At 42.9% G+C, this 144,179-nt stretch overlaps 2 protein-coding genes across 3 annotated transcripts; one reads left to right on the top strand and one right to left on the bottom strand.

Annotated features, from left to right (window-relative positions):
* The first annotated feature begins 32,734 nt into the window (after positions 1–32,734).
* On the top strand, positions 32,735–132,231 carry LOC147612244 (glutathione S-transferase T1-like). Of its 2 annotated transcripts, none has more exons than XM_086784129.1 (7): positions 32,735–32,952; positions 33,078–33,151; positions 70,812–70,872; positions 108,097–108,150; positions 108,286–108,365; positions 108,448–108,653; positions 131,853–132,231. In XM_086784129.1, exons 1-7 carry the CDS (start codon positions 32,885–32,887, stop codon positions 132,042–132,044), a joined length of 735 nt encoding a protein of 244 aa, XP_086640255.1. In that variant the 5' UTR covers positions 32,735–32,884; the 3' UTR covers positions 132,045–132,231. The 2 variants fall into 2 exon arrangements, with proteins under 2 accessions (XP_086640255.1, XP_086640254.1); XM_086784128.1 differs by lacking the exon at positions 32,735–32,952 and adding an exon at positions 33,256–33,639 and having other exon boundaries at positions 33,082–33,151.
* On the bottom strand, positions 87,505–88,402 carry LOC147612245 (uncharacterized). The gene has a single exon (XM_086784288.1). The coding sequence runs from the start codon at positions 88,393–88,395 to the stop codon at positions 87,505–87,507; it is 891 nt and encodes a 296-aa protein (XP_086640414.1). The 5' UTR covers positions 88,396–88,402.
* Positions 132,232–144,179: the final 11,948 nt, after the last annotated feature.

Raw genomic sequence — 144,179 nt, 5'->3', positions numbered from 1 at the left:
GATCTAGGAGAGAGGAGAGATAAAAATATCACAATTTTTTTGAATTAAAAACTCATCCACATGTGTGAATTAGGCACCTACCTCAAGAGTCTCCCCCTCCTTACCAAGGTGTCAAAAATTCATCATTTCTCCAAAATATCTCAATTTTTTAGTAATATCTCTTAATTTTTAACTAATAAACCTTGTACTCAGTCAACTCTTTATCTTATGTGAGCATTTACTCATTTTTGGATATTTTCTTTTATTCTTTGGATTTATCTCATCCCAACACTTGGATTAATCCTACTGGTCCATAGGAACCTTAATTGGACCATAATCCAATTTTTTTTTGAAAATCTAGACTCTTAGGCTAAGGTCCCTTATATCATTTTTAATTAATTCCTAATGCACATTGGAAATTTCATTTTGAACTTCTGTTCCAGAGGAAACCATTTTAGATACTAGGAGGATTTTTATATCCAAAGATATCTCAATTTTGGATTATCTCTCTCTAGATATTTTCTCTCTCTAGGCCAAAACAGGATAAAACAAGATCTTTCTTCTATTTCAGAGAGGGGAACAATTACAAGAATAGAAGGGGAGGTTCTTACACCTTTACACCTCAAAAGCTGGAGGGAGGAATCTTACATCCTACCCCACTTAAAAACCACGAGATGTCCTCATCTCGCAACTCGAGGACAACTCTTTCCCTTAAGATCCAACTGATTCTGGGGTACCTTATAGTCTGGTCAACCCAACAGAATCCTGGGATAAAGATCCCTTCTACAAGAAGAACATATAGAACTCATTATGAGATAATAATTCATTCAAAACATATCATTCATATCCTTAACACAATAATGGTCCATCAAACCGAAAGTTCCATCTGATCATTCCTCCACGAGAATTTCAGCTATGCAAGTTTCAATTTGTCATCCCTTAATTAGATCCACTGGGTCAAGGGTTAACAGCAGCAATCTCTGTCAGCATAATCCACTAATCTCATAGTGATTTGTTGAAGTCATAATCGTCATTCCAGTTACCAATATCATCACTAGGTTTTGCCCCATTCATCCTCATTGTAGCTTTGTTCAACTTATCTTCCTTCAACCAAAATTCAGGAATCATCATCTTTCAATCAGAATCCAAATCAACTCATCAATTCTCAACCAAAATTCTAAAATCATATCAACCAGCATTTGAATTCATCCTGTAGATAGCATTTTTGCCAAGGTCTTAGATTTACTTGTATATATTGTCAGTAAAGAACTGTAAATATACTCACGGTATATATAAGTAGTCACAATCCTTGGGGTTATAAGGTAAATACCATCATATCTAAGCCTCAAGCAAGTCAGGGATTCCATACAATTGCGGTACTTCCATCTGAAGACCCAATTACCAATTTTTTTTATTTTGAATATCAATTTGTATGAATTTCATCACACAATCACAATCTTTTACTGGTACTTCATAAATTTTTTACATTTCTTGCTTCTCGGTTGATCCATCGCTGTGATACCAGCTGAAAGATCCCTCCCCCTCCGCGCAAAGAAATCGGGGGTGCTAGCATCGAAAGTAGCACTTCTTGCACAGGGCGACAGAGCCTCTCACCCAGGGCCTTGCCCCCACGAATATTCGAACAAGAGACTAATCCCTCAATTCTTCCAAAAATGAACCCCGAAAAACTTCCCTCGCCCTAGATTCCTCCAAGAGTTTTATTCTAACGTAGTCAAGAGCCTTAACTAACCAAAAAGATCCGACCGAACCCGTAAGTCACATGATCAGATGATCAAGGAAAAGACTTGCACTTGGATCATAGAGACCAACGCTTTTTTCCTCATTGAGAGGCACAGCCGTTGATTCTTTTCCATAGAACAAAGACTATCCGGGATTTACTTCATCTATCGTACCATAACAGAATTGAGTCTCATTTTAGGGATCCATCAATCTAGCCAATCCCATGGGTTAGCCAACCGCCCAGCCACCGTAGTGATAGGATCCATTTAGGAATTTGGTTATGTTTTGTCCCTATCTAGCTTGAGTTCCAATTTACAATCATTTCTTCATCGGTGTACCTATGGCATCATTGGTAACCAGAACGCTTACCACCTGTCCACTCAGGGGCCTTTTCAATAGTTCCTAGCTCATAGTACATAGAAATATATTCACTTAAGAAAATCCATATGGACTCTCCATTGAAGATCAGCAAGATCAACCAACAGATCCATATAAAAGAGCCATGGACTCATCCGTTGAGGACCAGCAAGGCCACAACCAAATCCATGCCCAAGTTCAGAAAACAACTCTAACACCTTGTTCCATTTTCTTCCCTAATGCACGCGTGAGTATCTTCGGTGACCCAGAGATCGAGCATCGTATGGTCAGCACCCTCTAGGCTCCTTCGTAGGTCACCTAGCGCTTCACTCATAGGCCGCTTCCTTGCTTCCTCTTCCACCGTACCAGAAGCTCACCATTTAAATCGAATCGAGGCTGGTCAAGACCTCGATCGACCTTGCTACGCGAGATGTCCTCCATTTACTCTCCGTCAACTATTGCAACTTTATCACTTAGGTCTCCACGACCTCATTCACAAGATGGTCAAAATGCTTCCCTAACATTCTTGACATAAAACAGTCATTTAAAAACAAGTTTTATAAATACAGTTTCTAACGAACCCTCATCTTTCCACATTGTTCCACATCATTTCTCGTTATTCCACATTCTTCTACATCAATTCACATTGCTTATTCCACATCCAGACATATATATTCCCATCGTCTTCATCCATTCTCATCCAATCACATCATATTACATCTCATCCATTCTCATCCAATCACATCATATTACATCTCATCACATCTCATCCATTCACACCTACCCATATCGTCTTCACACTCATTCACATCACATCTCATCCATTCACATCTACCCCGATTCACATCACATCTCATGACATCCATTCACATCACATCTCATCCATTCATGTCTCATCACATCATATTCACATCCATTTACATCTCATCATATCATATTCACATCACATCACACCCATTCAGATATCATCACATCACACACATCCATTCACATCTCATCACATCCATTCACATCTCATCACATCCATTCATATCTCATCACACCCATTCACATCCATCACACCCATTCACATCCATCACATTCATTGCATCCACATCACATCACATACATTCCATCCACATCTATCCTTATCACATCACATTCATTCCATCCATATCACATCACATTCATTCCATCCACATTACATCACGTCCATCCACATTGCATCATATACATTCCATCCATATCTATCCTTATCACATCACATTCATTCTATCCATATCACATCACATTCATTCCATCCACATTACAACACGTCCATATCTATCCACATCACATCTCATTCATTCCATCCACATTACATCACATCCACATCTATCCATATCTCATCACATCCATTCACATCTATCCACATCCATCCATTCATTCACATTCACATCCATCCACATCTATCCATTCATTCACATGCACATCTATCCACATCCATCCATTCATTCACATGCACATCTATCCACATCCATCCATTCATTCGCATGCACATCTATCACTTCACATCTCATTATCATCCATTTACATCACATCACAGCCATTCACATATCATCACATCTCATCACATTCACATCCACATCCATTTACATCGCATCACATCTCATCCACATCTCATCACATCCACTAACATCTCCTCACATCACATCACATTCACATCTTATCACATTCACATCCACATCCATTTACATCGCATCACATCCACTCACATCTCCTTACATCACATTCACATCTTATCACATTCACATCCACATCGCATCACATCTCATCACATTCATTTGCATTCCTTAAGCTTCATTTTAATGAGAACTAATTCTAAACTTCCGTTTACTCATTGGATCCTCGATCCTTCCATGGATTCTAGATTCCCTTTTCTGAATAAGAATTATCCAACTTTTCTCGATGGATATTTTCATATTCTTTCTTAAATTTCTCAATTAAAAGATATTCAATATTCTTCTTTTCAAGTAAAAGATTCATGGGATTTATAAAAATCAATTCTATCCATATTTTCCAATAAAAATAATAATACTCAAAATTTCACTTTTGATAAATACTCATAATTTGAATTATGCCAAAAATTTCTCTTTTACCATTTAATTTCTTGGATCTCAATTATCATGGGAATTTCTCTTTTTGCATAAAATAAATTTACCAAAAAATTCTCTTTTACCATTTATTTACTTAGATCTCAAATATCATGGGAATTCCTCCTTTTGTATAAAAATAAATTTACCAAAATTTTTTCTTTTCTCATAATCAATTAATTATGCATAATTACAAAAAAAGAAATTACTTCTCATGAATATGATGAAAATCATTCTTTTTGCATAGGATGTCCAATCCTAGAATATGGTAGGAAGCCCTCTTTTAGCATTATGCATAAAAATAAGATATGTATTATTTTTTAAAAATTTTACCATAGCTTCATTGCTAATACTGATAATTCTTTAAAAAAAATTCTAAAGAATAAAAGCTTGTAATGAAAATATGATAGTAGTTCCTCTTTTATGCTTAAAATCAAACTATGAATTTAAATCATAATTTTAACCATAATCATAATTTAAATCATAATTTTAACCATAATCATAAACTTAATTATGATTATCCCACTAGATTAAGCTAATTCCATTATTTCTCTTTTTCCAAATTGATAGGATAATCTATTTCTCATTTAGAATCAATCAAAGTAGTTTTTAACTACTTATAAATAATCTAAAATAAATAACCATTATTTTGTACACAAAATCATAAAAATACCATTTTCTTAATCTCTAGCTTATCAAGCCTAGAGTTTAGCTTTGAATTAAGAGACTGTCATTGAGAAGCATCCTTTCAAGGGATTCAACCATAAAAATGGCTATTCTTTTAGAGAGAGAGATTTACTTAAAGAAAGCATTACAAATACGCATAAAGATTAACTTTCTCTTAATTAAGCATTAAGACTTTAAGAGAAATCTTGATTTGAATTAAAACAATTATTTAGAAAGCTTCTCAAGGTTGAGAGGGGTTGAGAAGAAGAAAGTCATTGTAATAAATTGAAAAAACCATAAAATTTGATTTTACCTCCAAGTTTGGCTTGATTCTCTATTAGCAGTGAAGCCCCCGACCAATCAATTGGTCCACCAAGAGGAGAAGAGAAACTCCAAGAGTTGTTGTAGAGAGAGAGAGAGCTCCAAGCTCCAAAGAGAGAGGAAAAGGGATAATAGAAAATATGATTATTTTAATATATTACTGGCATAGTATAGCTCCAATATTCAATTACAAATGACTGAGGGTCTATTTATAGGTGAGGGAGGCCACTAACCAAGTCCAACTGGGTTCTAGAATTTTCCAGGTTTAGTTTCACTCAATTTGGACAAGATTTGGACCAGTTTGGCTCCCTTTTTTATTTGGTTTGATCCAGGAGAGAGGAGAGATAAAAATATCACAATTTTTTTGAATTAAAAACCCTTCCACAAGAGGCGCCTACCTCAAGAATCCCCCTTTCCTTACCAAGGTGTCAAAAATGCATCATTATTCCAAAATATCTTATTTTTTTAGTAATATCTCATAATTTTTAACTAATAAACCTTGTACTCAGTCAACTCTTCATCTTCTGTAAGCATTTACTCATTTTTGGGTATTTTCTTTCATTCTTTGGATTTATCTCATCCAAACACTTGGATTAATCTAATTGGTCCATTGGAACCTTAATTGGACCATAATCTAAAAATTTCTAAAAAATGTAGGCTCTTAGGCTAAGGTCCCTTATACACATTTTCAATTAATTCCTAATGCACATTGGAAAGTTCATTTCAAACTTCTATTTCAGGTGAATCCATTTTAAACACTAGGAGAATATATCCAAAGATATCTCAATTTAGGATTGTCTCTCTCTAGACATTTTCTCTCTGTAGGCCAAAACAGGGTAAAACAAGATCTTTCTTCTATTTCAGAGAGGGGAATAATGACAAGAACGGAAGGGGAGGTTCTTACACCTTTACACCTTAAAAGCTAGAGGAAGGAATCTTACATCCTACCCCACTTAAAAAACACGAGATGTCCTCATCTCACAGGTGGAGTATAATCTCTTTCATCTTCTTCTTCTTTAATCACTTCCAGCGTTACTGCCTTGGAAGTGGTCGGTCGATTTGGGAACATCTCTCTTTGACTTCCCCTATTCTGAGGCGGAGGTCTTGCATTACTTTGGATTGAAACTGAGGGTTGGTTAGAGGGTCTTCCTCTGGAATTTCCTGATTTTGACAAAAAGGAACCTGATTACTCTGGAAAGAAGGAGCTGGAGTTTGGAATCTTGGTCCCTGACTTCCCTACCCCGAAAACCTTGATCCAAAAGGAGTTGAGCAATCCATACTGCGATGTCCAAATCCTTGACAGTTATAGCATTTCACTTCTTTGTTCATAGGTGGAACTTCTGAAGTTGAATTCCAGGGGATTGTGTTCCGGGAAAAAGATCTTTCTTCCATTCTGGAACTTCCCATATCCTAAGTATGACCTTGTTGTTTCTTAGGCGGTGGAAAGTTGGAATCACCTTCTAGAGCTAGAAATCTTTTGAAAGATGATGGTGCTAGCTTCAACGGGACCTTGACATCAAAGGCCTTGGCAAAATCCTTCGTCTCGCCATGTGCACTGCTCTTCGGCATGGAAACTGCTTGGCATTCTTCTCACTAGGATATTCAAAGGTTCATTCAGTCCTCGAATGAACCTAGCCCAACTGTTCTTCATCCAACCAGTAGTGGCAAGTACTTTGAGGAGGAGAGCGAACGCTTGGTGATACACTTCAATTGTTTTGCTCCCCAACTCTAAGAATTCATTCATCTTGGTTTCCAAAAAACCGGGAGGACAGAATCTCTTCCTTAGGTAAATCTTGAGATCATTCCATGTTTGGGTGTTCCGATCCAGACGGTTTGTCTCGTCGCACTGGTTTCTCCATGCCACTCTGGCTGTTTCTACTATCTTTATCCTTGCAAGAGCCACTTTACTTTTCTCGTTGTACCCGGTGACATCTAAGTATTCTTCCATTGCTTCGATCCACTTTTCCACAGCCTCACCCAAGTTTTCCCTTTCACCCTTGAAAGGTCGAGGCTGTGATCTATGAAGAGTTTTACGAACATTTGAGTCGAGCTCTTCCTCATCGAGTTGGGGGTTAACATTCCTACCATGACGACCTTGATCCCCAATCCTATCAATACAAAAATTCTTGTTAAGTCCCATTATTTATAATTCAAATCTGACTTTAGATCCAACTGATTCTGGGGTTCTTTAGATTGGTCAGCCCCCCATAGAATCCTGGGATAAAGATCCCTTCTACAAGAAGAACATACAAAACTCATTACCAGAGAATAATTCATTTATATTCTTAACACATTAATGGTCCATCAGACCGAAAATTTCATCTGATCTTTCTCCATGAGAATTTCAATTATGCAGGTTCTCAATTTGTCATCCCTTTATTAGATCCACTAGGTCAAAGGTCAAATAGCAGCAGTAGCAATCTGTTTCAACACAATACACTAATTTCATAGTGATTTGCTGAAATCATAATCGTCATTCCAATCACTAACATCATCACTAGGATTGGTCCCATTCATCCTCATTATGGCGTTGTTCAACTTATCTTCTTTCAACCAAAATTCAAGAATCATCATCTTTCAATCAGAATCCAAATCAACTTATTAATTCTCAACCAGAATTCTAAAATCATATCAACCAACATTCGAATTCATCATCTGGATAGCATTTTTGCTCATAATTTCAAGGTCTTAGATTTACTTGTAAATATTGCAAGTAAAAGCTGCAGTTATACCCACGGTATATATGGGTAGTCACGGTCCTTGGAGTTATAAGGTAAATATCACCATATCTAGGCCTCAAGTAAGTCAGGGATTCCATACAATTGCGGTACTTCCATCTGAAGAACCCATTTTCAATTTATGAATCTTTATTCTGAATATCAATTTGTATGAATTTCATCATACAATTACAATCTTTTACTGGTACTTCATAAATTTTTGACATTACAATCTTTTACTGGTACTTCATAAATTTTTGACATTTCTTCCTCTCGGTTGATCCACTTTAGCCAATTCGCTCTGATACCAACTGAAAGTTCCCTGCTCCCTCCACACAACGAATTCTGGGGTGCTAGAGCGGAAGTAGCACTTCTTGTGTAGAGCATAACCTCTCACTTGGGGCCTCGCCCACGGATATCCGGACAAGGGACTAATCCCTCGGTTCTTCCAAAACCAAACCCAAAAGAACTTCCCTCGCCCAAAAAGCACGGGCGATTCCTCCAGGATATTTTATTCTAACGTAGTCAAGGTCTTCACTAACCAAACTAATCCGACCGAACCCGTAAATCTCATGGTCAAATCAAGGAAGAGACTTGCACTTGGATCATAAAGACCAATGCTCTTTTCCTCGTCTCAAGAGGCACAACCGTTGATTCTTTTCCATAGAACAAGGACTATCCAGGATTTACTTTATCTATCGTAACATAACAAAATTGAGTCTCATTTTAGGGATCCATCAGTCCAGCCTAACCCCATCCGATCCCATGGGTTGGCCAACCGCCCAACCACTGTAGTGATAGGATCCATTTAGGAATTTGGTTATGTTTTGCCCTAGGTACCAGGGAAAAGAGTTCCCAGGCCCCCTAGCCGGTGCTTCAAGCAAACTTCAAGATAGTCTCACCACTTACACACCCAATATGAAATTGCTTGTTTCATAGATTCAGTTGTCTTGAAAACAATCCTTTAATGAAACCATAGTATCACTGATCATATTCCTCCAAAATATCTATCTTAAGTTCCAATTTGCATTCATTCCATCAGTGTACCTATGGCATCATTGGTAACAAGAACGCTCACCACATGTCTACTCAGGGGCCTTTTCAATAGTTCCTAGCTCAAAGTACCTGGAAATATATTCACTTAAGAAAATCCATATGGACTCTCCGTTGAAGATCAGCAAGATCAACCAACATATCCATATAAAAGAGCCATGGACTCGTCCGTTGAGGACCACCAAGGCCAATCAACTAGATCCATGCCCGAGTTTAGAGAAAATAACTCTAACACCTTGTTCCATTTTCTTCCCCGATGCATGCGTGGGTATCTTCGGCGACCCAGATCTCGAGCACCGTATGGTCAGCACCCTCTAGGCTCCTTCTCGCAGCTTACCTAGCGCTTCACTCCTAGGCCGCTTCCTTGGTCCCTCATCCACCATACTGGAAGCTCACCATTTTAATCGAAGCGAGGCTGGTCAAGACCTCGGCGGACCTTGCTATGCAAGATGTCCTCCATTGACTCTCCGTTAGCTGTTTGGAACTTTATCACTTAGGTCTCCCATGACCTCATTCACAAGATGGTCAAAATGCTTCCCCAGCATTCTTGACATAAAACAATCATTTAAAAACAAGTTTCATAAATACAGTTTCTAGAAATGAACTCTCATCTTTCCACATTGTTCCACATCATTTCTCGTTATTCTACATTCAGTCATATATATTCTACATTCTTCTACATCAATTCACATTGCTTATTCCACATCCAGTCATATATATTCTACATTCTTCTACATCAATTCACATTGCTTATTCCACATCCAGTCATATATATTCCCATCGTCTTCATCCATTCTCATCCAATCACATCATATTACATCACATCATATATATTCCCATCGTCTTCATCCAATCACATCATATATATTCCCATCGTCTTCATCCATTCTCATCCAATCACATCATATTACATCACATCATATATATTCCCATTGTCTTCATCCATTCTCATCCAATCACATCATATTACATCTCATCACATCTATCCACATCTCATCCATTCACATCTACCCATATCCACATCACATCACATCACATCCATTCACGTCTACCCCGATTCACATCACATCCGTTCACATCTCATCCATTCACATCACATCTCATCCATTCACGTCTACCCCGATTCACATCACATCCGTTCACATCACATCTCATTCATTCACATCTCATCACATCCATTTACATCTCATCATATCATATTCACATCACATCACACCCATTCAAATATCATCACATCGCATTCACATCCATTCACATCTCATCGCATCCATTCACATCTCATCGCGTTCACATCCATTCACATCTCATCGCGTTCACATCCATTCACATCTCATCGCATCCATTCACATCTCATCGCGTTCACATCCATTCACATCTCATCGCATCCATTCACATCTCATCACACCCATTCACATCTCATCACACCCATTCACATCCATCACACCCATTCTTATCCATCACATTCATTCACATCTCATCACATCCATTCATATCTCATCACATCGCATTCACATCCATTCACATCTCATCGCATCCATTCATATCTCATCACACCCATTCACATCTCATCACACCCATTCACATCCATCACACCCATTCACATCCATTCATTGCATCCACATCAAATCACTTACATTTTATCCACATTTATCCTTATCACATCACATTTATTCCATCCATATCACATCACATTCATTCCATCCACATTACATCACGTCCACATCACATCACATTCATTCCATCCACATTACATCACGTCCACATCACATCACATGCATTCCATCCACATTTATCCTTATCACATCACATCTATTCCATCCACATTACATCACGTCCACATCTATCCACATCACATCTCATTCATTCCATCCACATCCATCCATATCTCATTACATCCATTCACATCTCATCACATTCATCCACATCCATCCATTCATTCACATGCACATCTATCCACATCCATCCATTCATTCACATGCACATCTGTCACTTCACATCTCATTCTCATCCATTTACATCACATCACACCCATTCACATATCATCACACCCATTCACATATCATCACATCTCATCACATTCACATCCACATCCATTTACATCGCATCACAGCTCATCACATCCATTCACATCTCCTCACATCTTATCACATCACATTCACATCTTATCACATTCACATCCACATCCATTTACATCGCATCACATCTCATCACATCCACTCACATCTTCTCACATCTTATCACATGTCATTCACAACCAATTTATCACATCTCATTCACATCTCCTCACATCTTATCACATTCACATCCACAACCATTTACATTGCATCACATCTCATCACATTCATTTACATTCCTTACGCTTCATTAATGAGAACTAATTCTAAACTTCCGTTTACTCATTGGATCCTCGATCCTTTCAGGGATTCTAGATTCCCTTTTCTGAATAAGAATTATCCAAGTTTTCTCGATGGATATTTTCATATTCTTTCTCAAATTTCTCAATTAAATTATATTCAATATTCTTCTTTTCGAGTAAAAGATTCATGGGATTTATAAAAATCAATTCTACCCATATTTTCCAATAAAAATAATAATACTCAAAATCTCACTTTTGATAAATACTCATAATTTGAATTATGCCAAAAATTTCTCTTTTACCTTTTAATTTCTTGGATCTCAATTATCATGGGAATTCCTCTTTTTGCATAAAATAAGTTTACCAAAAATTCCTCTTTTACCATTTAATTACTTGAATCTCAAATATCATGAGAATTCCTCTTTGTGTATAAAAAATTCTTACCAAAATTTACTCTTTTCTCATAATCAATTAATTATGCATAATTACAAAAAAATTACTTCTCATGAATATGATGAAAATCATTCTTTTTGTTGCATAGGATGTACAATCCTAGAATATGGTTGGAAGTCCTCTTTTAGCATTATGCATAAAAATAAGATATGTATTATTTTCTGAAAATTTTACCATAGCTTTGCTGCTATTACTGATAGTTCTCAAAATTTTTTCTAAAGGATAAAAGCTTGTAATGAAAATATGATAGTAGTTCCTCTTTTATGCTTAAAATCAAACTATGAATTTAAATCATAATTTTAACCATAATCATAATTTAAATCATAATTTTAACCATAATCATAAACTTAATTATGATTATCCCACTAGATTAAGCTAATTCCATTATTTCTCTTTTCCCAAATTGATAGGATAATCTATTTCTCATTTAGAATCAATCAAAGTAGTTTTTAACTACTTATAAATAATCTAAAATAAATAACCATTATTTTGTACACAAAATCATAAAAATACCATTTTCTTAATCTCTGGCTTATCAAGCCTAGCATTTAGCTTTGAATTAAGAGACGATCGTTGAGAAGAATCCTTTCAAGGGATTTAGCCATAAGATGGCTATTCTTTTAGAGAGAGAGATTTACTTAAAGAAAGCATTACAAATAAGCATAAAGATTAACTTTCTCTTAATTAAGCATTAAGACTTTAAGGGACAGCTTGATTTGAATGAAAATAATTATTTAGAAAGCTTCTCAAGCTTGAGAGGGGTTGAGAAGAAGAAAGTCATTGAGATAAATTGAAAAAACCATAAAATTTGATTTTACCTCCAAGTTTGGCTTGATTCTCTATTAGTAAACAATGAAGCCCCCGACCAATCAATTGGTCCACCAAGAGGAGAAGAGAAACTCCAAGAGTTATTGTAGAGAGAGAGAGAGAGAGAGAGAGAGAGAGCTCCAAGCTCCCAAGAGAGAAAAATTTAAGAGATAATAAAAATATGATTATTTTAATATATTACTGGCATAGTATAGCTCTAATATTCAATTACAAATGATTGAGGGTCTATTTATAGGTGAGGGAGGCCACTAACCAAGTCCAACTAGGTTCTAGAATTTTCTAAGTTCAGTTTCACTCAATTTGGACAAGATTTAGACCAATTTGGCTCCCTTTTTTTTGTTTGATCTAGGAGAGAGGAGAGATAAAAATATCACAATTTTTTTTGAATTAAAAACCCTTTTACAAGAGTCACCTACCTCAAGAGTCCCCCTTTCCTTACCAAGGTGTCAAAAATGCATCATTATTCTAAAATATCTCATTTTTTAGTAATATCTCATAATTTTTAACTAATAAACCTTATACTCAATCAACTCTTCATCTTATGTGAGCATTTACTCATTTTTGGATATTTTCTTTTATTCTTTTGTATTTATCTCATCCCAACACTTGGATTAATCTAATTGGCCCATTGGAACCTTAATTGGACCATAATCTATTTTTTTTTTTGAAAATGTAGACCCTTAGGCTAAAGTCCCTTATACACATTTTCAATTTATTCCTCATGCATGTTGGAAAGTTCATTTTGAACTTATATTTTAGGAGAATCTCTTTTAAACACTAGGAGGATTTTTATATGTAAAGATGTCTCAATTTAGGATTATCTCTCTAGATATTTTCTCTCTCTAGGCCAAAACAGGGTAAAACAAGATCTTTCTTCTATTTTAAAGAGGGGAATGATTACAAGAACAGAAGGAGAGGTTCTTACACCTTTACACCTCAAAAGCTAGTGGGAGGAATCTTACAAGCCATATGCATAAGGCTTATACATATGGCTTTATACACATGAGGCTTATGCTTATGGTAGTAGCAGGCTTATGCATATATGGCTTTATACATGAGGCTTATGCCTAGCCATAGGCATAAGCTTTGCGTATAAATCCACATGCATAAGCTTCATGCATGAACCTTATCCATGAGCCGCATACATAAGGCTCATGCATATGGCTAATACATAAGCTTCATATATCCAGCGGCGGCGGCTTATGCTGCATAAGGTTTATGCATGAAGCTTATGCATAGTCTTATGAAGGCTATGAATGCATAGCCTCGTGCAGGCTATGAATGCTATGTCTCTTCCATGTTTTTCATGCTTATGGTGTATCCTTGGGTGCTTGGGAGTTTTTTTTTTTATTACTTATGTATGTAGCATTAGGCGAAATATGGACTCTCATTTTTGCCCCTTAAAAATTTCCACAACTTCTCTCTCTAGAAAAATGGGCTCATGGTAAAATTTTTACAAATCAACTTAGAAGTGAGCAGAGATTGCACATTTGGAATCTACTCTTTGAGACCTTTCCAATGATATATACAATGATGGGCAATTTTGCATATTCAAGAAATTCCCAAATTGGCACGTCATCACCAATTTGGGGACTTCTTGAATATACAAAATTGTCCATCATGCTATATATCGTTGGTGGAAAGCTCTCGAGGATTAGATTCCAAATGTGCAATCTTAAAAATTTTAACATGAGCCCATTTTTCTAGAGAGAGGTGTGGAAATCCTTAAGAGGCAAAAATAAGAGTATATTTTGCCTAATGCTCTTTGTATAAGGCTTTGGATGAAGCTCATACATGAGGCTTTACATGAAGCTCATGCATGAGGCTTTTCATGAAGCTCATGCAACGTATGCATGCGCATAAGAGTTTTACGTATTCATATTTATGCATGGATAGATGGAAAACAACTTGCAGTGCAATGTTACACATGAAAGGGGAGTAGATATCCCAACAATCTTTATATTTCCTCAAACTATATCTTATTTTTTAAGAAACAAAGGTTACCTTATAACAACATAAAATCAATGTTCATTTGTTTGTATGTTTATAACTTGAAGTAGTGGACCACCTCCCTACGTAGGATGAATATGATTTTGCGTTATAGCGGGCTTTGGAAGCTCTTTGAAAGGGTGTAAGATGAAGGATGAATTGTTATTTCTGGAGGCTATGCTTGGTAATCATGGAAAGTAAGTATATTCCTAAAACCATAACCTTTTTGTTTTTTCAAAACTGATTTTCAGTTGTGTTTGTTTTATTGTGTTTTAGGATCATGTTACTACAAACCGTGTTACTGCAAACGGTGCAAACGTGCAAGTGAGAAGTAATGGAGATACATTGGCAGGAATTTGGGCTCAAATTAGGCCCTTTAAGGATTGCTACACATTCTCTCTCTATAAAAATGGGTGCACAATGAATTTTTTAAAAATGAACTCAGAAGTGAGAGGCGTTTGGACATTTGGAATCTACTCTTCAAGATCCTTCCAATGATACATAGCATGATGGGTAATTTTGCATATTCAAGAAGTCCCCAAATTTGGTGATGATGTGGCATGTAACAAGCCACATCATCACCAAATTTGGAGTCTTTTTGTTTATGCAAAATTGCCCATCATGCTATATATCATTGGAAAGATCTCAAAGAGTAGATTCCAAATGTCCAAACTTCACTCACTTCTTCTGAGGTGATTTGCAAAAATTTCCTCGTGCGCCCATTTTTGTAGAGAGAGAATGTGTAGGAATCCTTAAAGGGACCAATTTGAATCCAAATTTCCCCTAATTTGAGAGAAGAGTGTGGAGCTATAAGGGACAATACTAATCCAAACACATGAGATGTGGAGCCCCCAATTCCATAGATTTTCATTATGCTTTATTTTGTATATAGCCTTTTTGGACTCATACACATATAAATTTGACAAGTATTGTAATATAATTATAACATTTACCAAGTATAAATTATAATTATATTTTTTTATATTTATAAATTTTTATATTATATATATCGAGTGACGAGATGACGATGACGATGATAATGACGAGGATGATGAAGACGAGGATGATGATGAGTCATCCCTTTAGCTTTTTTTTTAATATGGTGGTCCCATCTTTAATCTAAAGCACTCACTTGTTTCTACAGTGGGTATTGGCCATTCTGGACTTTCAAATGAAGGCAGTGGTAATCCTTTCAAAGATCCATAACTTTTAATATTATGATGTGACATGTAAAATTTATCCATAAGAAAATCCCCTCTTTACCAAATACCTGCTTGAGCTTTCTTTGTATAGATGCTCACCAATAGAAGCATGAAACGCATCGAAGATTCCCACTATACTATCTGTAGGTTGCCAGTCTACCACTAATATATCTATACAAAGAAATACAAGATAAGTGTAAGTATAAAAATGAAACACGTTACATATAATGTAAAACCATTCCAAGAAAAACATTCACTTACAGTTTGGTCTATAGAGTGGCATGCCATTAGGCAAACGTAGTTCTGAGTGCATGTAGACATGTTGTATAAGCACTTCCTTAATTATCCTACCAGTGTCAAATAGCTTGAGATCTTTAACTCTACCTTTTGTAAGTATCTATGAACTCATTCGTTACATTTTTCCTCTTCCTTGTCTCTAATATAACCCAAGTGCCAATATAGATGGTGATAGGAATCCACCTTTTATTATCCATATCAAAGTTATTGTATACTGTAAAAGCTCTAACAGAGGAGTAGGGGCACCTAGGACGTGAGGTTTCCATTGAAGCAAACACAAGCGCAAACACAGATGAAAGAAGAGATAACCTTCAAAACGCAAGAAGATGGAAGAAGAGAGAACTTCGAAAATGTGCGAATTTCTAGAGGGAAATCCATTCATTAAATGAGCTAGGAAATTCAAAGAATTTCTAGAGGAAAAAACTACCTTTATTAAATGAGATGACAACACTAGCAGCGGAAGTAGCATTTCTTGCGCGGGGCAAGGTCCCACACTCGGGGCCTCGCCCACCACGGATATCCGGACAAGAGACTAATCCGTCGATTTTTCCAAAACCGAACCCGGAAAAACTTCCTTCACCCGGAAAGCACGGGCGATTCCACCAGGATAACTCTTTACTCTAACGTAGTCAAGACCATTACTGATCAAGCTGATCCGCCGACTACACCTATAAAGATATTCGGTCAAAAGAAACTTGCACTTGGATCATTGGGATCAACGCTTTTTTCTCCATTAAGAGGCACAGCCGTTGATTCCTATCCATAGAACAATTACTATCCGGGATTTACTTTATCTAACGTAAACAGAAACTGAGTCTCGATTTACGGATCCATCAGTCCAGCCTAACCCCATCCGATCCCATGGATTAGCCAACCGCCCAACCACTGTAGTGATGGGATCCAATTTGGAATTTGGTTAGGTTTTGTCCTGGGTACCAAGGAAAAGAGTTCCAAGGCCCCCTAGCCGGAAGTTCATGCAAACATAAAACTAGTCACACCACTTACACACCCAATATGAAATTGCCTTTTTCTCAGCATCAACTAGCTTTAAAACAATCCTTTAATAAAACCATTATGTCACTGATGACAATCCTCAAGGTCTCTGGTTGAATCCTTATTTCCAGTCATTCATTCATCGGTGTACTTATGGCATTATTGGCAACCAGAACGCTCACCACCTGTTCACTCAGGGGCCTGTTCCATAGTTCCTAGCTCATAGTAACCAGCAATATATTCATATAATAGAATGGAATCTCCGTGGAAGATCAGCAAGATCAACCCACAGATCCATATAAAAGAGCCATGGACTCGTCCGTTGAGGACCAGCAAGGTCAATCAACCAGATCCATGCCCGGTTTCAGAAAACAACTCTTAATCCTTGTTCCAATATCTTCCACGACGCACGTGTGGGTATCTTCAGCGACCCAGAGCCCGAGCACCGTATGGTCAGCACCTTCTAAGATCCTTCGCAGGTGACCTAGCGCTTCACTCATAGGCCGCTTCCTTGGTCCCTCATCCACCGTACCGGAAGCTCACCATTTAAATCGAACCGAGGCTGGTCAAGACCTCGGCCGACCTTGCTACGCGAGACGTCCTCCATTGACTCTCCGTCAGCAGTTGCAACTTTATCAGTTAGGTCTCCATGACTTTAATCCACAAGACGGTTAAAATGCTTCCCCAGCATTCTTGACATAAAACAGTCATTTACAAACAGTCACAAAATACAGTTTCTATATCGAACTCTCGTCTTTTCACATTATCCTTCCTCAGTCCACATTACTTATTCCACATTTCAATGTGTACTCATTCTCATCCATTCCCTCATATCGACGACACATTAATTCACATACATATTCACATTCATTATTCTACATACACATCCCTATTCGTACATCCACATCATACATCCAATCCTTCCTCAGTCCACATTACTTATTCCACATTTCAATGTGTACTCATTCTCATCCATTCCCTCATATCGACGACACATTAATTCACATACACATTCACATTCATTATTCTACATACACATCCCTGTTCGTACATCATACATCCAATCCCATATCCGCATGTATACATCCACATCCACATTCTCATTCACATCCATACATCTACATCTACATGCATACATCCACATCTCCATGTATACATCCACATCTACATTCTCATTCACATCCATACATCTGCATCTACATGCATACATCCACATTTTCATGTATACATCCACATCTACATTCTCATTCACATCCATACATCTATATCTACATGCATACATCCACATTTCCATGTATACATCCACATCTACATTCTCATTCACATCTATACATCTACATCTACATGCATACATCCACATTTCCATGTATACATCCACATCCACATTCACATTATATTTACATGCATACATCCACATCTCCATGTATACATCCATATCTACTTTCTCATTCACATCCATACATCTACATCTGCATGCATACATCCACATTTCCATGTATACATCCACATCTACATTCTCATTCACATCCATACATCTACATCTACATGCATACATCCACATTTCCATGTATACATCCACATCCACATTCTCATTCACATCCATACATCTACATTTACATGCATACATCCACATCTCCATGTATACATCCATATCTACTTTCTCATTTACATCCATACATCTACATCTACATGCATACATCCACATTTCCATGTATACATCCACATCTACATTCTCATTCACATCCATACATCTACATCTACATGCATACATCCATATTTCCATGTATACATCCACATATACATTCACATTCACATTCACATCCATACATCTACATCTACATGCATACATCCACATTTCCATGTATACATCCACATCCACATTCACATTTATATCCATACATCTACATTTACATGCATACATCCACATCTCCATGTATATATCCATATCTACTTTCTCATTCACATCCATACATCTACATCTACATGCATACATCCACATTTCCATGTATACATCCACATCTACATTCTCATTCACATCCATACATCTACATCTACATGCATACATCCACATTTCCATGTATACATCCACATCCACATCCACATTCACATCCATACATCTACATTTACATGCATACATCCATATCTCCATGTATACATCCATATCTACTTTCTCATTCACATCCATATATCTACATCTACATGCATACATCCACATCTCCATGCATACATCCATACATACTCATCCACATCCACATTCACATCTACATGCATACATCCATATCTACATGTATACATCCATACATACTCATCCACATCCACATTCACATCTACATGCATACATCCATACATACACATCCACATTCACATCTATACATCCACATCCACATTCATACATCCATATATACCCATCCACATTCACATCCATTCATCCATACTCATGCATCCACATCCACATCCATATTCTCACCCTATCACAACCCATATACATCTTATCCCATCACATACACTTCTTACCTCATCCCATACACATCTTATCACTTCTTAACTCATCTTATCACATCCTAACTCATCTCATATGCATCTTATCACATCTTATCATTTCCCATATCTATTTATAGAATACAAGAGAATTCTCATATTTGATATAAGATTTCTTTACGCATCTATTTATGCATAAATTCCGTTTAAGGATGACTAACATTTTCGAATAAAATCAATCTTTTATGCATCTTCCTATGCATAAATTTATTTTAAACGAGAATGACACTTTGAATTAAAATTCAATCTTTTATGCATCTTCCTATGCATAAATTCAATTTAGATGAGAAAGATACTTTTGAATTAAAAATCAATCTTTTATGCATCTTCCTATGCATAAATTCAATTTAGTAAGAATTACACTTTTAGAATAAAATATTCATCTTTTATGCATACCTCTATGCATGAAATTCAATTATGCTAAAAGTAACATTTTTATAATAAAATAATCATCTTTTATGCATACCTCTATGCATGAAATTTAATTATGATAAAAATAACACTTTTATAATAAAATAATCATCTTTTATGCATACCTCTATGCATGAATTTCAATTATGCTAAAAATAACACTTTTATAATAACATAATCATCTTTTATGCATACCTCTATGCATGAAATTCAATTATGCTAAAAATAACACTTTTATAATAAAATAATCATCTTTTATGCATACCTCTATACATGTCATTCAATTATGCTAAAAATAACACTTTTATAATAAAATAATCATCTTTTATGCATACCTCTATGCATGAAATTCAATTATGCTAAAAATAACACTTTTATAATAAAATAATCATCTTTTATGCATACCTCTATGCATGAAATTCAATTATGCTAAAAATAACACTTTTATAATAAAATAATCATCTTTTATGCATACCTCTATGCATGTCATTCAATTATGCTAAAAATAACACTTTTATAATAAAATAATTATTATTAAAAAAACTTGACATTAATCAATTAACCATTCACCTAGGATAGAGAATGGTTGGTTTTGTTAGAGAAGAGAGGGGAATGCCTTTTTGTAATGAGGCATAACATTCTTAGAGAAGACATAAAGCATAAAAACCATTTAAATTATAAAAAGAGAATCACCAACTTACTAAAGACCTTGATAGCTTTCCTTTGGCTTGATGGTTTGAGGGTTCAACTCTTGTTTAAACAAGAGTGGCCACCAATCTTTGGAAGAGGGAAATGTCAAGAACTAATGAATTATTAATTAAATTCATAGTTCTTGGCTTAGGTGGAGTAGAGTAACAATGCATTAAACATTATTGTTTTTCAACAAAGGAGAGGCTTCTATTTATAGGAAAAATTGAGCTCCTAACCAAACAAACTGATTCTAGAATTTTCCAAATCAGTTTGGTCAATTTTTGACCATCTTTAGGTCAGTTGAGCTAACTTTTTGCAACTAGACTTGAATTAGGAGAGAGGAGAGATAAAATATCACATTATTTATGAGTTTAAAACTCATTCAAGCATGTGAAATATGCACCTACTTTAATGGACTCCCCTTCCTTACATATGTGTCAAAATGGAATCATTATACCCACAATATCTCATATTTTTAATATCACTCATAGTTTTTTACTAATAAACCTTGTACATTTTCAACTCTTCATCTTATGTGAGCATTTACTCATTTTTGGATACCCAAAATATCTCATATTTTTGATATTACCCAAAGTTTTTTATTAATAAACCTTGTACATTTTCAACTCTTCATCTTATGTGAGCATTTACTCATTTTTGGATACCCAAAATATCTCATATTTTTTATATTACTCATAGTTTCTTATTAATAAACCTTGTACATAGTCAACTCTTCATCTTATGTGAGCATTTACTCATTTTTGGGTATCATCTTTTACAAAATTGTATTTATCTCCTCCCCACACATGGATTGATCTTATTGGCCCATAGGAACCTTAATTGGACCATAATCCAAAAATTTCTGAAAATCTAGACCCTTAGGCTAAGGTCCTTTATACCCATTTCCAATTAATTCCAATTGCACATTGGAAAGTTCTTTTTGAACTTTTGTTTCAGGGAAACTTATTTTAATAAGATGAGATATTTTTCTATCTAAAAATATTCAAAATCTGAATATTCTCTCTCTAGAATATTTTCTCTCTCTATGTCAAAACAGGTAGAGACGAGATCTCTTATATTTCTGAAGAGGGGATTGATTACAGGAGAAGATGCTGGATATCTTGAGAGGCTGGGGAGGAATCTTACAGTAGTCTAAGTATTTTACAAATGCAATTCGTTTTTCTTTATTAGTAATGTATTCATATAAAGAATATATGAAAAACATATCATTATTAAAAGTTCCCTTACGAAGGATCTCTTCCTATTGGTCCAGACCCTTTCTCTCTCTAGAGGAAAAAGGCCCAAAATTGAGTGCAGTTCTCCCCTAATGGTCTTCTTTCTTTATTCTCCCTTTATAACTTTCTTTATTCTCCCATTATAACTTGCCTTTGTCTCTCTCTTTCTCTCTTTATATATTTCCCTTGCATCTCTCTTTTTAAGCTTCTCATTATTGTTCATTTCCTCTACCTATCCTCTTTCCTTTCTCTTTTAGTCTCCTTTCCTTTTATTTTTTTCTCTCTCTTAATCTTCTTTCTCCTACCCCTCTTTTTTCTCATCTCTTTCTTTTTTCCCTTTCTCTTCTCCTCTCTTTCTTTTCATCAATATGGTGCCTTATCAACTCGAAAGAGGGATATGGGTGTTTTTAACGTTCAACAATACGACACCGTGTTACATGTAAACTCCAAAAATGACGATATCATGCATAGAGTCCCTTTATCGTTTGGGTATGTTGGCGTATTAATTAAAGATGTTGAAGTAGGAGAAGTGTCGCTTCCTTTTCCTCTCAAAGATGGTGATATCTCCACATTAAATCAAACCAAAGGGTACATCATTTTATGGCCATCAAGAGATTGCATAAGAATTTTATATATGTTCTTTCCTTGTTAATTATGTTTATTTTTATTGTTTTACTTAAATTAATTTATCTTGTATATGTCATTGTGTTTAAATACACACAATGGATACACATGTAATTAAATCTCTAAAGTGTGGACAAAGCTTAAAGAACACTGCTACTAGATAAGTAAGCGAGGAAGTAACAAGCACGAAGAAGAGAAGAAAAATAATATGGGAAGAAGAAGATAACAATAAGGTACCTCCATGAAGACATCCAAATCAATCATTTAAATCTACAAAAAAGAAGCATCTTTGAAATCAATGAAAGAAACAAAGGAAGTAGAAGAGGTCAAAGAGGGAACTGAAAAAGAAGTTGAAAATGAAGATAACTTCATGGTTACACATGCAACTCGTCTACAACTCGAACTTCTACTAAGTTCTACAAGATAGTCTAAACAGAGTAAAGGTAAGTGTTATCCACCTTGTAATTTATCTTGCATAAGGTTTTATTTTGAGTGGAAAGCACAAACTCTGTATGTACATTGTAGGTGAAAAGATCTACTCCTTTGCCACCTATTTTCTTGTGCAGACTTGTGCATCACCCCTCCATAAGAAGAGTGTGCTTTAGGTATAAGAAACTGGCAAGGGAATTCTACACAAATGGCTATGTTACGATCGATGTAGATTCATTTTCTCTATCTACTCATCCCACAATCCTATTAGAGACGTATCACACATGATGTTAATAGATGGGATGACATATGGCAAATGAAAAATGAAAAATGAAGAGTTCAAGAATGTGATCAAAGACACAGAGTGGGCATTCTCGTCTAAGAATATGTTTTATGTGTGGGATGATAGTCATCGCGTTGTGGCACAGATGGAGGAGATAACAAAATGTGAGTTATCTTAACATGCTAACTATTTGAATGTGGTGTTAAGTTTTTTAAAATAGCAATGGACTAAATAGGTTCACAAATGAATGTAGAATTTAAAAATGTTGTATCATGACATCCATGTGTTGGCGCTATCCTTTTATTGAATTTAATGAAGATAACGAGGGGGGGTTCCTCACCATCATAGCTCACTTAAACATGTAAGGGAATATACACATTACGAGAATATTTGTTTTAAATCTCTTTGACTTAGGATGGTCCAAGTGCAGTATGTTTTTTTATTCGCCATAACTTATCATTTTTTTTTCATAGGATGAATGAAGTAGGCTATGTTTCGCTGTCTCTCGTGGACAAAGTGTATCTCATTAGGACGCTCGGATTAGCAAATAAATAAACAATCCTGAAGCACTTAAGAGTGATGAACAAGGCAAGGATGGAGAAGCACGCCTCAATGCAAAAAAAAAAAAATCGGCCATCTTGGTACAACTGTGAACTTTCAAAGCTATCCTAAATAGTGTTCCGGATACAATATTTATATGGCTTGGTAGAGGAATAAATAATTCTAGCATTTTCAATATAATATTAGCATCTATATATTCTCATACAATCTTTATATGGCTTGGTAGAGGAATAAATAATTATGACATTTTCAATATAACATTAGCATCTATATATTCTCATACTAATATTGTAACCTCTAAAATATAACATGAGTACCTCCCTGTCACTAGAGAGATTGACCCCCTTGTAGATACCCTGTCACTAGAGAGATTGACCCCCTTGTAGATACCTTGCCTACAAAAAGGAGTTTGAAGACAAATGGAGAACTATATTTTATAAAGATGAGAGAAAGTGGAGACATGCTACTAGACGGTTAGCCATGATCGCAAACCCTGTACAAGGAGATGGTTTCTTTTAGTAAGAAAATATATGGTGTTGTGTGTTGCAGTCGACTAGATTAAGTTAATTGGAATAACATACCAAATTGTTTGACGGAGGATAGGTTGTATAGCTTGGCATCCAGCACATTGCCAAATGACCAGAAAACTATGATTTTAGATATCTTGATTGATGGAGATTATCAGAGGGTGAAAGACTTGCAAATCCCAAAGAGTAAGTCATGATTAGTTTTCCTATTTTCTTCATATATACAAAGCACTATATCTTGTTTAATAGCAATTTCAATGGCAACGCAGCAAATGCAAGTTTATTCTGAGATTAGTTAAAGACGAGAAGTTATATGACACGAGATTGGAGCACAAGGTGTAGCAGTCCTTACAAAAATTACAGATAACTACCAAATACAATTTCCAAATACATTTTAGGAGGACCTCACCAATCTCAAGAGACCGTATTTTGGGAAGCATTTTCTTATGTAATTGCTTTGAATGCCATGGTTTTATTTTCTTCTTCTTGTTTTATTAAATAGTTGGACTACTAATGTAGATGATTTGGTTATGGGTGCACATAAGCTTGGTAAGAGGTAAAGCGCCAAATGCACCATTTCAACATAATAATCCACCTAACCTAGGTGTTTTACACCAATCCGAATGAATTTGCCAAGTATGATTTTAAATAGTAATGACAATGTAATGTATATATGTAGTGAATGTACTTACAACATATATGCTTTGTAGGAGTGTCTTGTGGTACGATAAGACATGCTGTAATATCAAAGTGCAAGTTCCTCTACTATTGTAGAAACCTTAGTACTCACACAGGTGCACTAATTAATTGTGCATCACCTATGTAATGACAATAAATGTGTGTCTTTTATATCATGTAGTAACAATTAATGTGTAGTAAAAATGACACACAGGTAATGTGCAAGTTCCTCTACTATTGTAGAAACCTTAGTACTCACACAGGTGCACTAATTAATTGTGCATCACCTATGTAATGACAATAAATGTGTGTCTTTTATATTATGTAGTAACAATTAATGTGTAGTAAAAATGACACACAGGTAATGTGCAAGTTCCTCTACTATTGTAGAAACCTTAGTACTCACACAGGTGCACTAATTAATTGTGCATCACCTATGTAATGACAATAAATGTGTGTCTTTTATATCATGTAGTAACAATTAATGTGTAACTCTTATAAACATGGTATAGTAGAATATACTTTTGCGAATGTGAGAACATTTGTAAGGGATACTTTCAAGATAGGCCATGCAATTCAAAATCATGAGAGTTCGAAGGAGCTAGCATGTCTTCAAGATATGTTACAAAGTGTCAAAGAGGCAAACTAGACCTTTAATATTAAAGGTGTCAATACAAGCACATGATGTGATTGTATTAATAGTGAGTTACCCACACGAGGTTCCATTTATGGCTTCCCTGATGACATTATCCCACCATGGAATCTCTGTACATGTGAGTGAAAAGATAAAATTTTCAACATTAAGACCTTACGTGTTATTGTGTTTGCGTTGGGCACAAATTCTCATGTTTTCACATCTATGTCACATAGATGGAGACGAGCCTTTATTGCTCAAGATTTGTGAGACCATCCTTGACGACAATGGCTCCTTTATTGTCATTGGTACTATGTATCAAGTGACAACTACGATAGGGAAGGCTAAGCAATATGGCTTTGTATTGGACACCCTGTTGAATGTGCGTTGTACAGTGAAGATAGGAAAGGCGTTTGGATAAGAGGCAAGCAACACTAACCATAGAGGTGCTTATGATTCTCATAATAGGTTACCATTGAACAACACTTTCTATTACAATTAATCTTATGATACTCTTATATAGACACATATCCTCGTCAATGCTACCTTTAAGAGCATAGTTGGAATAAACCATGCACAACCTTTTTTTCACTTGATTATATCATTGATCCTTGCACCAGTATATGCACTGGGGATGGGCAAGCATGGCGAGGTATGGCATAAACATATAAGTACTCCAAATTATGGGTGTTACAAACTATGTGGAATTTAGAGAAATGTTTTCTTTGCAGGTGGATGTCAACGTGGATATGACTTTTGGGATAGCCTCTTGAAGCAACATGTAAAAGAAGGGCAAATGATTGTAGAGTTTTATGGAGGATGCGGAGATTATGCTATGGTAACATGCAAATTGGGCATGAACATTGTTTGTATTGATCCCAAAGAGGACGTTGTGGAGGGTGTCTTAATGAAGATGTAATTGTAGTGCAATGAGCATATTTGTTTGCGAATATTCAAATACTTGGGTTTAACAATTGTTTATAATTATGTCATGATCTTATTTTATAAATGAATAGAGAGAGAGAGAGAGAGAGAGAGAGAGAGAGAGAGAGAGAGAGATGCGCATTGGGGTTTAAAATAAAGTATTATTGATAGTTTCAACAATGTTCGTGCTCAACATGTCATATAAACGAATAAAGTATTGACATTTTGTGTATTGTGTAGATGAATAAGGTAGTATTAAGTTTGTAGACTCGAAGGATTTGTAGGGGTAAAATGAAGTTATGTGTACTATGTTAATAAATGAATGATAAGTTTGTAGCCTCACATAAAGAGAAAGACAAGAGAAAGAAAACATGAAAAGCAAGAGAGATGCAAGAGGTGATAACATGGATAAGAGAAAGGGAACATGAAGAGAGAGAGGATGCTATCTCCCTTATAACGTCATAGCTTTAATCCAAAGACAACAAGATTGATAAGAAGGAAGAGTGAAACTGAGTTGAAAGTTGAGAGACAGTGATAGACTACTAATGAAATAGAGGAGGGGAGATGGTTAAGGGTGACCGAGACAAGGAGGAAGGAGGAAGGGGGTGAGAGAAGGAGAAGGGGGAGAGAGAGGGACACGAGAGAACCACCATACGAGAGAGAGAGAGAGAGAGAGAGAGAGAGAGAGAGAGAGAGAGAGAGAGAGAGATAACAAAGAGTGATACAAGAGAGAAGAGAGACAAAGAATACGAGATTTAGAGATGGTAGTAGAGAGATATGAGAGTGGGAGAGGGCAAGGGAAGGAGATGGTAGGAGAAAGATGGAGAGAGATAAAAAAGAGCGAAGGGAGAGAGAGAGAAGCAATGGAGAGATGTGAGATAAAAAAGAGTGAAGGGAGAGAGAAGCAATGGAGAGATGTGAGATGGTTGGAGAGAGAGAGGAGAGGGAGAGAAGAGAGTGTGCTAGAGACGAGAGAGGGAAGAGACGGAGAGATGTGAGATGATTGGAGAGAAAGAGAGGAGTGTGCTAGAAGAGAGAGGAAAGAGAGAGAAAAAGATGGTAGGGAAGAGAGAGAGAGATGGTAATAGATAGAGAGATGGTAATAGATAGAGAGAGAAAAGGAGGAGCAAGGTTGGAGGGGAGGAGCTGGGCTGAGTTGGGCTAGGAGGTGGCGGGAGGAGATGATGGTGGGGAGAGTTAGAGAGAGAGTGTTCAAAGTAGAGAGAGATGGTAGCTAAGAAAAGCTCCCTCCACCGAGTTCCCTCGGTGACATCCCCCACACTAAATTGTGAGTTTTGATATAATATTTTTGACATTTGATATGGTTGTATCCATTTTTCAATTATATTTAATCTTATCATTTCTATCCATAGTACATTGTTAACTTTGAAGTTTTCCATCGTTACCAAGAACAATTTACTCATCTCTCTTACTCTAAACAAGCTTGGCAAGGCTGTTAGGCAAATTCATGTCCTTTCACACCTTCTGGATCAAAAGCCATCGTGTCTAATGTTAGTCCTTGAGCTCTATGAATTATTGTTGATGTTGGCTATATTGGGAATTGTTCTCTAATAAATAAAAGTGTATGTTGCATTATTTCCTATTTGTATTTCTTTTTTTAGTGGTGTTATGGGTGTCCATATGCAAGGTGTATTATTTTGATACAAATGCTTATTATTATATTGTGTTTTTTTATGAATGTTTTTGTTTTCAAATTCTACCATATAATTTGGTTGTCGTTCACTAAGTTATCTCCTTTAAGTATTCTATTTGTGCCATTCACTAACCCATAAATAATATCTATGTTGGTTGCACATATTTCTACTATCATTTCATGATTTAAGTATAATGTTTTGGCTAGGCCTATTGTCTTTTAAGGATCTTTTGGAAGTTTATAGTTTCTTGGAAATTCTTTTGAGAAAGTATCTTTTGTGTGTAATCCTATAGGTTTTGTTTGCATTTGGTCATAAATATACTTGTTAGGCTCATTGATTTTGTTGTTTGTGTAAAATAGGAATGGGTTTGTTAATATATGAATATTATTTGAGCAACAATTCGTATCTATATAACTTATTTGACTACTAGTTTATTTGTTCACATATTGTTTAATGTTGTGAAAAAAAGTGATCAATTATTTTGTCTCATTGTTTTTGTTAATTCAAAACATTTTAATTCATTGTGCCATGAGGAGTTATTTAAGTAGTCTAAATTTTTGTCACTATTGTAAAAAACCCATGAGTCTTTATTTGGGCCAACTTGATATAAGTCTCCATATAAGAGTATATCAGGTCCTCCAAAAGATTTGATGTCGTTGTGTAAAATTGTTTTCATTCTTTGGTTTGCAAAATTTAACATTCTTTTTCCTATTAATGATATTTCACAAAAAACTAATAGTTTAACTTGATTATATTTTTGGGATAAATTTGATAAGCATTATCTCAAAAGGCCAGTTAATTCTTTTGTAATGAATTTTATAAGCTTTCTCTCAAAAGACTAGTTAATTCTTTTGTGTTTATTGGAATTTGTAGATGTAGAGTGAATTGTGCTTCTTGTATACTGAATGTTGCCTATGCCATGAGTAGAGACAAAGGTGCATCAACATCAAGTTCTTTTTTCAAATTGTATTGATAGAATCGAAGTAATGCTTACACTAGAACCATAAGCAAAAACGTTTTTCATGTGCTAGCTCAGCCTGTTAAAAAAGTAGTATTATTCTACTATTTGGGTCTTGTCTTTTCTTTTCCATTACATCATCAAATAATAATCTTTGTTTGTGGTTGAGCAAGTTCAAAGCATTTATCTTGTGGTATTATAGTTTGGTTTGGGCAACTTAATACAAAAGCAATTGTTTTTCTTTTGTTATTTTGTTAAGTGGAATCAAAGCTAGTGTCGTATTCAATGCTCTCTTTGATGTTATAATCTGTTTTATACACTTCAAAGTATTGATTATCATTTATTTCTTCTATGATTTTTCCAAGGATGTCAATTTCCTTTTTAGTATGCTTTATTTTTTTATATTGGTTATATATGCTGTATTAAGAGTTGTCCTTCCTCACATTTTGTGAATGGAACAAACAGTATTAAGTGCTTTGTAGTAATTTTCTATTTATAGTAGTGAACATATCGTATAATTGTTGATATATTTTTTTCCCTTTTTGGGTGTTCCTTTATTTACTGTGTAATTAGAGGCAAACTCAGCAAGGCATGTTTGTGATAGATTCGATGAGCGGCTTATATATTTGTCACTTACATGTTATGTCAATTGAATTTTCATCTAATTTATCTAAATATTTTTTGCATTTTAACACAAATGCTCTTGATTCAATTGGAGATGTATTTATAAATTTAAACTCATCACATGATTTGTGCAATGGCAATGATAAAATGAGAAAGATGCTAGTTGTGCACTCATTTCTTGTGCATTTAAGAATGTGTTGTGTATTCTTCATAATCTTTCATAAGTAATTACAATTTTTTTCACTCTGTAAAATAAGTTGGGTATATTTCTAGCAAAAGAGTGTGAAATATTTGAAATTTCTCATCGAGAAACTTCTTGAAAATGATGGTTTTTGATGTTTTGAAATCGTGGCTCTCCATAAAAGAGGGTGGGATATTGCATTTCTTCATCATGCAAGTCTTTGAAAATGTTGAATGGATTGTTACCTTCGCTTGGGGCTACCATTTTACATTGATTTTCATAATTAACTACTTGCTCTGTAGATCAAATACTATGCACCATTGTATCCGTGTACACCACATCTTCTTTATTTGTGTTATCACTATTGTCATCTTTATGTTATGGAATTTCAAATGAGTATTTTCTTCCCATTTTGTGTTAGTTTATACCTTTGCTTCTTGGTATAGATTGGTATTAAGTGCAGACATAACCATTGTTTGGATTGACATTACCTAGCATGTAGGTATGCTTATAATCCATTCTTCTTTATATATCAACAAGTAAACTTGAAGAAAAATCACAAAATCTTGGTAGTATTTGTTGAACTTTTGAAGTATTAGCCACTACATTAATAACATAACCATGTATATCATATTGTTTGTCAAATCGTGATTCTCTTATTAGTATAAATCCAATTCGTGTGGTGATATCAATCATTCTTCTATGTCATTTAGAGAGCTTTAACTAGAATTTTTTTTAAAAAAAATCCTAAAATTAATTGGAGACATGAATGGTGGATTTCTTTTACTTTTAATATATTTACATACTTTGATTAAAGCAAAAAGTTTAATTGCCAACTTTCAGATCACCAATCTAAATCCATGTAGTGATCCCAAAATTACAATTGTTTTTCAAAATATAACATGTGACAAAGCATATATTCATAGCTTGGAGAGTCCATGATTGATTTAAAATACTTCTTTATAGCAAGAGAAGGTTATCCATATTTTTTGGTGTAATAATCCAAGTAATAAATTTTTAAAATATTTATTTGCTTTTTTTTTTCTACTCCCAATGTTTCTCTAATTTCAATAGTATATTTTTTCACTTTATAAAGGTAATATTTCTTAAATTATGCATTGATTTCATCATGTTATGAATTTTACAAAAAGAAATTGAATGATTTTCTTTCACTATTTCAAAAATTATGTTTTTTAAATCATCACAATTTCATATTTTGTTAGCTATTATAGATACATTTTTATTTTCGAAGTTTATTATATGAAATTCATTTGGCTTCTTTACTTGCTATGGTTTTATTGTACAAGAAATATGTACCTCTGTTATTGTTAATTGAAAATCCAATAGATTAATAAATTTTCAAATTATGTATCGCATTAAAGAAAATTAGCAATACAATTTAGGTGTAATTTTACTAATAAAACCATATCAAGTAAAGAAGCTAATATTTTATTTACGTCCAATTTTTAAAACAGAAATATGTATGTCTGTTATTGTTAATTGAAAATCCAACTTATTAATAAGTTTCAAATTACATATTGCATTAAAGAAGACTAGCAATAAAATTAAGGTGTAATTTTATTTATAAATTCGTAACCTTTTGTAATTTAAAATGAGTGCTAATTGAAAAATATGTAAGTGCTCTTACAAAAATACGTTAGCACTAAATTAACTCCATTTTGGATTTTCAATTAGTTTAGCTAAAACTTAGATAAAACCAAGTATAAAATTTAAGGTTTACCACACAATTGAATCATAAATTTAAGAAGTTTATGTAGATATACTTGATACGAATTTATTCTATTAAATGGAAACAAAAGTTGCAAGTACATTGTTGTTAATTGTGAATGTCCCAACATATATGAAATTATAGGGTGACTCTTTCAGCTGCATATAATTAGCTCAAATCTCATCTAAAACTGTAACCCTCAAGAGTTGATCAAGTACTTCTCCTTGAACTATAAACTCCAAAACTTTGTTGTTGTCAAGGGTGTAAAGAGGTGCAATGACTTTTGGTAGCTTCAACAAAGAGACTACACGACCATAGTCTACTCAAAAAAACATTTGGAACTTTGCCGATATAGTTATCGTTGGTGCATTGAGCCAATGATATATTGTTGAATCGAAATTTGTAAAAGATATTGCACTAGCTACCTTCACCAAATAGTTCATTTAGTTCACAAAATACAATCACAAGTTATTAGAACTTACCTCTCGTTAAGAATTTGGTATTATCAATGATTCACTTAGAGCATCCAAAGCATTCTTCACTTTTTCTGCTCGAAGTGGTGCCACATTTATGCCCTTGCTAATGCAGAGAGTTGGGCTTATGACAATAACAATACCCCACATTGCACAAAAGCTTTACGATTTTTGTTGAACTCCTTCAAGGCTTTTTTGAAATCATAGTCTCGTGTGTGCCACCAAAATATAGCCTATAAACAAATCATATTTAAAACGTATCTATCTAAAAATGTACACTTAGGTTACATAAACTTATTATTATTGTGTCATTGACTGTTGCACCATCACGCACAATGAAGGAAATGTTTTTGTCAGTCAAAATTATTAGGGCTATTGTATGATTCATACTTGGACTACGAACTTACAATTAATTAGAAGCCTACTAAATAAGATTTGCTATCTAATGTAATGGTTTCTCTAACACACGGTTAACTCTATGAATATTAGGCTGAATAGACTCATTGACACCATCAACCCACTTAGATGACTTTCCACAGGTGGGCCACCGCGGCCAGCAGCCTTGGCACTGGGTTCGAATCTACTGCAACCAGTGTGTGTGTGTGTGTCTCTCTCTCTCTCTCTCTCTCTTTTGCCCTCTCGTGCGCAGAAGCAAGTGGCCGTCAAGGATGGGGAAGCTCCGTCTGTTCGTGGACCGCTTATCGCAGCCTTCTCGCGCTCTCCTCATCTTCTGCTTGTAATCCCTTCCTCCCTCCCTCCCTCTCTCTTGATATTTTGAATGAACGAGCTCCAGCTTTACACCTGGAGAAGGCGTCGGCGCAGGCAAATGCGCATCAAAATAATACTTCTGTGTGCTCTCAGGGTTAATGGGATCGATGTGGATGTGCAGCTGGTGAATCTGGCCAAGGGCGAGCATAAAACACCGGAGTTCAAGTGTACGAGCCCCCCGTTACATTTCTGATTTCATTGTATTTTCTGTATTATATGATGCTGGCTACATATAAACTATCCCTTGGCATTGTGTACTGAGAGAAAGCAGACTTGGGGAGGCTGTTCCGGCTGAGAAAACATACTGGTCCCCGTTTTCTGGGACTCTGGGACCCGACCAGCCATGGCGTTGTCGACAGGGAGGGCTATTGATCGTGCATAGCCCTCTCAGGGAATCATAAAGGACAGCTTGAATCTCAGTGAAACTCTATAGAGTCGCCTCCCCAATAATTCGACTCAATGCATCTACAACCCTGTTCAAGCTACCCTTCTGATACAATATCTCCATGTCAATATCCTGCATCAACTCTGTCCCCCGTGCCTTCTTCCCCCTCAACTCAGATCTGTCACAGAAATACTGGATCGACTCATGGTCAGTCAAGACAACAAATTTGGATCTATACAAGTAATGCCCGTTGGGTATTCAGAGCTTCATGTATGTGAAACAACCCTTATTTATTTGTAAGTGTGTGAAATAGTCTCTTAGGTTGAGATATATTATGTGTGTGACATAAGCAGTGATGTCAATGGCCTTTCCATGTGTCATTGCTTAGTGTGTTTGATTGAGTCAAAAGATAAGGCTCTAAGCCTACAAAAAGAATTGTACTCGATTGAAGTTACACATCAATAAATCATAGTCATTGCGTCATGCTACCCTTCTTTCTCTTCACAGTTCACATTCTCTGTCTCTCTCAACTTGTCTCCTCCATAGCCGCCCCTTTCTGTTGTCCGTCGGTGGACTTCATGATAGCATGCTAGCCGAGCTAAGGGCGCTAGTAGCTCCGCCGGTTGGGCAGACCGGGGGGATAAGAACCCCAGCCATAGTCACAAGGGACGGGGGACAGGGACGGGATGGGGGACGGCCATATGTAGGGAACGGGGACGGGGGTAGGAACGGCACTTAAAAATTACTTTGTCAGTACCACCCACTTGCCTATACGGGCAAAGCTTGCATGTCCATGGCTGTGCACCACCTTCATGAGGGGATGGGGTGTGATTGACCTCATCCCACCATGTCCATCCCGTCGTCCTTCTATGGGTAGTTGGAACTTGAAGAGCCACTGCCACGAGGAGGATGCCATGGATGATGGATGTCTCCTTGTCACTTGATAGCTTGAGAGAGAGAGAGAGAGAGAGAGAGAGTGAGTGAGGCTTGAGCCTTGAAAGTTGAGGGAGAACTTGAGTGTGAGGATGTGTGTGTGTGTGTGTGTGTGTGTGTGTGTGTGTGTGAAGCTTGAGAGAGAGTGTGTGTGTGAAGCTTGAGAGAGAGTGTGTGTGAGGGAGAGTGTCTTGAGAGGCTACAGCTTGCTTGTGTGAGAGCTTGAAACTTGAGACCTTGGCCCTTGAGGCTTGCCGCTTGAGGGAGGGAGTGTGTGTGTGTGTGTGTGTGTGTGTGAAGCTAAAGCTTGAAGTGTGAGGGAGTGTGTTTGTGTGTCTTCTATAGGGAGGGAGACAAGAGAGAGGCCAAGGCCCAAAGCCTCAAAGACTCAAGGCCTATGGGCCAAGGCTAAAGGCCCATGAAAAGCCCCTTCCAAATGGCCAAAAAAGGTAAAAAATGTGACCATTGCCCAAACAGTAACCTACAGGCGTTCCCATGTAGCCGTCCCCCACAACCGTTCCCTCTTGGATCCGTCCCTGGAACGCCGTCCCTTGTGAGGGATGTTGAGATATCGAGCTCTAGTGAGGCGGTGGACACTGATGACCCGCCTGGGGGATAGGCCCCGCACTTACACCACTGGCATGGTTGGTGAGATCTTGGGTGATATGCGGCCAGTGGGATGACAGGCTGTGTGACAGCCATTCTAGAGACTGGCATAGTTATAGCGCCAGCTCATTTAGTCGGGTTCACACTATAGAGAACCCGTGTATGTATTGGTTGAGTACCTTCCATATTATTGTGTACTCTTATTCTTGTATATGGTGTGTTGAGTAGAGAAGAAGAAGATTTTCAGCCTCTCACCTTGTGTGTTCTCTATTAGGGTTTTGTGAGTGTGTGTGTGTGCTTGCAAAGAGCTCAAGCTCTCTTCCCCCCTGCATCTTTTCATGGTATCAGAGCCTGGTTCGTGCTTAGGGCTGAGCTGCAAGCAAGAGAACCACAGGAAGCGGTACGAGGGTAAGAGCTTCAACTACTCTTCCCTATTGTGTTGGTGACTACACCCTTGTCGGGAGCTCTACGGGAGGCACCGGCAAACGATCTCTGATTGAGGAGCTTTCTTCGCGGGAGTAAAGCTATAGGACAACTATATTGTCCTATCGGATAGAAAAATTCTGGGCCGAAAATGCGTTTCGGGTGCGTCTGGACCTCCGTTTTTCAGAAAGCAGGCGATTTCGAGCACTGCGGGTAAGTCATCGATTCTTTGCAGAACTCTGTTTTAAGAACTGCAGGAAGACAGATTGACTGTGCAGACACTGTGGGTGCTGCAAAGAGGTCTACAGTTGCCATTGGGTGTATGTATGCACATTGAGGTCACTGGTTGTGACATTTGAGAGTACTACAGTACCGCTGTGCAGAAAATACAGCATTTGTGCAGGAAAAACCAGAGTGCAGTTTCTGGTGAAATTGTGTGTTTGACAAGATGTCAAATGATGGGATAACTCAGATTGTGGCTGAGAAGCTGGATAAGAATAACTTCCATGCTTGGAGGTTCAGGTTGACGAATTTCCTTATGGGAAAAGGCTATTGGGACTACATAGAAGGTGAGCATGAAGAGGCACCGGAGATACTGGATATAAATCCGACTGCTGCAGATGTGAAAGAGTTTAAAGACTGGAACCAAGGAGCGAGGAAAGTCATGTATTGGCTCTTCATTAGTATACAGGACACCATGATTGGGCATATTCAGGATGCCAAGTCCCCCAAGGAGGCGTGGGACACCTTGGTAAAGCTCTATGAAACAAATACCAAGGCACGCAAGATACAGTTGAAGAATGAGCTTCATACTGTGGAGAAAAAGAGCATGTCTGTGAATGACTATGCATTGAAGATAAAGGGTATTGTGGAATCCCTTGCATCTATTGGTGTGTCAGTAGATGATGATGACAAGGTGGAAGTCTGTCTACGTGGTCTCGGGCCACAATACAAGGCGTTCAAGACGTCTATTCAGACTCGGGAAAACATTCCCAACTTTACAGATTTGGTGTCTATGTTGATTATCGAAGAGAAGAGCTTGGGTGAAGACCAACAGTCTTCACAAAGCAAAAACAGCTCAGAGCAACAGGCCTTCTACACGAGTTCAGGAAGAGGACGAGGTAGAGGAGGCCGTGGACGCGGTCAAGGAGGTGGCCGAACAGGTAATCAGAATTATGGTCAGCAGCAGCAGCAACAACAACAGTCCCAGAATCAACAACAACAACAACAACACGCAGGTGGAAGAGGAAAATTCAGAGGTAGGGGGAGTCAAAGAGACCGTGGAAATTGGCAGAGGCAGTATAATGATGCACGTGAATGCTACTATTGTGGTAAGCCTGGACATGTGCAGGCAGAATGTTATAAGAAGCATGCTGACATGCAAAATGGGAAAGTGCAGCAAAACAACTATGTATCCTCAAGCAGAAATAATGAGGATAATGAAAGGTTGTTTGTTATGCAGCATGTTGTGAATGCCATGTCTGAAAATGTTGATGCAGCACAAAAAGATAATGTGTGGTATGTGGATTCAGGCGCTTCGAACCACATGACGAGTCATGGGGAGTGGTTCAAGGAGATGAAAAACCCGGAAAGACCAGGTTTTGTGGAAACAAGGGATGACACTGCTCATCCAATTGCCCACGTTGGAGATGTGCCATTATCTATGCTGCAGGATGGCAAAGTGAAGTACCTTGCAGATGTACTTCACGTTCCAAACATAACAAAGAATCTGGTTTCAGTTGGCCAGATGATTGAGCAGGGTTTGCAGGTTCGGTTTAACCCTGATGGATGTTATGTTGAAGATTTTAAAGACAAGTGCAGGTTGGTTGCAAAAGGCAACAGAGTGGGCAGAATGTTTACGTTGGATGTAGACATGCCTGAAATGAGTGCTGCGATGTTTGCAAATGGTTCAGGAGTTGTTGCAGACACAGACATATGGCATAAAAGAATTGGACACGTAAATGTGCAGAGATTGAAGTCTATGCAGACAAAAGGAATTGTGACAGGACTGCCAAAATTTAAAGTGGAAGGTATGCAGAAAATATGTGAAGCATGCCAATTTGGGAAGCAAACAAAGCATGTGTTTCCACGTAACAGATATGTGAGTAGAAATGCACTAGATGTTGTGCATTCAGATGTATGGGGTCCTACGAAGACCATATCTATGGGAGGCTGCAGGTACTATGTGACTTTCATCGATGACCACACAAGGAAAGTGTGGGTATATTTCATGAAAGAGAAGAGTGAGGTGTTCACTCACTTTCAGAATTTCAGAGTTTTGGTTGAAAAGCAAATAGAGAAATATGTCAAGTGCCTAAGGTCAGATGGAGGGGGAGAGTACTTCTCCAATGAGTTCTCTGAATATTTGAAGAAGAATGGTATTCGGAGACTGTATACATGCAGATACACTCCGCAGCAAAATGGAGTTGCTGAGCGGAAAAACAGGCACATTGCTGAGATTGCGCGAGCATTGATGGAAGAGAAGAAAATGCCGCATTGCTATTGGGTTGAGGTTGTTTCTACAGCAGTATACATCATGAACAGGACTCCAACTGCAGCCATACATGATGTAACTCCAGAGGAGAGGTTTACTGGTAGAAAACCAGATTTGTCTCATCTGAAAGTCTTTGGATGCATTGCATATGTGCATGTGCCAGATGAGCTGCGAACTAAGCTGGATTCAAAAGCTGAAAAATGTGTGTTTATTGGATACTCCCTTGAGCAAAAGGGATACAGGTGTTATAACCCTACTACACGTGAGTTGAGAGTAAGCAGGGATGTCGTCTTTGATGAGATGAGCAGCTGGTATGCTGCTGAAAAAGAAGCTGTCGGGGCTGATGTGAGTGGAAGTGTGGTTGCACAGAATGCAGGTCAGCAATCACAGTCTTTGAGTGGACCAGGAGAGTCCTCATCTAGTGGGTCTGTTGATAGACCATGGAGTGGCAGGCTGCGTCATAATACCAGTCCTGCAAATGTGATTACTACATCACGAAAAGGAAAAGAGAAAGTGGTTGAGCCCCTTGGTATGCCTGACATTTCTGCAGGGCATTCTCATGTTGATGGAGAGTCTAGTGGCTCAGATATGAGCCTTGATGAGGAGCTTGGGATCCCAGCTATGAGAACACCTGGTGTAAAGAAGGCTATGGAAGCCATGAATGAAAAGCTGCGAAGATCAGGGAGAGTGAAGAACCCTGTGCAGAGATTTACATATGATGGTTATGTGGCACATCACTATGCATATATGGCAAAGGTTGTGCAGGTTGTTGAGCCCACATGCATTGATGAGGTTGTTGGAAATGTGAATTGGGAGAAAGCTATGGATGAGGAGATGGATGCACTATATGGAAATGAAACTTGGGATTTAGTGCAATTGCCAGACGGCAAGAAAGCCATTGGATGCAAGTGGGTGTACAAAGTTAAACATAACAGTGATGGGAGCATAAACAGGTACAAGGCTAGATTGGTAGCCAAAGGATATGCGCAGACATATGGGATTGATTATGAGGAAACTTTCAGCCCAGTTGCCAAGATGGCAACGGTGAGAGTTGTGATAGCAGTGGCTGCGTCAAAGCAATGGTCTTTACATCAAATTGATGTAAAGAATGCATTCTTGCATGGGGATTTGCAAGAAGAGGTGTATATGTTGCAGCCACCTGGTTATGAGGATGTGGGTCACCCCGAGCATGTTTGCAGGTTGAAGAAAGCCTTGTATGGCTTAAAGCAAGCACCAAGAGCATGGTCTGACAAGATTTCTGAATATCTTGTCACTATTGGCTTTCATGTAGCCAATGCAGATTTCTCATTGTATGTGAGACATGGTGATAGAGGGGTTGTGCTTGTTGTCATCTATGTAGATGACTTGATCATTACGGGGGACCATGATGCAGAGATCTTTGATGTAAAGATCTTGCTTAGACAGAAGTTTGAGATGAAGGATCTGGGAGAGCTCAGATATTTCTTGGGCATTGAGGTGATTAGGTCACCACATGTGTTGGATTACTGCAGAGACAGTATGGCTTGGACATGTTGTCCAAGTATGGTATGACAGGCTGTAAGCCTATTTCTGTGCCATTGGATCAGAATGGCAAGTTGAGTGCAGATTCAGGAGAGATCTTGGAGGATCCTACTATGTACAGGAGCATAGTAGGAAGTTTGATCTACATGATGATCACCAGACCAGATTTGAGCTATGCTGTTGGGTTGGTGAGTCAGTTTATGCAGGTTCCACGGAAACCGCATTTGGATGCAGTGAGACGCATACTGAGGTATGTGAGGTCTACTTTGCATTGTGGACTATTCTATGAGACTGGGACAGAGATACGTGTACATGGGTACACAGATGCTGATTGGGCTGGTAGTATCTCAGATAGGAGATCTACTAGTGGCTTCATGTTTTCTTTGGGGAGTGCTACTGTGACTTGGAGCAGCAAGAAGCAGCCTACGGTTGCTCTATCGAGTACAGAGGCCGAGTACAGAGGAGCTGCTATGGCAGCATGTGAGGTAGCTTGGTTGAGAAAGCTACTTGGAGATTTGGGTCTATCAGTGGATAGACAAGTTGTCATTTTCTGTGACAACATTAGCAGTATACAGTTGGCTAGGAACCCAGTCTTTCATGCTCGTACGAAGCACATAGAGGTTCACTACCACTTCGTCAGAGAGAAGGTCTTGGCAGGAGACCTTGACCTTGTTTATGTCAGCACAGAGGATCAGGTAGCTGACATCTTCACCAAAGCATTGGGTACAGAGAAGCTCCGCAGATTCAGGGCTTCGCTTGGTGTACATGAGATGGAGTTGAGCTCGAGGGGGAGTGTTGAGATATCGAGCTCTAGTGAGGCGGTGGACACTGATGACCCGCCTGGGGGATAGGCCCCGCACTTACACCACTGGCATGGTTGGTGAGATCTTGGGTGATATGCGGCCAGTGGGATGACAGGCTGTGTGACAGCCATTCTAGAGACTGGCATAGTTATAGCGCCAGCTCATTTAGTCGGGTTCACACTATAGAGAACCCGTGTATGTATTGGTTGAGTACCTTCCATATTATTGTGTACTCTTATTCTTGTATATGGTGTGTTGAGTGTTGAGTAGAGAAGAAGAAGATTTTCAGCCTCTCACCTTGTGTGTTCTCTATTAGGGTTTTGTGAGTGTGTGTGTGTGCTTGCAAAGAGCTCAAGCTCTCTTCCCCCCTGCATCTTTTCAAGGGATGCCCAGCTGGGGACGTCCGTCCGTCCCCGTCCCACAGTGTTCCCGGGACGGCGTCCCCCCATTCCAAGGGTCCATCCCCTCCGTCCCCTGTTACTATGACCCCAGCTGAGATGCCCAAATTTCTAGTGGCACTACACATCGCGGAGCCCTTACCTTGTAGCGTACCATTTTTCGGCCTCTTCGCCTCTGTTGTTTCTCCTCGTTATCTTACCTTCGTTATTTTTTTTCTCCCATCGCTACTTGCATGCATGTCTTCACTCCCTTGCTCGGCGTCTTTACTTCACCCATGCTCGCCTTTGCATCCTTGGCGGTGGCGTTTCCTCCACGTTCCTCCCTTCTTGGGGCACAAGCACGATCTGCAGCTTCTCCACTTTGGCGCTCTGCCATATGGACACTCCTACATTCCAATGTCTACTCATATCTTTAGCGTGCCTCTCATCTCATAAACTCCCTCTTCCATCTGCCTCAGATCTCATCGGCTTAAAGCTTTGAGAATTGTCATCTCCGTGCTCATTGACCTGTTGTCTCTGCTTTATCATTATGGCGCTTCCGACATCTCCCATATTCTCATTGGTTGAAAAGTTCTCTGGTAGTGGGTTCCACTTGGTAGACAGAGATGCAATTGCTTCTTATGCGGAAGGGGCTATGCGAGGTCATCTTCGAGAAAGAGACAGGCTCTGGAACCTAGGCCCTTGAGCTGAAGCTGTGGCAACAACACAACCCAAGGGTCATTGCAACCATAGGTCTCGAACTTGCAGACTCACTAGTGTAGCATATAGATTTCAAGTCCATGGCAAAACAAATTTGGACCAAATTAGTAGGTACTTTTGGTAACAAAATCACAAACTCTTGAGTCTTTTCGAAGCTCAAATTTTATGATATGAAAATGAATGAGAATGAAGAGTTGAGTGATCATTTAACCAAGTTCGAATCAGTAACCCAATATCTTGCCAGCCTCAAATGTGAACTTGAGGACGAAGACAAAGTGGCTGTGCTCATCAAGAGCATGCGAGGAATAACGGGTTTGAGCAAACTTGGAGATCTTGCATGTTCTACAAGGTTTGAAGATCTAATGGCCTTGCTTGTTGGGAAGGATAGGAGAAACAAAGAAGATTAGCAAGCCATCACAAGAGTACTAACTACAATAAAAGCCTGTGGAAAAATGAGCAAGAAAAACATCATGCTAATCTTTAGTAGATGATGAGAAGGTGCTAGTTGAAGATAAAGAAATAACCGCTGTAACAGCCCAGGTCTCTCTCAATGAGGAAGACTATGATTGGGCGTTCTAGCTACTTCTATGTGTGTCAAAGTCAATAAGGGTTCTCTATCCAGGGCTATTCCCCTAAAATCTGTTTGTATCTTCATTCATAAAAGGCTTCGTGTTATTTTGTATCCTTGTTAGGTGTCACCAATTGGCCGACCATTTGGTCCATTCCTAGTTTTTGCGTCTCGTTCACTTGAGGCCAGGCCGGTGTCTCATGTGAAGAGGCCAGTATTTTGCTGACATGGACGGGAGCCAGACTGGTGCCACCCGTGTGTTAGCAGGATGGTGTCGTATGGACGGGAGCCAGACCAGTGCCACCCGTGTATGACCTGGACTGTGTTCGATCCATGGGACTGTCACGCCATGGAAGAGCCAGTATTCGTGCCGTGTTTTGCCTATGGGACTGTCACACCATAGGGAAACTCGTGCCTGGAACTGTGTCTTACCTATGGGACTGTCACTCCATAGGAAGACCAGGATTTTATGTTTTTATGTCGTGCACAGTTTTGTGCCGACAGATATTTTGTACATGTTCCATGAACGGGAGATATGTCCATGTTACTTTTTGCACATGCACACATATTTTGCATGTTTGAAACTGTTTTCGCATGACATGTATTTGTGTGTTTGCCTGCTTGACGTGTTACGTACTGAGCGGGGACGCCTGCCAGTGAGTCGTGAAGTCTGCCCTGTATTCTGACAAGTTTCAGTGCATGTGAACAGGTGGTAAGTATATGGTACTTGTTGTTTTAATGTTTTAAATTCTAACCCCTTTATTTTATAAGGTTAGGGGTTCACACTTATTTAAAAGTGGGCACCCCCTTCGGGCACCCACTTTGGGGCCAAGGTGGGGAGCCTCACTTTTAAGTGAGTGTGGGGGTGGGCATGGTCACCAACCCCCACTAATCCCCCACATGCATGCGTGGGTATCTCTAAGGTTATCTTCACTTTAATTTTATTAAAAAGAGACTCCCTTCTTCAAGCGTAGGGCCATCGCTTCCTTCTGGCGTTGATTTTTCATCAACCGGCGATCGTTATCGGTTCCTTCAGGGTGCTCCTCCTCATGGCAACCTAGGCGACTGCTAAGTATACTGCACTTCTGTTTTTCCTCCAGTACAGGCGGTTGTACTTGCTGCAGGTGGCTGCGCCTACACCACCTTCACTCCTACAGGCGGGCTACGCAGTCTGCAGCCAAGCGTTACTGGCTGCAACCACCCCTGCAGGCGGCTGCCTTCTCTTTCTATCTCTACAGGCGACTGCACCAAAGGCTGACGGCTGCCTTTCTACAGGCGGCTGTGTGTTCTATTTCTAGCAAGGCTACGCTGCCTTTCCTTCTGCAGGCGGCCGTTACCTCCAGACTGCTGCGCCACCTTTTCATACTGACGGCTGTGTTCACTACTGCAACCAGTCGTCTTTCCCTTTTTCAAGTTGGTGCTACATTAGGCGGCTGTGATTACTGGCGGCTGTCCCCACTTGAAGCAACCAGGCAAGAGGCGGCTGTGTCCTTTGTGGCGGTACATCATCTCCACGGGTGTTCTACAAGGAAGACTTCGCGTCACCTGAGAGACTTCATCATCCCGCAAGTTTTGGTCTTTTATCAACCAACTTCAAGTAAGTGATTTTCAGATTTGAATAAAGCAATTTATGTTTAAATCTGATAAAAGATTCATTCCTCTACGGCCACACCCGTTCGGTGCCGGGTTGTCCAAGCTGTATTGGCAAACCTCGGTCCAAAGGTGCTGAGATCGGGAGAGCCAGGCGTTAGTACGAGAGCGCCTGTTTGTGCGTGGTCTCGGAACACCAGTGAGGCGCTCTCCGCGGAGTCCAGTGAAAGCACAGGACCGTAGCGATTGGGCCACACTAGTGGTCGTTCTGCTTCGAGTTTCTTCATCGAAATCCGAGCCTATTTGTTTGGTACTGTTTTCATATGTACATGGACATTATTTGGTTCTCAGAACCCATGGAGCATTGTATTCATTAAATACTCCCAATAAATATATCATATATTGAGGGGGTGGGTCGGCCTGTTCCGGCCCCAGTGCTGGTGTCCATCCTTCCATTTCTGTTCATTTAAATTCAAGTTGTTTTAAAGTTGTCCATTTCAAATTTGTGGTTTTAAAGTTGTGCTATTAAGCGTGTGGGTGTCCAACGGAGTCTTTCCCACTTGACGGGATCGGTTTCATTGGTATCAGAGCACGGTTGTTTCCCTCTTCCTAGTGGGGAAACGAACCTGTGTACTGGACATCCCGCTTTTAGCAAACTTTGAACACAATGGACAGCCAAAGCAACCCTTTGGAAGTACCAAATTCGAGGGGTCCATCTAGTGCCTCTCGTGGGTCTGATGCCCTGCGTGGTAGGCACAAGCCCCTTGAAAGGGTTCTTGATAGTGAATCCAAGGGTCAACTGTCTCCAGGAAAGACAGTTATGCTTGAACAAGAGCCTGATGCTATGAGGGCTGAAATGGAACATATGAGAAAACTTTTGCAGGCCCAAGAGCAAGAATTAAAGTTTTTGCATGAAGATCCACATCTGCAAAGTGCTATTGAAGCCAGGAAGGCTGATGCTATGGTTGATGTAACCTTTGAATCAATGGCTCGTGAAGTGGGCAAGAAACCAAGGGAGTTGGCACTTGCCTATCTCCTTCGCAAAGGTGATATCAAAGAGGGGGATGACGGAGAGCTGAAATTCAGAAATCCACCTCGTTTGAAGCATGGAGATCCCGCATCCCAGAGGCTGAAATCTTTTATGCACAAGGAAGAGGTGACTGTCACCTCTCGACATGCATCCTCTCCCCAAGGCACTAAGCCCGATAGATATATGTATGCCAGTGCTCATGGAGGGCATCAAAGTCACATGCATGCAAGATATGTATCTCATGGTGACAGGTCTGCTTCCAGAAAAATTTTGCCTTCTGAGTTGTCTCATGGAGAGACTATGCCATATGCAGGTAAGTCACATGCATCTGAGCTTCGAGTTCGTGGAGCACATGCCACCGTGCCCCATGAAGCTTCTTTGACGGCCCATGGAGCCCATGCAGACAGGGCTACCCCGTTGGATAAGGGGAAAAGAAAAAGAGAAGACCATGAGCCTCATGCCAGGAAGCTCAAGGAGTTCAAAGCAGGTGATAAATCTGTCAAATTTGATGTCTTTCATGGTGAACATGATGCTTCTAAGGTGTTAGCGTTTGTGGCACAGTTCGACATTGCTTTTAGCGATGAGGACTTTACAGAAAAGTCGAAGGTGGGCCATGCTAGCATGTTTCTGAAAGGCACTGCTGCCCATTGGTGGATCACCGAAAAGATCACCAAGGATCCCATCTCTACTTGGAAGGAATTCAAAGATAGATTTTATGCTCAGTTCTTGCTACCCAATGCAGAGCAAACTCTCACTCAAAAGTGGGATAGGCTGGAACAAAAAGACAATGAGAGTGTGCAACAGTATGTTAACAAATTTTGGAAAGTGTTGCTGGAAGTGACTCCCTTCATGCTAATCTCTGAGGATGAAAGAAAGAGGAAGTTTCGTTCTGGATTGCAATCTGCTTATAGATCGGGTATTGAATTGCACCCAAAACATACGTTGCAACAACTCACAGCTTCTGCTCTGGCTATGGAGCAATTGGTGCTCAAGATAAAGCAGGATCAAGGAGGTTCCAAGGGGAAGGACAAGGCTGCCCCAAATCAGCAAAAGGGTGGACAGCCACCTAAAAAGAACTTCCGGGAGCCTTACAAGGGTGGTAAAGCTGAAAATTACACATCTAAAGAACAGGGCCCAAGAAAGAACAAATTCGGCTTAACCCCGGAGCAAAGAGAGCAATATGCTAAGGATGGAAAATGCTTTTCTTGTGGTAGCAAAGACCACATGTTTCGGCAATGCCCAGATCGCAAACCAAAGCACGAGGACAAGCACACCAAAGCAAATGTTCATGCAGTTCCTGATGTGCAAGGTAATACAGGTCATGATGCAAAAGAGCGTATGGTTTGCAAGGCTTGGGGGCAAATCAAGGATCAGCCCGCACTATTCATGTTTGATGACTGTGCAACTGACAATTTCATCTCTATGCAAATGGCAGCTGCATTGGGTATTGAGGTTGAAAACATGGGACCTCAGATTGAAGCCGAAGCTGCATTTATTGGTAAAGAGGTGCAGGTTACCCCTTTGATTGGGAAGTTGCGTATTCATATTCAGGGATACCTTGATAATGAGCATTTCTTAGTTGCTCCTTTGAATGGATGTGATGTATTGTTGGGCAAGCCGTGGCACCATAGGCTTGAGCCCCGCAAAGACTATAAGTCTAATATGATTTCTTTTATGCATAAAGGCCGCATGCATTTTATTGATGCTGGCAAAGAAGGGGATTCTATCCCACTTGTATCACACATCCAAATTAATAAAGCAATGAAAAAGAGTCTTTCAGCGTACTTGGTTTTTGTGCGTGATAGTCTTCTGCCAAATCATCAAAATGTGGATGCTATGTCTAATGATAGGCTGAATTTTCTTAATGCATTCAAAGACTGTTTTGCTGACTCATTGCCAGGTGAATTACCTCCCCAAAGGCCCGAAGATCATCGTATAGATCTTGTGCCAGGTAGTTCTCCACCTAACAAACCCGCATACCGAGTGAGTGCTGCACAATAAGAAGAAATCATGAAGCAGGTCAACGAGCTTTTAGAGAAAGGTTTGGTTCAGCCCAGTTCCTCACCTTACTGCTCTCCTGTGCTTCTAGTTCAAAAGAAGGACGGATCATTCCGTATGTGTGTAGACTATAGAGCTTTAAACAAGCTTACCATCAAGAACAGATTCCCAATTCCACGTATTGATGATATCTTGGATAAGCTTGATGGCTCAGCTTGCTTTAGCAGACTTGATTTGAAGAGTGGTTATCACAAGATCCGAGTGGTGCCACAAGATGTCCATAAGACTGCATTCAGGACAGCCTTCGGATTATATGAATTCTTGGTAATGCCTTTTGGTCTCACCAATGCTCCTGCTACTTTTAATCGTATGATGGATAGGATATTCCGATCCCATCGCAAGTGTACAGGAGTCTTCTTTGATGATATCTTGGTTTTCTCCAAGAATGAGCAGGAACACAAAACTCATTTGGTCACAGTGTTCGAAGAGTTGCGAAAGCATAAACTTTTCGTCAATGCCAAGAAAAGTGAGTTTTTCCTTTCAGAGATTCATTATCTGGGACATATTGTATCCAAGGATGGAGTTACAATGGATCCTGCAAAGATCGAGACTATTCGGAATTGGCCCGAATTGCAAAACGTACATCAAGTACGTAGTTTTCTGGGATTGTGTTCGTACTACAGGCGTTTCATAAGGCATTTTGCGATTGCCACTCCTCTACATGATCTCACAAAGAAGAAAACTATTTTCAAATGGACTTCAAAGGAACAGGATGCTTTCTTGCAGCTCAAGCATGCGATCATATGTGGTCCAGTATTGATTGTTCCTGACTTGCACAAGTCATTCGTGGTTGAATGTGATGCTTGTGGTGATTGCATAGGAGCTGTCCTAAATCAAGAAGGGCATGCAGTTGCATACGAGAGCCGTCGTTTGCATGATGCTGAGCTTCATATGGATATCTATGAGAAAGAGCTCTTGGCTGTAATTCACGCCTTAAAGATTTGGAAACATTACCTTCTTGGGGCTGAATTTGTAGTCAAGACAGATCATCAAAGCTTGAGATACTTTCTATCTCAAACCAAGCTTTCAGAAAAGCAGATGAGAATGGCAAATTTTCTTTCCATGTTTCATTTTCAGATTGTGCATACCCCAGGAAAGAAAAATGTGGTGGCCGATGCACTATCTAGGAGGCCTTATGTTGCTGCAGTCTCAGTGGCCTCTCATGGAGATCTATCTGCTATGAGAGATTTGTATCATTTGGATGCTGATTTTTGCCATATATGGACTGATTTGATGGCTGGTCATTCACATGCCTCTTATGTTATCAACGAGGGATATCTCATGAAGGATAATTGCCTATGTGTGGTGAAGGATTTGCGTCCAAAGGTTATGGACGAATGTCACGCTCCACCATATGCTGGTCATCGAGGTATTATGCCTACTACTCGCATGATTCAGAGGTACTTCTTTTGGCCAAGCATGTGCAAAGACATTGAGGCTTATGTGCGTGCATGTATCACTTGCCAAAAGGTGAAATTTGACAGGCAAAAGCCTCCAGGTTTGCTTCAGCCATTGCCTATTCCCTCGCAACCTTGGGAAAGTATCACGATGGATTTTATTATGGATTTGCCTAGATCCCAGCATGGGAATGATGCTATTTGGACTATTGTGGACAGGTTTAGCAAGCAAGCTCATTTCTTGCCCGTCAAGAAAACCATCAAAGCTGATCATATGGTAAAGCTTTTTCTTGCTAACATTTTCAAGCATCATGGTATGCCTAAATCCATTGTTGGGGATAGAGATCCCAGGACTACAAGCCTATTTTGGAGGGCTTTGTTTGATAATATGGGTACTAAACTTGAGTTTTCATCAGCTTATCATCCCCAAACGGATGGCCAAAGTGAAGCTGCAAATTCAGCTGTGTTGGATTTGTTGAAGTGTTATGTGGCAGATCAAAAGAGTGCATGGGAGAAGTATCTTCCACTTGTTGAGTTTGCCTACAACAATACGATCCATGCTTCCACAGGAAAGGCTCCGTTTGAGATTATTTATGGCAGAGTGGTCTTGCCACCCATCCTTCGTACCAAGGATGAGATTTTTGCAGCTGATGAATTTGTTCGTGACTTGGATGTTGCCTTTGGTCAGGTGCGGACAGCCATTGCAAGATCTCAGGATAAGCATAAAATGGCTGCTGACAAGCATAGAAGGGACATGGAAGTCAAAGAAGGTGATTGGGTATTGCTGAAATTTGAGAAGGCTAGGCTTCGGAAGAGGCCAGGACGAGAAGGATCATATCCTAAGCTTTCTCCTCGCTATTATGGACCCTTCAAGGTGATTCACAAGATCAATGAAGTGTCCTACAGGCTTGCTTTACCTAGTCATTGGAAGATTCACAATGCTTTTCATGTGAGTCTATTTCGGAAATATGTGGGGCCAGATCCTGATGAGCCTGTCACAGAAGATCCGCCACAAATTGAAGAGCTTGAGGAGATCCTCCAGCCAGAACAGATTGTTTTTCACAAGGAGAGAAAGCTACCTGCAGGAAAGCTTTCCAGGAGATACCTTGTGAAGTTTAAGAATTATTTGCCTATTGATGCCAAATGGGTAAATGAAGAAGCCCGGGGGGATGTCACCAATTGGCCGACCATTTGGTCCATTCCTAGTTTTTGCGTCTCGTTCACTTGAGGCCAGGCCGGTGTCTCATGTGAAGAGGCCAGTATTTTGCTGACATGGACGGGAGCCAGACTGGTGCCACCCGTGTGTTAGCAGGATGGTGTCGTATGGACGGGAGCCAGACCAGTGCCACCCGTGTATGACCTGGACTGTGTTCGATCCATGGGATTGTCACGCCATGGAAGAGCCAGTATTCGTGCCGTGTTTTGCCTATGGGACTGTCACACCATAGGGAAACTCGTGCCTGGAACTGTGTCTTACCTATGGGACTGTCACTCCATAGGAAGACCAGGATTTTATGTTTTTATGTCGTGCCAGTTTTCTACCGACAGATATTTTGTACATGTTCCATGAACGGGAGATATGTCCATGTTACTTTTTGCACATGCACACATATTTTGCATGTTTGAAACTGTTTTTGCATGACATGTATTTGTGTGTTTGCCTGCTTGACGTGTTACTTACTGAGCGGGGACGCCTGCCAGTGAGTCGTGAAGTCTGCCCTGTATTCTGACAAGTTTCAGTGCATGTGAACAGGTGGTAAGTATATGGTACTTGTTGTTTTAATGTTTTAAATTCTAACCCCTTTATTTTATAAGGTTAGGGGTTCACACTTATTTAAAAGTGGGCACCCCCTTCGGGCACCCACTTTGGGGCCAAGGTGGGGAGCCTCACTTTTAAGTGAGTGTGGGGGTGGGCATGGTCACCAACCCCCACTAATCCCCCACATGCATGCGTGGGTATCTCTAAGGTTATCTTCACTTTAATTTTATTAAAAAGAGACTCCCTTCTTCAAGCGTAGGGCCATCGCTTCCTTCTGGCGTTGATTTTTCATCAACCGGTGATCGTTATCGGTTCCTTCAGGCTGCTCCTCCTCATGGCAACCTAGGCGACTGCTAAGTATACTGCACTTCTGTTTTTCCTCCAGTACAGGTGGTTGTACTTGCTGCAGGTGGCTGCGCCTACACCACCTTCACTCCTACAGGCAGGCTACGCAGTCTGCAGCCAAGCGTTACTGGCTGCAACCACCCCTGCAGGCGGCTGCCTTCTCTTTCTATCTCTACAGGCGACTGCACCAAAGGCTGACGGCTGCCTTTCTACAGGCGGCTGTGTGTTCTATTTCTAGCAAGGCTACGCTGCCTTTCCTTCTACAGGCGGCCGTTACCTCCAGACTGCTGCGCCACCTTTTCATACTGACGGCTGTGTTCACTACTGCAACCAGTCGTCTTTCCCTTTTTCAAGTTGGTGCTACATTAGGCGGCTGTGATTACTGGCGGCTGTCCCCACTTGAAGCAACCAAGCAAGAGGCGGCTGTGTCCTTTGTGGCGGTACATCATCTCCACGGGTGTTCTACAAGGAAGACTTCGCATCACCTGAGAGACTTCATCATCCCGCAAGTTTTGGTCTTTTATCAACCAACTTCAAGTAAGTGATTTTCAGATTTGAATAAAGCAATTTATGTTTAAATCTGATAAAAGATTCATTCCTCTACGGCCACACCCGTTCGGTGCCGGGTTGTCCAAGCTGTATTGGCAAACCTCGGTCCAAAGGTGCTGAGATCGGGAGAGCCAGGCGTTAGTACGAGAGCGCCTGTTTGTGCGTGGTCTCGGAACACCAGTGAGGCGCTCTCCGCGGAGTCCAGAGAAAGCACAGGACCGTAGCGATTGGGCCACACTAGTGGTCGTTCTGCTTCGAGTTTCTTCATCGAAATCCGAGCCTATTTGTTTGGTACTGTTTTCATATGTACATGGACATTATCTGGTTCTCAGAACCCATGGAGCATTGTATTCATTAAATACTCCCAATAAATATATCATATATTGAGGGGGGGGTCGGCCCGTTCCGGCCCCAGTGCTGGTGTCCAACCTTCCATTTCTGTTCATTTAAATTCAAGTTGTTTTAAAGTTGTCCATTTCAAATTTGTGGTTTTAAAGTTGTGCTATTAAGCGTGTGGGTGTCCAACGGAGTCTTTCCCACTTGACGGGATCGGTTTCATTAGGAGCTAGGGGGTGACTAAGAGATAGCCTTGCTGCATCGGTCACTTGTTGATTGGAGGATTAGCATGGTACGGGAGGTGCACATGGCCAGAACACTCCCTTGGAGTATGTGATTGAGTTCGAAGGCAGCTACTTCTTTTGCATGTTGGGTCTCTCCTCCTTCACTTCGAAGGGGGGATAATTATTGGTTATTTGGAGCTTCATGCATGTGAAATAACCTTTATATGTTTGTAAGTGTGTAAGTGTGTGAATAGCCTCTTAGGCTGAGATATTGTGTGTGTGTTTGACATAAGCAGTGATGTCAATAGCCTTGCTATGTGTCATTGCTTAGTCTGTTTGATCGGGTCAAAAGACTAGTCTCTGAGTCCACAAAAAGCATTGTACTTGACTGAAGTTACACATCAATCAATCATAGTCATTGAGTCATGCTACCCTTCTTTCTCTTGATAGTTCACATGCTCTATCTCTCTTTACTTGTGTCCGCCATAGCTCAATGAGCAATAATGTCTCTAGATTTTCAATGCGTGAATAATCGCATATAACTCTTTCTCCTAAGGATGCCACTTGACTTGGGTATCACCAAGCTTCTTGCTTTCAAAAGCCACAAGTCGGGTCTCCTTGAATAAGGCAGTCCCTATCGCATAATCACTGGCATCAGTCTCAACCATGAATGGTTTGCCCTGTAGGATCCAATATGGCTAAAATTGGTGCATCTCTCTCCATAAGCTTGAGCCTTCTGAAAACCTGATCAAGTCTCTCATTCTGGATAATAGGAGCGACTTTTGTCCACGTCCTTCGAGGACTAGACGATCCGACTCTAGGTGAATCGCCTCAAGCAATCCCACTCGATGATCCGACTCTAGGTGAATGGTCTCAAGCAATCCCACTCTTGGCTAGATGATCCGACTCTAGGTGAATGGTCTCAAGCAATCCCACTCTTGGCTGGATGATCCAACTCTTCTTTTTATGTTGGGTGCACCATCGGGTATTGTGGTTAGTACTCCTTCCGTGACTTCTCAAGAAAGACAACGAATCCTAAAAATAAATGAAACCTGTCTGACGGTCCGAGGTACCTGCCAATCTTCTATGCTTATTCCATCTCTAGAAATCCGATGACCGAGGTATGTAATTTCTATGCAAAATAATTCACACTTAGAGATTTTTGCATATGAGTCGTTCAAGTTTGAGAATCCTCAAGACGTACCGAAGGTACTCTTGTCACGTGCACACCCAGTAGGTGTACAAGTGACATGGCATTCTTAGCATCCATAAGCATTAAGCAGGACATTTAAGTATTAATCCATTTATCACAGCATGTACAAGAGTGTTTGGGGCTTTTACAACACCTACAGCAGGTACGTAAGACATTCAAGGCATTTAGAGCATGTAGCCCATCAAGTCAAGGCATAGGGAACCAGCCGACAGGGCCTGGTTAGCAGCTGACTCAACATCTACCACCAGCCAACAGAGGTATAACCAGCCGACAGCAGCTTTCAGCATTTTAATAGGTCGTGGAGTATCTAGACTGCAGGCCGACTGCAGTATACTGGCCTACTAGCAGTATAACCTCATATAAATAGGCAATTGCACCATTCAGTCATTCAGCTTCCTACTTCTCAGCGTTTCCTTCCTAGGGTGCAAGGGGAGTCAGCAGTTCATCATCATCATTCAACAAATCATCAGTATTTTGGTAAAGTCTCATGAACGGGGATTGTCCATACCAATGCTGCATTGCATAGCATCTTTATGTGCTTGCTTGCAATTGAAATTGCATGCTGCTTTCATGCTTGCTTGACCAATGTGTAGTTCCGGGTAAGGGGACGCCCGCCCGCGAACCGTGCGTGTGAAATTGTCTGCTGACATGGTTGTGTGGCATGTGAACAGGTGGTAAGTATTACCCAATCTAGGCTCAAATAGCCCTTAGGACTTAGCCAATATTTATAAGTGAGTGCGTTCCCACTTCATTAAAGTTTGGGCGCCCAAAAGTCACTTATAAATTATGACCGCTTCCAAGTTCACACTCACTGAAGTCCCGAGGCGGACAAGACTCAATGTCCAAGACCTGATCCTCCCCTTTTACTCATAAATGGGCATCTCCCCGTGTCCCTTCACCTGATTGGACCCCAATTCACTCACTTATTAAGAGAAAATTCGTGTTTTCTCTTCATGAAGATTTTTGGAGGCTGAAAACTCTGTTTTTCCACCATTTCTCTCCATTTCCAAGCTCTCCATAGCCATACCCAACTTGCTAGGGTGTTTTCCAAGCTTCCAAGAGTGTTTCCAAGTGCTAATCACTCTCCTACTCACTCCCAATGACTGAAATTCAGCAAAACAGCTCTCATTTTTGCTGTAATTTCTGGTCTTTTTGCTGAAAACCCTGATTTCAGCTCTCCTTTCCCAAGTTAAATCATAGGGGAAGCTTTCCCAAGGTTCCCTTCATCCTCTTGAAGACTTTTGCCGCGAAGAAAGGCGACAAATCAAAGATCTCAACACTCCAAGGACTTCCATCGTGAAGACTTCCGCTGTCATTGACTCTACTTGCTATTGGTAAGCTTTTATGCATAAATATGGGAGCAAGTAGCAGGAGGGAGGAACCGGATTACAAGATCACATACCCTGTGTAGTGTTCTCTTCTCCTACGTGCTCTCTTTGCAGATTGTTGCTACCATGTGTTGGTGGAACAATAGAGAGCAGATGGTCGGGAACATGGGCACTTGAGAGGGTAGTGTGGATTGCAAGTCTACATTGACAACCACTTGTTTGCAATACTGTATTCATATGCATTGGTATGGAAATCTGGTCAGAAATGCCCATGACACTATGTACTTGATTCTCCCAAGATCAATATACTTTATTTGAGAGAGGGGTCGGCCGTTCCGGCTCATTGTGTCTCTTGTCAATTCAGCAATTTACTTTTTGTATTTGAGCAAGTGTCTATCAAATCTTAGTGTATTTAAGTGTATTGATTAGCATTGTGTTCAATCAAGTTACACGATCCCATGCACTTGCTAGTACTAGTGTGACACCAGTTGATCATGAGGATGATGCATTTGAGGGCTCAGCAAGTGGTACTAGTAGTGAGAGTGAGGATGAGTGTGATGGAGAGGATGATGAGGATGATGGACAGGAGGATGAGTCTTGAACTCTCATGAGTCTTTAGTCATTTATCTGTATACTTTTTTGGATTTGGTGGGACATTGTGTGAGTGTCATGACTCTTGGGAGTCATCATGATTTATCTTTATTAAGATGTTTTTTATCTTTGTGTTAAGTGAAGTACCAGACACTTGGCTGCCCAGTAGCATGTATGGAATGTGGATTCTAGAGAGAGGTTGTTTTCTAGCATTAAATTATTGTTTACAATAATAATGAATCCAATGTGTTTTCTCATGAGTCATGTTTTTCAAGTATTCTGCTTGCAGAAATAGACTAAGGCCTAAATACTTATTTCTTGTATTGTTGTACATTCTATATTAAAGTACATATATGTCAGTCACGCAGCAGCAGCACGCACACCACCCTAGGGCACTGAGCAACGTCGGCAGTTGCTTCCCTCAAAAACCCGGCCGGAGGAGATATCTATGACAAGGTGTCACCACACCCTATATATGGGTCTTGGACTTCCCATGCTCTTGCATATGGGATAATCCACCATAACTTCCAGTCATGCGATAACTCGAGAGTAGCTACGAGAATCGCCACCTCCAACATCCTCCTTCAATTCGAGCACCTCGATCAAACAGAGGTTAGGACCGCCTAGGACCACATAGGTCGTGCTCTGATACCATGTCAAAGTCATGGAGCAGCAACACGCACACCACCCTAGGGCACTGAGCAACGTCGACGGTTAGGCTCCCATCTCCCAACTGTTGCTCCCCCCAAAAATCCGGCCGGAGGAGATATCTATGACAAGGTGCCACCACACCCTATATATGGCTCTTGGACTTCCCATGCTCTTGCATATGGAATAATCCACGACAACTTCCAGTCATGTGATAACCTGAGAGTAGCTATGAGAATTGTCACCTCCAACATCATACATACCTATATATATACATATATATATACACATATATATATCCATATACATATATATATTTGCATTTTTGTTTGAAACTTTTTTTTGCCGTTTCAAAAAAACATGAAACTTCTGAAACGTTTTTGAAATATGTTTCAGGTGTTTGTGAAACTCTTGGTAACTATAAAGCTTATGATGTGGGGACAGTCCCTGCATAAAAAAGCCAAGCAAGGTGACCGTGTCTATATGCATTGCCTTCGCCTGCAACTCTCGAAAATTGTGCAGATAGGTGTCAAAAGACATGGTCTTCATATGTAGCTGTGCAAATTTGGATACCACGTCATACTCATCCTCCATCTGGAGGAACTCATCCCTGAACATCTGCTCGAAACTATTCCAAGCAATAGGCTTGTTTCGAAGCTCTCTCCACCATGACAAGGCTTTCCCTTTCAGGAGGCCATGTACTATCTGAATCTTCCGAGTGTCCTAGAGGATGGAATTCAAAATGAAATTCCCGTTGGAATGCACAGCGGAAAATGAGACAATTGCTGTGAGAAAGAAATCGCAGAAGTGTAGAGAGAGAGAGAACCTGTATAAACTCTGCTATAGACACAAAATCTGGTACAAAATGGAAGTGGGGGGCAAGGGTGGTATTTATACCACCCTGTGCTGCTGGTCAGCTGGCCCAAAACAGTCGACAGCAATAGAAGAGCCCACGACTGGGAAAACCTCCAGTCGGCCAGCAGAAAATCAGTCGGCCAGGACCATATGAGGTTGGGTAGCACATAGATCAGGTCGGCTTGGAGAAGAACAGTCGGCCAGCTCTTAGGATCCCCCAAGACCAAGAAAAAATAGTGCTGAACATGGAAAATGAGAAAAAATGGAGACTACTCCTAACTCGGGCTGGTACACCCACAACAGAGGCCCTCACTCCCTACTGAGTAATATGTTTAAGACAGGAGATGACTGCTAACACCCCCTCTCAGCTCCTGGATGTGGAACCAACTCCAGTGAGTTGGAGTGCTACCGGAGCATCGCCCAAGCTAGAGACTTTGTGAAGAGGTCCTCCATCGAATAAAACTCTAGCAAGATGTCATCAGCAAAAATCTTCTCACGAACAAAGTGACTGTGGATGACCGTGGGTTCCTTCTCTGGAAACCCAATCTTGCCAAGTAACCTCCACAACCACACCACCTTGCAAGCAGCACCACAAGTAGCCCGGTACTGTGCCTCAATAGAAGACAAGGCACTAGTTGGCTGCCTCTTGCTACTCCAAGAAATAGCTCCTCAACCAAGGGTAAATCCGTAGCTTGATGCAGATCTCCTCGTGTCTGGATCTCCTCCCCAATCTAAGTCACTCCAACCTTGGAGTCTGACTTGGTCCGTTGTTCCCCCTCTAGTGTCATAGAAGAGTCCAAGATTCTTCGTACCTTGCAGATACTGCAAGATCCGTAATCCTGCATCCCAATGAGTCTTCAAAGATGTCTGCATGAATGAGCTCAACTGTCCCATTGGAAAGTTCAAGTCCAATTTGGTGTCCGGCAACCAAATCAATGAACCAACAAGCTTCCGATACAAGGAGGCATCAATTTGCTCACAAGGATTATTAACTATAAGTTTGGTATTTGGGTCCATCGATGAAGAAATAGGCTTGTAGTTCTCCATCCCAAAGGTCTCCAGCAACTCATGAATATACCGCTACTGAGAAACAAAAAACCTCCTTTGGGTCTGCCAAATCTCCAATCCCAAAAAGAAATAGAGTAAGCCTAAGTCGGTCATCTCAAACTCCTTTGACAAGGTAGCCTTCGTCACAGCTATGTGCTCCACATGACCGTCAAGTGAAAATAAGATCATCCACATAAAGGATAATCAACGTGACCATCCCGCGTTCTCGAAAGAGATACAAGTTAGGTTTTGCAACTGATCTCTGAAAGCCTATCCGTAGAAAGAAGGAATCAATCTTTTGATTGCAAGCCTTGGGAGCCTGCTTAAGACCAAACAAGGCCTTTCGTAACCTGTAAACCATATCCTTTGATCTCGGAACCTCAAAGCCTGGAGGTTGCTCAACATACATCTCCTCCCGCAAGTCACCATTAAGGAACGCAGATTTTACATCCATTTGATACACCGGCCACCACCGCTGACAAGAGGCAAGGGCAAGAACTGTTCGTCCTTAGCCACAAATTTGGCCTTGTGCTTGTCCACCGACCCATCAGACGTAAACTTGGTCTTATTGACCCACTTGACACTAATGACTGACATTTACGGACTCGGTACCAACTCCCAAGTGTTATTCTTCTCTATGGTCTTATTGACCCACTTGACACTAATGACTGACTGTTTTACGGACTCGGAAACAACTCCCAAGTGTTATTCTTCTCTATGGCTTCAAGTTCCACTTGCATGGCTTTCCCCCAAGTCTCCTGAGAAAGATCTTCCTTAACGGAAGTGGGCTCTTTGTCGCGAATGATACGAGACATCAAAGCATAGTTCACCTGTAAAAACAGCTCCTCTAATTGACTTTTATCATGAACTCTGTACGATCTTCGAGGTCCATCCTCTATAGTCCACTTGGAGGGATCCTGTGTAACACCTAACTCCCGAATGGTGTCCAACAACCACTTTGGTACTAGAACAGAATGCGGAGCCTCCTGTTGCTGTTGGGGCGCATCTCCAACCTCGGGCTCAACCTCTAGAACTGATTGAGGCTGCCTAGGTGGAACAATAGCGTGGGAATCATCCTCAGACTCATTTGGTTCTCCAAGAAGTGGTGGCTCATCAACTGTGGAAGCTGGAACATGCTCATCAAAGACAACATCCGTGCTGACAGCCTTGTTCCGCTCTGGGTCATATAACCTGTAGCCTTTGGAAAGAGAGTTATATACCACAAATACAAGCTTTTGGGACTTCGAGTCAAGCTTCCCCCTCTTTGGTACTTGAACAGAACGCGGAGCCTCCTGTTGCTGCTGGGGCGCATCTCCAACCTCGGGCTCAACCTCTACAACTGACTGAGGTTGTCTCTAGCTGGAACAATAGCCTGGGAGTCATCCTCAGACTCATTTGGTTCTCCAAGGAGAAGTGGCTCATCAACAATGGAAGGTGGAACATGCTCATCAAAGACAATATCCGTGTTGACAACAACCTCATTCGCCCTCTACTTCTTTGGAATGTGAACGTAGGCATCACTCCCAAACACACGAAAATGGGAGACATGTGGTTCCTGCCAAAATAAGCCTCATATGGAGTCATCTTTGGTACTGAAGTTGTCGGAGATCGGTTGAGGGTATGGACAGCCATAGCCACAGCCTCTCCCCAAAGTGGACGAGGAAGATCACGATGCTCCAGCATCGTCCTCCCCATCTCCACCACAGACCGGTTCTTACGCTCAACTACTCCTTTCTCTGAAGGCGAACCTTTATTGGCCAACTCCCGCTTAATGCCATGCTCCGTACAACACCGCACAAAAGCATTAGAAGAGAACTCCCCTCCTTTTTCAGCCCGAAGAGTCTTCACTTGCAATCCAAACTCCTACACCATAACATGCTACTCCGTGAACCGAGCAAAGGCTTGGTCCTTCTGGGAAAGAAAATAAACCCATGTAAACCTGCAACAATCATCCACAAGCAGCATCAAGTACAAAGAACCTCCCAAAGATGGGCTTTGCATAGGTCCACACAAGTCAGTGTGTACCAACTCCAACGGTTTCGAAGCCCGCCTAGTAGCCTACTTTGGAAAAGATTCCCTGTGCTGCTTACCACGAATGCAAGAACTATTGTGTCCTTGCCTGCTGCCAACATCTAGGAAGCCATTCTCCATCTGGTCCCAGAAAGCCCGTCGCAGCGCATTCACATTCAAGTGGCCAAAACGGAAGTGCCACAAATCACCGAGCTGAGTACCTGTCAGAGAGAAGAGAGTGTTGAGAGTTTGTAGATCCCATTCTCCACTCTGCCTTCCCAAACAACTTGGCCTGTTGCTTTGTCCCGGAGAGCAACAAAATGCTCATCAAACTCCACTCGTATGCCAGCTTTGCAAACCTCATGCACTGTCAAAAGATAAAAGCCAAGAGCTGGGACATAAAGAACATGGGAGGAATGCTTTCCCCCTTTACCATCGGGAATAATCTCCAACCTGTCCTTACTGTGAATCGGGATAGTGGATTTGTCACCAATGAAGATGTGACCTGTCTGTTGGCGGCGAAGATCCTTTAATAACTCTTGGGAAGGAGTCATGTGCCTGGAAGCACCACTATCGAGAATCCACTCCTAAGTATCCCTGGCGGTGAGGCCAACTGCCACCCTGCTTGAAGAAGATGAAGCATCTATGTCCATAATCTCCAAGTGCACAAAAGCTGGAGTCTTTGCAGGTGCAGTTGAAGAATCAAACTCTTCTCGGTACTCCGCTGAGGACACTTCGTCTAATAGTGACCCTTTTGGCCACAATGATTACAGGTCCACTTGGCCTTCAAAGCATCACTCTCTGAGTCGGGATTTTTCTCAGAAGACTTCTCTGATGAAGACTTCCCTTTGCCCTTATTGTTGTTGTTGTTGCAGCCTTTCGATCACTGGCCAATCAAGGCCTTAGAATCTCCGCCCTGTGGAGGGTTTGTAAAACCCTCTTCCTGGTCCAAAACCATAGGCACAAGCTCGTGCTGAGCCTTCGATTGGTGATCAAAGAGGAATAGAAAGCTGAATACTGAGAGGTCAGATGAGACAGCAAAGTGATGGCCATGTCCTTTGAAGATATCTCCTTCCCAGCCTGAAGAACCTCCCGCTGAAGAGCTTGGAGTTTGTTGATGTGCTCCCGCATCGTTGAAGACTTTGCACTTCCAAGGAAATCCGTTTCATGGATGATACCCTATTATACAGAGAAGCCAAGTGCTGCCAAATCCCTCGGGCCATCATCATGTGTTTGATATGATTAATCAACTGGGGTGTGCAGTTAAGGAAGATGAAGGAACGCACACGGGCATTGACATGATCCCATAACTGTGCCTGAGCCTTCTGTTCTTTCCTAGTAGAAGGTAAAAGCTCCCCGTCCTCCAACTGTGGCCGTGGAATACCAACCACAATGAAACCAGCCAAGTCATAAGATTCCAAGACAGACTCCATCATTACCTTCTAGATGCCATAGTTGGTCCAGTCCAACTATCGATCCACCAGGAATATGGGGATCTTCACATGCTTCTTAGCCATCTCAAGGGTTCGCAAGGTCTTACGAAGGGAGGGTGGCTGGGGAAAAAAATGAAGAAGAGGCTCCAAACACTATGCAAGGTGGCTGTCCAACAGTGATGGCCGCCTTCTACCCGTTCTCCAAGTCTCGAACTGTCCACAAAAATTCTCCAATCAGCACCAGAAAACAACAAACCCTCAAGCTCTCACTATCTCCAAGCTTCAAGCCACCTAGGGCTCTGATACCATGTCGGAATGCACAGCGGAAAACGAGACAACTGCTATGAGAAAGAAAACGCAGAAGTGTAGAGAGAGAGAAGTTGTCTAAACTCTGCTCTATATGCAAGATCCGGTCCGGTACAAAATGGAAGTGGGGAGCAAGGGTGGTATTTATACCACCCTATGATATTGGTCGGCCAGCCCAAAAACAGCCGACAGCAATAGAGAAGCCCACGACTTGGAAAACCTCTAGACAACCAGCAGAAAATCAGTTGGTCAGGACCATATCAGGTCGGGCAGCACACTGATCAGGACCCAGGTCGGCTTGGAGAAGAACAGTCGGCGAGCTCTCGTGATCCCCCCACGACCAAGAAAAAATAGAGAAGAACATGGAAAATGAGGAAAAATGGAGACTACTCCTAATTTGGGCGGGCACACCCGCAATAGGGGCCCTCACTTCCTACTAAGTAATATGGTACAGATAGGAGATGACTGCTATCAATTCCACCTATTCAGCCATGTATCAACCACTTCCTGGGTCGTCTTCTTCTTCCCCGAAAAAACCTTTGGGGTGAAGAACAGAGATGTTGAAATATGCCTTGCACGCTACCATGCCATGATCTCCAAAAACTTGCCTGCCTCAACAAGATGGCATCTATAGAGGCCATAGTCGAGATCCACCCCCATGATGAAGGTAGGGCCGTGCGGTGACTCGGGGGAAAGGGAAACCATTGGGGAGGCTGCAGTATTCATCGGTGAACTGGAGAATCCGCCGCTTGGCCGGTTTGGGCTCTGAAGACTCTGGATGGGGGTGGGGGCTGTAACTTTCGGAGGGCTTGGGGGTTTTGCAAAACACTGGACCATTAATGCAATTGAACACTGAAATTGGCCGTAACCTTAAACATATGCCCTCCATTTAGCCGATACAACAAGTACATGGGCTGGTATAGGAGATACAACCCTCAAATCAGCCAATACAGCAAGTACAGTAGACACAACCCTCAAATCAATTGGTACATCACTTAATTCAACCGGTATGGTACATAATCAATCGATACAGCTCGGTACAACCATCACGAGGCTAAAGAAATAGAGAAACCTTCCATTGAGGGGAGTGAAGGAGTGTAGGAACTCTCCATAAAGTATTGTAGACAAGAATGCTAGGCAACCATCATTGTAGAGGCTAGTCTCCAACGAGACAGCCTCCCTAAATGAAGAAAGAGGGCTCCAATTGATAGATTTAAGGCTCCTATGAGTAAAAAAATCGAAAGTGAAGGCTATAATGACAAGTGGAGAGTTGAGGTGACCATTGTAAGGCCACTTGTCTTACTTTGATCCATTGTCTTGCCACATGTCCCAATTTAAGAGATGGTTTCCCCCATAAACTTCCTCTCTAAAAATATCTCTACTCGTAGACATTCTGTCAAAGGTGCTTCAGCAAGCCCCCCCCCCCTTTTGCCTAGCTTACGGACGTAATAATGTAAATGGAATTTCCATTTTGGGTTGTCCAAAAATAGTAACCCTTGTAGATTTTAGGAGTGTGATTTTGTGTTCTAGGATGATTCCCCATTCCCAAAGCTTGTGCTTTCCAAATATTTAGACGTCCTAGAGTCCACCAAACCCCTTTCATAATGAGAAATGTCTATGATGGTGACATCCTTCCTAGCTTCTTAAAAGTTGTCCCCAACTTTAAGCTTCAAGTCATATATCCAAGATATGGGAGTGAAATGAAACCCTGAGGAAGACACCACTATCCTTTGACTTTGTAACCCATACAATGATAAAAGGTGGGAGAACATATGTTGTCTCCAACAATTGCCCCACAAGTTTTGGATGGAGGCAATTATGTGTGCTGCTCATGGGTTGCCTTATGAGGCTTGGTATGAAAGGAAACCCAAAAAGGACTACTTTAGGGTGTTTTTGTCTTGCATATGCATGTGTGCCTCAGCTGATGAGAGGCAAGCTTGATGATAAGGCCACAAAGCATACTTGTGGGTTATAACAGTGAGAGCAAAGGATACGTCTCTATAATCCTCTCAGGCAAAGGATTTTTGTGAGTCGAGATGTATTTACTGAAAATGTAGTTCAGCCCAAGGTTGAATTCAGCAGACATGTAGGCTCATATAACATGTTTGATGGATTACTTCCATTGGCTCTTGACAGTAGAACACATCAGCCAGCACTAGAGCATGATTTGCAGTCAAATGGACAGCATGTGGGTGCTCAAAGTTAGCCAAATGATCAGGCCATTGCACATGATGTGGAGGACATCGTGAGGGAAGAGAGGACAGCCTTACAGGAGGTTAGATCAGTCCCCAGGCGGTTGGTCTGTACTTTGCAAGAGAGCAAATTCTCTGTTCCCTTAATAGCAAGACATGGGTTGGTTCTAGAAGCCCAGGAGAACCACATCATGATGCTGCTGCTTGGATGAGTAGTCTTTGTGCTCCAGATGAGCGTGAATCCTTTGAGGAAGCCTAGGCAAATGAACATTGCCATACATAAGAATGGCACTCGGGATTTGGTTGACTTGCCCTATGGCAAGAAATCTATTGGTACGAAGTGGATCTCAAAAGAAAGTATGATGGTACTATTTGGTTGATTTCTTGCCCTATGGCAAGAAATCTATTGGTACGAAGTGGATCTCAAAAGAAAGTATGATGGTACTATTGACAGGTACAAAGCAAGACTTGTGGCAAAGGGATATGCTCAACAAAAGGGCACCGATTATGATGAGACTTTTGCACCTACTTCGAGGATGACCACCATTAGAAGTGTTATTTCATTGGCTGCCCATGATGGATGTAATGTACATCAATTGGACTTCAAAACAGCCTTCCTTAATGGAGACTTCCACGAGGAAGTGCATGTGAGTTAGCCGATGGGTTTTGTGGCTTCTAGAATAGTCCAACGGAGAGTACCCTCTACATCAAGGTGGACAAAGAGGATTTGATTATCATCATCTTGTATGTGGAATGATATGTTGCTAACACGGACCAATGATGATAAAATTGCAGCATTCAAGGCTAACCTTGCGTCCTCATTGGAGATGTCAGATCTCGCACTGGTAACTATTATTTGGACATATAGTTTGTACAGTTACGAGAGGGCATTGTTTTGCTGCAGTCCAAGTACACAAGGGGCTGCTACAAAGGTTCAAATTTCAGGATTGTAACTCCAGTAGAACATAGGCTTAGGTTGAGTATCTATGATGCTAGAGAGCCTTGTTGTTGGGGTAAAGGCACTATGCCCACCCTTATAGTGTGTACAAGCCCATAAGTTATAGTACATAGTACACTTAGTACTTTTAATGTACTAAGTGCACTATGTGTACTAGTGCAATATACATGTGTGATAGGGGAGTCACACACACACACTTGGTGAGTTGACTTATCCCCACACTCTCTCTCTCTCTCTCTCCCTTGTTTCTCTGTGTATGTCTCCCACATGAACTCTAACCCTAATTCTCTCTCCCATTCAATTGGTATCAGAGCCAGCCTGCAGCTCTCTACATGTGCAGTTTACTTCCAACATGATGGTGGAGCCAAGCGCCTATAGCAGTGTGTGTGATCGTTGAGATAGCAGGTCGACTAGGGGTTGACGGGTAGAGCTACGTGTAGCAAACCACAAGGCAGCAGTCGCAGGTAGGTGGGCGAAAAGAGAAGGTGGCGGGCAGCCATTTCTGCGCTGAATCACACGCAGGCGTGTAATCGCTGGGCGAGCACTACCCGCCACCACTAGGCGAAAGCGGAGCGCAAGTCGTCAGCGTCCACGGTGCTTTCACACCCTCGCTCTCTACAGGGAGCGGTTCTGTCCGTGTGCACATGTGTGTACGCTTGCAGTTTTACAGGCCAACGTCGTCTTCCGCCCAAAGCACTGCACGGACTCCACGTCAGCAAATGCGAAGCGCCAGCAGAGCAGCACCGGCTCAAACGCCTTCGCTTGTGTAGACCCCACGCCTGCAACCAGCCCAAGCCCGACTACAAATCAGCCTAACCAGGCAGCATACGTGTATCACTGTAGCAGCGTAGCCGGTCACACAAGCTGGTGGTAGATGTAACCATCCGTTCGAACAGGCAGCAGGAGCATCAGCATCAACATCAGCAAGAAGTGCCCCCCCCCCCCCCCCCTTTTTTTTTTCTGCAACAGCATCAACACAAAGAAATTCAGCCTGCAAATCTCAGAGAAATTCAAAAAATTAAGAGGTATTTGCCTTCAATTTTGGGAATTTCTTATCAATTCAATCATTTGAGCAGGTTTAGGTGCCGAATTGCTCAATTTTTGAGCAACATTGGCAAAATTGGGTGACATTGGTCACAATCAGGATCAATTTGCAGGAAATTGGATGTCGAAATTTGGGGCTTTTGATGTAATTGTGCAATCAAGCATTCATACATGCTGTATGATGTGAGAAATCGCACATTTGGGCAAAATTGCAGCAAATTGCAGTGCAAATCAAGGGGCTTTTGTGCCGATTGGATTGATTTGCATGCAGGCACTCGCATTTGATGCTTTGGGCAATGTGTTGATGCCTGTCAAGCACTCAATGTGCCTGTAAATCAAGGGGCTTTCATGTATTGGATGTATATGTGGCCAGGGGGAAGCACTGTGAAGACTCTGGATGCCTTCATGTGCGCTAATGTACCATGTATGATCAGCAATTGATCTTAAATCAAGGGGCTTTTCAAGATTTTATGCTTGTTGAGTTTGGCAAAGCAGTAGGCAAGACTTTTATGCCTTGAATCCTTAGAAATCAGCTTGCAGTCAAGGGGCTTTTGCCCAATTTTTGTTCAGAACTGTTGTATGCAGTGTTCGGGACTGTAAAAGTCTGATTTTCACTCTTTTAGACAGCCAGGAGAGCATTTATTGCTACTGTACCTGCTGGTACAGATTTGGCACAGCTTTGTGCAAGTTTTGGCATGGCTGCACATTGATTTGAGTGAGGAAAAGGTTCAATTTCAGCTGCTGTACTTGCTGGTACAGGTTTGGTACATCATTGGTGAGCACTTAGTATTGCTGTACAGTATTTGGAAGGGCAACAGAGCACATTTAAGGTGCTGTCCTAAATCTGCAGCAACCAGATTTTGGTGATTTCATCACATACAGTGGGAGTAGAGTTGCATTTGTGCTTCCGCAGTGGGAGATAAAGCTTGGGAGAACAACTGTGAGCACTTTGTGTGCTTTTTTGGTGCAGTGTTTGCACATTTTGCAGGGACTCAGGCATTGACAGGTTGCATATTGCTATGGCAATCACAGGTGAGAGCTCTTCATTGCTTCGCATCAAGAAGCTTGAAGGCTCACATAACTAGGATATTTGGCAAACCCAGTGCTATAATGTGTTGCTCCAGAAGAAGCAGCACAAGCATATCAAAGAAAGGGGTGTAAAGCCCGCTTCTCTTACTGCTGAAGAGTGGGCTTCTCTTACTGCTGAAGAGTGGGAAGATATGGATGAGCTGGCAAGATCTACTATCATGTTATCTGTGTCAGACTCTTTACTTTTCAGCATTCGTGAAGAGAAGACAGCTTGGGGAATGTGGCAGAGATTGCAGGACTTGTATGCCCAGCAAAGTGCCTCAAGCAAAGTGTATTGGTTGAAGAAACTCATAGGTCTTTAGATGAAGGAAGGGGCGTCTATGGCAGCCTATCTAAATGAGTTTAATGGTATTGTCAGCCAAGTAATAAATCAAAAGTTGGCAATGGACAATGAGTTCAAAGCCACCTTTCTCTTATGCACTTTGCCAGAGAGTTGGGACACATTCAGGACAGCCACTAGCAATTCGAATGCTATGTTCTCATATGCAGATGTTGAGGGTGCTCTTCTTCAAGAAGAGATAAACAGGAAAAACAACTCTGTTGGATAGTCCAATGCAAGGAATGCACGTGCGAGATCCCAGCAAAGGGGTAAAAGCCAAGAACGGGGAAGGAGCAAGTCCCACTCCAAAAAGGACTTGGAATGCCATTATTGTGGCAAGAAGGGACACATCAAAAAGCAATGCTACAAATGGAAAAATGATCAAAAGGAAAAAGGGAAAAGGCAAAGACAAAGACAAAGATGAAGCCAAAGATGTAAAGCCAAAGGGCAAAAGTGGAGTCAAGATTGAAGAAATCAATGTGTCACATGCAGGTGACAGTGAGGATGAGGTCCTATTCACGTCTTCACTTGATGCCCATTCACTTCTTACAGGAGATGGTCATGGTATGCACTCATGGATCATTGATTCAGGTGCCTCCTTTCATGTCACAAGTTGCAGAGACTTGTTTGTCAGGTATACTGCTGGCAATGAAGGAGTAGTTTATTTGGGTGATAACCATGCATGCAAGATTCTTGGCAAAGGTGATGTGAGGCTTGTGTTTTCAGATGGCTCACAGCTTATGCTCCATGATGTCAGGCATGTGCCTGAGATCAAGAAGAACCTGCTTTCTACTGGACGGCTCACAGCTTATGCTCCATGATGTCAGGCATGTGCCTGAGATCAAGAAGAACCTGCTTTCTACTGGACAGCTTGATGATGCTGATTATGTTACCACATTTGGTCGTGGAAAGTGGAAGATTAGTAAGGGCTCACTGGTTGTTGCCAGAGGCTCTAAGGTGGACACTCTTTACTTCATGCATGCAGGTGTTTGTCACCATGCTAATGTAAATGCAACCGAGCTGCCGGAAATCTCTATGTGGCATAGCCGGTTGGGACACATGAGTGTCAAAGGAATGGAGCAATTGTCTCGTTTGGGTTACTTGCCTTCTCAAAGTTTTCAAGTTTTCAGTTTTGTGAGCATTGTATATATGGCAGGCAACTCCAGTGCCCCCACAAGAAAGCTCTTGGACAGAAAGATGCTCCGTTAGAGCTTGTGCATACAGATGTATGTGAGATGCCTTAGCTTTCTTTGGGAGGGGCAAAATATTTTGTGTCTTTTATTGATGATGCCACACACAAGGTGTGGGTTTATCCTCTTCGTTTGAAGAGTGATACATTCTCAGTGTTTGAGAAGTTTGTTGCTCTTGTTGAGAATGAAACTGGCAAAACACTGAAGGCTTTGCGTTCCGATAATGGTGGAGAGTATATGTCCAAACAGTTACAGGACTTTTGTGATGCTAAAGGCATCAAGAGGGAGCTCTCTACTCCTTATGATCCTCCACAAAACGGGACAGCAGAGAGGATGAACAGGACCATTCAAGAGAAGGTCCGTTCTATGTTGTCACATGCTGCGTTACCTCATGGTTTTTGGGCTGAAGTTGTTATGATAGCCGTTCATCTTATAAACAGGTCACCTAAGACGAGGCTTGGTGGGAAAGTGCCAGAAGAAGTATGGACAGGGAAGCCTCCGTCATACAAGCACTTGAGAGTGTTTTGCGTTGCGTACGTGCACATACGCAGGGAAATGCGCACCAAACTTGATCCTAAGTCTCACAAATGCATATTCCTAGGATATGGTGACAGAGGTGAAATGGGGTATAGACTTTGGGATCCCGTGAATAGAAAGATTATACGCAGCAATGATGTAATTTTTGATGAAACATGCATGTATAAGGAGCCTGCAAGGCAACAGGAGCCTGGTAGATCATCTTTGATGATGATGGACATCATGGACAACAACCAAGGGCTGTAAATCAGCCATTACAGCAGCAAAACCAGCCCTTAAATGGTGCTGAAAATGGTCCAAATGGACAGCCAGAGATGGCAGAAGATATCCCTATGGATATCCCACAGTTAGAGGAGATACCAGGCATGATCTTTCAGCCTTATGGCATGGAACAGGAGCCACCAATAGGTGATATGCAGGCTGGACAGCAACCTGCAAATGATGGTCATTGGGTACGGAGGTCCACAAGACCCTCTAGAGCCCCTGACAGGTTTGTTCCAGGGGTTGACTACTCGATGCTTACTGACTGTGGGGAGCCCTCATGTTATAAGGAGGCTTTACAGAGGGCAAACAAGGCTCTTTGGGAGCGTGCCATGAAGTCAGAGATGGATTCTCTGCACAAAAATGGAACATGGAAGTTGGTGCATTTGCGTGCAAAAATGTTTTGCCATGCAAGTGGGTTTACAGGCTTAAAGTTGCACCTGATGCAAAGCCAAGATACAAAGCCAGGTTAGTGGCTAAGGGCTTCAAGCAGGAATATGGTGTGGACTTTGATGAGATCTTCTCTCCAGTGGTCAAAATGACCACACTTAGAGCTGTATCAGCTCTGGTTGCACATGATGATCTGGACTTGATTCAGATGGATGTGAAGATTGCTTTTCTTCACGGTGATCTCCATGAGGAGATATATATGCAACAACCAGAGGGTTATACAGTGAGTGGAAAGGAGAAGCTTGTATGCAAGCTGAAAAAGAGTCTTTATGGGCTCAAACAGGCACCAAGGGAATGGTATCATAAATTTGATACATTCATGAAATCCGAGGATTTCAGGAGAAGTGACATAGATCACTGCTTATACACCAAGAAAGCTTTGGATGGCAGTCTATTGATCCTCATCTTGTATGTTGATGATATGTTGATTGCCGGGAAATCTCGTAAGATGGATGCCTTGAAGAAGAGGCTGCATCAAACCTTTTGATATGAAGGATTTGGGTGATGCAAATCACATTTTGGGTATGCGGATACTTCGGGACAGAAATCAGCATGTGTTGTATTTGTCTCAGAAGGAATACATTGGCAAAGTCTTGCAGAGGTTCAATATGGACGGGGGGAAGAAGACTAGTACTCCTTTGCCTCCATATGTGAAACTCAGTGCTATGGACAGCCCACAGTCAGATAGTGGCAGGGCTGATATGGCCAAGATTCCGTATGCTTCAGCTTGTGGCAGTCTCATGTATGCCATGGTTGCTACGAGGCCGGACATTGCATTTGCAGTGGGAGTGGTTAGTAGATACATGGCCAACCCTGGCAAGAAGCATTGGGAAGCAGTGAAAGGTGTCATGAGATACCTGAAGGGCACACAGGATATGTGCATTTGTTTTGGCAAACAGGATGCATTAGTGCATGGTTACACGGATTCAGATTATGCCGGTCATCCAGATAACCGGAAGTCTACTACCGGTTATGTGTTTACATTCACAGGAGGTGCTGTGTCATGGATATCCAGGATGCAGAAGTGCACAGCCTTATCTACTACAGAGGCCGAGTATATTGCAGCCACAAAGGCTTGCAAGGAGGCATTATGGCTATCTCGGTTAGTGGTTGATTTGGGTTATACAGGGGATATTCCATTGTTGCATTGTGATAGTCAGAGTGCCATCCAGTTGGCAAAGAACCCTGTCTTTCATGCAAAGACGAAGCATGTGGATGTGAAGTATCACTTCATCAGAGAGGTGATAGAGAACAAGCAAATTCAGCTTGTTAAGATTCATACGGATGACAACCCGGCTGATCTGTTGACAAAGAGTTTGCCTCCGGAGCGGTTTGCTCATTGTAGACACTTGATGGGCATCGGATGAGGCCAGTTTCATTCTTGATATGGCCTTGTATATTATCATGTACATGCTGATTTTTTCTTTTCCTTCATTAAAGGGCACTTTGCCTTTAAGTGGGAGGTTGTTGGGGTAAAGGCACTATGCCCCACCCTTATAGTGTGTACAAGCCCATAAGCTATAGTACATAGTACACTTAGTACTCTTAATGTACTAAGTGCACTATGTGTACTAGTGCAATATACATGTGTGATAGGGTAGTCACACACACACACTTGGTGAGTTGACTTATCCCCACAACTCTCTCTCTCTTTCTCTCCCTTGTTTCTCTGTGTATGTCTCCCACATGAACTCTAACCCTAATTCTCTCTCCCATTCACTTGTGAGCTACTCTTTACAGCCAGGCTGTTGGCTGCTTCATATACTTGTGTAACACAAGGCCAGGCATATAGTTTGGAGTGTCCCAGTTGAGCAAATTTATGTATAGCTCAGGGACAAAGCGTTGGCACACTATTAAGCATGTGCTCAAGTACTTACAGATCTCTTTCGCTCTACTTCTAATCTTAACTTTATGCCGAGGACCCTTTCTACCATGGAATGAGACCAGGGGAATCTCTATCCCAACTAGGTTTTGAAGATGGATGCAGATTAGAATCAACCTGCACCCAAGGCGTAGGCAGGGGCTTAGCATGTGAAAGAACCTTGAGGTGGTCACTTAGAGGATTTCCCCTATCTTTAGGACTGGGCAATAGTTCGTGGCACTTGGTATTGATGTCTTGAGTCTGTGGTGATGTGCTATTTACTATGTGCTGTTTGAATAGATTATGAAGGATTAAGTATAATTCCTTGTTTGCACTTCATCTTATTAAACTAGAAACTTTGTTTACATCATTGACAGCTGTCAATCCAATGGGCCTAGTTCCTGCCATAGATGATGATGGGTTTCTCCTTTTTGAAAGGTATGCATACAAAAGTACTGGATTTATGAAGTTTAAGCTTGTTGGTAGTCTCAAGCTTGGGTTTCTTTAAATTTTTGAAATATTGTTTTTGTTTTCTAGAGTTTGCCATCACTTTTCAGGGTGTCAACTGCAAGTGATTCTTCTTACTTTACAATGCTCCCTTGCCCCTTTCAGAATAGGCTTGGCTTGACTAAAGATCTTAGTTTATTCACTTAGTTAGTCAACTTAAACACTTGTTAAAAATAGGCATCATCCGTGGCATTAGAAAAAACACCAAGCAGAGGTATGGTGCATTTTACACATGTACTGTGCCATACCTGGAGAATCAAGGTGCACGCAGCACAACAGCAGCTCTCAGCCATGTGAGAACTAGCATGGGCTGCTAGGCTGGAGAGCAGGGCCAGAGGAGTGCTGGACAAGCTGGCTGGCGGGGCGTAGGAAGATCAGGCAGTTATGGGCTGTGTGAACAGGTTGAGCAGTGGGTGGACAACAGATTTGGCCCGCCATGTGTGCCACACATACAGGAAAAAGCTAGGCTTTCCACCAATTTGGGTTACTTAGAGATTGGTCACCTTCATTTGTAATACAAATTAGTTATATGCTAATGCTGCACGCTTGTGTTGTGCTAAGTCTTCTGCTGCATTAATCATCTCTGTTAACACTTGCACCCAACTAGTACCCTACCCTTACAATTAGTATAAGAGCCGAGGGCTGGCGAATTTTTCTCTTAAAGCACATCCCATGTGTGTTGAGGAAGCCCGCAGAGTCAAGAGAGCAGACCTGATGTCTGTCTTGGGGATTCTCGCAAAAATTTCCTTTCCAGCCTTCCGTGTGATGTATCCCTGATTTGGGTCAGGGAAAAAAGCTGTTACAAAGGGGATTTGTTCTCAGTAAAAACATTCAAGCGAGCTGGAGCTCCTGCCCAACCTGCACCTAGCCCCCGCCTGAGTGCCTCCCACGTCACCAGCCCCTTCTATCCACTGCCCCCGCCTCTCTCCTCCTCCCATTCGCATGCAGCCTGCCCCCCTGTGCCTTCTCTTCTGGTGGTCCTCCACTCTTCTCTTTTGTGCCCTGCCTTTGCCTCTCGTGCTACGCCTAGTCCCCCGCCTCTGCATCTCGTCCTCTTCGGGTGGCCTGCTGCCCTTTTCAGGCATGCCCCACCTCTGCATCCCCTGCTGCGCCTAGCCCCCACTGTCCCTTCCAGCCCTCTCCTCATTGCTCCTTTGCGCCTTACCGTCTGACTCTGCCTTCTCCCGGCCTCTTGCTCGTCATCCACCGACCCTCCTCCCGCTCCTTGCTTCATTGCCCGTCCGCCCTCCCTCTTTGGGGGCTCTTTGTCTTTTCCTGCCCGCCTCTCCACCTAGCCCCTTTTTGTTGTGTTTTTCCGCTCTCCTGCACCGCCCTCCTTCCCCCCAAAAAAGAAACGCACCCCCCCCTCCCCCTCCCCTTATTTCTTGCCTCTTTCCCCCCTTTTCCGCTCCCTTCTTCCCCCTCGTCTTTCCACCAAGTTTCATTAATCGGATTGTAGTTTCATGGCTAGTGTCAGCTCCCCTTGGTCTTCACCCCTTCATGAGGACTCCATGGCAGCCGTTCTCTCATATCCTCAGCTTAGGCCGCCGCCACTTGCTTATTTTCTGAAGCGGACCTCTAGCTCTTGGCATCGACAGTCTCCTTCCTCGTGGCTTCTTCATTGGTTTGCGAGCTCGTGGGGAGCCGCCCACCAGTGTGTGGTGAGATTCAGGATTTGCTGCCCTCATTGGCGAGCCCAAGGAAATCACCGATAGTGATTTTCTTGGGCATGGCTACAAGAGTTTGACTCTCCCGCATACGCGCAACTTACCTGTTCTTCACTCAATGGCACCACGGCTTCGACCCCACATCTGACCCCCTTGCAAGTCTGTGTGGCTTCCCCGTCATTGTTTGCTTCCTAGGCTCTCGAAAGGAGTTTATCCCCCTCCTTTAGTCGATTGGTCGATCAATCCGATAGGTCTTGGAATCCCCTCAGGCTGCCGCCTTCGTGGTGGCCAGGGCAGCTAGGATTCCCTCTATTAGTGTATGCATAGCCTCTTTGGAGGCTCTCCCGCAGGTCATCGTGCTGCCTCGCTTCCTTCAGGAGGGGCCGATTCTACAGTGCGTGGAGTACTTAGGTATCCCAAGATAGATGGGATACCTGGCCAAAGCCTGCCGGCGACCTCAAGCCCGCCGAGGATGCCCATCAAACCAGCACTCAGACCTGCTCTGAGACCCTCCATCAAGAGTGGAGGAGTGGACATGCCAGCCCCGCCCCTCTCATCAGCAGCTAGATGGAGAGGTGCTTGGCTAGGCATACCCGACGACCCGCCCCTCTCATCAGCGAGATGGACATGTGCCACTAGCCAGGCATACCCGACGACCCACCACTAGCTCTCCCAGTGATAGGCCCAACACTGAGAGGACTTAGGCCACTGGCTACCAGCGCGGCGGCCTCATTGCCCCCCCCCCGGCGGCCGGCCCACCTCCCGGCTTGGACGGTGGCAGCCATAGGGCTACTGGACAACAGTATCTACTGGGAATGTTGGGGTAAAGGCATTATGCCCACCCTTATAGTGTGTACAAGCCCATAAGTTATAGTACATAGTACACTTAGTACTTTTAATGTACTAAGTGCACTATGTGTACTAGTGCAATATACATGTGTGATAGGGGAGTCACACACTCATTCCCATGAGTTGACTTATCCCCACAACTCTCTCTCTCTCTCTCCCTTCTCTCTGTGTTTGCTCCCACATGAAACTCTAACCCTAATTATCTCTCCCATTCAACTGGTATCAGAGCCAACAGCAAGTGCCACCGGTTTCACCTCTGTAGCCTTCGCTTCACACACCTCCAGTGCAGAGCAGCAAAATTGACGGCTCTAGATGCCGTATTTGTAGGCTCCCATTACAAGCGAAGCAAGTGACTGGCGGCAACAGGTGGCTGGCTTGGGTGTTGCAGGTGTCAGCAGCTGCCATGACAGGCAGCGCAGCATAGCAAAGCACAGGGCGGATGTGTGTATGCAGGCAGACGGGTAGCTCAGCGCATCGTAGCGAACCATTAGGCGAAGGCGGCAACTTTGAGTCGGCGGCAACATTAAGTCGGCGACAACAGTCGCACGTCGCGTGTAGCGTTGGTAGCCACAAGGCATAAGGCGGCAACTTTGAGTCGGCGGCAACATTAAGTCGGCGACAACAGTCGCACGTCGCGTGTAGCAAGGCGTCAGACTCCTGGCCCCAAGGCGTAGCAACGTACACCTGCACGAACAGCAACGAACACCTGCAGCGGAAGCGTGGTGGGCCCATAGCCCACAATCCCTTCAACTGTCATTCGCCTGTCATCCAATGCCCGACTACAAAGGTCTGCACGAACAGCAGCATCAGATTTCTGCAGCAGCACCTCATCAGAGCAAATTCGACGCCTCCCCTTTTCCTGCAATCAGAAATTACGAGGTATTTGCTTCAATTTCTTTTGGGATTTGCAATTGAGCAGGTACAATCATCAATTGAGCAGGTACAGGCGCCAAATTGCTCAATTTTTGAGCGAAATTGGCAAAATTGGGTGACATTGGTCACAATCAGGATCAATTTGCAGGAAATTGGATGTCAAAATTTGGGGCTTTTGATGTATTTGTGCAATTGGGCATTCATACATGCTGTATGATGTGAGAAATCGCACATTCGGGCAAAATTGCAGCAAATTGCAGTGCAAATCAAGGGGCTTTTGTGCCGATTGGATTGATTTGCATGCAGGCACTCGCATTTGATGCTTTGGGCAATCTGTTGATGCCCCGTCAAGCACTCAATGTGCCTGTAAATCAAGGGGCTTTCATGTATTAGATGTATATGTGGCCAGGGGGAAGCATTGCGAAGACTCTGGATGCCTTCTTGTGCGTTAATGTACCATGTATGATCAGAAATTGATCATAAATCAAGGGGCTTTTCAAGATTTTATGCTTGTTGAGCTTGGCAAAGCAGCAGGCAAGACTTTTATGCTTTGAATCCTCAGAAATCCACTTGCAGTCAAGGGGCTTTTGCTCAATTTCAGTCCGGGACTGTTGTATGCAGTGGTGGGGACTGTAAAAGTCTGATTTTCACTCATTTAAACGGCCAAGAGAGCATTTATTGCTACTGTACCTGTTGGTACAGATTTGGCACAGCTTTGTGCAAGTTTTGGCATCGCTACACATTGATTTGAGTGAGGAAAAGGTTCAATTTCAGTTGCTGTACTTGCCGGTACAGGTTTGGTACATCATTGGTGAGCACTTAGTAGTCACATACAGTGGGAGTAGAGTTGCATTTGTGCTTCCGTAGTGGGAGATAAAGCTTGGGAGAACAACTGTGAGCACTTTGTGTGCTTTTGGTGCAGTGTTTGCACTTCTTGCAGGGAGTCAGGCATTGACAGGTTGCATATTGCTATGGCAATCACAGGTGAGAGCTCTTCATTGCTTCACATCAAGAAGCTTGAAGGCTCACATAACTATGATATTTGGCAAACCCAGTGCTATAATGTGTTGCTCCAAAAGAAGCAGCACAAGCCTATCAAAGAAAGGGGTGTAAAGCCCGCTTCTCTTACTGCTGGAGAGTGGGAAGATATGGATGAGCTAGCTAGATCCACCATCATGTTGTCTGTGTCAGACACTTTACTTTTCAGCATTCGTGAAGAGAAGACAGCTTGGGGAATGTGGCAGAGATTGCAGGACTTGTATGCCCAGCAAAGTGCCTCAAGCAAAGTGTATTGGTTGAAGAAACTCATAGGTCTTCAAATGAAGGAAGGGGCGTCTATGGCAGCCCATCTAAATGAGTTTAATGGTATTGTCGGCCAAGTTATAAATCAAAAGTTGGCAATGGACGATGAGTTCAAAGCCACCTTTCTCTTATGCACTTTGCCAGAGAGTTGGGACACATTCAGGACAGCCACTAGCAATTCGAATGCTATGCTGTCATATGCAAATGTTGAGGGTGCTCTTCTTCAAGAAGAGATGAACAGGAAGAACAATTCTGTTGGAAAGTCCAATGCAATGAATGCACGTGGGAGATCCCAGCAAAGGGGTAAAAGCCAAGAACGGGGAAGGAGGAAGTCTCGCTCCAAAAAGGACTTGGAATGCCATTATTGTGGCAAGAAGGGACACATCAGAAAGCAATGCTACAAATGGAAAAATGATCAAAAGGACAAGGGAAAAGGCAAAGACAAAGACAAAGATGAAGCCAAAGGGCAAAAGTGGAGTCAAGATTGAAGAAATCAATGTGTCACATGCAGGTGACAGTGAGGATGAGGTCCTATTCACGTCTTCACTTGATGCCCATTCACTTCTTACAGGAGATGGTCATGGTATGCACTCATGGATCATTGATTCAGGTGCCTCCTTTCATGTCACAGGTTGCAGAGACTTGTTTGTCAGGTATACTGCTGAAGGAGTAGTTTATTTGGGTGATAACCATGCATGCAAGATTCTTGGCAGAGGTGATGTGAGGCTTGTGTTTTCAGATGGCTCACAGCTTATGCTCCATGATGTCAGGCATGTGCCTGAGATCAAGAAGAACCTGCTTTCTACTGGACAGCTTGATGATGCTGATTATGTTACCACATTTGGTCGTGGAAAGTGGAAGATTAGTAAGGGCTCACTGGTTGTTGCCAGAGGCTCTAAGGTGGACACTCTTTACTTCATGCATGCAGGTGTTTGTCACCATGCTAATGTAAATGCAACCGAGCTGCCGGAAATCTCTATGTGGCATAGCCGGTTGGGACACATGAGTGTCAAAGGAATGGAGCAATTGTCTCGTTTGGGTTACTTGCCTTCTCAAAGTTTTCAAGTTTTCAGTTTTGTGAGCATTGTATATATGGCAGGCAACTCTAGTGCCCCCACAAGAAAGCTCTTGGACAGAAAGATGCTCCGTTAGAGCTTGTGCATACAGATGTATGTGAGATGCCTTAGCTTTCTTTGGGAGGGGCAAAATATTTTGTGTCTTTTATTGATGATGCCACACACAAGGTGTGGGTTTATCCTCTTCATTTGAAGAGTGATACATTCTCAGTGTTTGAGAAGTTTGTTGCTCTTGTTGAGAATGAAACTGGCAAAACACTGAAGGCTTTGCGTTCCGATAATGGTGGAGAGTATATGTCCAAACAGTTACAGGACTTTTGTGATGCTAAAGGCATCAAGAGGGAGCTCTCTACTCCTTATGATCCTCCACAAAACGGGACAGCAGAGAGGATGAACAGGACCATCCAAGAGAAGATCCGTTCTATGTTGTCACATGCTGCGTTACCTCATGGTTTTTGGGCTGAAGTTGTTATGACAGCCGTTCATCTTATAAACAGGTCACCTAACACGAGGCTTGGTGGGAAAGTGCCAGAAGAAGTATGGACAGGGAAGCCTCCGTCATACAAGCACTTGAGAGTGTTTGGTTGCATTGCGTACGTGCACATACGCAGGGAAATGCGCACCAAACTTGATCCTAAGTCTCACAAATGCATATTCCTAGGATATGGTGACAGAGGTGAAATGGGGTATAGACTTTGGGATCCCGTGAATAGAAATATTATACGCAGCAATGATGTAATTTTTGATGAAACATGCATGTATAAGGAGCCTGCAAGGCAACAGGAGCCTGGTAGAGTCATCTTTGATGATGATGGACATCATGGACAACAACCAAGGGCTGTAAATCAGCCATTACAGCAGCAAAACCAGCCCTTAAATGGTGCTGAAAATGGTCCAAATGGACAGCCAGAGATGGCAGAAGATATCCCTATGGATATCCCACAGTTAGAGGAGATACCAGGCATGATCTTTCAGCCTTATGGCATTCAACAGGAGCCACCAATAGGTGATATGCAGGCTGGACAGCAACCTGCAAATGATGGTCATTGGGTACGGAGGTCCACAAGACCCTCTAGAGCCCCTGACAGGTTTGTTCCAGGGGTTGACTACTCGATGCTTACTGACTGTGGGGAGCCCTCATGTTTTAAGGAGGCTTTACAGAGGGCAGACAAGGCTCTTTGGGAGCGTGCCATGAAGTCAGAGATGGATTCTCTGCACAAAAATGGAACATGAAAGTTGGTGCATTTGCGTGCAAAAATGTTTTGCCATGCAAGTGGGTTTATAGGCTTAAAGTTGCACCTGATGCAAAGCCAAGATACAAAGCCAAGTTAGTGGCTAAGGGCTTCAAGCAGGAATATGGTGTGGACTTTGATGAGATCTTCTCTCCAGTGGTCAAAATGACCACACTTAGAGCTGTATCAGCTCTGGTTGCACATGATGATCTGGACTTGATTCAGATGGATGTGAAGATTGCTTTTCTTCACGGTGATCTCCATGAGGAGATATATATGCAACAGCCAGAGGGTTATGCAGTGAATGGAAAGGAGAAGCTTGTATGTAAGCTGAAAAAGAGTCTTTATGGGCTCAAACAGGCACTAAGGGAATGGTATCATAAATTTGATACATTCATGAAATCCCAGCCTCCAGGATTTCAGGAGAAGTGACATAGATCACTGCTTATACACCAAGAAAGCTTTGGATGGCAGTCTATTGATCCTCATCTTGTATGTTGATGATATGTTGATTGTCGGGAAATCTCGTAAAGAGATGGATGCCTTGAAAAAGAGGCTGCATCAAACCTTTGATATGAAGGATTTGGGTGATGCAAATCACATTTTGGGTATGCGGATACTTCGGGACAGAAATCAGCATGTGTTGTATTTGTCTCAGAAGGAATACATTGGCAAAGTTTTGCAGAGGTTCAATATGGACGGGGGGAAGAAGACTAGTACTCCTTTGCCTCCATATGTGAAACTCAGTGCTATGGACAGCCCACAGTCAGATAGAGACAAGGCTGATATGGCCAAGATTCCGTATGCTTCAGCTTGTGGCAGTCTCATGTATGCCATGGTTGCTACTAGGCCGGACATTGCATTTGCAGTGGGAGTGGTTTCTAGATACATGGCCAACCCTGGCAAGAAGCATTGGGAAGCAGTGAAAGGTGTCATGAGATACCTGAAGGGCACACAAGATATGTGCATTTGCTTTGGCAAACAGGATGCATTAGTGCATGGTTACACAGATTCGGATTATGCCGGTCATCCAGATAGCCGGAAGTCTACTACCGGTTATGTGTTTACATTCACAGGAGGCGTTGTGTCATGGATATCCAGGATGCAGAAGTGCACTGCCTTATCTACTACAGAGGCCGAGTATATTGCAGCCATAGAGGCTTGCAAGGAGGCATTATGGCTATCTCGGTTAGTGGTTGATTTGGGTTATACAGGGGATATTCCATTGTTCCATTGTGACAGTCAGAGTGCCATCCAGTTGGCAAAGAATTCTGTCTTTCATGCAAAGACGAAGCATGTGGATGTGAAGTATCACTTCATCAGAGAGGTGATAGAGAACAAGCAAATTCAGCTTGTTAAGATTCATACGGATGACAACCCGGCTGATCTGTTGACAAAGAGTTTGCTTCCGGAGCGGTTTGCTCATTGCAGACACTTGATGGGCATTGGATGAGGCCAGTTTCAGCCTTGATATGGCCTTGTATATTATCATGTACATGCTGATTTTTTCTTTTCCTTGACTTAAGGGCACTTTGCCTTTGAGTGGGAGGTTGTTGGGGTAAAGGCATTATGCCCACCCTTATAGTGTGTACAAGCCCATAAGTTATAGTACATAGTACACTTAGTACTTTTAATGTACTAAGTGCACTATGTGTACTAGTGCAATATACATGTGTGATAGGGGAGTCACACACTCATTCCCATGAGTTGACTTATCCCCACAACTCTCTCTCTCTCTCTCCCTTCTCTCTGTGTATGTCTCCCACATGAAACTCTCACCCTAATTATCTCTCCGATTCAGGGAACTGTTATGAGTATTTACCTCAGGGCTAGAATCTTGATAGCAAGGCAGCCCCACCCACTGCGCAGGATCATTTATCTCAGGGCTAGGATATGCAAGAGTGATAGGATCTTCCTGTTGCCATCAAGATCCTAGCCCTGAGGTAACTGATATGCAAGAGTGATATGCTTTCCAGGGTGGGGCTGTCTCTCTCTTCCTGAAGTTTTTGCAAGAGTGATACTCTTTCTTATCCTAACCAGAAGACCAGAGCTGAGTGGAGTGGTCTAACTATGTCTTGGAAGGAGTGTGATTACCGTGTGATGAACAGGAGCTGTGGGCATGATCAATAATTTCTAGTGAAGCTGTGCACATGGAAAATGATGGACACTATGGCATGGGACATGTGAACACTCGGGAAGCTCAGCTGCTGGATGAATCCATCCTCATTGAGCCTATGGCATGGGACATGTGAACACTCGGGTAGCCTGGCTGCTGAATGAATCCATCCTCATTGAGCTTGAGGAAGTGATCTCTGTAGAAGTGCATCTTAGGTGGAAGCTCCGAAGGTGTGATTCATGTGCAGTTAGGCTGAAAAGATTTAACTGGATAACCTGGTTGTTGTCCTCATAAGAGATAAAAGGGGATTCCAAACTGCATTGAAGGGGTGGGAGGCAGTCCATGTGGAACCCATATCTGGAGAACCAAGTGGAAACTTGGGCATACTATACTCCAAGGTGGACCTTGAGTGCTAGCTGTCTCGAGGATTCCAAGGCAAGCCACAGGTACCTGTGGGGATCCATCTCATTGTTGTGGTGGAGGTATGTGACTGTCTGGAAGTGTGCATCCACTACCATGGGGCCTGCAACAAACTCTGCCTGGATAATCTTGTGTGGGACTGACGGTTTGCTGCAGATTATACGGGAGAACATGATGACCTGGGGCTTCTCAACTCACTACCAAATTACCAATCCTCATCAGATAAATCTGGCCCCTGGAAAGCTGCTCCATACATCAAGGTTGGTGTGATGAGGGTGTTCAAAAAGCCAACCCTTTGTCCTGGGGTTGTGGAAATGTGCTTGGAAGCATTGCCGCTCAAGTAAGCTCAAGGCTGTATATCCCCGTGTCACTCTGGCACAGTGTGCTGTGGGAACCATGGTGAAGCGTGGGCTACTGAAAGGTGGACATAGAATGAGACAATCTCCACATGATCCCCTCTATATGTGGAGCTCAATCTGGATGTGAAGGGGCAAAAGGTATTGAAGACCATTACCTTGGTTTTACCAAGGTTAACAGGGTGGTCCCACTGACTACATCTTGTAAGGAATCCAAATGTCTCTGAAGCCCCTCGGCTGAATCTGAAAGGTGGGGGATGTCATCTGCATAGAGTAATAGGGGGGTCAATATTCTTGCCAGTGTGGAACCAGCCCTACCTAATCTGTCACCTAAGCTCGAGATCTCCTGAGTAAGGGAAGGAGGTGAGGGCGTTAGAGGAGGGCCATTGTAGGGGAGAGAGAGAGAGAGAAAGAAAGAAAGAAAGTTATATTAATGTCTTCAAAAGACCCAAGGGTTTATGAGACCAAAATCATGTAGACATAGTGTCCATGAAATTTGTTATGGATGAAAAAAGAAAAAGCAACAGTAAACTAAAACTGAAACTTGAAAGCTTAGATCTCAAACTTTGAGATTACACAAGATGAAAAATCTAGATCCTACTATGTTAGGGTTTATAGGGTACAAAAAGTGATGGGATATTTCAGAGCTGAATAAAAATAGTCTATCAATCTTTTATGCCGGGCAAGGATCCAAGATGTCCATCATGGGTGATACAAGAATGCTAGAGATGTTGATAGTCTGCTGTGAGGATGAGGCTGCTCAATGGCAGGCCGGGATCTTGCATTTGGAGTTGATGAGCTAGGGGTGGCTGGGGTACGACGGGACGTGGGTGTCTAGCTCTCTAGAGTGTGCGTGCCCGATCTCATGTGACTCCCATGCAGTCACAGGGGACGCCCGTCCCAAGCCTTGGGGATGGGGGAATGCCGTCCCGGCCTCCCTTTCATGTGGGGATGTGTCCCTTTGTAGGGGGGACGTCCCATGTGCCGTCCCTCACCAGGGGACGGCCATCCCTTGTCAGGGGATGTCTTAAATTTGTGGGACGGGGGGTGGGGGGTGGGGTGGGTGGGTGTTTGGGGATGTGAAGAAAAAAACATGATTTTTTCTTTTTGGAAGGCTTTGCCTCTTAGGTTAAGTTCTAATGTTTAAAAAAAAGCCTGCCTAAAGGCTGAAGTGCGAAGTCTGTTGAGTGATCTTTGCTCTCCTCCATCTCTGTTGTGTAAAACTTGCTCTCCTCCATCTCTCCTCTGGAGTGTGCACACTGCACAAGTTCTTGAGGCTTGAGCGTGCCAAAGAAAAGTGTGCATGTGTCTGGATACAACTGTGAATCATCATGGATCGGTGGAGCCCATATACAAACAATATAAAGGGGGGTGGGGATGTGGATGGAGTGCTAAGGCAAGATGCATCTCTATATGCTGAAGGGGATGGATACAGGCTGAAGAAGTATTATGCACGTTTGATGGTGATTGTACAGGATGCAGTGTTAGAAGATGTGATTTCCAATGAAAGATAGTCTTTGGATATGGATTTAGGTCTTGAAATGCTTTTTACTGCTGATCATGAATGATTAAGCAGGCTGGGGGTTGGGCAAAGTATGTCAGGCAAAATTCTGTTAAGGTGTTTTGAGTCCGTGTACATATGGGATGCATGGTTTGCAATAAAACTTTGCCCTGAATGCCCTGGCAAATGTACAGACTGAATGGCTTGCAGTGAGTTAGTACATGCATTTTTCTTTGGAGTAGGTGCTTGACACTTGAAGTTTTATTTGTATGAGCTTTCTATTTGCCAAGAGGGTGTCTTGGATGTGTACAAACAAGAGGTGGAAGAGCATGAGGATGTCAATGATTGGGGCTTTGATGAGCCTCTGGTGGAGATAGATATACATATGCTGGTTTACGTGGAGAGAGCCAAATCTAGACTGTAAATACTGAAATCTACAAGGGACACCAGCTAAATATAATTTGCTCTTTGTGCTTGAGTTTGGATGTACTGGCAGATTTTTGGAATGGCCGTATGTCTCCACATCGCAGGGGGTTTGGGCATGATAGCCATGGTGATGAGACGTAGTGTATGTGTGGATTCCAATGTTACAAAAGATAATGATAGAGGCCTAGATAGGCACTGCAGTGTGGCATGGGAACCACCTTCTAAAATATATATATATATAAAAACACCACCAAGTGGCAAGCGAAAGAAGAGCCAGCTGGCCGCTTGCTTTGCTGCCAACGCGACCTTCAAGAAGGTTGGTGAAGAGAGCTTACGGAGAGTTGCCGCCTGGAGACCAAAGAGATTGTGGGAGAGTGCAGAGCTAACGGACGGTGGGGTTTTTCTTGTGTTAGCGGGCAGAGCTAAGGGCCGCTTGGTACTGTGGATGACTGGCTAAGGGATGCTGTGTCGAAGACTTCAGGGAGCGAAGGTGTCAACATCGCCTGGGAGGTGTGCTGCTGTCGATTCAGGGGGTTGCCTTGCTTGTCTTGGACGTGGTTGGTGACAGAGGGTAGGTGTAGGTTGCTTGGGCTGCTAGCGCACTCGCCTACATCGACTGTGGGTTGGTGACTGTTGTGCGCAGGAGGTGGCACCAGATGCAGCGGACAAAGAGAGGGAGCTGGCGACTGTCAGTGCGGAGAGTGAAGGGATTTGTCGATAGCAGAGAGGAGCGAATGATGGTGTCGACGGCACAGAAGCAAGGGGGCCCTCACAAACTGTAGAGGAGAGAGCGGCGACCAGCTGGGGAGAGCAGCGAAGGAGGAGTCGAAGCGGAGGCAGCTGACTGGACAGAGGGGCCTCTGGTGTGTGCATATGGTGATAAGAGAGTAGGGAGATGGTTCTTAGTGTAAGCGTTGTGAGCAAGGGGTGTGTGGGCAACCAAGTAAAGAATAGCCAGCCGTGGTGAGCTGAGTGAGTTGAGAAAGAAAGGGAATCTAAGGGTTTGAATTGAAGGGTTTGTGTATATTCTGGCTTGAATTTGTGTGGGATAAGAGAGAGATGTGGTGAGACGTGTGTGATATCGTCTCTGGTGCCTCCATTTTGTTGTTGTATTCAAAGTTTGTGAGCTGGAAGGCTATAGAGGCCTTGTGTTGTTTCCTTGTTTCCGCCTCACACCCTCCTTCATAGTCGTGGGCGTCTGGACCACCCAAGCTCAATCGCACGATCAATCAGTGTACCGCTGGTGTGGGCGGTATCCATGTCCTGCTGCTGTTGTGGTCCATCTGGCGCAGTGATGGCTGGACTTAAGAAGTCTGTAATGTGCCTCTGAGTCTGGCTCTCTGTGCGCCTAAGCAGGCTATCTCTATATCTCCGCAGCTCAAGCAAGAACAATCCCAAACACCTCTGGTCCTGGTACCCCATGACTTTGGAAAGTGGTCCAAAACCCTCTCTGAATAAACAGTGGAAATGACCACGTATCTCATAGTATGCAGTACAATGGCATATATAATGCAGCTCTGTCTCTGGCTCCCCATGGCATACTCGGCATATCCTGGCCTCAGCTCGTATACCTCTATATCGGCCAATCTCAATGTCAAGCTGGTGTGCGGATGTGCGAATCTGACCAATAGCACATCGTACTGCATGAGACAAGTGTACATCCATGTAACTGGGCCTGATCACAAAACCATTTGCTCTGTGAGCTGAAGAAAATGCTCTCTGTAGAAAGCCATCTTCGTGCCCAGCTCCTCAGTCGGCTGTATCCATGTCCTCCTAATGTCCAGCTGAACTAAATCCTGACGGATGAGTCTGGTAATCTCTGTCCGTGTGAGAGTGAGAGAGGGTGCCTCTAGAGAATACTGGAAGGGAGGCAATCTGTCCATGCTAAAACCATGTGCGTGGAACCAAGATGTCATCTGTCCATACCAACAAGCCGTGTCTCCCTGTAAAGCTAACTGTCGGGAGGACTCAAGGGCGAGGCGTGCATATCTGTCTTGGGGGAGATCCCACAAGCCATGTATGTAAGAGACTGATCTCGTAAGAGCCTCAATCACCAGAGGGGCAGCCGCCAGCTCTGCTCGAATAATCTCATGAGGTACCACGGCCTTGGCTCTAATAATCCTAGCAATCATAGATACCAAAGGCCTCTCCATACCTCTCCACCTGCCTGCGCTGTGATGGCCTACTGAAGGTCCCCATATCTGCACTCCATAAAGCATAGCTGATGTCACTAGAGTGTCAAAAAGCCAAAGTTTCGTTCGAGGTTCCTGAAACTGAACCTGCGAACACATCCTCTCCAAACCACCCAGGGCTGCATGTGCTCTAGTCAATCTAGTCTCTGTTGCTCTCTTCATCGAAAACACTGGCCCACTGAATACTTACCCCAAGATATGTATATGCATCTGTATACTCCACAATCTCCTGCCCATATGTAAATGTGGGAGCTGATCGCCTAACCCACTATGGCGTGGTGTTAAACACCATATCCTTGGTTTTGCCAAGGTTGACAGACAATCCACTATCATGTGCAAACTCATGTAAAGCATCCAGATGATGCTGCATACCCTCAGGGGAGTCAGAGATCAACACAATATCATCAGCATATAACAATAGTGGGATCCATGTACGTGCTAGCTGGGCTTCTCTGTCCCCCAATCTCTCAATGTAGTCAGAAGCCTCATCCACATACATACCAAACAATGAAGGAGATAAAGGGCAACCTTGCTTCACTCCTATAGTGGAGTGAACCAAAGTAGAGACCCCCTCTGGGGTGCGTACCTGTCCTGCAATTGATCTATATAAAGCCATAATCCCCCATATGAGCTCTGTGGGTACCCCCATCTCCTGTAATCACCTCATCAATCTGGCTCTGGGCACTGTATCAAATGCTTTGCGGAAGTCCACAAAGCTACAATAAATCCGTCGCCCATGCGACCTGCCCTCCTCAATAATGGCCCGCAGAGTCAAGATGTGGTCAAGAGTAGAGAAACCTCTCCTGAACCGTGCTTGTCCCTGTGCTCGAATGCCCTCTCTCTCTGCCCATCTACTCAACTGCTGCTCAAGAATGGATGCATGCAATCGTGCTAGTGTGTGACCAATCATAATAGTGCGATAATTCCCCGGCTCCATAGGGTCCCCTGACTTGAAGATAGGCACGATGGTGGACATACTCCAAGTCTCGGGTAAGCCTTCACACATAGCACGATTGAACATCACTGCTAGAAGCTTTGCCAGCATGTCCCTCGCATGAATAAAGTGCTCAGCGGCCAATCCATCATGATCATATGCTCTCCCAGTCTTCATCCTATCAATGGCCTTCCTTACCATCTCTGCGGTAAAGAAAGTACATGTCCATGGGCATGGTACTGGCGGGTCCGGAAAAGGTGTCTGTCCAGGAACTGTATATAGAGATGCTGCATAACTACCCCAGACCTTTGTAGAAGTGATGGCCAAAGCAGGGGAGGACTCATGAAACAAACGCCAAGCCTCCCTCAAATCCTGGCTCAAGAATAGCTGGTATAATTCGTGCTCTAGCTGAGCAAGGAAGGCCCGCTTCTTCCTTCGCACAAGGCGCCGGAAGGCAATACATGGCTGTCGGTGAGTAGTGACTCCCAAAGCAATCTCCCGCTGCAGTAGGGCTCTCGTCTCTCTGCACTCCTCATCATACCAGGTGTTCTGGGGCATACACCCAGAACATTGTCTCTGTCCAGGCTGAGTATGTGGATATGCCTCTCTCGCTGCATCCTGTAAAGTCTCTGTCAGTATATGGGTCAGCTCCTCCAAAGGCCTCCCTGGCTCCTCTGTGTACAGACATCTATAAATCCCATATGTGTAGACAACATCAGTCTCTGAAGTAAAAGTATATCGAGTGTGATCCGCCCCTCGTGTCCTCTGAGCTGTGGTAAAGTCAAAAGAGATGGTCAATCTCAACAATGCATGATCCACTACTACCCCAATGGACCGAGATCTAACTGTGAAGTCCTCAATGCATGAAACAAAGCTTGGCATAGCCATAACATAATCCACTGTGCTAGCACCATGTCTATGTGGAAAGCAAGTAAATCCAGTTGTTGACGGAAACCTCTGCAAGCCATTAAGTATGGCCAACCCATGTGCAGTTTCCATATCTACCAAATATCTCCCATACTCTGTGCACTCCACATCTTGTGAGCATCTGTCTAATCCCATATCCAGAGTGTCCAGCTCTCTCAGCATCTCCTCTGAGGTATCATAAAAGGCCGTCCTGGCGGTTGTCCGTCTGGGCATTAAAGTCCTCTAACAGGATGATGTCTCCATCCCTAAAGAACTCCCATATATCATCATCTAGCACAGAGAAAGGAGACTGCCCTCTAGGTGCTGCATATGTCGATGTACTAGGAGCAAAATAGCATATGGCAATATACAGGAATCTGCCTGTGTCGGCCCTCAGTCTCACCCACATATATCTGGCCTGATCATCTCTCCGAACGATATGTAGAAGTGGTTGCAGCTCCTCCCTGAAAAGAACTGCCACCCCCCCCCGATCCTCTACTACTGTGTACCGATCTCGTCTCTACTCTGCAAGGTGTCTCCCATCTGTATCCTGTCACCTGTGGCATCATCTGACCAGGGGCCTGGTGAGTCTTCGAGTAGAAGACTATATCTCTATCTCTAAAGATGTCCTCAAAGGCACCTACATCAAGTCTGAGGGATCCATTGCAGTTCCAGGCTGCGAACTTTAATTTGGTCCCATAGGTCTCGCACCGTCATGTAGAGCATCGCTCCACGATGACCACCCTCCCTTCTCTATAAAATGCTATCTTTCTCTTTTCTCTTGCCGTCCTAATCTCTGGCATGACTTCCTTCATATGTGCAAGCTGTGAAAGAGTAAGATCGTCACCAAGAAAAATGCCTGTATTCTTTAAAGTGGGTCGTCTCTTCAAGAACTCCTTCTTCGTCTCAATAGAGGGGAAGCGAAGTATGAGAGCTCTTTCCTTTGATGTTTCCCCGTTGCCTCCGTTTTTTTTGCCCACTCTCCAAGCTTTTGCGTGTGCCGGATTGTCAATCCCCATCCATACCATAAGCTCTTTCACCTCCTCTTCAACTTTATCCCTGTCTTTAAGGCCAGTAATCCTGACATGCAAAGCATGTGTATGTCTTCGTTGTTCCTCTTCCAAAGTCATGCTAATGATTGTAGGTGTAGGGGTTGTTATCTCCTTACCTTTACCCTTCTTGGCGACCTCTATCCACTTCTCCGCTTCATCCATCTTTCTTTGAGTCTTGGTGATGACTTCCACCCATGAGGAAGTCTTTGGTTCGTGTTGCTTCTCTTCTTTCTTAATTGCCCGTACTTGTTCTTTGATAACCTTGAGCTCTTCTATCATGGATGGCTGAATTTCACCTTCTTCAAGTCCACCATTTGCCTTAGCCTCTACAAGCTCCCTCTGAAGAGCTGAAATTACGCCTTTGAGCGTGTTGACTTCCCCTTGAAGGTCTTTGACTTCTGCTATGAGGTCCTCCTTCTCCTCTTTCAATCGCTTACCCTTATTGAATACCATTTGGAGAAAGTTGGCTTTCTCCTTCCACCATCCCTCCATCTCCGCCTTCCATTCTTTCATCTCCTTTTCCACATTTGTTATCCTCTTGTTTGTGACCATAAAGGTCGCCTTTGTCGGGTTGCGCAAGGGGGAAGCCATGGAAGAAGCGAGAGAGAGAGAGAGTTATGTTGCTGCCTTGGGGGCCTGAGCAAGCGTGGGTGGGGAAAGAGGAGCTTGGGAAGCTTGGGTCTGTTCAGAGCAGAGGGTGCAAAGGAAACAGAGGATCTTGTAGGAGGTTGAGATGCCCTAAGATCTCTGGGAGTGCAGCTCTGTTAGAACTTGGGTAAATCCAATGTGTTGCTCAATTATTCCTTGCCGTGTTGGAAGGTGGAGACCTGCAAAAGGTGGCTGCAGCTTCTTGTTGCGTGACGAGTGGTGATCAATGCAAGGATGCAACACAAAGATGGAAGCAGGAAAACAAGAGACTTGACATTCTTATTTAGGGCTCTTGTAGAGAGTTCCAAGTTGTAGGTGAGTGTGGGAGTGGGCTTGAGAATAATCCCACATGGGAAGTTTTGGGAGTTTTAGGAGTTTTAGTATAAATAGTGGCTCATTTGAGAGCTCACATACACATTGGGCTGAACTCATGCTTGAGCTCTCTTGAGACTAGCTTTCCCTCTTGTTCATAGAGGTGCAAGCTCTTCTCTCTCCCCATCTACACTATTGTATGAGCAATGCTCTTCTAATTCAATGCAATGAGATGATGTTTTTCTCTCTTCTCATTTCTATTCTCTAGTGTGCATGCTTCTTTGTTTATGCTTGTGGGTTCTCTATTAGGCTTTGTGTGCTAGTGGATTCAAGCTTAAGCTTCTCCATAGCTTGTAGCTTATCCATGGGCAAGGCATTGCTTGAGTAGTGAATGAGAATGCATGTTTATTTCAAGTTCCATTAAGCTTCAAGCTTTGTGTGCATGCTAGGGAAGTAGGTGCTTGAGAATGAAGTGTGCTTTGAGCTTGTGTGCTTATGAGTGAGCTTGTGTGTGCATTAACTTAGCTTTCTTCTTGTATTGGATGCATGAATGAGTGGGTTGATGAGTGAATCAGCTATAACAAGATTGAGCTTGTGTGTGTAAAGTCTATGTCAAGGTAGCGGTGTTCATAGCATCCTCTCCCGAAAGGGATAAGCTTCCATGCACCTAACCGGGTTGAATCCCCTAGCAATGAAAGGAGTGTTTATCATTCCATTGGTGAGCTAGGAGCGTAGTCTACTTGCCCATATTGCATACGTAGGGAGACGACCATCTTTCCATTTCTTTTGATGTTTGTATCTGTGATTTGAAAAGTTATTGCTGGGACATATTTGTGGAAGATTCCTCTGTTTCTTGGTGCTGTCTCTTTTTTGTTTGAACCTCATGTCTCAAGGTTGTTGAGACTGGCTCGATTTCAACTGTATGCAAAAGGCTTCCTATGAGTTTGGATTGATGAGTTTTTTATGCTCTAATATGTGTTGTTTTGTTTGAGATTGTTGAGAGAAAACATGTGTGAGTGAAGCTTTAAAGTTTGTTGTGTTAGGTATGAGTCAGAAAGCAGCAACTAAAATTTGTAAGAGTTAGATAAGGTTAGTTGAGTATCAGAAGTAGTCAGCTGAGGGTGTAGAAAGGTAGATATGATCTTTCTGGGTTAAAGGGAAGTGTTTTTGGGTTTGGTTTGACTGTTCGAGGTCAGTCAGTAGAGTAGTCAATTTTGCAGAGTAGAAGTGGGAGGTATTCCAGGGTTAGTAGATAGTCAGTTTTGAGTTTGTGGAGTTGAATCTTTGTGGGATTTGAGGTATTTGAGGGGATGGAAATGTCAGAGGACACTACAGTGGTGAGATCTGATTCAGAACTAAGTCAGCTGAGGTAGATAGGTTAGACTTCAGTCCTCAGCAGGAAGTCAGCGGAGGGGTCCTGACAAGTTCTATGAGGTTTTGAGGCAAGGTTTTTGAAGGTAGTTGAGGCTGGATGACAAATATTTGACGGGAGTCAGCAGGAGGAGTCTGATTCAGGTCACAGTCAGCAACTGATTAGCTAAGTGTCAGCTGGGTGCTAGAGGAGGTGAGCTGAAGAGTTAGGAGTGAAGATTAGAGTTGTGGGAGGTCAAGTCTGACCTGGGAGGACAGCCGGAGGAGTTAGCTGAATCTGTTTTGAGGGATTTTGAGGTGTCCGACTTTGTGAGCTGAAGGACAAAGGATATGAGCAAAGTGGGTTGGTACTCTTGATTTGTGTTTTGCTGGTGTTGTGGTGTTAGTTTATAGTGTTCCTCCTACGGTGGTGTGTTCAGACGAGCGATAGAGGTAAGCCTCCCTTGACGCATCAACGTCAAGTCGGCTTTCTTGAATGGAGAGCTTACACAGGAAGTGTATGTTGATTAGCCGTCGGGATTTGAGGTTCCAAGCAGATAGGACCAGGTGTTTTGACTGAAGAAAGCTTTGTATGGCTTGAAGCAGGCTCCGCGGGCCTGCACCGTTCTTGTGCAGATTCAAACCTTTTTATGCTCCATGAGATGGGGTTAGTTGTTATCATTGTTGTCTATGTTGATGACCTCTTCTTTTTCTGTGAGGATCCATTCAATCATGGATGCTTTGGAGAAAGAGTTTGAGATGATGGATCTTGGCCTTATACATTATTTTCTTGGCTTTGAGATTTGGTAGACCTCCTAGGGTATTTTCTTTTGTCAGCAAAAGTACACACAGGAGATTCTTGACAGGTTTCAGATGACTGGGTGTCGACCGGTATCTTCTCCTATGGATACTAGTGAGAAGCTCTCTCTTCTCGAGGTATTGATCAGGGGCAGATCGGGTTCTTGTCGGTTGTTTGGTATGGTTGACCTACTCCTGATTGGACATTTGTTTCGTAGTCAGCGTATTGAGTTCTTTCACATCCAAATCCCGTCAGCAACCTTGGCAGTGTGCTCTCAGGGTGCTTCGGTACTTGCGTGGTACTTCGGACTTTGGCATCGTCTATGGCCAAGGGTGAACTCTTCTTGGATGGTCTGATTCAAATTGGATTGGAGATCCGGATACTTGGCGTTCGACCATTGGTTGTGTTTTTTTCACTTGGGTCGGGAGCCATTTCATGGAGCAGTAAAAGGTAGTCTACTGTGGCGCTTTCCTCTACAGAGGCGGAGTATCGTGCAGTTTGTTATGCTGCCTGTGAGGCGATTTGGTTGCGGAGATTATTGGGAGAACTTGGCTTTCCTCCTACCGGATCTACTCTTCTTTGGTGTGACAATCAGAGTTGCATCACTTTTGCGAAGAACCCCGTGTTTCATGCTCGTATGAAACACATTGAGATTCAGTAGCACTATGTTCGTGAATGGGTTCTTGCTAGAGATTTGCGTTTGGAGTATTGTCCTTTAGTAGACAATGCAACAGATTTGTTCAGCAAGCCGGTGTCTCAGGCTTCCTTGGCTCCTCATCTTTGCCTTTTCAGAGTTTGTTCAGCATCTGGTGCTGAGAGGGGGTGTTAGCATAATCATCCCCATTTTCTGCCCATGTATTGTGCCCACATTTGATCCCTTTTATGGCCCTTGGTTGTGGGATGGCCACCCTTATTTTCTCCTTATTTTTCTCCATTTTCATGGTATTTTTCCCAGGTCGGGTGATGCATTTCCATTCGGCTCCTTTGTCTAGTCGGCCAGCCCCATATGACCTATATATAGGTGGGCTGGCGTCTCCCCTTTTTCATTCATTGGTTCTTGAGGTGTGGTTCATGTGTTGGCACACTTTCACCTTTTGTATCCTTCACTTATGAGACTATTCTATCTCTTGCTCGGGATTGCTTTCATTGTAGTATATTCAGCTTATTAGCTTCATATCTCTCTCTCTCTCTTGCACTTCTCAGATCAGCACACTCTAGTGCTCATCTTGCTTCCACTCTATGCACTCTTTCACCTTGGACTTTCCCCACTCCCCCAAACCTCTTGCCCATATGTGCATGGTCTCGAAGGTTGTTACATGGTTTGGTAAACACACACACATGGGGCATGGAGTACAACCATGGTGCTCCCCAAGAGCCCACAGAGCACCGGCGTGCACGGGTGCTTTGTGGGTGGAGCACCATGGGTGCACCCCATTGGAAACAGAAAGAGAGACTGACTTGCTATATGGGCTTGACAACGGTGATGGAACCGAGTGATGATGGAGACGGCCTGGCCCAGCTCGGTGGTGGCGATGGAACCTCGTGGAGAGAGAGAAAGAAAGAAAGAAAGTTATATTAACGTCTATGAGAGGCCAAAGTCGGCCTATGAGACAAAAAATAATACAACTGTTTTCTTCCGGTCATCGGAAGAAAAGAAAGAAAAGAAAAAGTGTGCATGTGTCTGGATACAACCGTGAATCATCATGGATCGGTGGAGCCCATATACAAACAATATAAGGGGGGGTGGGGATGTGGATGGAGTGCTAAGGCAAGAAGAGGAGGGAGGAAGAAGAGAAGGAGAGATAGAGAGAGACCTAGGGCAAAATAGAGAGAGATAGAGGCTTTGTTGTGCGTCACCACGATCAACCTTCGTGCATGTAACACACGAGGCAATGTATCTCAAGTCGAGGGGTGAGATGGTGGGCCCCTTGTCACTATTGTGGTGGTCTCATCCGTGATGGATTGGAAGGCCTTCTCACATTTTTCAGTCCAATTTCATTTTGAATCTTGTTTTGTGAAGTCAAACAATCGGCTGACAATCTTAGAGAAGTCAAGAATATGTATTCTCTTGTATTTTGCTAACCCAAGGAAACTTCTCACAGCCCTCACAGTTTTAGAAGGTGGCCACAGTAGGATAGCTTTCACTTTTTATGGGTCCATATGGATGCCGTCTTTTGATATTTACACAACCCAAATATGACATTTATTTTGAGCAAAAGAACACTTACTCATTTTTGCATACTTAATGTCTCTAAGATTTTGCAAATCCATCCTAAGATGCATGTCATGATCTTTCTCATCTTTCAAGTAGACAAAGATGTCATGTAGAAATACAAGAATGAAATTGTCAAGATATTCGTGATAAATGTTATTCATGAGACACATGAAGGTTGTAGGAGCCATCTCAATGGGCTTTCTAAGGTCTGATGCTGGTTTTAGATTCATTTTCTATGCACTCTTAGGAGATGTGAACGTATGACAATTGCCAGAATCTATAAGAAATCCAAGTGTACGATTTATTAAGTTCCTTTAACCATGATTATAGAAGCTTGTGTATGTGCTTTGACCGAATCAATAGCAGCAAAAACATGCAAAGAGGAGTTATGACAAATACCTTCTTCTCCAATGTCCCTGAACATAACCCTAGACGCATCTCTCCATGTACTCCTCTATGATCGTCCCATCTGCAACCTCTACTATATTGTTGTTGATGAATTGAGCTGCTGTAGATGGACTGCACACGATTGTTTTGCTGCCTGTTAACCAACTGCACTACTTGATTGGAAGCTCATTGAATTGTAGTCGATTGTACCATTGATGTAGCCGACTGTAGACTGCAGTTGGCACTGTAGCTGAGACTGCACTACTGATGTAGCCGACTGTAGACTACTATTTGCACACACAAGATGTGAAAACTCTGCAAAACAGAGAAGAAGCTTGTAGAGAGAAACTGATTGAAGCTTCAACACAAGCTATAAAACGAGAGAAACCACACTTCTGAGCACAATGAAAGCTATGGAAAGCTTGGAGAAAATCTATAGCTTGAAAATTAGAAAAGCAAGCTATGGAGTCTTTCTTTATCTTTGAGCTTTTCATTGAACCATTGTCTGTTCCTTAGCTTTTCGACTATCATTTCGAAGATCATATCATTGATGACATTAGTGGGGATGTCGTAGTATCTAGTCCATACCATGCATAATGGAGTTGATAGTTATATAGTCTTGTGGGTTGTGGGGATGTCGTAGTATCTAGTCCATACCATGCATAATGGAGTTGATAGTTATATAGTCTTGTGGGTTGACTACCATGAGTATGTAACATGCACGTTCCTAAAAGGTGAATTTGGGCATGTTCTTGGATTCATCTAGGTATATAATTCAGCCGTATTAGCGGACATGCAGATTTCACATTGTGAAGTCTTCCTTTGAGTTGTGGCTAGTTGATATTGTGCTTATTCTTTCTATCTTTAGCGGTGCATTTACCCTATCAACTACTTATTTGCTGAACTGATTCTTTCTATTTGCTACTTTCCTTAGTGCTAGGCTTCATTATGGCTGAGTGTGCCTTGCATCTCTAGAGGTTTGACAGATACTCAATACGAAGGGCTTTGTGTGAATATATGCTCTTATGTGTGTGTGTGTGTGCGTGTGTGTGTGGAGTGCATGTGTGAGAGCATATCTTGATACAGAGTTCTACACCCACTATTGGGCACTGATGACGTTAGTGGGGATGTCGTAGTATCTAGTCCATACTATGCATAATGGAGTTGATAGTTATATAGTCTTGTGGGTTGACTACCATGAGTATATAACATGCACATTCCCAAAAGGTAATTTTGGGCATGTTCCTGGATTCATCTAGGTATATATATATAGTCTAACTTCTCCTAAATGTTCAAGTGCAAATAATCGATCGATGAGGACATTTCTTGTCCACCTTTCCTTGACAACAATTCTTAAGCTCAGTACTAAAATTTCATGGACATGATGGCATTTGTTTCATATGTTAAGTTGAAAGGTGTAGTGTTTTGTTGCTCAGTGCTAGTGCTTGCTTGAGATCTCCTTGCTTTTGCTTGATGAAGATCCCTTGTTGGAGCTTTACCTACTGTTGTGCGCCGCCAACGACCTGCTGTGCGTCGCCGACTATACCTGTTGCCCGACTGTATCTGGCGAGCACTGACAGCGTGCAAAATTTGGGGCATTTGAAATTTTTCCAAAATTTCAGTCCCCACATGTTAACAGATTTACAAGTTTGTCGGATTTGTAGATTTTGACCTGAAATTGCACATTTTGTCTCTTAAAATTTGGGCCTTTTTACCATTGAGCGTGCAATTGCAACATTGGCACACATTGGCATTGATTTCAACTGATTTGGTGCGTAATTGCACTAGAAATTTTGGGATTTTGCAGAAATTGACACAATTTGCAAGTCTATTATAGATATTTGCAGGCATTTCGGGTGTTACAGGCACATTCACTTGGCATTGGGGCATTACAGCATTGGTATAGGTGACAATTGCACATTTGGACACTTAAGCAGATTTACAGGTGCCAGTTCAGATTTGGTCTTATTGGCTGCCTAAAAATTGGGCAGTTTTATATTGAGCCCATCTTTGCAGCATTCGATCCATTTACCTTTGATTTTGCCGGGATTTGCATACTTGCAACTCTTATAGATGTCAGCTAATCATGTTCCAACGGCACATGTATACATTTGTGGTTTGCTGCATAATATGTATGCCATTGTGGACATTTTTACAGATTTGCATTATCGTGGAGTACACTTGCAGATTTGGGACATGCATATGTATTTCTTGTGGTGAAGGAGTTTCCTTTCAATCGATTAATTATCCTGCTATTTATCTCTTGCATTCTTACAGTTTTGCTAGGCATTGCCTACTCTTGTGGTGACCTGTGACAGATTTGCTGTGTTGTCATGGCCAACAATAACAATGACCTCTTTGGCATGCTGTCTCAAGAGAACTAGCTCAATGGGGATAACTACCCTATGTGGGCTTATATGATGCGTCAAGTATTGGTTGCCAAGAATGCATGGCTATATGTGGATGGCACTGAGGAGCGTCCCCTCACCCCTGCTCCAGCAGAAGGTGAAGTGATTCCCGCTCACCCTCCTGCAAATCAACCTTCTCGTCCTCCTCCTAGCCAACAACAATGTACTTGGGATGCTAGGGATGCTTAGGTCCATGCGTTGATTGCTCTCTCGTGCTGCAGGCACATCATTTCGCATATTCGTTCCTGCACCACCTCTAAGGGTGCTTGGGATACCTTGGAGGAATTGTATTAAGGTCACAATGAGGCTCGTGTAGCTGACCTTCAGGGCAAGCTTGAGACTGACCGCATGCTTGAAGGTGACTCTATCGATCAGTACCTTACGCATGTGAAAGACCTTCAAGAGCAACTCATTAACAATGATGAGGTCTTGACAGATGGCTATCTTGTTTAGACAGTCTTGCGTAATTTGCTCGGCTCTTATCAGACATCTGGCACCACTTGGCTGTTGTTGGCTGGCAATGCACCTAATGCGGTCACTTTTGATAACCTTGTGACTCTCTTACTCAGTGAAGAGCAACCTTGTTCCAACAGGAACAACATGATGTTTGCTGAGTTAGCAATGATTGCTCCCTTTTGTGGGAATCGATCTGGGCCTAAACCTAGCCCATTGGATCCTCCCAAGACAGAGAACAAGCCTGAAAAGAAAAGGCGTTGTATTTATTGCAAGAAAATAGGGCACACCATAAAGGAATGTAAAAAGCGTATTGAGAGTGAAAAAAAGAAGAAGCTGGCATCTTCTTCAACAGGTGCAGATCAGGCCAATTTGGTTACACATGTATCAGCCTTGACCATTACATCTTCATCACCTGTAGAGATGTCTTCTGATGCCGTTGCTTTTGATGACCATGCTCTATAGTCAGTACTTCTTGGTTTGCATTGTCTGGTAGATGCATTTCAGGGGGGGATTTTACTTGCCCACATGTAGTTGGTGATGCCTATAGTTGTCAGGTACGAAGGTACGAAACGAGACGAAGGTACAAAAAAACGGTACCGGTACGGGACTTTTTATTTCGGAAAAATAAGTTCGATAGAGGTACGATCGAGTTTAAAAAACACTTGAAAAATAGATATTTATACACATTTAGAGATGCAAAGTCGAGAGAAGGTGGCAAGGTAGAAAGCTCCCATTGCCCAAACGGTCATAAAAGACAGTAAAACAAAACAGGAAGAAAAAAAAATGGACATAAAAAAAGTCAACAAAAAAAAGGCCATAAAAAAAAAAAAGTTTCGCAATAGTTTTGCTTGCATAGTTTCGTACCGTACCGTTTTTTACGTACCTCATGAGCAGGACTGGTTTCGCAGACAACTATGGTGATGCCTCATGGTCACTTATGCTTGTTGACCCTTATGCTTGTCTATGCTAGACGCTTTCTCTTATGTGATGTCTACTAGAGATGCCTTTTATGCTGCTTTTCCTTGTAGCGGGATTGTTTCTATAGTGTTGACATTGTTACTTTCTCACATGTGATGTTTACTGGGAGTGCCTTCTACACACTTGGCTAGTGTTGGCTTGCCCTCATGGTTTTGACACGTCACATGTATATTATTCATTGTGGGATTATGCATCTTTACACTTGCCATACATGCCATTGATCATGGCATCGTTGAGAGTTTACCCATCCTCTCATAGCATTGGCTGATGCCCGCCGTGAGCCCCCACTTTTTCTCCCGATTTTCAGCTTTCTCCCATTGCGGAATTTTTATTTTTATCAGTCCTACCATTGCTGATTTTTTCCTCATTTGACTCTCCATTGATGAGTTTACCTCTTGCAGCTTACATTGCATGTCTCACAGCATGACTTCCGGATCCTGTTGCCCTTACACATGCGTATATCTGCTCCATCTTCTCATGCTTATCACTGGTGCCATTACAGAGCTATGCTTTGCTCTCTTGTTGTCATTGATGTGGATTACATGCAGTTTAGTTTGGCATTTGGATGCTTACCTTGAGGGGGGTATTATGTTTACTTTCCTTACTGGAGGATATTATAACACACCTCCTCCTAATGTAGCTTATGTGATGCCTCTTGATTTGATGCAATTGATGTACACATGATCTTTGACATGCATTTCAGGTGATGTGTTTATGTTCTATTGTGCTCTAGCTTTAGCACTATGGCATTGGGGTTTCTCATCTTCCCCGTCATATAGTGCTTGCTTTTCCCATTGGCATTGCAGTTCATCTTTGCTATCGTGATCTCTCTTGATCACTCTTACTGTGGAGCATAGTGCAAGGCAGCATTCACAGCTTTATCACCCTACTACCCGTTCACACCGTTCACTTGAGGGGGGTTTGTTGGTCATGTCCACCCGATCACCCCCAGCTAGTTCAGGTGTGAACCTAGCTTACTCACGGGCACTTTTTCCCATATAATGATCTTTGTGGCCGATGGATGATTATCCAATGCATGATTAATGGAGAGATTTTTGAAATAGGCTCCTTGTATGCCTCTCAAATTTCAGCTTCCAGAGCTCAAATGTGGGACTCCATAAACCAATATCCTTGGTCTTCAAATGCTCTACTTTGTGGTGATTTTAATAATTCTCCTCACTGGAAGGACAATACCACACATAAATCCCATATGCTTCCCTCTGAAATCCAGCGATGGGAACATATGACTTCATCTCTTCATACTGCAGATTTATGGACAGCAACTCACCCTTCGGTTTTGGGATTCACATATCATCATAATGCTTTTACAGAATATTGGGCCAGGCTTGATAGATGGTATCTTATTCTTGCTCAGCAATATGATGATTATATGTGTCAAATGTGGACTGATTATTCTCAACAACTATCTGATCATACTCCACTCTGGCTCAACCTTTCTTTTGGTATGCCTCTGGATGATATTCAGCTCTCTTTAGTCAGACATTTGCAGGTTAATCAATTATATCTTTCTCATGAAAAATTCCAGCAAATGATCAGATTGGCTTGTAAGCCATTGTTATCTCATGCTCAGGAGGATCTATATTTTGCTTGGAACTCTTTTGTACATCGTATTCAAAATGTCATTAAGGAATATGGAAGATGGTACATGGCAGAAACCAGACAGCATATCCAGTGGGCAAAATCATACAAGCAGTCCTTGGTACAGATTAGCCATCAAAGGTCTCTTTCTGCTTCTGAACAGAATTCATTGTCTTGTGCTTCTTCCATAATTGATGCTAATGATAAACGCAAGCTTTCCAAATGGCAGACAAGGGCTAGAGTTAAACCTATGCTAGATAAGGGCTGCTCCTCGAAATCTTTCTTTCGAAACTTACACACGTACAGACAAAGTCAATCTATCATGAGAGTCAAGAAACCGGATGGTCTTTGGACCCAGACTTTATCGCAGCTAGAAAAACAATGTCTGGATCATTTTCGGCTTCTTTTTTCTCTACCATCTTCTTCTACATCTCAGGCTGCATTGGCTCGGAGCAGATTTATTGAGCTTGTTTCTCCTATTGTTTCTTTGCAAAAAGCTTCTATGCTGGAAATGTCCTTTTTCAGATACTGAATTGGAAGAAGCCCTCAAGCATTTGGGTAAACATAAATCCCCAGGTTGGGATGGTTTGACGGTTGAATTTTTTGTAGCCTTCTGGGCTGAATTGAAGGGTCCAATCTTGAACCTCATTAATGTAGCCTGGCAGCATCAACATCTTCCCTCAGCTTGGAAGCATGGTCTGGTTAAGCTTCTGCCCAAAAAACCTCTGTGTGAGACAATGGATGACTGGAGGCCTATCACTTTGATGCCTGTTATATATAAACTTATTGCTAAAATGTTGGTACACCGGATAAAGGATATCCTTCATGATGGACTTCATCCCAGGCAATATGGTTTTGTTCCAAGAAGGCATATACATGATAATATCTCCAATACTCTCATTGCAATGGAATATGCAAAATACTCTGCTCAAGATGTCTTGGTCATGCACATAGTTGCCAGGCGTTTCAGAAACGGCAGGTATGAAACGGGTTTCTGAAACAGGCGTTTCAGAAACGGCAGGTTTGAAACGTTTCATAAAAGGTAAGAAACGGGTACAAAAAGGTTTCATACAAAACAGAAAAAACATGTATATTTTTTACTTGAAATATACAAAAGAAAAAACTGTTGACATAACTTATAAGAGACCCCATTGAATTCATTTCAATAAAAACAAAATACATGTAAGATATGATGATATCACAAATCACGTGGGTGATCACTGATGACTAAACAAAAATCAAAAGCATAACACGTGGGTGATGAGTCATGACTCAAAATCCAAGATCAAAATAAATAACATGTCCAAAGTTCAAACTAAATAACATGTCCAAATAAAATGATACTGGCAGCTACTAGCTACTATTTGCATCCTCATCTGCATCCTCATGCTCATCCTCATCCTCATCCTCATGCTCATCCTCATCTGCATCTTCTGCCTCTGCAGCCTCACTCTCAAGGTCACTGCCGGTAGCCGAGTCCTCAAAGGCCTCATCCTCTAGAGGTGCAGGTGCACCACTAGTACTAGCCTGTGGAGAAGATCGTGTAGTGCGAGCCGGAGCCATGATCTCCTCATAGAGCATACAATAGATGTCTCTCTCCTCCTGAGGAATGTCGGGAATCTCCTTGCACTTCATGATATCAATCTTATCTGGATTCACTTGGCGAGGCTCAATGGGATGACCCTTTTGTTCTAGCAATCGGAGATTGCAATGACAAAAGACAAGCCTCTCCAATTGTGCTGAGGAGAGTCTATTTCTCTTTTTCGTGTGAAAAAGAGCCCATGTACTCCAGTTTCTCTCACAAGGCCTTGAACTGCAATCCTGGGAGAGAACTCTCAATGCAATCTGTCTCTACATTGTACAAAAAAGAATGTTAAGTTAGAGTCAAAAAGAGAGTAGCATTTGAATGTAGATTTTGAAAGAGTAGGACTCATGAGACAAAGATACAAGATTCAAGAATCAAGAAACCTTACCAAGTTGGGTGTCCCAATACCGTATTTCTCCCACCAAGACACTGTCTCCAACTGTGTCTCCCCGAGCAATGCAGTAGCTCGCCCAAACATATGGCTACCGTTGCAGTAAATGAGAAGCTCATCCTCGAGCTTCTCATTTACTGCAAACATATGGCTACCGTTGCAGTAAATGAGAAGCTCATCCTCGAGCTTTCTCATCAGCTGTATATCACCTCCCACTCCCACCAACTTGGTAATGTACTCGATCCATCCTGACTCTAGCTCCTCATTGAGGTATTGCTCCTCATTCCTCCAAAGGGGATGCAAAATGTGAGCAATAGCATGGATTGGCCTATGAAACCAATCCCAACGCCGATTCCAGATCTCCTTAATATCTTGAACTCTACATGTAACATGTGACATACATAAGAGATCAAGATTTATAAAATAACTCAAAGACTAAAGTTAAATTTAGCCCAAGGGTGAGCACCTGTCACGCGACAAGGTAGTGAAATCATTGAGAGCTTCACCAATTCTGTCCATGAACTCATACAGCAGCCCAATGGTACTTCCCTCCATGTCTGTGAGCCGAAGGACACTATACATGGGCTGAAGTGCCTTCACAAGTCCCTCTGCATCCTGCCACCAAGTATCTCTCATGACCATACGAGAGAATGCTATAGACTTGGGCTCATCCTTGTCCTCCCATGCTGTCCATTCACGACACACAACAGTGCGTAATAAGCCATGTCGCACTCTCACTAGTCTCTCCACCACAATAAACATATATGCAAACCGAGTTTTGGAGGGCTTTAGAAGCTCAAGATCACTATTGGCCCTGTACATGCTCAAAACCTTTGGCCTCTTTGTGACAAAGTTCACCATGGTAGATGCAGCTGAAAATACATGGCTCACCCAATCAAGCTTCCCCACATCCTCAATCATCAAGTCAAGGCTGTGTGCTGCACAAGGTGTCCACACAATCTTGGGGAACTCCTCCTCTAACATCCTGCCCATGGATACACAATTGGACCCATTGTCTGTGATCACCTGCACAATGTTATCAGGCCCAATTTCATTGATTGCCTGGCGCATGTGGGACATAATGAACTCCCCTGTAACCACTATCCCTGGCACCGATGCATCTATGGCACGAATGAACATTGTGCCTTTGCAGGAGGACACAAGAATGTTGTACACATTTCTCTTCCGCGCATCTGTCCATCCATCACAAAGCAAAGTACAACCATACTTTGCCCAAGTGGCCTTGAGAGGCCGCATCTCCATCTCCACAGCCAGTTGCTCCTTGCGAAGCTCAGTAGTGCGCAATGTCTCGTAGGAGGGGCCATCCCACTCACACCCAATGCGGGAGATAGCTCTCATTGCCTTCTTCCATCGAGGAGTCCTGACAATGTGGAAGGATAATCCACATTGAATAAACAACTTCATCAACTCCCTCGTTGCCTCTTTCATGGCAGCCTTTTGCATCCCTGCCTGTACATGTCCTTTCTTGAACACTGGAAGACTAGTTCTTTTGGCTCGAGGTGCCGAGCTAGAACCACCTGCAACACCGCCTGCAACCTCACCACTGGTATCTTCCTCTCTGATACTGCGAGTCCTCTTGGAGACACTTTGACGTGCTTCAGGCTCTCCCAGATTGGGGATATCCTCAAGGGGGATACCTAGCTGCATGGCCTTCCAAGCCTTGAGGCTATCATAGATTTCTTGTGGCACATGCTTACATGGCCCAATGCCGAAACCCTTTGTTTGTGACAAATGTGCCTTCAACCTGGTGACACTGCCATGGTGCTTATCAGCACAAAAGTTGCATTTCCACTTTCCGGAGCCTGAGCCACCATATCTAGACTCGAAGGTGACATTGTTCCAAAGAGAATCACCTGTTCGAGGCATCCTACAAGGCGGGGATAAATGCAGATTGTTGGCCCTGCACAAGTGCGACACATAACATAAACTAATCTCAATAGAGCAAGGGTGGACCGTGGAAGATATGCCATAAATATTGATGGAAGAGAAAAAAGTGTGCTGCTTTGTGAGTTGTGCAGAGAAAACCAACTTAAAGCAAAACATGACATTATCCCTTTGGAAGACCTCCACAAGGCCCAAGGACACCAAGGAGCAGGGGGCCGACACAAGCGATGGAAGGAATCGAAGGATGGCACACAAATCGGCAAACTCACAGGCGGCCACCACTGGGAAGCGTGATAAACTGCGCCGTACGATTCACGAAAGAAAACGTTTTTTAAGGTTTTTAAAAACTGCATGATGTATGAAACGCGTTTCATACTGTACGAAACGTTTCGTACGTTTTGAAACTGTATGAAACGCGTTTCTATGCAACACTGGTCATGCAAGTGGATGTGGCAAAGGCATTTGATACGGTGCAGTGGGATTATGTTTCTCAAATCATGTTAAAGTTGGTTTTGGGCCAAAGCTAGTTAATGTCATATATTGGCTTTATTTAGATTCCACTGCACAATGCTTTATAGGGAAACATTTGTCTGAGTCTTGGACTCTAGAACGATTAGTTCGATAGGGATGCCCTCTCAGTGCTCTGTTCTATGCTATTGCTTCGCATCCTTTGCTTCTTTACATGGATCATCTGGTTGATACTAGACAGTTAGAGGGGCTTCAGATTTCTGGTTCACGGCCTTTCATTGCACAGGCTTATGCAGATGATTCATTCTTCATGCCAAAGAACAGTCCTTTGGAGCTTCGTCTATTGATGGATACTCTTTCAGATTTTGGGTTGGCAGCTGGTTTAAAAATTAATTTTCAGAAATCAAAACTCTTACCTCTCAAGCATTGTGACTGGCATGCTATCCTGTGGCCCGGCCAGATTATTTATCCGGAAAGCATAGTAAGACATTTGGGCTATCCCATTGGCTGGAAAATCAGAAATAAGCAACAAATATCTTGGGTGCTAAATAAAATTAAGGACAAATTAGAATATTGGAAGATCTCCACTTGGCCATTACATGTACGGCTTTGAATTGTTCAGTCCATTGTTCTGGCTTATGTCCAATTCTACCTTCCTCTCTTACATTGGTCATCTCGAGATATTTCTTCTTTTATGTCTCAAGCCATGGAGATTTTTTGGAAAACTAAGCTTCATAAAAAAGCTTTAAGGTTGCTCAAAATGGACCTGCTTTGCTCGCCAAAAATGCATGGTGGTTTGAATATTATAAACATCAACTTTCATGTGCTGGCAAGAAAGATCACTATGCTCAAAACCCTTTTTCAACAAGAGTAGCCTTGGTCTATCATGTTGGCAATTTTGTGTGGTCGGATGCGCACAAATGCTTATGGTCGTTGGTTGGTTGATCCATCGGAAGTAGTACTTGGCAAATTTCAAGGTAAAATCCCTGGTTGTCCATTTTCTACTTCCTTGATTCAGGATTGGAAGAAAGTGCTCTCTCGCATCAAATGGTCTCCCCATCCTGCTTCTATAGCTTCCTCGCTTCGAATGGAAAGCATCCATTGGAGTGCTGTTTTTTACTCTCCCCTTGCTGTACAACAACCAATCAGAGCTTACAATCTTATGAAGTTGGGCATCCGGTTCATTGACGACGTAGTGGATACTAGAGGGCAACTTCTTTCTTTTCCGGCAGCATGCCAACAATACAATCTTGGGATGCATCATAGATCTATATGGAAAGCTATTGCAGATCTCTTACACCCTTTCATTCCGATTCCAACATTGGATGTAAGAGATAGGCTTCAAGATTGGCATCTTCAGTCTTCAAGTTCAAGATTATCCTCTCAACCTTTGCATCTATTGACTTCTATACAGGCTTATCGATTGATATTACCTCCTCCATGGATTGCTTAGCATGCTAATTCTCTTTGGCATCTGGATAAGTCTTTAGCTTGGTGGAAAGCAAAACTGACATTGATATGGAAGTTGAAAATGCCATTGAAACAAAGACTCTTTCTCTGGAGATGCATTGTCGGTATTTTTCCAGTGGGAGTGAAATTGGCTCAAAGAAGGATTGCCTCTCCTCTTTGTCCAAGATGTCATCATACTACTGAGAGTGTTCCGCATTTATTGTGGTCTTGTTCATATTCCAGAGACCTTCTGGACAAGATCTCCTATTTTTTATCTCTCAGATTTCCTGCACACAGGTTCTACAAGTTTTTCTGGATGTTTGGCACGTTATCAGCTTCTCTGTCACAGTATTCTCTTTTCTTCCATTGGATCAGATACTGGGCCTTATGGACCCTCTGGCTACAGCGAAATCATGCATATCTGAATTCACCCCTTCAGCACCCGTATGAGTTCTTCCAAGCCTCGTTGCGGCAGTCCTTATATGATGTCGTGCATGAGGAAGATTTGGATGTTTCTTGTGTTCAGCTTTTCTTTTACTGTTTCTGATGGATAGGGCATAGGCTCTTTCTTGAGCACTGCCCTGATCTTGCATAGAACTTTTTTACTGCTGTTTTTAAGTTCTAGGGTTCAGACATCCTCTTGATGTCAAACCCTTTTGTAAATTTATGATATAATGCAATTTCAACTGGTTTTACAAAAAAAAAAGTGTGTGTGTGTGTGTGCAGGCTAGCTGCCCTCCTACCCAACAACACATACACTAGCGTGCTCATTTGGCCACTTACAATTTTTTTTTCCAACATTGTCGATGGAAAGTGTGTAGAGAGATTGTTGATGATGATTTTGTTGATACAAAAGTTTTTGATACCATTGCCGATATCAAACCCCATGAAGGACATGGTGTTATCATACATGATACACATAAGAGTTTTGCCTAAAAGGCCCATGAAACCACTGTCCATGTGAACAACCTCTAATGGAGGATAAGGTTTATTATACCTTAGGGATTAAAAAAAAAAAAAAAGAACCTTATCTTCTTCATGCCGCACTATGTGCTGTTGGAGACTCTACTTACTCCCTACCTTTCCTTGTACTCCTTGGCACCACATTTCTCAACACCTCCCCTTGGTGTCATATTTTTTTAGACTAATGCAAGGTGGTTGGATGTGAGGTTTTACAAATACTTCATCCCCCCTTAATATAGGTGGTACGTGGATTGACATTTGGACTTGGACATGGTACAACTCCCCCCTGATTTTAGCTACTCTCAGGTGGTCGGGAGTGTTTACATTTGCATCACTCCACCTAGGTTCTCTTTGGCTACTCTTGGGTGGTAAAGCGTTCTTATAAACACAGACTTGCCTACTCATTTGGTGGCTTATAACATTAGGTTAGGGTAGTGGTTGGATCCCCTGATTTCCATCGTTCTTCCAGAAGGCCGTTTTCGGACAGTTAAAAGTGATGTGCCTCTACTCTCCACATCTAAAACGCAGTCCTAATCTTTGGGCTCTTTCGATGAATTCAAGATTGTTCTGCTGGTCAACTCTGTACATATTGCTTCTTTGAGGGGGCTTATTTGTGAGACCTGCACATTCCTTTGAGGTGGGTGCATATTCTTATGGGGCTGATTTAGATACTAAGGGGCTTGCTGCATATTCTTGTGGGGCTGATTTAGATACTAAGGGCTTGCTGCATGTATCTTTGGGGCTGACTAGTAAACTGTGGACCTCTTTGGAAACGGTCTCCTTGACCTCTCGATGGGATTTGCATATTACTTTGTATTGGACGTTTTTGAAAAAAACCAAAAATCTCTGGAAAATTCTGAGCCTTGTGAACATCCATATAATCAATCCCTTTAATACCCTTGACCCAAAATCTGATGTCTTCAATCAAGCTATTCATGAACTTATTGCTAACAATCTTCATCAAACTCCAAAGAACAATAAATTTCTCCTTTTTAGAAAGAGAAAGACCTGTTTGATCCAACTTGAAGAATTTCATCTTTCATTGCATGCAGTAATGAGGAAAATACTTTTTTTTTTTTTTTTTGTGTGGTGTCTGAATTCATCCCATGTTACGGGGTGGTCTCTTTGTCCTCGTGATGTGCTCACAGTCTTCCACCAAAGTTTTGCCGAACCATGCAACTGTATGATTGCAATCTTTGCCTTTGAGACTTCATCAAACTCCCGCAAGCCAAATTAATCTTTGAGTTCTTCGAGCCATGCTTCCACATCTTCTCCAGACTTGATATTCCCATCAAATTCAGCCAGCTTTGTGCACACTATTGGATTGCGCATTCTTTGGCATATTAAAATGTACCCGAGGCTCTCTATCTTGACGAACCTGCTCTTTGTCGAGAGGAATTTCACCCTTTTCTTGATCCGCAGGACGATTAGTACCAGCTTGATCCCAAGGAATGTAAATACCTTCAGCTTGAGGACAAATATGTTATAGAGGGTTAACCTGTTTACCTTTAGTTCTCTTGCTTGTGTTCTATTGAATCTTGCTTGCTTGATGGATGCTTGCTTAGATAGGTTTGATTGTAGGATCTTTCTTGCATGAGCTTTTCCTTTTTGTCCACTTCTTGTGTGATTGATCGATAAGGTAGGTTTGGATGCTTGCTTAGATAGGTTTGATTGTAGGATGTCTCTTGCATGAGCTTCTCCTCTCTATCCACCTTTTGTGTGATTGATCTAGAGTGTAGGCAACCTTCTTCTCACCTCCATCAAGGTGATTGAAGCTCTACCTACCTCCACACCCCATAGCCATTGAACCGCATTCTGGTGTGACAAGGAGTGAGAACGCGATGGACGGGCTAGCACACCCACATAGGGAAGTTGCATTTGCAGCTCTACAACAAAGTACCAAATGACACTTGTTTCAGGAAAGGCTAAGGTAAGCTATTGTCTTGAACAGCTTCATACTATGTCTGAAGGAGAAGGTGAGCATAGGTTAGGTTGCTTGGAGGATATTGGAGTAAGCAAGGCTGCTCTATCGTTCACTTTATTCAGGCCAAGCAAAGATTCGAAAGAGTTTTATGATCTTGGTATTATTAACATAGTAATATTGGCGCAGATGATGTCATTGTGATGGCACCCTCGTAGAAAGCACTTTAGAAATTCACTTTTCCTTTAATTGGTTTGGAAGGCTATTTCAACTAAAAGAAGTGTGTGCTTGATTCTTCATCACAAATAGGTCATTTCTGCATGTGTGTGGAATTGTTTTGTATGGAGGTATATCACATTGAGTGATACTAGAGTAGTTGGGATGGAACATCATGGTAAGATTTGGTTGATATTTTGCAGTCATGCAATCTTGAGGTACTTAGCTTGTGCATTCCCCGATGTTGAAGATAACTGGTAAGTGGCATTCAATCTCTTCATGTGGAAGAACTTTGCGGTGCTTTTCAATGGCGCTGGATTGTCTTCCAACCCCTTGCCCCAAGGCTAATGGGTTCAATGTGGTAACTGTGGAGATCTTATGCTGGGAATCAGGTACCCTGCAGATTTAAAAAAGCGAGCTCAAATTGACTGTGTTCTGGATTGGCATCATACAAATCTTCGCCGTGGTTCAGGTACACACAGAAACTTGTGACATGTTTCCAAGAGTTTTGCACACTGGCTAGTCATCAAGTGTTTTGTGGCTTTCTCTTGCAGCTGGCTTGGTGTTAAATCGTGTCTTTGCGCCTGCTTTGGGCCAGGCTTCGAATGACCATGCTGCATCAGAAGCAGAATCTCTTCTAAAAGAATCTCTCTTGAAGCTGGAAACTATCTGGTTGAAAGAGGATGGAGGCTTTTTGACAGGAACTTTAGAGCCATCGATTGCAGACGTGAGCCTTGCGTGTGAAGTAATGCAGTTGCAGGTATAGTGGTGTGCATGGAGCTTGTATTGAGAAAAAGAAAGAAAGATATATTTACATCTACAAAAGACCCAAAGGGTCTATGAGATCAAAAAAGTGTTGCAATAAATTCGTGAAACTACTAGCTTTTGTAAAAGAAAACAAACTAGCTATCTATACAAAGAAATGATCATGTCTATGACAGAGTTATAAGCAGCCATGTGGAATGCGAAGGCCCATACAGATTTATAGGGGAGTCACTATATTGGAGCTGTTTCGAAAATCTCATATATGCTCTCTATGTTCACTGTTAATGGAGAAAGCAAGAAAGATTTTATTAATGCGTCTACTAGAGATCCAATGGGTTTGTGAGACCAAAAATTGTTACATATGTTCCATGTGTGAATGAGAAATTATAAACACGGAAACAACAAAGTGGATAATGGCCTATGACTACATGGGCCTCACATGTACATTGAATGAATGAGGTCCATCATCCCTCTAATACAATATACATGGAATGAAATGTCCATTGGCTGTGGTGGTGCTGGTCTATGGTGCCGGAGATTGTCCTAGATGTGGATTTGATGGGTAATAGTCTGGATTTCCGCCCGGGGGGGGGGGGGGGGGGGGGGGGGGGTGGTGGTTCTATCATAGTCACAGAAAACTCGTTTCTCCGTTTCAGGAGCCCATCCGTTTCCATGGGTGTTTCTTGTTTCCCAAGTGATATTGTCACAGGAAACGGCCGGTTCCGACCTTAAAAACTCGTTTCCCCGTTTCCATTCCTACAACGTTTCCGTTCCCATTTCTTATTTCTGGTCACTATGGGTTCTATGCCCAATCTCTAATGACTCCATGGGTGCAAGGCGCTAGTGCATCCCGAGTTTCACGGCTACTCTCAAGGCGAGCTAGGGTGACTCCTCCATGGCCTCTTTGCCTGGGCTAGGTATTTGCCACGGTGGGTGTGGGGGGGGAGGTGGTGAGGAGGTTCTATCATAGTCACAGAAAACCGCCATTTCAGTCCCTAGAAACTCGTTTCTCCGTTTCAGGAGATCATCCGTTTCCATGGCTGTTTCTTGTTTCCCAAGTGATTGTGTCATAGGAAACGGCCGTTTCCACCTCTAATAGCTCGTTTCCCTGTTTCCACTCCTCGAATGTTTTCGTTCCCGTTTCTCATTTTTGGTGACTATGGGTTCTATGCGCAATCTCTAATGACTGCATGTGTGCAAGGCGCTAGTGGATCCCGAGTTTCACGGCTACTCTCGAGGCGAGCTAGGGTGACTCCATGGCCTTTTTGCCTGGGCTAGGTATTGCCATGGTATCCTGGTGATTTCCAAAGAAATCTGTGATGGATGTTTGAGTCGTGTCTTGCTGATCCTGTCTGTGTGTGTGGGCCTCATAGGGCCTCTCTATGATGATGGAGTTCTGATAGGTAGAGGCCCAAATATCTCTGACTTGAGCGTTTTTTTCTGCAGTAGATCCATGAGCAGTACGGGGGAGTTGACTGTTCTACCCAGAGGTGAGCTGGCTGCTCCACCTCTTGCTTGGAGTCAACATCACCCATGTGAAGGGAATAGCTAGCAAGCATAGATGCCAAGCCCACAATGGTAGGTGCCTAGGGTGCCATGTCCATCCTGCCCAGACGAGTAGACAAGGCTGTGACTGCTCCTCCATGCGAGCCATTTGGGCCATCTTTGCATCCAGGTGAGCAAACAATGCTGCATTTGATTTGTGTCCATCACAAAAGCTAGGAACGAATGATCAGTGAGAGAATCCAAAAAGGACTTTCCTCAAACCCGACTCTATGCACTTGTAAATCTAGGGGCTTTACCCGAAAAGGACTTTCCTCAAACCCGACTCTATGCACTTGTAAATCCAGGGGCTTTACCCTATACAAGTGCCAAAAAAGAACATTTTGTAGGTTCCCTAGGCTAGCCCTAAGCTCTCACGCTATCGGTAGTGGTGCCCAACTCTAGTATATCCATGCATCGCACATTTATGGTATGGCCTAAATGCATTCTAGAACGCAAATCTAGCTTAAGGAGGTTAGGCTTTGATACCAATTGTGGTACACTTGTGTTTGTGTGTGAGTTTTTTTTTTCCCAGGAAAAAGATCCTTCTATTAGTTAATGAAAAAATAGCCACAATGGGCTAGATACAACCCCGTAGGGCTAGATACAAACTCGCCTCATGTATGGGGCGGGAATCAAATGAACATAAGGGAATAGACACTTATCCTCTGGGTGAGGAGAAGGCTATCTCATACCGGGGGGGGGGGGGCAACCACATAGGTGATCTGTAATGGCAAGTGGGGTCACAACCTCGATCTGTGAGGAAAGGGCCAGGCCTCCAGAGTCTCAAGAAAGCTTCCCGCCACTTTCGCATGCGGTCAGAACCTCCCTGTAATTTCTCCCACTGGCCGTGAAGGGTATGAATAACAGTTCAAGTGTGGGTACCCTCAATGGCCTCGCTGCATCTAGCCCGCCGAATGTGCTAGGCTGCAATGCTACTGCAAATCTCCCATCTCTGGCATGAGCCTGGTTACTAGTGGTCTGTAGCTGGGGTTGTGACTGGTACTGCAGAAATGCAGTGGTGAGAGAGATGAAGGGCTAACCCTCCCCCATCCTCCTCGTAAGCCTTGACCACCTCAGCCTCTGTGGCCCAAGCAATAGTGCTCCATGTAATGACCGAGGTCGAGGTCCTGTCCATAGTGAAAATGCGGAGAATCCGCTGCCAAATCTGCTAAGCCTTCGAGCAATCCCAAAGACAATGACGTTGAGACTCTTGAGGGTGGATGCATCTCGGGCAAGCTGCTGGCCAACCTCCAATGGCCAGCCAAGTGCTGACTGCCAAGCTCTTGTGTGCCATCAGCTAGAGAAAGAGAGTGGGAATAAATATGGGTAGAATATAAGTGAGGGGTGACCAGCCCCTCTGACTAACATGGTCAGCCCTAGCAAATAGGAAGCCAACAAGTAGGGGATGATGTCTAACACTCCCTCTCAGCACTGGATGCTGAGCAAACTCCAAGAAGCCAGAGACGCCGACCTCGATCAAAGATGAAAGACTGCAGAAACAAGTACCAAGAAAGCTCCACAAGCAATCTCCTCAGCAACTCAACTATAAAAGTAACAGAACAAGCTGCCAGGTACACCGCTCCTCTTGAAGAAAACAACCATATAGGCTGTGACGTGCTGCTTCAAATAATGGTTCCAAACCCAAGTGTAAGAACACTCCCCGAAGTCGAATGTCGTGTATCTAGCCTGGAGAAGGTATAAAAAACCTCAAAATCAACCAAGATCAGATCCTGTATATAATCAATCCTAGGAGAAGCAAATTGCTTCTCACTGGAACTCTCAAAAGAAATAGAGTCAATTTGCTCCAACTCTGTACCAAGAGTAGCCAAACGCTGTATAAAAGCATCCTCTGAAAAGGTCGGCATCGCAAGATGTAAAGACTCTGTGGGGTCCATCTGAACACAGCATTCATATTCATTTACAGCGTTCATACATAGCCTAGAACAGTCCCAAACAGCCCCTATCTTAGCCTCAGCTTTGCATCCCTTCCTCTTTCCATTGGGAAGAGTGCATAGGCTCGAGATTGGACATCATTGGTGCTTCTATAGCCGTGTACAGTTCAGCCCGACTCTTGGTCTTTAGAGATCTTGTGTTTGGCTTATCGTCAGTCACACCGTCAGTCTCTTCAAAGATAATAAAGCAAATACTATTCTGGTAACGGGATATAGGAGGCCCTTCAGTGGGTAATTCGGGACCCCATACGGTGTACAGTTTCCATCTCTCTCTCTCTCTCTAGTACTCCATCCACACCCTCTCGTTTGTACACCACCATTGAATCCCCTATGGTCGTGTTGTCATACTTGTACATTTTATTCTCACTCCACATTTTCCTCTTGATGACTGGAGGAACATCATTGTACTACTTGTTTGTCTCATAGGCCAATTTTGGCCTTTTGCAGACATTAATATATCTTTCTTTCTTTCTCTCTCTCTCTCTCTCTCTCTCTCTCTCTCTCTCTCTCTCTCTCTCTAACGTCCACGGGAGGCTGAACCCGACCTATGGGACAGATCAGGTACATCCATTTACATTCCACTCTGGGTATCGATGCCAAAGAGGCATAAAACTGAAAAAAAAAAAAACTCAAAATGAACTCTTAAGACTCTTAAGAGTTTAAATTACAATGGGTTCTATTGCATCTAGTTCGAAATTGAGGTTCAAAATAAAAATAGCTACATTTCATCCATGGATGGATTTGCTCTTGAGGGGGGTGGGGTACGGAATTCTTTAATGATTGCTTGTCCTCCTCTGTATATTGCCCATTTGCCATTCTTTCTTCTTCTTTCTCAAATCTCTTAAAGTTTGAAGTCTTAAAGTGGATTGCTAAACTCATGAAACTCAGGATACAGAAGACGGTGTGAGCATTTGTATGATAGGATCCTCCAATACGAATACTTCCGCCTCATGTTACACATGAGGTCCTAGTGACGAAGAAAGAAAGAAATTGGAAGCCCATTTGCCTTCGGGCATTTGCCCCTTGGGAAGTGCAGTCACCACCTCTGCCAACTCCTCAGCAGTGAATGGTGTCAATAAGAGGGATCGAAGAGAGGGGGGGGCCACCTCTCTCGTGTGCCGCTAGACCCTCTCGCGCGCGTCCATCACCTGTGGAGATAATGGGGACTAGTGAGGAGATCTGAAAAAGTCCATGGCGATGGCTCTCAGATGGGGGGGATTAGAAACAATAGCTCCATCCTAGTGACACAACCTACGAATGCCATCTCTCCTCTTGTGGGGGCCGGCTATCTCAAAGAAATCCCCTGTGACTTTGTCACCGGTGACCGGCCTGAGTCCAGAATGAAGCTTTGGCATGATACGTGTACTCCACCCTCCTCTTCTCAATGGAGCTAATCTCTGTCCGGGCGGCAACTAGCTAACTCTCAATCCACTGGCTATCTGAGGATCTCTCCTGAAGCCACTATAAAGAGGCGAGACCTCTCCTCAGACGACTCTGCAACTCCCAGAATCCCTCCAACTTGCTTTGGTCTGCCTCCTGCAAGAAATTGTTGATCTCCCCTAGGCCACATCCAATGTACACGCACACATCCAATGTACACGCTGTCGTGCCATGGCACGTCTATGATGTGAATCCGTGCATGTGAGGCCATCAAATACACATCCAGATGCATGGGGTTAAGTGCCATGACGAGTCATTATATGATGCCATGTACATATGTTCATATTGTATATGAGGTTCAATAAGACAAGCTGAGGCTGAGTCAGATTTAGGAGTTTTTTGTATATGAGTATGGAGGATGATGTTTTTGCTGTTACTCAGAGGTCATGGGCAAGTTAGAAGCATCCAGTTATATATGATGGCATGAGGGCATACCAATGCACAAAGGAATCCATGTTGAAGTGTTTGAGGAAATTGTTGTGACCATTAGAAAGAAGGGAATATCATACCTAAAAGACAAGAATAGTGTGGTGAAAGATGGACTAGTGCTAAGGATATGCCTTGCAATGAGAATTCTAACCTTAATGCTAAGGTTAGAAGAAATATATAATGGGATATGCCTTGCAATGAGAATTCTAACCTTAATGCTAAGGTTAGAAGAAATATATAATGGGATATGCCTTGCAATGAGAATTCTAACCTTAATGCTAAGGATAGAAGAAATATATAATGTGGTTGGCAGCGTACGTGGAGAAGGGAAAATATTTCTCTTATTTAGAATTCTCTGGAACAAGCGCAGTATATGGTAATTGGAAAATCCGGACGAGTAGCTGCAAAAAAAGGTGGTATGCGCGACTTCTCCGCGGGAAGAAAATAGAAAAAGGCCGGAGAGAGACGGCGAGTGCAGAGTGATAGAGAGTTTTCTGCGGCGTTGGAGAACAGCGTCAAAAAGACCAGACATTTTTATTTCAAATATATATAGTTTGTATGCGCTTTGTAGGTATTAGATTTAGAGAGTAAATCTTGTACTACATAATGACATAATTATGTGAAAATCCATTTTCATAAATCAATACTGAAGCGGGAGCAGCGCCGCGTTTCTTCCTCATATAATCAACATCGAAGCGACTTTGGAGACAAGCTTAAGTTAAAGAAAAACAATGTGTAAATCCACGTGTTCAGATAAGTTTTTTTTTCTTTACCTTATTGGACTTGAGAAAAGGGTAAGACCATAAATCCTTAAAGGATTCGAAGTTGAGAAAGCTTGGTGAACAAGCTAATGGTTGTTTAATTTAGAACTTGAAGTTTTGTGGAAAAAGGTATCCTCTTAGCACATTCAAATCACGGGATTGTGGTCTATCTTCTGCTTGATTGAATTCTGGAAGCCATGAGCATGTTATGCCATCTTTTGTTTGTGAGATGTTAGAACAATAAGGCAGGTTTTCAGGTGAAAAAGAGCATCATGATATAATGGTTTTGATGACACTGGATGTAATGGATGTAACTGGCCACATGTATATTGGAAAAATTGGAAGGCTTTGTTATACACACATGTGAATGGTTCAAAGGATTTCATGCAATTCTGAGCAATCATCTGGGTGAATTCAAGGATGTATTGAGGCAAATTGACACATGTATTTGTCATTGGAAGTAGTGATGTTCAATACTCCTTGGGAAATTCTGTGCGTGAAATTCCTTGTTGGATTTGACATTCACTCTCACAGCTAGAAGTTTCGTACTTTCCTGGCTGTACCGCACAATTCACGACATCTCTTTGGTGAACCCGACGTGAAACTGCTGGGGTGAGAGTGTGGTGAAATATACAGGGAAGCTATGGCTGAGAATTCTGAGGGTCAGGGGGTTCATTTTGACCCCGGAGTTATGCAGATGTTTCAAATGTTTACCGTGTACATGCAAGAGCAACAAGCTGCTGAGAGGGGACAGATTTCCACGACCAAGGCATTACAATCAATTGTGAAAAAGGTAGATCAATTTGATGGGAAGGACATTACAAAGTACCTGCGTAATTATATAAAGGAGATGGAGCTAAACAGGGTGACTGAGGAGGATATGATTCGAAGTTTCGAGCTGGTATGCGTTCCTGAAATAAGGGAGCGCATAAAAGGATTGCAGACAGCACAGGGTGGCAGAAATTGGGAAGAGTTCAAGCTTGCTTTAAAGGATGAATACTTCATGGAGGATTCTGAGCGAGTGACCAAACGAACTTTCTTGGAATGGGTCACAAAACCTAAAATGGGAATTTCTGCCACAGAATTGCTAAGGGAGTTTGAGAAGCGTTATGCCCAGTTGTCAAGAATAGAGCGTGCAACTTTGGACAGAGAAAAGACAGAGCTCTTCTTGCAAGCAGCTGGGAAAGATCTCCAGGAGAAATTGGAAATCCTCCTTGAGGATAAGAATACAGAACAGGGATTAAAGAGTGATTGGAATGATGTTGAGGATGCAGTCACTATGTTAGCAAAGCGGCAGCGGAGGAGGGATAAAATGGTGATGGGCTCAGCAACCCCCATAACTGCTGTCACCCCTGAGAATCTATCCAAACCAGCTGCTACAATTCCAAAGATAGATGGGCCGATGGATGAGCTTATCAAGGGTATGCGTGACTTAAAATTGAAGATGTCCAGGATTGAAGAAAAAGGTCTACCATTGGGGCAGGCTTCTATGCAAAGGCCTCAAAGCAAAGAAGGGTTTACATATAGATGCATATGGTGTGATGACCCAGAGCATGCAAAGAAGGATTGTACCAGCTATAAAGAAGCTCTTAAAAATCAACTTGTGTTCTTCAAAGATGGGAAAATCCATCTTACAGAGACTGGTCTTCCATTGAGTACAAACTTTGGGAAAGGAGGGATGAAAAAGCTGGTGGAGGATATGGCTGCTAGTCATGCCATTTCTATGGTTGAGGCAGCAACCTATGGATTAAAGGTTGGACAACTAAAGCAGGGATTTGAGAATGATGAGGATTATGAGAATGAGAATTTTTGGCCATCAACAATGGAATTAATTGCATCAAAGAAAGTGTCAAAACAAGCTTTGCATGAGGCAGGTGATTGTATACGTCTTGAGACTGGCTGGGAGGAGCCTGTGGATTCTTTATCCATTCATGCCTATATTGCCAAATGCCAAAATAATGAGGCACAGGTAGAGGAGAAGCGAAAAAGGAAAAATGAGGAAGGAGGGCCATCAAAAAGAGTTACACGTGGAAGTGAAAAGAAGGATCCTGGGCCATCACATATGCCTCCACAGCATAGCAGACCTCCACATGATGTTTCAATGGAAGAAGTGCCAGCAAAAATGAAGGAGAAAGGTAAAGGGAAAAGTCCACTCTATAAGCTTCAATCTGATATTGAAGTTGCAACAGATCTCAAAAAGGTGCTTGAAGAGAGAATTCTAAACAGCAGGGTGGAATTCACACTAGGGGAAGTCTTGGGGATTGCAAAGAAAGAATTTCATGATGAGATAATTGATATTATACGAAGAAAAAGGCAGTCCATAATTGAATCTATTCCATCACAAGGGGAGGCAAGCACTTCCAAGACTCATGGTGTACAGGTACAGAAAAAGGAAGAGAGAGAAAATGTGGTGGAATGTAATCACTCTGCTGATGGGGCACGACAAGTGCGTTTTGTGGAAGAGGATGATGAAAAAGAAGTACTTACAAAGAGTCATTACTCCAGGAGTCATTGGGCAAGAGCAACCACTGAAACCCTTGTCAAGATAGGTGATTTGGAAGAGCCGTATGTCGCTCTAATTGATCATGGGTCTGAAATAAATCTTATGGCTAAAAATCTCTACAACAAATGTAAGTGGCCAATGGATGTGGATCATGGGTGGATGATTAAAGCAGCTAATAATTCATCTGGAGAGCTTTATGCAGCATGTCCAAATGTAAGGGTAACTATAGGGGATGTGAAGGATGATCAGAATTTCTTTGTTCAGGAGATGTCATCGTATCCCCTCATTCTTGGGCAACCCTACATTACAGCTGTAAGGATGGAAACAAAGGTTTTGGATGATGGTTCAGCTTATGCAAGAATAAGGAGTAAAGATGGCAAAAAAGCTGTTCAGTTTTTGACAGTTTGCATTAATCATGAAAGGAATCGTGAATCTCTTCGGGCACAGTCACTCCTAAAGATAAACAGAGAGTTCATGAATTACAGGGAGATGAGGGATTTTGGCCAGGTGCCATTGTAAAGCGGGATTCCAATGGTACAAGGGGAAATGAGTTCTCGCAGGACTCAATCAATGTAAATAGTTTTTCAGCAAATTTTCAGGGATTCTCCAGCTATGGGTCACTGGTTTTTGTAAAAAGCAAGAATTTAAAGCGTGGCATGCAAAAACATATACAAAATGAACAAAAAAGTTTTGAGCAGTGTGGTCTTTTGGAGAAGAATGAGTTTATTTCAGGGGTGCTTGATGAGGTGTCATTTATAGATACTATGGATGTGCTTTTTGATATGGGAAGAGCATGCTTACAGGGTGGAAATGAAATCATAAAGGTCTCATCTGTGGAGATGTATGATATAATCCAGAAATTTGAGGGGGTGGAATGTAAAAACATGAATTGTGAGATGGATGCTCATGTTGATACAAAGTACAAAACGGTTGCAAAGAAGGTGAAACCAGTTGCCTTGCCCTTGCCACCAGGAAGCAAGGAGAAGATAGATGAAGCTTCTATGCAGCCAAATCTTAGAGATCCGAAGAAAATTGGGCATAAATTTACTCAAGAAACTCTGAAAGAGCTGAAGATTGGTGAGAGGGATTTTCTGTTGCCAGTTGAAAGGGAATGCTTTGAGGAGATGCTTGTAAAACATGGGAAAGCTTTTGCCTTTCAGCCGCATGAGATAGGTTGTGTTGATCCAAGTGTAACAGCACCAATGGTAATCTTTACTGTTCCACATGTGCCCTGGAACCTGCGGCCAATTCCAGTACCAAAGGCTCTCTTACCAAAGTTGATGGAATTACTAAAGGAAAAGATCAGGATGGGAATCTTGGAGCCTTCATGTGCCCCATATTCCAACAGATGGTTTACTGTACCAAAGAAAAATGGGACATTGCGCTTTATTCAAGACATGCAACCTGTAAACAAAGTCACAATCAGGAATGTGGGAGCAGGTCCAATTGTGGATGAGTTTGCAGAGGCATTTGCAGGGAAAGCTATATACTCTATGGGTGATCTGTATTCGGGATATGATCAGTTCCAGCTGGATATACAAAGCAGGGACTTGACCACAATGAGAACTCCTTTGGGATTAGTAAGGATGTGTACCTTACCACAGGGAGCCACTAACTCGGTGGCACATATGATGAATGGAATGAATAAAGTCTTACGAGACTTCATACCACAAAAAACTATGCCATTTTTGGATGATGTGCCAATAAAGGGCTGTGATGAGAAAGATAAAGATGAGGATTTAGATTCAAAAGGGTGCCGCAAGTTTGTGGCAGATCATATAAAGGATTGTGACATGATTCTATCCAGGCTTGAAGAAGTGAATCTTACTTTATCTGGGCAGAAATCAGTGTTTGGGGTTGGTGAAGTGCTAATAGTGGGACATCTTTGTAGTACTAGTGGGCGCCGTCCTTGTCCAGCCAAGATAGATGCAATACAAAGAATGAAGGAAATATGCATTAATGTTACAGAGCTGAGGAGATTTCTTGGAGCATGCGTCTTTTATGTTATTTGGATCCCACATTATGCACATGTAGCAGATCCTCTTTATCAGCTTTTGAGGAAAAATCAAAAATTTTTGTGGAGTGCAGTATATATTAAAGCTATGCGGAAGCTGAAATATTTGCTCCAATCATCACCCATTTTGAGAAAGGCAGATTATGAGTGTGGCAGGCCTGTGATTGTTACAGTTGATACTAGTCCTACTGGGATAGGATGGGCAGTAGGGCAAGATGATGAGGATGATCATAGGTATGTAATTAGATTTGGAGCAAAGGTATTAAGCTTTCGGCAGCGAAAGTATCCACAGATCAAGAGAGAATTATGGGGGATAGTCACTGCTCTAAAATGTGAAAAAGAATATCTTATTGGGGCATCTGTACTTGTGGAAACTGATTGCTTGCCACTTCTTGGGATGATAGCAAGTTGTACCACTCCAGATATTGCTATGCTTAGGTGGATTGCTTATATCAAGTCACTAAATCCTGAGTTTGAGCATATTGCGGGAAAAGATAATCCAGTTGCAGATATGCTATCACAAGCCAGGTATGAAGATGAGGAAGAGATGATTAGTGACATTGATGATGTCGGTACAAAGTTCTATACTACAGCATATGCAAAAGGAGATCATATTTGCCTATCAAATGCACTTGAGTCTTTTATTGAGGAAATATATGAAGGAGATTGGTTGCTTATTGGTCAATATTTGAGTACTCTGACAAGGCAAGAAAATTGGTCTGACTCAGAATTTAAGAGGATCCGCAGAAAAGCATATGGTTACTTTCTAAAGGATGGGTATCTCTGGAAGCATCCTAAGCAGAGGAATGCTATGCCACAGAGAGTCATATGTGATAAAGAGACTCAAGGAAAGCTTGTGAAAGAATTCCATGAGAGTCTCTGGGTTGGGCATAGAAGTGTGTGGGCCACTTTTACCAAAATAAAGGAAAAATATTGGTGGAGAGGAATGTACAAGGATATTTCCCAATATGTGGAAACATGCATGGTATGCCAAATGTACTTAAATGTGCGGCATCGTGATGGCTTGCAACCAACCTACCCACCTGCCATGCACTACAAATGGGTAGTGGATCTAGTTACAATGCCTTTGGGAATTTGGCAGATGCGGTATATAGCACTTGCAAGAGAAGATTTGACAAATCAGGTAGAAGGGCGTGCTCTTAGAACAAAGAGTACAGAAACAGTATGCAAATTTCTCTTGGAAGATGTGATCTGCCGATATGGTTGTGTTGGGAAAATAACAGCTGATAGGGGTGAGCTAGACGTTGAAGAAGCAAGGGAATTCTTCTCTAGAATTGGTATCAAACTGTCTCTAACATGTGCTTACAATCCTGAGGGCAATGGGAAAAGTGAGCGAGGACATCCTCCAATCATTAAAGCTTTGGCTAAGGCATGCAGAGAAAGAATGAGAGAGTGGCCAAAGCTGCTACCATATGCCTTGTGGGCTGACCGTACAACTCATAGCTCAGTGACAGGATACATGCCTGCAGAATTAATGTATGGTCACAAGCCAGTGATGCCAGTTGAAGAAGTAATTCTAACTTGGAATGTATTGCCCTGGGTGGAAGGATTGAGCAGAGATGACCTCCTTGCATTGCGAATAAGACAGTTGGAGAGGAGGCCTGAAGATGTAGAGCTTGCTAAAGCTCGCTTGAAAGATGCAAGGTTGAAAAATAAAGAAAGATTTGATAGTAGACACAGACTCCGGCCAAAACCTATTGAAGAAGGTGATTGGGTTCTAATGTATGACAGTAGCCTTGACAACCAATTCACTGTTCAAAGAAAATTTGCAAAAAGATGGTTTGGCCCTTACATTGTCAAGCATGTGCATGGAAATGCCACGTATACTCTGTGTGAGCTTGATGGAACAGAAGTAAAGAATCTTGTGGCTGGCAAAAGAATCAAGATATTTAAAAGAAGGCATGATGGTGATCCTTTTGATTCACAAGAGATTCAGGATGAGAGGTTTGACAGTGGTAGTATGGATATGATTGAAGAGGAAGAGGATAATCTTCCTGGAACTGCTGAAGATGAAGACGACATTCAGCTATATGTGGACCTTGATGATGATTTGGCACATACCAGAGGATGTGCAGGTTTAGAGGGAGTGGATGTCGTGCCATGGCACGTCTATGATGTGAATCCGTGCATGTGAGGCCATCAAATACACATCCAGATGCATGGGGTTAAGTGCCATGACGAGTCATTATATGATGCCATGTACATATGTTCATATTGTATATGAGGTTCAATAAGACAAGCTGAGGCTGAGTCAGATTTAGGAGTTTTTTGTATATGAGTATGGAGGATGATGTTTTTGCTGTTACTCAGAGGTCATGGGCAAGTTAGAAGCATCCAGTTATATATGATGGCATGAGGGCATACCAATGCACAAAGGAATCCATGTTGAAGTGTTTGAGGAAATTGTTGTGACCATTAGAAAGAAGGGAATATCATACCTAAAAGACAAGAATAGTGTGGTGAAAGATGGACTAGTGCTAAGGATATGCCTTGCAATGAGAATTCTAACCTTAATGCTAAGGTTAGAAGAAATATATAATGGGATATGCCTTGCAATGAGAATTCTAACCTTAATGCTAAGGTTAGAAGAAATATATAATGGGATATGCCTTGCAATGAGAATTCTAACCTTAATGCTAAGTATAGAAGAAATATATAATGTGGTTGGCAGCGTACGTGGAGAAGGGAAAATATTTCTCTTATTTAGAATTCTCTGGAACAAGCGCAGTATATGGTAATTGGAAAATCCGGACGAGTAGCTGCAAAAAAAGGTGGTATGCGCGACTTCTCCGCGGGAAGAAAATAGAAAAAGGCCGGAGAGAGACGGCGAGTGCAGAGTGATAGAGAGTTTTCTGCAGCATTGGAGAACAGCGTCAAAAAGACCAGACATTTTTATTTCAAATATATATAGTTTGTATGCACTTTGTAGGTATTAGATTTAGAGAGTAAATCTTGTACTACATAATGACATAATTATGTGAAAATCCATTTTCATAAACCAATACTGAAGCGGGAGCAGCGCCGCGTTTCTTCCTCATATAATCAACATCGAAGCGACTTTGGAGACAAGCTTAAGTTAAAGAAAAACAATGTGTAAATCCACGTGTTCAGATAAGTTTTTTTTTCTTTACCTTATTGGACTTGAGAAAAGGGTAAGACCATAAATCCTTAAAGGATTCGAAGTTGAGAAAGCTTGGTGAACAAGCTAATGGTTGTTTAATTTAGAACTTGAAGTTTTGTGGAAAAAGGTATCCTCTTAGCACATTCAAATCACGGGATTGTGGTCTATCTTCTGCTTGATTGAATTCTGGAAGCCATGAGCATGTTATGCCATCTTTTGTTTGTGAGATGTTAGAACAATAAGGCAGGTTTTCAGGTGAAAAAGAGCATCATGATATAATGGTTTTGATGACACTGGATGTAATGGATGTAACTGGCCACATGTATATTGGAAAAATTGGAAGGCTTTGTTATACACACATGTGAATGGTTCAAAGGATTTCATGCAATTCTGAGCAATCATCTGGGTGAATTCAAGGATGTATTGAGGCAAATTGACACATGTATTTGTCATTGGAAGTAGTGATGTTCAATACTCCTTGGGAAATTCTGTGCGTGAAATTCCTTGTTGGATTTGACATTCACTCTCACAGCTAGAAGTTTCGTACTTTCCTGGCTGTACCGCACAATTCACGACAACGCAACAGAGCCTGAGATAAAGTCCAATCCCGCCCATGTCTACTCTATCTTGCTGTAGATCTCGGGGTCGTGAATGAGGCTATCCAGAATCCTAGAGCTCGCATGCTCGTCATGCCTCCAAGGGTCCTCTAAGGATAGAATAACCGGGGCGTGATCTGAAAAAGTAGTGCCTGCCAAGATAGCGACCATGCTCCCACGGTTGCAAGCCCACTCATCAACATAAAACCTGTCAACTCTAGAGAGGTTAGGGCCAATGCTCCTCCTGTCCTCGTGAGAAGTGAAGGCTCCTAGGGCTGCGCCCAAACTCTGGAAGATGCCAAGGGTCTTGCCCCCTGAGTACTAGTATCATCTCCTCCTACGTGGAATACTTTGCTCCTGAGATCGTGGCCGTGCCACCTCCAAGTCTGTCCTCTGCTGCCTCTATCATGTTGAAATCACCGCTCATGTACCAGAAGTTAGTTTGGGGGAGGGTTGTGCTGCAAAAGATGGCTCTACCTGCAGCAGCGTTTAGAGCATAAACATTGAGGAAGCCAACGCTATCCTCTCCAATCAAGATGGTTAACCGATTGTGCATGCTCCGGGACTATGACTCCTAAGCTTGTTACTGCTGACAAAAACTACTCATTGACAGAAAGACAAACACTCCTCCCTGCGTCCGGGAAGGGCCGAAGGATGGAGACCAGAAAGTGTGACTCCTGCCTGGTAAAATCTTCCCACATTGGCGGTTGTGCGCCTCAGAAACGTGATGCTCTTGGAGGAATAGAATGTTGATGGGTCCTCCAATTGTGGCTCTTTGAAGCTCTCCTGTGAGGATGCCTCGTCTTTGGAAGCACTGAGCCCCCCCAAACCCTGAATGTTCCATGAGACTATCTGCATATCAATCTTTGTGTGAGGTGGCACTAGCGGAACTGCCCTCCACTTGAAGTGTCTTGGACGAGGGTTTAGACGGGGAATAATCACAATCTGTCCTTGGATGAAGGCGCACTAAGTGGGAACGGATCTTGTCCTCCATGTGATGCCACTTTGTCCGAGCGCGAGCATATGCATACTCCGGACTCCATCGATCACAATGGATGTATCTGTAAGAAGGGGGGAAGAGGTACTACGGCGTTAGAAGTATGCATGAACATAAAGAGCAACACCTCCAGGCTGGAGGCCACCATCTCCCCGTCATGGTCTCTGTGGGCTGAGCCTCCAAGCTCCATCCTAGCCCAAGGCCATAGATGGGTGAGTACGTTGGTGATGCGAAGATCGTGAAGATGGTGGGTGAGCTCAACTGCCTATCCGTGGATTGCGGCAGCCATCAACTCTGAGTTCCACTCCGTCCCCGAGGGTGCACTCAGGGGGTAAGAGAAGATCATCGCACCATTATCTGGCGTAGAGGGTTTGGAGTGGTGAAAAACCACACATACCCGAATAGGGGCTACTGTCTCCTCAAATATATGTCCCTTCCATCAACAAACAACGAAAGAAACTATAATATGCCCCAAGATCCTAGGGTGCCCACCTGGGGACTTTGGCGGGAGAGCCCTCACCGGGGAGTCGGCAATGGTCATCTCAACCAGCTTTGAGAAACAGTGAATCAAGCCGCGAACAGAATTCGCTGCCTGCCTCAGCTCTAGGTCGGGGGTTGCTGGGGAGCGACGAGTGCTCTGGAGAGGCGGAGGGGCGGGGGGGGGGGGGGGGGGGGGGGGGGGGGGGCTTGGATGAGGACGAGGCAAAGGGAACTTTTGTGGGTATAGTTGGTGGCAAGGATGGAGGAGGAGGGAGAGGGAGCGGGGGGGCGGAGAGGCTGAAGAGGGGCGCTGCTTGGAGATATCCAAGGAGAGGGAGGCTGCTGGGAGATGCTCGCGGGGGGCTGTTGACCTCACTGGGCACTGAGGGCCGGGGGGATCACAATGAGGGATCGGTCGCCAAACCGGTGGGGACAAGGGGGCTCGCACCGTGACTTGAGGGGGCCTGTCGCCAACGAGTATGTGTTGAGATAAATGCTCAAAACGGTTCTCCGACAGAACTGAATTCGCCTGAGCCCTGCCAACCTGGTGCGCACGGTGGCGGCGCTCAGCTTTGGTGGTCGGCTGACGCCCTGGGCGTTGGCCAACTGTCCACCACTCTTCGGCAGCTGAGTCATCTGCAGTTGGGGCCTGATGCTCTGCTGCCTGGGAACCTGCCTCTCTCTGCCCAGTGGGGAGGATTTGAACGTGAAACCGCCCCCGGGGGGGGGGGGTGGGGGGGGGTCTCCAAGCTTGTTGTTGAGGGCAGACTCTGGCTAAATGTCCCATCTGCTTGCAAATGAAGCATTGACTTGGAAGGCCTAAATACTCCACGCGTTGTTGGATGGGGTTGCCCCGGAGACTAGGAATACATATACAATGAGGCATTGAATCCAACGAGGCCACACGGATGCGGAGAGATGGAATCTCGGCTGCTTTTGTGAGGTCCGAGGTAGCGGGGGGGGGGGGGGGGGGGGATGGATTCCATCACTCTTCCGATGGCACCACCAATCACTGGGAGAAGAGAAAGGTATTCCTTCCTAAGGCTTGGGAAGCAAACTATCATTGGGAAGCCCGACACGCTAGCCAGAGGGTCAGATGCAGGATCGAAGCTGTGTTGCCAGTGCGTAAAGAAGACCTGTGCCGTACGCAATGCAAGGGGGCTCAGCGACATGACTCGGTCTGACGCCGTTGGCGACTCGAACTCCCACCTAGTAGTATCCATGTCCCATAGGGTGAATGTCTGTGATCTTTGCTGGCTTACCAATGAGGCTCGCTTGTAAAAGATCCCTGAGTTGTCCGCGCGTAGGGTGGCTACCAACAACTTTGCAAACCACTATGGAAGCCTCTAATGTTGCAATAGTCGTGGGAAGAACCTGAAGGTCTGCTTCGGAAAAGGATATGCAAGCAACGGCGGCCTCGGTCGGGATGACGGAGTGGCTGCCATGGAGTCCTCTTGAGGGTGAAGACTAGAAAATGCTGAGGCTTGCTGAAATGAGAGACGCCCCAAAGAACTTGAGAATCACTTGCGAGGAAGGGGAAACAAGAAATCGGGAAGGAAAAGGGGAAGAGGGGGGGGGTGGAGACGAGAGAAGAAAAAAGGGGGGTAAGGCGGAGAAAGGGAAGGCTGCAGCAGGCAAGGGATGGGGGGTGGGGCCTGCGTAGGAGAGGGGGCGGGGCAGGCGCAGGAGAAAATGGGGGGCAGGGCGGCGCTGAGAAAGGGGCGAAGGGAGGGAAGGGGGGGCGAAGGAGAGGGAGGGCAGGAAGGGGGAGCTCATGGAGTGCACGACTGGACCACCTATTTCTGAAACTAATGTAATGATGTGTGTTAGGTTTTTAGGGGGAGAGAGAGTAGATAAGTGCAGCAGAACAAGAAACACAAGCACACACGGTAATACCTAAATCTATTGTATATTTATGTACAAGAAAAGGTTACAATGAATGTTTCCTGCCAGTGAAGGGTGGGCAGGGAATCTGGCTATACGTGTTTCCCTTTGGCAGTGAAGGGTCGGGAAAGCCGGCTATATATGTCAATCCCCTCACCAGGGACGGGTGGGTCGAGTAGGGAATCTGGCTATACGTGTCACGTCCCTGACAGTGAAGGGTGGGTCGGGAAAGCTGGCTATGTGGGTCGTGGCCCTTGCCAGTGAATGTAGGGTGGGTCAGGCTGAAAAGCCGACAATATGTGGCGTGTGTGCCGCCTCCCTGCTAGTGAAGATTGGATCTGGCAGGGAAGCTAGCTATATGCATCATGAACCTGCGAGTGAAGGGTGGATCGGGCAGGGAAACCACCTATATGTGTCGCTCCTCCTGCAGTGAAGGGGGGTTGAGCAGGGAAGTTGGCAGTGAAGGATGGGTTGGGCAGTGGCATGAACAGTGCAAGGCAGCAGTGGCACCAGCATGTCAGGGCTATACGCATAGCGCGAACAGGAGGGAGGCCGGCTATACGCATGGTGCGAACAGGAGGGAGGCCAGCTATACATGCAACGCGCGCTGTGCCCCCATAGTGAAGGGTGCTTTGTGCAGGGAATCTGGCAGCTATACGCGACGTGCCCCATGCTAGTGAAGGGTGGGTTGGGCAGGGCAGCGAGCTATACGGGTCGCGGCCCCTGCCAGTGAAGGGTGGGTAGGCAAGAGAGTGGGCTTTGCACGCAGCAGGCATCTTGCCCCCTGCTAGTGCTATACGCGTGACCCCCCCTGCGCCAGTGGATGGAGGATTGGGCAGGGAAGCCAGCTATACGTGCAGCTTGCATCGTGCACCCGGGAGTGAAGTGTGGGTCGGTCAGGCAAAGAAACTGGCTATACGCGCAACGTGTGTTGCGCCCCCGCTAGTGAATGGCGGGTAAGGCATGGAAGCTGGCTTTACACCCGGGAGTGAAGTGTGGGTCGGTCAGGCAAAGAAACTGGCTATACGCGCAACGTGTGTTGTGCCCCTGCTAGTGAATGGGGGTAAGGCATGGAAGCTGGCTTTACACTTCACATCCCCTCTAGTGAAGTGTGGGTCAAGCAAGGAAACTAACTATACACGTGTCCTACCCCTGTTAGTGAAGGGTAGGTCAGGCAGGGAAGCCAGGTATGTGCATGTGTCGCGCCCCCGCCGGCGATGATAGGTGGGTCAAGCAAGGAAGCCGGCTGTGTGTGTCATGCCTCCCGCAAGTGAAGGATGGGTTGGGCAGCAAATTTGGCTGTACACCTCGTCCTCCCGGGGGGGTGGGGGGGGCAAGTAAGCAGGCTATATGCATGGTGCCACTGGCCAGTGAAGGGTAAGTGGGGCAAGGAAGTGGGCTATACGGGTCTCGTCCCCACCAAAAAAGGGTTGATCAGGCAAGGAATCCTGCTATACGTGTCCCGCTCCCCACCAGTGAAGGAAGATTCCGGTAGGGAAGCCGGCAATACATGTGTTTGCCCCTATTAGTGAAGGGTGGGTCACGCAGGAAGCCGGCTATTATACACGCAGCGTGCCTCCGCCAAAGGGTTGGGCAGGAAGCCCGTTATACACGTCATGCCCACCACCTGTGAAGGGTGGGTCGGGCAAGGAAGTCGGCTGTGACAACGATGATCGGGTCATGGGAAGGATGCCCAGCTATACGTGTAGTGCACGTCCTGGCCCCGCTAGTGAAGGAAGGCTGGCTATACGCATCACGACCCCTGCCAATGATGGGTGGGTCTCGTGAGCAAGGAAGCTGGCTGCATGCATCACGCCTCCGCCGCTACAGGGTTAGCTAGGGAGGGAGCCGGTTGTATGCACACGCGCAGCGTGCCCTTGCCAGTGAAAGGTGGGTCAAGCAAGGAAGCCAGCTATGCGTGTCGCGCCTCCTGCCTCGCGCCAATGAATGGTGGGTTGGATAGGGAAGCCGGCTATACGCGTCGTCCCCTCCCCCCTCCCCCAAATTAAGGGTGGTCGGTCAGGTAAGTTGGCTATACCCATCGTGCCGCTAGCCGGTGGAGGGTTAGTGGGGCAGGGAAGCCGGCTGTACGGACCCCCCCCCCACCACCACCAGTAAAGGGTGGGTCAGATAGGGAAGCTAGCTGTACACATTGCATTCCTCGCCAGTGCAGGGTGGTTTCGGCAAGGAAGCACCCCTGACCCACCTTTCACTCGTGTGCATATAGTTGGCTTCCTTGCCCAGCTCACCCTTCACTGATAGGGGTGTGACACACGTATAGCACGCTTCCGTGCATTGCCTGACCAACCCTTCACTAGGGGTGCAAGCATGTATTGCCGGCATAGTTGCACTGGGTTTGCACACTGTCGCCTCCATTCGGCTCGATACAGTATGGTACGATGCGGTACGGTACGGCGCGATCCGGATCTAAACTGACCGTTTTTTTTTCTGCCCGTTTTTTGGCCATTTTGTCCGTTTTTCGCCGTTTTTCTGGCCATTTGATGGGCGTTTTTTGGGCCTCTTGCTTGCTTGCCTTGAGGCTTGAGGCTTGACTATTGAGCCTTGAGCCTCTAGGCTCTCCCTATTATCTATATAATAGGCCCTCCCCCAACCCCATCCTCACAAGTTCTCATTGCTCAACCCTCCCCTCACAAGTGCTCATTGCTCAAGTCTATCCTCTCCCTTGAGTCCCCTCTATGCTCTCTCCCTCTTCCTCAAGGGCCAAGGCTCAAGCCTCCCCCTCAAGGCTCAAGCCTCAAGCCTCTCCCTCTTCCTCAACTTTCAAGCCTCTAGGCTCTCCCTCTTGAGTCTTGAGTCTTCCTCAAGCCCTCTCCCTCCCTCCCTCTCCCTCTCTCTCCCTCTTCCTCAAGTCTCTCCCTACCTCTCCCTTTCCTTCTCCTGGGACCCTTCTCTCCTCTTTCACCATGAGAGAAAAGCATGAAGCATTTACTTTGCATGCCATTATCCATGAGGGGAAGTTGGGGGCATGGAAGTGGACTTGCAAGTATTGTGGCAAGACCTACACTAGTAGTGCCACTAGGCTTCTTGCATATCTCGCCAAGATGGGGGGGCAAATTGCACCTATCAAGATGATCCCTCAAGACATTTCTGATGGCATTGTGAAGAAGTGCTCCTTGCTTTGCAAAGCAAGTGATAGTGGAAGAGTCCCCCACCCCCCCCCCCCCCCCCCCCCCCCCCCGCCGTTCTTGCCGCTCAAGATGAAGTCATCCCGCCGGCAAGGGATACATTCTCTTCATCATTCTCCGCATCCTTCTCCCCCTTCACCAACTCCAACCCCTCATCAAAGAGGCCAAGTGAGTTTGAGGTTCCACACAAGAGGCAAGCTACTCTTGGAGGTTCCATTGGAGCAAATGTGACCTCTCTCTCTTGGGTCCGAGCAAAGCAACAAGACCGAAATGTGGAGATTGCACGCACGGTCATTGAGTGCAATCTCGCATTTCATGTCCTCAAAACTCCTCAATGGCAAAGGATGGTGAGGTGTTGGATATGATAATTAAGCTATGAAGATTGATCAAAATATACTCAAGGTGGATCAAAGATTGTACAAAACATCATGAATATGAGGGACAAAAACTGGTATATGCAGAAAATTGCTTTGAGATTAACACAAGAAGACACTAATTATGATTAGACATGAACCAAACTTACATAACCACTTGATCACGACTTCTACCTTATTTAGAGACTCCTCTACCCTATTTTTAGTTGCATGAGTTGCATGAACAACATGCACCAACCATTTGTAGGCTTTACACACCAACCATTGACCACTAGCTTAACCACCACATATTAAATTGAACTAAGGAGTTGGGATTACATTTATCCAACAATTCCCCCTTAAAACCAACTTCTTACAAGAACATGAACAAGACTAACATACCTCCTTGACACAATGAGTAAGAGTCCCCCTTAAGACCAACTTCTTACAAGAACATGAACAAGACTAACATACCTCCTTGACACAATGAGTAAGAGTCCCCCCTTAACAACAACATAGGGTGGTGTACTCTCCTCTACAACTCGTCAAGTTGGAACAACATAAGTCTTAACTCAACCACATTTATGATATAATTTAAAAAGCATACTCATCATCTACATCTTTTATACTAAGACTAGAACAAAGATTTGTTTCTTCCTGTTGATTGACTTCTTCAACCACATTTGCCTTTGCTAGCTTTTGATCTTTTTGGTAGCACTTTGAGGATGGATGATTCGTCTTTCCACAATACTCACAAGGATGTTTGGAGAAACAATCCTTAGTAAGATGATTTGTACGACCACAAATAGTACACTTCTTCTTTGCCGATGTCGTAGTAACAGTATATGCATAAGGATCTATCACATCCTTTGTAATCTTCTTGTCTTCTTCCTGTAAAGAATTTATGATACTTTCCAAAGAAGGGACTGGCTCCTTCTCTTTAAGTACCGTCACAATTTGTCTAAAGCTTGAAGGTAAGCTTTTAAGTAGGATAGCAATAGTATCTTCTTCAGGAACAGGAGATTTAACATAAACCAATTGTGTCATTAAGCTCTTCAACCTGTTAATCAAAGCTGCCAAATTTTCATTACTCTCCATGGTTAGATCAAAGAGTTGCATCTTCAAACTGATCTTGGAATGCTTTGCCTTTGCACCAAAAGTACATTCTAGTAATTCCCAAGCTTCCATAGCTGACTCAACATTATCAATATAATGAATAAAATCATCTTCTAAAGCAGTAATGATAATACCAAGTGCTTGCTCATCTTTTGCTTGAAGTGCAGCCATAGTAGCTCTTGTAATTGCAGCAGAAATACCTGCTTCATCATCAGAAAGTGGCTTGACCGTACTCTGTAGATTTTTCTTCATGAGGTAGTCCTTCACCTTGATTTGCCAGGTATGAAACCCAGTTCTGTTGAATTTGACGGAGAATTTGGAGCTCATGATGATGAAATATGATGCTTGATGTTGAAAACTTGCTCATATAGATGATTTAAGCCCAAATAATAAAAATATCATCAATATAAATCAAAATAAGTATCACCATGTTGTTGGAGCAAGAGAAGCAAAAAACCGGCGACTGAAAAACGTCTTCGTACAGCAGCTACGGTGGACCATATGCAACCTATATCTTCTGTCAATTCAATGAGATGAACCAAGATGCCGATTCTAAAAGGAATTGAATTATGCATTTTAAGAACCATCAATGAAGGCTCTCTTTGTATTAAGCCTCCCAAGCAAGGTGGGAGATTTGAAAGCTCTTTCTGTATTCACCCTGCATGGGTCTGGTGATTCAAATATAGTGATTTATCACCAGATTGGCCTTTCTATGTTGTAGATAGTATGTGTTAGGGGTTGCCTCGCATGTTCTTTACTCTGATTGCTGTCTAACTGTATATGTTGACACATCATTTCTTGCTGTGTTTATGCATGGCTACTTCTCGTGTGCAAAGCTTCTGGATAAAGACAATGTGGCTGAGCTGCTGAGCCCCAGGACAAAGGTGAAGAAATGGCTAGACGCTGTTGAGAAGGCAACCGCACCACATTTCTCGGAGGTGCATGAAACACTGCTGAAAACTGCCAGAATGTATCAGGAGAAAAGGGAAAGAGAGCTGGGCACAACTGATGGGGAGAGTATTGAGTAAAAATGTAAGTGAACAGAAGCTACCAGAAGAGACAACGCTATTTAGTCAAACAGAGGTTTTCTTTGCTGTATAAACATATCATGATTACTCACAACATGTCATATATGTGTGGATATATCGAAGCCAGGTATGCTTGTATACATTTGCAAAATAAGAATTTAATTGTATGTTTAACTTGATTTTACCAGCATCACTAGTCTGCCATGCATGAGTTGATACATTAAATGGACTAGTTTTGCAGGTCACTGCGTAATGCTGTAATTCTAAATTAGGGAATAAGCAGCATACTAGTTGGGGCGCCAAAAATAGTGTACGACATTAACTTTAATTTGAAGATGAAAAGAAGAATTGCTTAATCGATTAACTTTGGAAGTGAATTAAGACAACTTAACATGCTGAAATGTGCTAATAAGATGGGAGAGCATGATGGCCAATGGCCTCTCTATTGAGCACTAGTTTAGATCGACCATCCAAAATGGTGATTCATACATGGCTGGTGGTTTGACTAATGACTTCAAGTAGAAGAGACTTTGTTTGTAGCCCCCTTGAAATGTGCCTAGAAGTACTGCCTCTCTAAGGATTCTAAAGATGCAAATTCATAAATAAATGGCCTTTGTTGTCGGTTTCATGTGGAATTTTTTGGGCTTGAGAATACTACACCGAAGTATGTATACACATTCACTAAATCCATTGATTGGTTGTCAATGTAAAAGTATCATTTTGCAGACCGCCTATAGCTCATATGGAAGGCTATAATCTACTCAAGCTGCGTTCTATACATAAAGAGTGCAATGCTTTCAACGAGTGTCTCTTAAAGACCTCAGCTGTGTGACAACAGTGCTACATTGTGTCTGTGTAAGCCCTCAACTGTGTGACAACAGTGCTACACTGTCTACATAGAAGCAAATGGAGATTACGTACATCCCTTACTACCCAACCTGAGAATGAAATTTGCTAGCCCAGCTATATAAAGCCTAGCGAGTATGGGAGAGAGGGGGCAACTGTGTTTCGACTGATACAGAGGTTTGTTGGTGGTATGTACACCAACAATGGGCATCAGAGCTGGCTCAAAGGTTGCGACCTGTGAAAGCTTGACTCGCGCTTATTGACCATTCAACTAGGCGCAAGAGGTGCTGCTGTACCGGGCGGCATGATTAGGCGCATAAGCGGTGAGTGTGTACCAGGCAGGTGCAGCACTGGGAAGAGGTGACATAAGCGTGGCCAAGCGTTGCAAAGAAGCTGCACAGGGCAGCTCTAGCAAATGGCGGAAGCAAGCGAAGCAGGCGGCGGTGTTGTTGTGTAACAAGCTGGCAGCAGGCGGCGCAGGCAGCGACAGAGCTTTAGCAGGCGACAGGCTCAGCAGGCGGCAGCACTGCACTGATGACTGTGGGCAGAGCAGCGAGCAGCGGCGCTACACAGTTGGTGCTGTTGCGGCAATGGGCGGCCCAACCGCTGGAAGCCGTTGAATAGGGCGCTGCACTGGTGGAACTAGGCGGCGCAACAGATCTCAGTGCTGGCAGCTTAGGGCGCTGCACAGGCGGAAGCTGATACACATGGAAGTAAGTTCTCCTACAGCAAGTGGTGGTGAAGGGAAGGCACGGGGGTAGATGCATGGTCAATGGTCAAGGTTTGGCGCACAAATTTTGGCTCGAGGCAATCTTATGTGCAACACGTGTGTGTAAGAGGTGCCCTACAAAAGCCTTGAACTCAATCACACCGGGTACAATAAGAAGCCAGGAGTGGACTATTTCTGTGTGTTTGGTTGTCTGGCAATGTACCTCAAGAGAAGAGATCAAAGCTAGATGATAAAGCTATAAAGTGCTATAGTAGTGAGAATAAGGGATACAGGTTATATGACCTCACAAGGTGCTTGCTAGTGGAGATGTTATCTTTGCTGAAATTTCAGGTCAGCCCCTCTCTACTACACACACACTGTTGGAAGCCCAGAGGATATATATCATCATCATGTGACTTATCCATAAGCTGAAAATTCTGGACAACAGGATATAGGACAACATATGCCTCAGAATGATGTGCAAAATCAGCCCATTGAGCAACGTGAGATGCCAGCAAGTGTTGAAGAAGCTATACAAGAAGAGAGGACAGCCATACAAGCAGTTAAAGTAGTCCCTAGATGGCTGATTCGTACCCGTGAAGATAACAAACTTCCAACTCCTTTGGAAAGCAAAGACAAGGGCAAGCAAAAGAGGTGAACGAAGCAGGCATGAGGGTGACTATGTTTGTATGGGTAGTTTGTATGCCAACTTCTTATGAGCAGGCTCAAGGCAATGAGCATTGGGAAAAGGCCATGCAGGATACGTATAGTTCCATTATCAAAAATGGTACATGGGAACTTGTTGACTTACCTCCTAGTAAAAATGTTATTGGTACAAAATGGGGGGACTCTTTCTATCATTTGTGGAGATTCCATTTTTAGACACCACGTGCCCTAGGATTACACCGTCTCACCATGAACTTGCACTTTTCAAGGTAAAGGCACCGTCTGTATCATTGGCACCTTTCCAACACTAGCCATGTGCTCTCATCTCAACTATGAGTTCACATAGAGATCGTCCATGAAGATCTCTAAGAATTTCCTTAGGAAATCCTTGTACGTTGTACACACGCGTCTTTGAAATGTGGTTAAACCAAACGCCATTACATTATACGCAAATGTTTCCCATTTTGTGGATACTTGGTTGTACTCGAAAAATAAGTTCTAGGCTTCTTTTCCTGCTACTCACTCAAGCACATGTTTAGTGTATGGTAGTGGGTAATGATCTCTTACCGTGGCTGCATTTACTTTTTTTAAGTTGACACGTTGCTAGATCTTTCCATTCTTCTTGGGCACAATCATGACTGGCAAAACCCAATCCATGTGCGTAATCTTGTAAATGAAACCCACATTGATAAGTCTATTGAGTTCATCTTTGATTGCTTTGGCATAGGTTTCATTATATGTATACGGTCTTTGCTTGATCAGCCTAGCACCATCCACTAAAGAAAATATGTGCTGGCAAACCTTTGGAGGGACTCCTTTCAAACTTACAGAGCTCCAAGTGAAAACATCTATGTATTCCTTGAGAACAACTACAAGTTTTGTCTTCCTTGAGAACAACTACAAGTTTTGTCTTCTCCTCTTGGGTTAACTCTGTGGGGCGAGTCACACCAATTTGGGCTTCTCCCTAGGCAATGCTAAATCCACTTGTTTTACATCTTCTGGTCCATAATAGGACACTCTTAATTCCTGGGCTTTCCCCCCCTTTTTGGTGGTGGAGTGCACACCTTTCGATTTTCCACTTTATAATTCTTGAATCAAGAAGGGACTTGTTTAGAGTCCTCTTCTTGATCATTGGTTGTTGGGCTTCAAGAATCGGCCTCCTCTTTTGACTCTCCCTTCCTACATGGCCTAGTTTCATCTTTGTTAGAAAATATGTGATCTAGCATCCATCCTTAGTGCAAACCTTTGTGGGAAATCCTTAGTGGTACCTTAGAATCAGTGGTCTAAGGTTAGAAGGCTCTTGTTTTAGGTTAAGTAGATGATTCCTTGATTCTAGCCATCACCTTTTAGGTGAGTTAGGTGAGAGATCTTAGGGGAGGTGGAGTGATTCTAGGCCTCTAGGCGTCTCCGTCTCATGAGTCTATATAAAAAGGCTCTTCTACTCATTCGCTTGCTATGTGGACAGAGTAGAGTGCATACTTTGTGTACTTGCTTAGTGTTTAATAGGGGGTTTTTTTTGACGAGCATTTTCAAGCGAGTGCTTTTTGGGAATCGGGCGAGCGGATTCCAAAAAGATAACATCCCCCCCTCCCCCCCTTTATGAAGAGAGCGAGGGGCGAAGCAAGTTGGAGAGAGAAATATGACATAATTATTTGAGAGGGAGAGAGCGATAGTGAGCTAGAAGGAGAGGGTGATAGTAGTGAGCCAGCGGGAGTGAACACAAAAAAACATGTCAACATCACATCCTCTATATTGAGGTTATTGGTTTAAACTGAAAATGAAATCAAGTTCATTCACGTACACCTTCCAAATACAGAAATGTGAATCATCATCTTTACCACTAAGGCATGCTTAGACGATTCATCAATAAAACCATGGGCTTGCCATATCGCAATTAAGCCCACCACTTGTCCTTAATTTAAGAAATAGCATCGTCACTTCCAAGAAGTGGAAAGGATGTGAGACTTTTCCATGCTTGTGCACCATCTATGGTCTTTTGCTTGAGCTCCACATTGGTGGCCTCCCTATGGATACACACAACAACTTCAATGCTAACATTTGATGAGGCCATTACAAACAAAACGAAGGAGGGTTTAGGGTGGTGTATTCTACTAAAAAGGCTTGGTGGCAATGGTGTATAACAAAGTGCTTTGGTGCTTACCTCTATATTTATAGCAGTGGGAGAGGTACACTTTTCTTTTTCTACAAACATAATAAAAAATAATATTTATCTTTTTTAATGTTAATAATAAAGGCATCTTTCCTCGAATTTTTACACCACAATAATAAAGGCATCTTTTGAACTTATTTGGGAAAGCGTGAGTATGTATTGGAGCACCATCACTATTTCTCCTCTCTCCTCTTATAGGATTTCAAACCCATGAATGCTCATAACGTGAATACTAATCATCAATACATGACAACATTCTACAATACCGGGCGTGCTTGAAAATGTACAACCCATAGCGAGAGGAGGAAGAGGGAGAGGAGGGAGAGGGAGGGAGGGAGGGGAGATAGACATTGCACAATTGAACCCTCTACAATGAGGTTAATTCCACAAAAGATTACATAGGTCCCAAAATACTAGAAGTTAATTGATTATCCATTCATTCAATTGTCTAAATTAGGGTACGTTCTCTTACGAGATAAGGCATTGTAAAGCTCAAGGTCGGATAGGATAGGTTGGTGGATGAACATATTCTCGCTCTGGCTTAAGCCTATCACACGTTGTCGTGCCATGGCACGTCTATGGCGTGAAACCATGCATGTGACGCCATCAAATACAAATCCAAATGTATGGGGTTAAGTGCCATGATGAGTCATTATATGATGCCTGAGTATATATGTTCATATTGTAGATAAGGTTCAATAAGATGAGCTGAGGCTCAGCCAGGTCTCGAAGCCTCTGACAGTGTGGTGTGAATTGTGGAGGATTTTTTTATGCTTATGGAGAATTTTGGAGCTAGCAGACACCTTGTGCCTTGATAGGACTGGATTATGCTTGTGGGTTTGACTGCTTTATTGATTCCATGAGATGGTGAAATGCTCATATGCCGTGCCTATCATGGTTGAGTTGATATTAACATTGAGACAGAGGACTTTATGGTACATAATGGTTGTGGTCTTGATCGTATGCTTTAGATGACAAGGTCGTATATGCAATAAGGATACCGAATGAAGCCTACCTTGATGTGGTGTGGGAAACCTTAGCAAGGATATGGTGTGAGAAGGTTGATTTTTTTTTTTAATATGGTTATTACTTGAAATATATATGCGTGGAATGGTAGGCGCAGTGGAAAAATTAAAAATGGGAAAAGCGCGATTTTAGCTGCAAAAGGTGGTGAGGGGGCCGGCTTCCTCGCGGGAAAGAGGAGAAAAACAAAAGAGTTGCAGGCGGTGCTTATCTAAGGAAAATCTGCAGAAAAAAAACCAGGGACAGAAGCGTGTTCGACCAGTGTGTTTGATTTCATGCATTCAGCGACTGTTTATGGCATGTTGGGGCTTGAATTGGAGAGCAGAGTTACTACTTCCTATTGATATGCCTTTTACAAAATCACAAAAATCAGCTACGCGCCAGCTGTGCGCCGTCTGCAGCGAAGTGTGGGAAATAATTTTTGAAAAGAAAATCGAATAAGATCGCTTCCCCCGCCTTCAGATAAGTAAAAATTAGATTAAATTTCATTTACTTTCCTACCTACCACGTTTGTAAATTCATGGTGCCAATAAACCTTCAAAGGTTTTGTTAAAAAAAAAAAAAGGTGGCTTGATATGAAGAGATGTGAGGATATTGCATCAAGGGACATGGAATCAAAGAATCAGAAATACAGCAAGGACTCTAACAAAAATTGACTTTGATTCTATTTTATTGGATCTAAAATGCAGGCCATGGATTTCTTTTAAAATCATGTGAATATGTTAAAGTTATGCCATATATCTTTTTGTGTTTGTGAGTTGTTGGAATTTTAAGCCAGATTTTCAGGTGATAAAGAACATTATGAGATGTTGGGAATGGTGACAGTGGATGTATGGAATGAAAAGGGTCACATGTATGTTGGAAATACTTAAAGGTTATGTTATGCCTATATGTGATTAGCTGGGAAGTTTTGGAAAAAGAAGCCAGTGAATCTATGCTTGGAAAGGGAAGAGCAATTGGTACACGAATTCAAGGATGTATTGGGATGAATTGACACATGTATATGTCATAAAAAAATGGATTTGTCCTATGCTTTTTGGAAAATTTTGAATGTGAGTTTCCTTGTTAGGTTTGATACCAACTCTCACAGCTAGAAGTCTCGTACTTTCCTGGCTATTCCGCACACGTCACGACAGCTTTTTGGTGAACCCGACGTGAAACTGCTGGGGTGAGAGTGTGGTGAAATATATAGGGAAGCTATGGCTAAGAATTCTGAGGGTCAGGGAGTTCATTTCGACCCCGGAGTTATGCAGATGTTTCAGATGTTTACCATGTACATGCAACAACAACAAGCTGCTGAAAGAGGACAAATTTCCACGACCAAAGCATTACAATCAATTGTGAAAAAGATGGATCAATTTGATGGGAAGGACATTACAAAGTACCTGCGCAATTATATAAAGGAGATGGAGCTAAACAGGGTGACTGAGGAGGATATGGTTCGAAGTTTCGAGTTGGTATGTGTTCCTGAAATAAGAGAGCGCATAAGAGGATTGCAGACAGCACATGGTGGCAGAAATTGGGAAGAGTTCAAGCTTGCTTTAAAGGATGAATATTTTATGGAGGATTCTGAGCGAGTGACCAAACGAACTTTCTTGGAATGGGTCACAAAATCTAAAATGGGAATTTCTGCCACAGAATTGCTAAGAGAGTTTGAGAAGTGCTATGCCCAGCTGTCAAGGATAGAGCGTGCAACTTTGGACAGAGAAAAAACAGAGCTCTTCTTACAAGCAGCTGGGAAAGATCTCCAGGAGAAATTGGAAATCCTCCTTGAGGATAAGGATACAGAGCAGGGATTAAAGAGTGATTGGAATGATGTTGAGGATGCAGTCACTCTGTTAGCAAAGCGGCAGCGGAGGAGGGATAAAATGGTGATGGGCTCTGCAACCCCCATAACTGCTGTTACCCCTGAGAATCTACCCAAACCAGCTGCTATAATTCCAAAGGTAGATGGGCCGATGGATGAGCTTATCAAGGGTATGCGTGACCTAAAATTGAAGACGTCCAGGATTGAAGAAAAAGGTTTACCATTGGGGCAGGCTTCTATGCAAAGGCCTCAAAGCAAAGAAGGGTTTACATATAGATGCATATGGTGTGATGACCCAGAACATGCAAAGAAGGATTGTGCTAGCTATAAAGAAGCTCTTAAAAATCAACTTGTGTTTTTCAAAGATGGGAAAATCCATCTTACAGAGACTGGTCTTCCATTGAGTACAGACTTTGGAAAAAGGAGGGATGAAAAAGCTGGTAGAGGATATGGCTGCTAGTCATGCCATTTCTATGGTTGAGGCAGCAACCTATGGATTAAAGGTTGGTCAATTAAAGCAGGGATTTGAGAATGATGAGGATTATGAGAATGAGGATTTTTGGCCATCAACAATGGAATTAATTGCGTCAAAGAAAGTGTCAAAGCAAGCTTTGCATGAAGCAGGTGATTGTATACGTCTTGAGACTGGCTGGGAGGAGCCTGTGGATTCTTTATCTATTCATGCCTATATTGCCAAATGCCAGAATAATGAGGCACAGGTAGAGGAGAAGCGTAAAAGGGAAAATGAGGAAGGAGGGCCATCAAAAAGAGTTACACGTGGAAGTGAAAAGAAGGATCCTGGGCCATCACATATGCCTCTACAGCATAGCAGACCTCCACAGGATGTTTCAATGGAAGAAGTGCCAGCAAAAATGAAAGAGAAGGGTAAAGGGAAAAGTCCACTCTACAAGCTTCAATCTGATATTGAAGCTGCAACAGATCTCAAAAAGGTGCTTGAAGAGAGGATTCTAAACAGCAGGGTGGAATTCACACTAGGGGAAGTCTTGGGGATTGCAAAGAAAGAATTTCATGATGAGATAATTGATATTATACGAAGGAAAAGGCAGTCTATAATTGAATCTATTCCATCACAAGGGGAGGCAAGCACTTCCAAGACTCATGGAGTACAGGTACAGAAAAAGGAAGAGAGAGAAAATGTGGTGGAATGTAATCACTCTGCTGATGGGGCACGACAAGTGCGCTTTGTGGAAGAGGATGATGAAAAAGAAGTTCTTACAAAGAGTCATTATTCCAGGAGCCATTGGGCAAGAGCAACCACTGAAACCCTTGTCAAGATAGGTGATTTGGAAGAGCCATATGTCGCTCTAATTGATCATGGGTGCGTCTATTTAGCGAGCCAAGAGCAGTGAGCACAGAGCAGTGAGTAGAAATAAAGTCCTTGTGAAAGTGAGCAAGTAGGGGCATGGTATGATGTTAAGCGAGCATGTAATGTTAAAGAGAAGAGTGAAACCATAGTGCAACTCTATAATGAACAGAACAAAGAAGACTAAAAAAGTTTAAAAATGACTATTGCAAATAAAGCATTTTCAAATGAATGGTGCGGATATAAAAAATCACTACAAAACTCATACTACTTGGCTCGCTAAAAAGACGTTGATTTGGTCATTGAGCTACTAATAGAAACAAACTATTGTTTGCAACCACATGGAAACCACAGCGACCAGAGAGCATAGAAATCAAGCCATTAAGATGCACACCAATTTTAATAGCCATACCACTGACACAACAATATAATACTCTTTAGAAACCATAACCATAGGATTTAAAATTTTTATAATCCAAATAAAAATTGTCCAACAATCAGCTACATGCTATTGTAAAAAACATTCAGAAGCATAACATTCATCAAAACATTACTTCCAATAGTCCCAAAAAAATGATTGTCTCAATTAAAAAAAGACTATCTCTAATGGCATTCTGATGTAGACATGTGATCCTCATAACTGCAAGAGACACAAAGAAAAGAAAATAAGCTTTATCAATACAAAATTATTCTCTACTAACATATTTATCTTTTCAACATGCATACCTTTGCTGAGTATGGTTCTAACAGGTGATCATAGATCCGCTCATCCTTGTCTAACATTATGACATTGCGATCCATAAATGCTGCCACTAGCCCAAGAGTTCCAGTGCCAGCAAACAAATCCAAAATCGTGTCCCCAGGACGACTGAAGACGGAGACGATGTATTTGCTAAGCCGCTGACCTCTCTGACAACCGCCCCGCCATGGTCTACCCTTTCTCTTCACCAGATCCTCCGATGGCACTCTTGAAAACGCACACAAACCATTAACCATATGCCATAAAGATCACCGAAAATCATTTTAAATTCTATCTTGATTTGAATGCATACATACATGTCAAAGATAAGATCTTGCCCTACATCAAGATCATCACCTAGTGCCAAATCCCTTAGTTGATCCCCATGCATCACAAAGCTTGTAGCAGGAGATGTTGAGCGAACAAAAACAGCCAATATTAGACAAGTGACCTACAAGCAAAGACACATTGGTTGTTCATGCATTTTCACCTTAAATGGGACAAAGAAGATTTGCACAAATGACAGCCCCAAAGAGAACAACACCAATACCTGGGTAGTAATCATTTGCCCCATCTTCTTCCCAATAGGTGGAGTACACCTCACAACCTGTCTATGATAAATGCCAAACCCAACGCTCTGTGCAACCTGCTCAATGGTCACTCCTTCTTCCATAGTGTAAAGGCATGTAAAGAAGCCTCGATCCGAGAGACAAGAATCAACAACTTTAAAAGTAGAGTCATACATGCCATCCCCAATCTTATTCCAATATGGAACCTTGTTTGCAACACAACCTCCAATGATGATATTTGAGGGGAAGTCTGCAAATATCAACTCCACATAGTAATCGGACCCTCTACTCTTGACATTCCCTACTGTGCAAATAACATTCATGGCATCAAGCACTTGCTTTCCCAATGAGGATGCATCCTCCATGTTCACAAAAGTAGCTGCAAGGTCCTCAATACTGACATTGAAGGCATAAATGGTTCCTATAGACAGGTTTTTGACATTTAACACACATAGTCTCAAGTCAAAACAATCGGATCACGATAGAGATGAGGTAGGAAGCTCACATACCTGGAGCTTGCAATGTCTTGGTTATGATGTCAGTTGGTTGTATCCCGCCTGCACTACTATTGGATGTCTGTTGGTTGACTCTGCTCCCTATTTGCTTCCATTGCTCGATTCACCTCCAATGCACGATTCACTATTTCCCTCCCTAAATTCACTGGCAATGACTTACGAAAAGAAGCCGATGCAATCGATGTTGCATGTGATGTGGATGTGGCCTCATTATGATCAATTTGCTGGCTACGAAGCTCCAATATAGACTTATGTTGGCGATACAGATCAAGCTCCTCCTCAGGCACATGGTTTCTTTCAAGGTCCAACCACCACGGGCAGAAACGAGACTCTATGCTTGACATGGCCTGTTCAATGACAAACATGGGTAAACACAACTCACCCTCAATATGAACATGTTTCTTAATCATGGATTCAAAATGACAAATTCAATCACTTACTCTTCCAAGCTTCAAATCGGCATACATATAAGATTGATTGTCAACACAAAGCCACACACTAGCGAGAAGGGCTAAAATATCCAATTGGTGCTCCTCAATTTCAGAAAGCAACCATCTGCAAGCCAAAGCACAAATGATAAAACAACACACAGAAAGAAGCATGCATGTTTTTTAACAAGGAATATCTGGGTTATGTTGGAGGAAAACCTATAAACGACTCGCCGTGCAGCACTTTGTAGGCCTGGTTGATGGTCAATATCATGGCTAAATTTTATGCCTCCTTCGTGCACTTTGAAAGCCCTTTTGAAGTACTTTCTTCTGCATAGAACAACAAAAGAGGTGAATCGGCTCTCACCTGGCAACCTGACTCGATCGGCATTTTTAATATCATTTTGGATTCTCAAACCCAGCTCCGTGATCTGAAGCCAGTAGGAGTACATGTGCAGCCATTCCCTAACCTTTGTCTTATCATTTGGCATACCCTCAAGTGATCGCACTGCAGCCTGAGAGTTGTCCAATAGCTTGACAATGTGAGCCTTATCTGTGTCTCTGATGCAAGCAGAACCTATCATATTGAGCTTTTCCTCTGTGGCCACATGATTGCTTGACGCGTGCCATGGGAGGGAGAGCACTGCACACCAAAAGGCCTCACCGTTGGAGGGATCAGCAATCCTTGCATATTTTGATGTTTTTCCTCTGTAGAGAACTTCTACCTTTCGAGTCACATTCTCCCTTGCAGACTCGGCAAGTGGTCCATTTGATGCCTCATCAATTTTTTGCTCCATCTCATCCTTGAACAAGAGCCAAGTCATAATCTGGATTGGCAAATGAAGCCAACTAGGCCTTCCTCTGGCAGATGCACTCTGCATCTCTCTCTCAACCCATAGCTTGTCCTCATTGTCCAAATGTGCCATGAGAGTTGTTAGGTCGGACTCTCCCAATCTTCTTAGTTGAAATAGACGATCACCAAATGTGGTTGGCACAAATGCATAGTCATGCGTCCTACAAAACAAAGAAGAAATATGTTAATATTCTTGAGTACAAACAACTTACTTGACATAGAAGGAGACTCTGATAACAAATTGACTTACTTGTTCAACCTGGACAATGAAAACAAAAGCTCACCCACATCCCTCCGCTCGAACACATAAAATTTACAGAGAACACAACAATGCATGGACAAATCCCCTTGAAACCCTGTAATAAAACACAAAATTAGGAAGGACAAAGAAGCATAAGAAACTATAACATCCCAATGAGAACTCACCTGTAGAAATGCAGTCCATCCAAGCATTGTGTCGATTATTACCATCAAGAATATGCACCA

Source organism: Cibotium barometz, chromosome 46 (genome assembly GCF_041138505.1).
Source record: "Cibotium barometz isolate CiBa-2024 chromosome 46, ASM4113850v1, whole genome shotgun sequence".
NCBI classification, from domain to species: Eukaryota; Viridiplantae; Streptophyta; class Polypodiopsida; order Cyatheales; family Cibotiaceae; genus Cibotium; species Cibotium barometz.
This window is presented reverse-complemented; position numbering and strand designations above follow the sequence as displayed.

Excerpts from the sequence above, each read along its gene's own strand:
- LOC147612244 (XM_086784128.1), top strand. The coding sequence starts at position 33,444 with ATGCATCTACAACCCTGTTCAAGCTACCCTTCTGATACAATATCTCCA. Across the intron at positions 33,640-70,811 it reads TTGGGTATTCAGAGCTTCAT|CTGTCAATCCAATGGGCCTA; the intron begins GTATGTGAAACA and ends CATCATTGACAG. Across the intron at positions 108,366-108,447 it reads AAATCTTCGCCGTGGTTCAG|CTGGCTTGGTGTTAAATCGT; the intron begins GTACACACAGAA and ends TTTCTCTTGCAG.
- LOC147612245 (XM_086784288.1), bottom strand. The coding sequence starts at position 88,395 with ATGGTCACAAACAAGAGGATAACAAATGTGGAAAAGGAGATGAAAGAA.